Source organism: Mixophyes fleayi, chromosome 2, assembly GCF_038048845.1.
Source record: "Mixophyes fleayi isolate aMixFle1 chromosome 2, aMixFle1.hap1, whole genome shotgun sequence".
Classification (NCBI taxonomy): domain Eukaryota; kingdom Metazoa; phylum Chordata; class Amphibia; order Anura; family Limnodynastidae; genus Mixophyes; species Mixophyes fleayi.
The window spans coordinates 335,028,091-335,172,269 of record NC_134403.1 but is presented as its reverse complement, the minus strand read 5'-3'; the positions used below and the strand labels follow the sequence as shown (position 1 = coordinate 335,172,269).

Sequence of the window (144,179 nt, the reverse complement as noted above, 5' to 3'; positions counted from 1 at the left end):
GCGAACATCACACAAACACCTACATCAAACCAGTAGATTGAAACAACTATATTCCAGCCTACAGAAACCACCACAACCCCCCCCTCCCCCCCCAATATCTCCACAGGACCAGACAGACAACCGGGAGCCGTACCAAAGATAGAGTCAATGAATATATACAACAACGGCATTCACCCAAAGAACAAGGTTAGGATAAGCCGATTCCATTTAGCACATCCACGTGATAGCAGCAACAAATCACTACCACACCTACCAACACTGCACCACAGAGAACTGCAACAAACTTCCCCAAAGCCACAGGACCGGAGCTCCTGTACGTAAGAAAGCAGTCACTGATATTTACACATCATTCCCCAGAGAAAATGTCCAAACTTCGGTCTCAGTTGATTAGCATTGTATTTGCATGTTTGTAGATAATTCATACCTATATTACCTGGTGGGAGTCTGACCTATGTAGGCATTGAAATTATGGAGTCATCCCACTGTTCTGAAGCTAAACATTTGGGAAAGACTTAACCACCAATATAGACTCAGACAGCTCAGTGACAAGCAGAGGAGACAGCTCAGGGAGGGGCCCAGTGTTAGGCTGTTGTGTGTCTTGCATGAAGCAGGAGCACAGAGACAGGGACCTATTGGAAACAGGGCTGGCTATAGTAACTGGCGCAGAGGAAACCTCAGCAGTACAAGTACTGTGTGTCCATGTAGTCTTCCACTGAAGACCTAGCTGCTCACTGGATGGAGAGGGGCCAAGATATGACATAGTTTTTTTGTGCTTTCTTGAGAACAGTTTTTTTTTATCTGTAGTGTTAAAACTAATCAAAGCAGTTTTATGGTCAATAGTCAGAGTTTATCAGATGCAGACCCTTATGTCTGCACCCGGTAACCAAAACATTGTGTCACTGGCCAACGGTATCCACACAGAAGAGTGTGTGTTATAAATGTAGTTTATCTAGGTAAATCTGTGTATACCAGAAACAAATATATGCATATAGGATGTGAAATTGTGGGTGAAGTAATAAGTATATAGGAGTGATTGGTTCAATGACCATGATGTCTGAACATCAATAACCCAGAAAGAAATATAATAAGGCATGGAAGCAGAAAAAAACACAATGGCAATTTAGTTTACAACAATGTAAGCATATGAAGATATAATATTTTTTTGTGCAGCTCAATGTGAAAGGTATAAGAAAAATGTATGCTCATATTTATTGTGTAGATAGTTATGAGCTTCTTCTGTTTAATTTATGTAGATAAATGACAGGCCCCCAATGGGTTGTGGGACACAGTTTACTTCAATTGACTGTAGCAGCACCTAGCAAGGATTACTTAATGCCGATAGTCAAACAGTGGCCTTCCACAACTAACACTCTTATCATGCTTGCTGCTCATAAAGCAGATTCAACGCAAAACACTGCTGAAGAGACTTTGTATTCACTCGTTTTTCAGTTGTATAAATAGATGATTGTATAAGGTCTAACTCTTTTCATGCTGCAATTTCTACTAGTACATTGCAACCTTTAACTCACTGTGGACCTGCACACTTTATTCATTCAGCATTCAAACCTTGTTATATGTCTTTCTTGGCTGTGCATATCTTTATGTGGGTTTTTGGTGTTTCATTCTCTATGTTGTTGCATTGTTCAGTACAGCATATAAAGTTGCCAACTGTCTCTGATTTCCAAGTTCCACATTAATTTTTCTAAAACATTTGAACCTGAAACTGAATGTAAATTCTTCTTTGATGATTTCTGGGTATTGGACATGACTATTCCTCTGACTTTACAAGTAATCTCGTATTCCATACCTCTGACTGTGACCCAGACTTTGATTCTCACCCTGTGAGTTGGCATGTTGTTTCCTTAGTCAACTCCAATAGGGAACATCTTGGGTTTTGTGCATAAAATCTATGGGCATCTTATTACTGATGAGTATATCAAGGTCTATAGGAACAATAGCTATAGTATATAGAACACAGACACAGCAATAGTATGCTTTATAGTATTATGATAATGGCACTATACTGAGTCCCCCAACTGTCCTGAAAATAATAGAAAAGAGAGCATTATATATTATATTACACCTGTGTACTATTATATGGAAATATTATGGACATTTATTACAATTATTTTGGAGGACACAATTTTTGTGCAGTTTTGAGGACAAATAGTCCCATTGTCTTGCTTCCATCAATCTATAAATGAACCTGTGCCTTGTGTTATTGAACATCTTCCATGTATATTTGCTGAAAGGCTATGTGCATTTTACTGTAAGTGTTTTTTTTTTTCATATTATCCACAGTTCTTCCTGGTGTGGTGAGAATGATATATTGTCATCATCTCATTGCACATTTATTCTGAAGAGAGATGGTAGACTCTTCACTGCACAGCAAGAGAAAACTTATCATGGGGAATGGAGAAAGAAACTAATGAGATCTTTAATAAGATTTTCCTATTTATACACAAATTGAGGGAAAAGCCTCTGGGGAATTTATTTATTGCAGGTGTAGATTTACAACCAATATGTTGTGTTTGCAGAACATTATATAAAATGTCATCTTAAATGCCGAAATTATTTTTAAAGAAATGTGCATATGGAATCTTATGTAATTTATTGTTATATTAGCGTGTTTATTTTTTAAACCAACAAACGCAATTGCAAGTTGTTATATATGAATTCATTTCAAGCCTTGAAATTAAACAACTGAAATACTGACCTAGTAACTTATTTTTCAAAGTGTCCTTAAAATTTATCAAGGTAAATCAGAAAAAATGTCATCTATTTATGTATGCTACAAGGCAAAATAAAATAAAAAATTAAATAAAAAATACCAAAGGATTTGTCTCCTTTTGGGTTTCCCTACCATCTTTAAGTTCTTCTCCCTCTAAGGAACAAATTATTATTATTATTTATTAACTTTTATTCATATAGTGCCAGCATACTCCACAGCGCTTTCCGACTGAGAATATAAATGCAAATGGGGATAATCCCTGTCCGCTCACAGTGTTGGAGAGCTCAACTGGTCCAATCTTATTCAATAGAGCTCAATCATTCTTCACTATTAAATAGGACTGTGTAGACTGGGAACCCCTGTGTTGTGAGCTATAGTGACTGCGTATTCAGAGTTGGATGTGTATGAAATTCATTACCATTCTGTACAAGAGCACAAAAAATGCTTAGGCTTACATTCATACGTGGACTTTTGCGTATCATTGATTTGCGTCCCCTTCCATCTGGCAGAATGAGGGCAGGCAACTGTTAGGCAAGTGTGAACTGATGTTCATGTAAATGCGACACAAGTATACATGGACGCATCCCCAGATACAACTTTTAGGAGGCGTACCTCTTGTGTGTACTTCTGGGGTGGTGCAACAATACTCAGTGAAGGTGACTATTAGCACCACTATTTAGCTAGTTCTGATTGGATAATTGTGTATTGACCCCTCCAGCTGATAGTACTTTAGTAATTAGCAATTCAGGTTTATAGTATGAAGTTGCAGTCATCTATTTGCATTATTGAATTACATTTCCATTTGAACTACTGCAGGTAAGATGATTCCCTTTTGATTTTTAAATGGGTAAACAACAGATATGGTATTTGCATTTAATTATATTTTATATTGAAAATGCTACTTTCTCATTTATTAATAACTGTCAAGTCATAATTCTATTGTGTAAATACAACTTCATTGCAATTACATTGTGTACAAATAGGCTAATGCGACTTTAACATTTACTACTAACATTGTCAAGCCACTTCTCTGCACTATTATGAGATGTGAATATATCGTGTTTTCTGGCCCAAGGCTACCAACTTCACTCTGGCTGGCCACCCACGGGTACCTCACTATGCCAGGGAAGTCTACCCAGTACCTTCTAGGATTTGTATAGTCACTCAGGCAAATGCAGTTAGAAAGTAAAGCAATATATTTATTGTAATAAAAACAATCACTAGATTATTATGTACACACAGTAAATAAATGCCAGGCAGGTTTACCACATCATCTGTCCCTTGCCCCACTAGCTTAAGGAGTTACAGTCACCTGGCTATCCAGAATTTTCGACTTATGGATCTCTCTCACCTGCATATGTAGACTCTGGTAGAGAACGACAACTCAAAACCAGATCTTGCATCTTCCATGAATGAAATCCCCGAATGAACACCACCTCCCTCTGAAGTGGCTCCTCCAATCTAGGGTTACATTTTCACAGTGCTTTCCCCTACCTCAGCAAACCCCTGGGTCTCTCTCTCTCTTTAAACATTGGTAGGTCCTGGATCATGGGGTTGGTGGGGGGGGGGGTGGAGATGAGCTGTGCTTGCACAGAAGCCCCCTGCTGGGACGCAGACAAAATGTCTGGACTAGTCCAATGGAGAACAATTGATACTAATTGGCTTCCCCCACCTCCAAAGATAAGGTAGCAGTCAACCCCTCCTAAAATTAACTTTGTGTTGTCACAGGGTCCCCAGCTATTTTATGCTTTCTGTAGAGGAAGGAGGGGGAGAATGAATACAGCTCCAGACCCCTCACCTCTGTATTCTGGACACCACCTGATCTTTACCCATAACCCACCTGGCTTCACTTTAAGGACAATGAATAACAACCTCAATGCCACATCATCAATATACAAGCTACAATGTCCCCTTATCCACATGTAATTAGACACTGCAGTTGTAGTCTGTTGAGCTGGGGAACGAAAGCAAGGGCTATAAAAAGTACTTGCTATAATCCACATTATGTGAGAAACGAGAAACTGGATGGTTACAGTGTTATCACACTCGTTTCGTCACATGGGACGTATACCCCCTTGTCATGTCTATGTCTGATGCAAATATTACTGTTTTTGAGGTGCACTTATCATGAGATGGCCAAACTCAATATATTCACATTATACCTTTTTGTGTGCATTTTATCCTACATCCATTTGGAGCATAAATACATACATCAGCCATTGCTCATATTTCCATCTGAATACTGCAATTTAGAGAACATTTCCTTTCTTGTGTATTACTTGAAGAACTATATAATACAGGGGTGAAATAGTTTATATAGCAAGAGTCCTTGATGAAAGCACTTTTAAGACTCAGGGCTATATTTACAAAACTGTAGATTTGAAAAAGTGAAGATGTTGCCTATAGCAATCAATCAGATTCTAGTTATCATTTTGTAGAATGTACTAAATAAATAACTAGAATCTAATTGGCTGCTATAGGCAACATCTCCACTTTTTCAAACCCACAGTTTAGTCAATTTCAACCAGTGTATCATATCACTTTTCCAAATTAAGAATAAATGTGCAGTCTCCCATCATATCAAATCTGCAATTTGATTGCTGTCCTTTTGAGTAAAATAATTATGAATAATTATCTTGTTTTATTAGTGTCATTTTTAGTTTTTGTCTCGTTTGTAAAATTCCATTGTTATTTTACCAAGCTGACACTTTACATTACTGAGGACTGCCAGTGAATTTAACTTACTCTTTGACTGCAAGTTCTGATTTTATCTAATATAAGTATTTATTTGATCTGATTTAATTTATGTGAGAGATTTATAGATACATGATCTAGCATTGTTCTATATAATAATGCAAAATGTACTAATGTCTTCTGCTTTCATCATTTATATTATTTATATGAAGTGGAGTATTAAAGCTACCATTGAATCCATTGTCATACCTAATTACTGACTAAAGCACTCAACATTCTTTAATATCCAATTTAATCCAGATTGAAATTACTTTTTTAGTAGAACACACAACAAACCTGCATACAATAATAATAAAAAAATATATTCCTAAATTCCTTGGCATATAAAGAAATACCACATCCTAAGTATATTCTGGCCCTATGTCAGGAATACAAATGCGTATACTTATGCTTAACTATAGCATAGAGCTGCGTCTTTTCAGTGTTATAAATGAATGTGAAATCGAAAGTTGCATTACAATATTCAGACACTGTATAATGTAAGTAAGTGTAATATATAGCTCAAGTACCCTCAGTAGTCCAAATGGAAATGACAAATAAATAATCCATATAGACATCTGTGACTTCTCCTAATCTAGACGTGACACTAATCAATTAAATACTATTAGTAGGAGGAGTCAATACACAATCAGGAGCAGTTAGATAGTGCTGCAAGTGTCATTATCATCACATATCACATGAGCAATACAGCAATGTGCATATGTGCGCCACAAAACTAACATATCCCCAACTCTAAATTAGAGCCTTATCTGTTTCACCATTGAACTTGAATGGGTCTGGTCTATATCTATATCTATTTTAATCCACCATATTTAAATGTCTTGCCAGTGGACTCTTTATGTGCAGTTCTGAATTAACAGCCATCCAATTACCGTATTTCCCCATGTATAAGACGCTCCAGTGTATAATATGCACCTTAATTTTGTGGCCCTGAAATTTGTTTTTATTCATCATAAAACTACTGACTGTTCTGAGATTGTGTTGAGTGTGCTGAGATTGCAGTGGCTTGCTACCGGCGACTGCACACTATCTGCAGGTCTGTTCGGCAGAGACAGGCAGAGAGAGTGTGCTGGCCGGCTGCACAATCAGAGCAGCCGGCCAGCACACTCTCCCTGCATGTCTCTTCATTTCATTCATTCAGCTATATCCAGATCTGCGCAGGTGCAAGTCTATTGCACTTAAGGGCCTCCTCCCTCTTTTCATTGGCTAAGCATTTCTGGAGCACTATTTAAACCTCCTGGATTCACATGTCTGATGCCTGTTCTTCAAGCTCACTTCCTGCAGCCTGAGGTTCTGGTTCCTGTTCTCCTTGTGGTTTGCGTGTAGTCCAGCTTGGTCTCAGTTCATGGCCTGTGCTGAACCATCGCTGCACCAATAACTCTCTTACCATCTCCAGTGTACTTCATCGTGACAGCTCCAGTTCTCTCATCGCTACCACTCAGAGCTGCTATTACACCTGTGACTCATCAGCTGTTACTACGAGTTACCTCCGCTACTTCAGTCTGCTCTCAGTCTCTGGCTGTGTTGAACTATTGCTGCTCCAGTACTTCCATTACCATCTCCAGAGTACTTCTATATGACAGCCTCTGTTCTCTCACTGCTGCCTCCCAAAGCCGCAACTACATCTATGACTCATCAGCTGTTGTCCTGAGTTACCTCCGCTTCTCCAGTGTGTTCAGCTGATGTCTAGTGTGGAACTTCCGCTGTTCCAGTATCTCTACTACCTACTCCTGAGTACACCATTGTGACAGCTCCTGTTCTCTCATTGTTATACCGCAGGGCACCTATTCTCCTAGTGTCTCTTTGGCTGCTGACCATCAGCCTTATTATTGTTGTTCCTATATCTATACCACTTACCTGTGGGTTCCATCATCTCTACCCCCTTCACCTGGCTCCCCCATATCGTTCTGCTGTTCACCCACTCTTGGGGCCGCGACCTGCAGGTTTGGTGCCGCTAAGACCATACCTCCTTGCGGGGGTTCCTGTGAAAACCACCTGCCTGTTAGACTCCGCGCCTGTGGGTGGGCCAAGCCATGTTCAGCAGAGCCTAGGGATCTATTTCCAGTAAGCCAACCGTGACACATATATGCTAATATAGTAAACAAAACTTGATGTTGTATAGTTTTACTATTTTATATTATGTATAAGATTGTTACAATTAGAATTATAATTACAATATAAAACATTTTAAATGAAGCTACATCTTGTATGCATGGGGTCGTAGTGTCTGCCGTGGCGCAACCTTGGGTGCCTATAGTGGAGAAAAGAGGGGTGTAGGAGAGGGAAATTGGGTGGGGGGGGGGTGGAGAATTGCAATTGAAGTGGTATAGACAATCTACTTAGATGCTGGAGGTACACCCGGTGTTTATAGCTTTTTTTTGCAGTTTTGAATGCTATATCTCTTTTGCTTTTTGTCTATAGCTCTGATGCGGTGTATATTGTGTGGTTTTGTTCTCTGCTAATTGCTAGTTGCTCTTGTTTATAGCTCTTGTTTATAGCTCAGGGAATATGTGGGTATTTGTGGTAACGTTTATAGCTCTATGTTTATAGCCCCCAGTATTCAGGGTGTTTGCATCTGTTTGGGCTAATAAATGAGTGGCTGGGTTTGAGGTGGTGGGTTTGTTTAGCTATGTGTTAGCAGCTGGATAGGGAGGGTGGAGATAGGAATTCTCCTTGCTTGGGCTGGCACTGGAATTAATGTATAGGTATGGTGTTCTGCTGTCTTAATAGATGCAACTACAGTGGTAGTAGAGTCTGGGCGTGTAAGTGGGAGTGCTGTGTAGGGGTGGCGGAGCGGGTAAGGTGTGCTCTTATAGTGTTGGTTTTATAAGAGCAGTTTATTTATAGATGTCTTCAATGTCGGCGGTTGTTGGTGTCCTGGGGGGGTTTGCGTGATACTCCTTGCTTCCGAAGTGAGAGGGAGACAGTAGCTTGGCCGAGCGGCTTCCTGTTGCGGCAGTTGGAACGCACTGTGCGTTCCAAATGGCGAACTTCTGGTGATCGAGTGGAACGCACAGGCGCCAGTGCGTTCCACTGTAGGTGTTAATGCCGCTGGGTTCACGTTCTGTTCCTTGTCGCTTGATTCGGAGAGGGAGTGGGTCTGAGTTGAATAGAGGCGTGAAGGGTCTTTTGGTGATCTTTTTCGGGTGCTTGTTTCCTTGTAGACAATGCGTTTCATCCGTGGACTTCGTCAGGGATATATCCACCCAATTTCCCTCTCTTACACCCCTCTTTTCTCCACTATAGGTACCCAAGGTTGCGCCATGGCAGACATTACGACACCAAGAACCACATCCCTGGGAATCGGAACGCCCGGAGCACCCGTAACAGCAGCAACATTCAACACAGCACACAAGCCAAGCGCAGACGTCCAAGGTAAACCCCCTAAAAAGGGTCCCCACCACCCACGTTCAACATCTTGTATGCAGTCTTTCATGAAAATATAAGCATAAGCTTATGATATAAATACCAGAAAGTTCCTTTGTGAGGAGTTTGTTGATTGTAATAGCTATAAATAAGTCATAGCCATTATCATATTTGCCCCACTAGTAGTCTCATCCCCTATAACATGCACACAGGTGAGTGAGACTTTATTTATTTAACTCAATTTTACGCTGTCATCATGCTGAAGATTTTAAAAATTAAATGTCAGGCTTCTGATAATGACAGATATCATGTAAGCACCTATATTAAGAACATTGAGATACTAAAGAGTAGATTTTGGATAGAGAGAATCTCCCACTGGTCAGGTTGCGGGATAATTTAGCGATATATAATGAATATTTCTATTGTTCGTGAATCAATTCTTATATTATTTTCCAATAATTTAAATAATAAAATTTTGAGGGTATAAAATGCATTTATTATATGCTTTTGTTTATTGATGAATAACCTCATAACCTCTGTTACGTGGAGATGTGGAGAGGATGTACAGACAGTGATGTAAATCCTCTATGTCAGACGTCCCTCACCCCATGTGACATTCGTGCACTTGGGCATCACCTCCATCACCTCTATACATTACTAAACCTGTTGGTACAGGAATCAGAATCATTGCCTTCTAATTTAGAGCGCAGAGATTAATATTTATATTAAATAAATATTAATGTTTGTGCCCATGCCCAGATCACCACATACTAGATTAACCTAGCAATTAATCTGGCCCTGACATGAAGAACACAAATATTGTTTTACCGCTTTAAAATATATTTTAATGTCACTTTTGTAAACACACTCTGCTATTTCTGTATCGAAAGCTTGAGTTGCTATACCTGTTAATCTATGCTTACTAACTTTTCCTAGAATGGATTAAAAAAAAATAGCACGATTAATTGGTAAAGGATCACATGGAACAAATGTGTTTTGTAGCCAAACTCAATAGATTCTACGTAAGAACTGACAGCAATTACAGCAACCATGGTCTCTCTCACAAGCAGTAGCTTCCTGAATTGCAAATAATCAGTGACAGATGACTTCCTCTCTCCTACTCACAACACCCTTACTGCAAAGATGTTGCTGTATGTACATATACACACATTTATTACTTATAATTAATCTTCTGTCTTTCCTTCTTGTCACCAGCAAAAGACTCCTTATGACATATTTTGAGCACAGATAGAAGTCTCACGTAACGGAACACAGAGATACATCCATTGTCCTGTGATAAGCCATTTGGTAGTTATCTCTAAGACAGGTGAAGCAAAACAAAGTGGACTTTGGTCCTATAATGAAAAATAAATGTGCTTCCTATTATGAAATTTGGACAATGAAATAAAATAAAAATACCAAGCAAATATTACACCCTACCAGACAGGGGGGAAATGTCACATAAGGTAAAGGGACAATATACTGTACTAAAAAGTTACTAAAATAGATATCAGTATAAATATGACACCTGTAGCCCCTATTAAACTACATATAGCATTACATTATTTCAATACATTTACAGTAAGGGTAGATTTTTAAAACCTTCTATAAAGTGTAGCTGTTGCCCATACCAACCAACCAGATTCAAATATCATTGTACTAGATAGAAAATAGCTAGAATCTGTTTGGTTGCTGTGGACAATACCTCCACGTTTCCTTTTTAGAAGGTTTGATGCATCTATTTGTAAGCCTCTATGAGATTCCGCTGACCTCTTTAATCCTCTAGATGCAATTATGTTTACTTTTTTAAATAAACTTTTAAGTACATATGTTAGTATAAGTATGTAATGCATGTAGCGTTATACATTTAGGCCCCGCCTCTGCGGTGACAGGTCAACGAGAGGGATATTAGGATAGCCGCGTCATTGCGAGATGGGCAGTTTGGTCAGTGGCGTGTCATGAAAGTGCCCAATGTCACTGATAGGGGATCTCGTGGAGACTCACGTTAAAGACTCAGCTTTCCTGCGTCTATGAGAGTGCATTAGCCATCTTCGTAGCTGGGATCAGGGTGCAGAAGGGAGGTCCCGGATCCCCGGAAAGGGCGGCGCGTGGTGGATGCTGCAGAGCTGTAGATTTCAATTTACCCCTGAGGGAGGTGAGTAAATGAGGTATCCTCACCATCAGGGGTACCCCAGAGAAGCCACCAGGAGGGGTGGCAGGGACAAACACATAATTTCTAGAGGGGTTTCCATGTCATGCCACCAGTGGCCATGACCAGCATGCATGGGGCCTGGCTATCATTTTAGGCAGTGCTAGGCTGCTCTCCAACTCTTCCAATCCCATTCAAATAGAGGTGCAATGCTGCGAGCAGAGCAGTGTAAAGTGAGTCATACCTCCCAACTGTCCCTATAGTCAGTACAATGTCCTGAGTGGGTCAGTCTCAAAAATCGGGACTGACCCACCAGAATTGGCAGACTGTCCTGCTCTCTCTTACCTGTTCTTGCTACTTTCACTATGAGCTGCTGCTCGTATCCTAAGGTCAATTGCTACTTGTCTGGATCCTGGAATGTTGAGTCAATGCTACAAAGATAGGGATATGAGAAATCAAAAGCACCTATGTTTAAGAATTAGGCCTTCCTCCTTCATCATCATCATCATCATTTTATTTATATAGCGCCACTAATTCCGCAGCGCTGTACAGAGAACTCATTCACATCAGTCCCTGCCCACTTTGGAGCTTACAGTCTAAATTCCCTAATTTAGACAGTCACACACAGTCACAGACTGACAGAGAGGGAGAGACTAGGGTTGTTTTAATTTTTGATAGCAGCCAATTAACCTACTAGTATGTTTTTGGAGTGTGGGAGGAAACCGGAGCACCTGGAGGAAACCCACGTAAACACAGGGAGAACATACAAACTCCTCACAGATAAGGCCATGGTCGGGAATCGAACTCATGACCCCAGTGCTGTGAGGCAGAAGTGCTAACCACTAGGCCACTGTTCTGCCCACCTTCCTTGCAGCCAACATGAACATTAAATTAATGCATTCACCTTTAATAAAATGACCTATTTCCCTCCCAAACAACCCCAACTTTAAAGTAATAGTATTCACGTTTAAAAAATAAACCCATTTCCTCCCAAACATTAAAATGAGCATTCACTTTTAAGAAAGAGCTCTCCTTCTCCCCAAACTAAGCCACACATTTAATTAATAGCACTCAAATCCCCCCAGCATTAAATGAATAGTCACATCATCCCGTCGTAAATTAATAGGTCCACCATCTCCCCACTATTAAATAAAATAGTCCCCACCATCAAATAAATATCCACCACCATCACCCCATAAATAAATTGAAAGCTCCCATTCATCATTAAATGATTATCCCTCACGGTCATCTTACTATGAAATTAATATCTTACACCCCACCTACATCACATTAAGATACACCTCCCTACACTTACATTAAAATCCCTTTCCCCCATCCCCCACACTTATATTAAAAGCCCCTCCAAACCAGGCTCCACAAGAACTCTGTAACCATAGCTTTTAGCTGGAATGTACATGTGACAGGATGGACCGCCTATGCCACCCTGTCTGTTATTGCCGGGAACCGGCTGGGCTTACTTTATCACTGTTCCCTTACATTATCCCAAATGTACCATCTTGCCGCAGTAGGAGGGGCTTACAGTGCTGCCACCACTGAGTTCCTTTATGGCGCTCCTTCTGGGTAACTGTCACTGCTAGTGTACTCCTGTGCTGTTACACTTGGGCTGGTAACTTTGGACCTCTTACTATGGATCAGGGTTGCCGTGAATGGATCCCCCCTGGCCTATCACACTGATCAGAGCTGCAGTGTAGCGGCAGAGCGGTGGTACTGGAGAGCTGGGTCCAACCTCAGAATCAGCCGGTGAACAAATTAGATTTAGGATTTATTCTGCAGGTCACAGGATTACAGCAATATTGAAGAAGTTGTCAAGCAGGGTCTTGAAGCAGAGTGATGTTTATTGCTCAGGTGCCCTGACAAGGACAGTTCCACTGTTTAAAGGTATCAGTGGTCAGATCAGATGGAACAGCCGAATGATACATTACATGCTCAAACACCTTTTATACAGTTCTGACATAATTCCTGGCAGGGGGTAAACCAGCCCCTTAGACCTAGCTGGCTCCAACCCGTCTAGAATATTCCCTCAGATCTCAGGATGTAATCTAATTTTGCATCTAACAATTGAACTTCCATATCAACTTGATTTCCATCAGATCTCAGGATATAATCTAGTTTTGCATCTAACACAATTTAACTTCCACATCACCCTGATTTCTTCAGATGTTCTGTCTCCATTGTTTAGAGTTCCTGTCTGACTAACACGACCTGCATTCAGGAAACGACCCCCTGTTGTGCATTCAAGTGTTGGTCACTGTCACGAACACGCTCCTAGCTGCCGTGACTTTGGGGTGTTCACTGTATGAGGTCACACACGATTTCAGCCCACAGTCTCTCTCTACCTATCACACAGGTTATAGACCTTCAGAATCGCCCCCAAACACAGCGCTCTCACACCCCCAGACACTTCAGGTTTGCCACCACCTATTGAATATGGGCAATAGGACCCCAATATACTGTCCCACACTGGCACACAGGCTTCTAGCTATCCACAGACTAGCAAGATCCACACCAGCATGCACAGGGTTAACTCTTCACACCTCCAGACTGTTACACAAATGTAAATGCAAGCACACACAGCTTGTTAATCAAATGTATCAACAAATCATACACTGGCATTCCAAGGGTTAACTTGGTCAAGCTCTCTTCTAACAGGCTAATGGATTCGTTAGAGTATCAAGGGCGCAACATATTAAATTCTAGATTTAATATTGAAGATACAGGGAATTCAGATATAAAGAAAAATAATGAATAAACAATTAATAGATTGACATAACAAGCAAAAGAGTTTAAAATAAAAAGGGTTACATTCAGAGTAGCACTTACTTGAGTTGCATAAACTGTACATGGGGAATTGGCTAGGAAGATGGACAGCTTATCAATGTAACTTGATTTCCCCAAAAAGCCTGACAATTTTCTGTGTCTTGTCTCAGCATTTTAAAGACCTGCCCCTGCCCCCAAGGGTTGTGGCCTGCAACACGTTTTCCAATCACCATTTGCCTGTTGCCTGATTTGCTAACCAATTCTACTATGTGATCTAACTTTCCTGTAAAATGTCACATCTATCCAATTTTATCAGTAATAATTCCTCTATGATTCTGTCCATTTTTTGATACCAAACATGATGACATTTTGACAATGTGACATACCTTTTACAAAGATTTGTGATTTTAGCTGTTCCCCCCCTCCCCCTCCGTACCTGTCATTCACAATTCTGGTGTGATTTCTGCTCCTTAGTATGTAGTGCCACCCGGATTCCACAAAATATGAACTATGAAATATTTTCCTTTGAAGCTCCTATTTCCATATACCTGTATAGGTTTCCACATGCTGCCTACAAGGATCTCCAGCTGTGATCGGCCCCACCAAGTCTATTCAAGTGTCCAAGACTAACCACCGGAAATCTTTGAAGCTGCTACAGGTGATATGGTTATCTTCTCACCCTGGGATGTGCAAAGCCAGCAAATACATTTACATCAGACTCTCTGTCTTCACACTTTACACTTTAACAGCTCAATTGATCCATGGATTCCTTTGAGACAACCTGCAGTTATGATTTATCCCTTATAAATAACTGCAAGCTCTCTATGATCACGACAGTCACTCACATTAAATAGACTTAATTAGCCTTAATGAGGACATCCTCTAGACTACACAACAGACTTACAATTGTTTATCAGAAATCAAACATATACCTTAGACATGAATGCATTTCCTCTAACAAGGTTACAAAGAAAAGCAAATCCCTTTCCTGGCCAATACATTTCCTACCAAAAAAGTGCAATACAATATCAAACATATAGTCAGACAGTGTAACAGTGATGAGTTTACTAAACAGCTAGCAAGCAGCGTGTTGTCTATGGGATTTTTAACCTAAACACAGGAGAGTTTGCTAAACATGGGAGAATTAGCTAAACTCGGGAGTGTTTGAAATCTCAGCAAACCTCCAGTGATGACCAGCGATTTTGAAGATCAGGGTATAAATCGCAGCTTCATACATTTGACGACTTGGGGACGTAATCGCAGGTTATCACTGAAAAAAATCGGACCTTGATACATTTACTCCTAGAAGTGTTCAGTGAAAAAAATTTACCAGCATGGTTATAATGGATGGTCCCTGGATATATGGGATTACTGTACAGCAACAGGAGAAGAGCCTTCTTGGAAAGTACCCCCATACAATGAGGGGGGTGGGTCGCTGCATGAATCCAGCGTGGCTAATAGTTGTAGAGAAGGGTCCCTGTTGCAGTGGATGAAGTGCACGGATGGAGCAGTGTTCCTGGATATTTGGATGATGGGAGAAGTGTACAAAAACCTCTGGTCCATGCCTACTGTCTGCCTGTATTTATGAATTACTGACTATTTGCTGTGGAGCTGCTGCAACCAGATTACCGGGTGTGTAAACTGTCAGAACTGCTAAATGTGTGCTGGAGGAGTTGGTGCTATGGAATGAAATTGCAACCTTTATGCTTATCTGCTGGAGGAAAAGACGTTGTGAATAGAGTTACTTTGCTTTTGAATTGAGATGTTTGGTGCTCAAAATTCATTTTAACTACACTGCACTGCCACTAGTGTTCATTCTTCATTACACCCATGGTAAACTCATTCATTCAGGGGACCCATACCCACACTATAGCTGGAGTAGAAGTGGACGGCTACAGCGAATGGGGTACCACACAACATCATGGCACCCAAGTAAGTGACAGTACCATTCCAGGAGGGTTTGGCAGAAGGGTGACTGTCAGCAAATTTCTTTAAATTCTTAACACGACTCTGCTTAAGTGTAAAAATATTTTCAATGTCTGTCATTCTTGACTTTTTTGAAAATAATCTGGGGCGTTGATGAAATTTGGTGCACAAAAAGGTTCTGCATCCCAGAACGATCAATCTCATTTTTGCATTTTGAAAGCTCTACTAGTAAAGGTACAGAATCCTACTGTAATCTCACTGTGAGTCACATAATCTTTTCTTGCAGTGTACAAAAATCCCTATTTGCAAATTTCATTCAGTTGAATAAGGTTGTTGCTATACCAAAGCAAATGTAATACAAATTATATTGTTTGTTAATGTCAGGAAAACAATCTGCATCTTTGTATAAAATATCCTGCCTATTGGATGGCGTTGTTTTATTACCATATATGGACAATACACTATTACACTCTGGTGGAGCAGTCATTATGGCTGGTCAGTCTCATGTTAAAAATAATTTTATGCACATTATAACAGACTGTTAAATATATATATATATATATATATATATATATATATATATATATATATATATATATATTATATAAAAAGTAATCTATTTTACTATACATTTTAAATAGTTTCCAGCTGTGTTTAATGCAGCACACTATTAAAAATACAAATGAAAATACAAAACATGGCTGTAGTCAATGTGCGCGGATGAAACTGGCTATGTATAAATTATATGTTGAATAATTATTTGTATCTGTTTGGCTTCTGGGCAGTTTCTCACATTCTCTCTTCCTCCCCAGGTTTTATTTAACTTGTCAACTACATCTGCATCTGAGCAGTAATTCAAGCCAGTGCTACTGCTAATTTTACATAATACACAAGTAATACTAATATATCTGTACTTTTCTGTAAATTATACCTCTATAAATTCTGATATCATCGCTTGTAATTGACGAGCGCTGATGTCACCACTTCAATGTCCATTAGGAAAAGAAAACTATAAATCTTTACAGACATTAGAAGTCACTGTAGAGTTTTGTGACATGTATGAAACCATATTATCTAAGTTCTCATGCTTTTACAAGATCGGCAACACCTCATTCTTTGCACACCAGCACGGGGGGAACTAACTAAACTAGGGGTAGGCTGGAGGGTAAGGGAATATGTGCTGCGTGGGCCAATGCCCCTTTTGAAGCTCTTGAGCCAGGTCATAATGATCAAGGTCTATGTGGACCATACTTGCCAACTCTCCCGGATTCCGGGTGGGTCTTCCGGACTCCCGGGAGAGTATGGCAGTCTCCCGCATCTGCCCACTTCCAAGTGAAGTGGGCAGAATTAGGCCCAAAATGCTGCGATTCTCTGTGAATCGCCTCATTACATTAATGCCATACAAGGATGGCATGACCAGAAGAGGATGTGTCGACTCCATGCTTGGTTAATAGGCTCTCCCAATGGGGATTATCAGTGGTGATATCCCCATTAATATAGGTCAAAGTGGAAACAACTCCTTTTACTGGCAATAACACCCGTTTTTCTCCAGCAGAAGAGCTTTTACCCTCTGATAAATAAGCCACTGAGTTTTACACCTAAAACTACCTTGCTGAATGGGCCGCTAGTCATGTGCTAGTGCAGTGCACTTGCCACTCCAGGCTAAAAACTGACAGTCAGCCTCTGACCTAAACATATAAGAGTCCAAAAACAAAATGAGTACAGTTAGAAACATAGGACTTCTAACCTATGAGCTGAAGATATAAGATTTAGGGGTAAATTTACCAAGCTGCGGGTCTGAAAAAGTGGAGATGTTGCCTATATCAACCAATCAGATTCTAGCTGTCATTTTGAAGAATGTACTAAATAAATGATAACTAGAATATGATTGGTTGCTATAGGCAACATCTCCACTTTTTCAAACCCGCAGTTTAGTAAATATACGCCTTAGCCTTATATTGTAAGATTAAACTATTTGAGTTGTCACCTTGTGCGGGAAGGGATAATGTAGGATTTTCAACTGTAACTGCGCTGCACTATATCCTGACTTCTTTCCAAAAAAACTCTTACTGCTCTGTCATAAGCAACAATAAAATCAGGACAAAAAACTCTAAACTGACTTTTATGTTCGTCACGACAAGTTTTGTTTAAAACCATAGGGACATTTAAGCAGCTACACAACATCAATGAGATGATGAGAGACTGTTCCCAATATGCAGTTTTAATCTCAGTCCATTGTTTAGTGTATGATCCCCAATTGATGGTTCAGTATAATGTGCATCTGTCACTGGCTGTATTATCCTTTAATTCATTTCTAGAGTTAATATAATAAGAATGTTATGGTTATATTGCAGTTAATTATAGTGATGTGACATATAAAATAGTTTAAGAAACAGAAAACCATTTCTATTTACTAACTGGCAACATGAAAAACACCATAAAAATAAATAACAGGCAAAGAAGCAAATTTAATTTTAATTGATCAAATTTAAGAAATACTTTTCCAAGGGCTTTTCAAAAATTCTAGTAAATTTATCAGTAAGGTTGTTTTCAACTAATCTTAAATACAGGATTAATTGTTCTGGGATTGAATAAAAATAATACAGTCATTCATTGATTATGTTATAATTGTTGTCAGTTTGTTTTAAATTAATGACCTCATCAATATCATGGGGCTTTTTAAGTGCCTTTTGAATTACCAGTTGTGTCTATTCGAAGGCTTGCAAAAATGTATTCATTTTAAAGTTAGATGCTTTGCTATTATTTTGTTTTAATAGTTAGGAATCTTGAATTAACAACCTATTTATTATGACACTGTTTTGAATAACAATTTAATGTAGCATGTAAAATATTGGCATTAAGTTTTTCACTCTTAATAGACTTTAAATGAATTGCTTTCACAAAGTGAAGTTAAATTGATTGAGTAATGAAACCGTAATTTTAAGAGGTCCAAATACTTTACTTTTTTACTTTTCGCCTTTATGTTTCAATTCACTTCTTTGCTGCTAAAGTTATCTTTATTCATGTGTAACTTGTATATGTGTAGATTACAGTAATCACTGCTTTTTTATGTTTTAAATTATTGACTATATATTTTCACAATGAATGTGTCACAGGCTTATGCTAAAATTGTTTAATTTGAATGCATGATTGGTTAATTACATTACCACTCTGTAGGACACAGGACTTTGTGCATCATCAGCCATGCCTCACATAGGCATGTGCAGCTCATTTCATTAGGATGTGCACCCAGGGAAAGCCAAGCGAGGGATATTCTGCGCCCCAGTGGAGGGGCATGTCTAGCACTGCCTAGTGGAACGGTGTCTAGAACTGCTCCCAGTTCATAATATGCACACAGTAGTGCCCCCAATTTATTTTATGCCAAATAAGTGTGTCCAAGGTTCATATTATGGCAAACAATAGTGCCCCCAGATCATATGTCAAATAGTGCTCCTAGATCACATTCAGTCAAATAGAAGTACTTCTAGTTCATATTATGCCAAATAGAATTTCCTCCAGTTCATTATATGCCACACTGTTGTGCCCCAAACTTATATTATGCCACAGAGTAGTGCCCCCGTTCACATAATGCCAAACAGAAGTGACCCCAGTTGATATTATGCTACACAGTACTCTCAACATTTTTTACACAAACACATTATCATTATCATTACATGTATTAATAAAACATATGTAGGCAGCTCTATTTTCTTATGTGCGACTCACTTCTGGGGGTAAATGTATCAAGCTGAGAGTTGCTATCAGGATTGAAAGTGGAGATGCTGCCTATAGAAACCAATCAGATTCTATCTGTCATTTTATAGAATGTACTAAATAAATCATAACTAGAATCTGGATTGATATTGGTGACAATTGTACAACTTTCTTATCTGTAGACACTGAGGAGCCACACTCAGCAGGGAATAAATGTATACTTGCAACTGCAGTCAGGGTGTATGCCACCTCCCAGATGATAGCGGCCACTAACCCTAATGGTAGAGAAGCTAGATTTCCCCCAGAAACCTACACCATGGGAACCAGGAGGCCATTAAAAGATGGTGTCCGGGGAGACTGACAAAGATGGCAGGACTGAATGGAACTTACGGATTCTGCTGGAATGTCTATATCGGATAATGAGGACCATCACCTTTCTGCCATGGATACCCTGCTTCTCAAACAGACTGTTCTTAGATATCTTTGAGTGTGTGCCCAACGAAAGTGAGGTGATACCAGGAGCTGATCACTTGCAGTAGGAGGAATTACACTTGAGATTTGCTGTGACTGACGATCCTTTACCAGTGAGGCTGTAATGTATGCTTTCATGTTTGTGGTGTACCTTCATGTGTAATATTGCTATGCACAGTGTACCAGTAAAATGACTTCTAGCCCTGTGTGTAGCATGGAACTAGGGCCCAGTGGAACTTGGTGGACAAATACGCTACAGGAAAACATTCCTTTCTAGTGAATTATTCCCTGCATTATTCATGCTGTATAAACGTGCCTTTTAAAACATCAAAATAAGTAATGTTTTGTTATATATAATCTTCCTAGGTTGGAAGACATTGAAGAGTTAAATAGCAACAGTAACACTCATCAGTCTTTCCTTCAGCTCTATAAAGTAATTTAGTTAAATAGAAATTGAGATTGTTTGTATAGTGTAATGTGGAATATATTTTACGGTGTGCATCTACTGTATTGTAGGTGAAAATGGATATCTTTAAAATGTATTGGCTATTAACACTGGTAAACTTGTGCCTTCCTGGGAAACGTGAGCAAAGTGAAATGTTATTCTCAGAGAATTATCTTTCAAATGGATATTGTTGTATTGATTAATGAGAGGTGCAGCTTCCAGTCTGCATAATGTGTACAGTACTGTGTGTATGAATGATCACTTATGTATGATATTGGAGTGTCAACAGAAAAAATGCATTGCATGCAATATTACTGAGCATATTAAATCCTACATGTATCTGACATCATCTGTGGTCTCGCAGCACCAGTAAGAAGTAATATTATATTATTACAATTATATAAGAATCTATTGGTAAGAATTATTCTTATTTATACATTTCATCTGAAATATTGGTATTTAAAGATAAAAAAATCTGAAAATAAATTATGTTTGAACAAGTTAAACAATTTACAATTTTCCTATCATTATTATTATGCTAATTTGAGATACATTAGTGAAATCACTAATATAAGACTATAGATATATTTTGGATTTATCTTAAAGTACGCTCATAAAACAAAGTGGAAGATTATACATTGTATGTTTCAGGCGGTACCCCAGGTCCAGAATTGTAACGAGGCCCAGAGCTTTCCCAATTAAGTACAATGGTACATGAATGACCTAAATAAAAAGCAAATCAATATTGGGATGAGGGGCTTGATATATTAGCAATGTACTAGGGGTTAAACTACTGTTACTTATTGCAAAATACTTAGAGAATGAGGGACATTGTGTATATTAAAATATAATCTGCACTAAAGGTTTTTGGTGTGTTCTATTGAAAATGTTAACTCAAAAGTGTTCTCAATGTAATTGTATAGATTTATGTCTAAAATATGTAAATAATAAATTATACATAAAAAATAAATACCAAGTGCAGTCACTACATTCCTTCTGCCCTAAGCTTGCACCTATATGGCCTGACTGTAAATCCAGGCCTGGTTTTGCTAATGCTAGCTTGCCACTAAGAGTTTTCTGAGTTTAGTCGTACTGAGTATTCTCCATAGAATTTACGTTCCAGGTTCAAGCCACTACCCCAGAGGGATCATTGACTTGTCATCTGAAATGTGAGTATAAAAATAAACAGATCTATAACTGACTTTCTTCAGGCCCGTATGGGCAAAGGAGGCAACTGCCCAGGAACACATGACTTGAGGGACTCTAGAGATGCACTGCTGGGTCCTGGAGATAACTTATACTTGTACTCTGTGACAAAGAAGAGTTTGCTGGTAATTGTAAGATAATCAAACCTCTCTAACAGAGGCAAAGGTGATTATGTCCCCCCCTCCTTTTCTCAACCAGTTCCTTGCTCAATGGGAGAAAACTGTCAAGTCGGAAAAAGCGTCTTACAATGATCTCAAATGAAGTGTGGAGAATTTGTGATGTCCTCACATAGATCAAATCATTGATAGCTATGAATTATTCATGTGACCCGTGACCTGAGTACTGGACAGAAGTAGAGACAGAAACCAATAGTCTTCTATGAGTTGTTTTATGTGAGATTTAAAAGGTAGAAGATATGTTAAAAATAATAGTATTTTATCCTTTCTTTTTTTGCCTTTATGTCCAATTTAAAATGTTGACCATTATTATTTCACTCCTTAATCTACTTCTGTTTTTTTCCCATGAATGATTTAATTTTATATTACAAGATAGCATGTATATACTGTAATAATATGTTTCCTTGTACTGCATATCAACCAGTATATAACATTATATATAATCCTTGTGGCTGGATCACTTGTAAATAACTTATTGTATAAATATATTTAAATTATTAGCGCAGTGCTCCAATGAATATCATTGCAAATGTATTGATTTTGATACTGTGTTATATTTGTGCATTGAGAATGTTCTAATTTCTGATGCAGTAGCCACGGTGGAGGAAATGTGTTTGTGTAAGAAAGGAGGAAAGAAAATCCTATATTAAGTTATTTAATTCTTTTCATCTCAGAAGTGACAAACACCTGCTTTAGCCCGAAGGTCCGGCAGGTGTTTGTCTTGTTAGAGAGACAGTATACCTCCTAATAGTGTAGAAAGCAAATCTGAGGAAATCAGGTTGGTGTGAAAGTTGAACTGTGTTAGATGCAAGATTAGATTATATCCTCATCTTAAATTATCTGATGTGATATCAAACATGTCAGTACCTGGTCGGATCAGGGGGCTGGGCTACCCCCTGACAACATGTGTATAAAAGGAGTTCTGTTTTACTATGTAATGTATCATTATCCATCTGACTTCTGGATGATCACCAGTACCACAAACTGGTGTGTAAAAGTCCTTGTCAGGACTCTGAGCAATAATCCATCACTGCTTGAAGATTCTGCCTGAGACTATTACCTGCTGTACCCAGTGACCAACAGATAAGAGCTTACACACTAATACGTTCCCCGGCTGTCCTGTGTTGTACCCAGCATCTCTGTGTCAACACTCTGCCCGCTACCCAGCAGTACTGATCCATAGTAAGTGGTCAGGAGGTACCAGCCAGCCCACAGCAAAGAAGCATTATAGCAACCATACCAGCTACCACAGAAGTACACGTTCTGGATGCCGCAAAGGAGTCCAGTGGTGGCAGCCGTATTCTCCTACAACTAGTGCGCAGTTGGCATTCACAGTCGGTGGGTGTCTGGTGGAACGTGACACCAGTAGGACTGGTCAGTAACAGTAGGTTACTGACGGTGAGAAGGAAACCAAGATAAACTGTGCAGGAAGAACATTCCTCCTTTTCCCCTACAGACCGGGTGGAGAAGTAATCCCATCCAAACACAATCCTGTACATGTATTGTACTGTATTGCAAACAATTGTTTTATTTTTGAGACATGTGGACTTTGATTTATTAAGAAAGGGGCATTTATAGGTCTGTGTTTGGACAACTAAGAACACAGTATTATTTTCGACTTGTACTTCTGTGTACTGTATAGTAGTTCTAATTATCTGTTTTGTACCTATAGGGACAGCAAAATATAAAATAATGCGTATAAAAGATCAAAATGCAAAATGCATTCAACAAGAAGCATTTTGGGGGGAAAAGATCTGTAGGCAGAACTTTTGTATGATGTATTAAATGATGCCAAGTATTTGTTAAAATGCACATTCCTGCAGACCAATAGGCTAATTTGTGCATTAAAATAGGTGCCGATCATTTGCATTCATAAAAGATCTCTGATGTAATGAAAATACTACTAATTCACAAAATATTGGCCATATATCTATAAAATGCTTATATGTTTCCAGCAGATGGCGGAAAGTTGCTTAGAAGAATGGGTTGAAAACAATTGTCACTGATGTCCACATTTACTTAAATAAAGCTGTTTTGGTGGTTAATGGTGCTTCCACCACATAGTACTGTGATGTTTTGAAGATTTATGTAACAGTCTTTTTTGTATTTTTTTAAATGTGTACGCTGACATATAAGTCATTAAGGGGCCTATTTATGGTTCTTTTTCTATGAAAAAAACAGCATCTGTAACCCCAAAAAGAGCCGTTTTTGTTGTTACAGATGCACATTGAAGTAACAAGCACATTTATTAACAGGGCATAACAGCAGATATCCGCGGCTTTGCAGTTCTCTTTGAACTCTAGAGCAGTCCCCATAAATGTCTATGGGGGCCACTTTATCCCACAATGTAACAAGTTTAGAAAATCTGAACATGTTCACTTTAATGTACACTCTTTTAAACATACATGAAAAAGTAGATTTAGCCTAAATCCATATTTTATGAATACAGGTGAAGTATGTGTGACTGGCTTTAGGTGCAAATATAAAGCTACATGATCATTTCTTTAATCAGGAATAAAAAGTCCTACTTTTACATGGATGTGTGTTGAAACCCTCACGTTTTACATTGCATTGATGCCACAAATCATGTCAGCTGTGACTGTTTCTGGTGCTCCGCTGCCCTGATTACATGTGTAATAAAGAGGGTACTGTATAAGAAGTTAGCAAAATGTTTTCATTGGCAGAAATTTGATTGATTGACAGCACAATTGGGTCAAGGGAAGCACATGTGAATGTAATGCTATGGACTGAGTGTTTTGTGCATAGTATAAATGGATATATTCTTGATAACAGTGATGTCATGCAGGTGTTGGTGTGCATTCCTACAGGTATAAGATCCGGTCAGTGCAAGACTTCTAAGCCAGACTATTGAATCTATGTGATTAGTGTCTAGCGTACCGGTTATCATCCTCCTGTGTATCTCATCCAGCTTTCATTTGACCATTGCTTGTTTGCTGCCCACCATACTTACCCATCTTCATGATCTGATCTTCACTTGTGTGCTATTGCTGCACTGATCCAGTTTCCAATTCTGACCATACCTACCTGCATTGAGGTGTTTAAACTTGTAAAGTGTCCCGGAACTTGTGGTTGTTACTACTCACAATTAGACTGGTACCATCAGAACATCCCCTACTCTGTCCAGTTTCAAACAGACATTAAAAACTCACCTTTTCTTAAAATCCTTTCAGTCACCCACTTAACTACCCACCTTGTCGGCTACTTCTCCCTCTTATTCCCCCCCCCCCTCCCCCTCCATGACTCTGTCTCCATTTCACCCATTTCACCCCTGTGTCTCTCAGTCTGTCTACCCCTCCCTTTAGATTGTACGCTCCTTTGAGCAGCGCTTTCTCTCCTCCTGTTTCCACCACTTGTATCTTTGCTCTCCAGCTACTCATCCCACCTCCTCTTGGTCCTTCTGCCCTCTGACTCCTCTTGCTTTTCTCTGCACCTCTCACTGGCTCTTAACCTGTCATCCGCACCCACCCGTGTGGGCTCAGGTTACCAGCTTGTGCTGTTTTTCCCTCACCCTTTCTATCTAGCTGTTCTTTGAGCTTCCGGAGTTATAGTTCTTTTTGTTAATTGCACTGTGCTGTTTCACCTTGTACTGTGCCATTGTTTGTCCTTGTACGGCGCTACGGACACTTTGTGGCGACCTATAAATAAAAATTATTAATAATAATAATAATAATACCATTAACTACATTATATTTCTGATCCTATATTATACTGAATCAGTTTTCGTTGTTCACAGTTTGCACTGCTGTGATTCCAGCACTGTATGTACCTTGCTAAAGATTCAGCATCAGAAAACCTGAGTGTCCAGAATTGTCAATGCCTGCTCAGGATTTTATAAGTCTGATGATATACCTGTTATTTTGGCCTCTGCTCAATACTAATAACAGGTTTCATTCCTATTTCACAGGCTTTTCACCATTTGCACTGCAAATTACTCTGTAACTGTACTACCAGGATAATCATTGCTGTTTCAACTTTAGTAAATTTACTATATACTTATCCTAACCTTTAGAGCTTTTATGTATACATACTTACATGGATGGACATTGCTGTTCCTGTTTGTTGGAAGACTGGATTACTACTTAAGTCTGCAGACTGGGCCTTAGTTGGAGTTTCTCCCAGAATCCTTTAGGAACCGTACTTGAATATCACTGTGCGGCTTGCGTCTTCTTTCTGAACAATTCATCTATTAGAAGATTAATATGACAGAGTATATAACAAGACTGTTGTTTCCCGATCAACTTCTAACCTAAGATCAGGTCTTTCTATATATATCATTGAGTGCATTGCTGTGTCTAGAGATTTTCCATTGGGGTATCAGGGGTTACCAGCCACCAGAGTCCAATCTTGGATATACATACTGAGACAGTCCTGACAATTGATAGATGTACATAAAACATAACGTGGAAATGTATATCCATCCTAACCAATGCACATATTTTACAACCCACATATTTACAAATTACACGTGTTTATGCACCTGTGCTTTAGGATTTCAGGGATTTACCCTTCCATTAAAATAATATGCATGTACCTATAAATTTGCAACCCCTTCACACATACATTTATAAAACATAAATGTAGGCTAAATTAACATTTTTTCATGCACATAGGAAAGGGCTCTTTCACACACTCTGATGAACAAATGCACAGCAAAAAAAGTTATACAGTGTCAGACCCAGCTTTTTTAACATAGAATACACAGATTTGGCTTTTAAGTTTGACAGATGAATTTAACTGCAACAGTAAACATGGGATTATCAATAAAACTGGTTCCAGCAAGCATGATAAACTGGTGAGGGAGATACTGCACAGGTTATAATAGTTTGTTACAATCAGGTACTGAGAAAAAAAACTAAGCATGTAGTAAGTCAGATGTTGCAGATTTCTTTAATTTGCTATTTAAATGTAGTCTCCAGTGTTTAAGAGGGTATTTACACAAAATACACTGCAGTGTAAAAGCATGTGGAGTCTTTACTTGTGTACTATTAAAACATATGTCATTGTATTATCCGACTGGCCAATATCTACATTCATACCTACTGCAATTCAATTCAGCATAGGAATTTATCTCAGTTAATTACCAGTAGGGCTGTGTATTTGCACCACATCCTGGCAATTAACTGGTTCTGCAGAACAATTCTGTTAGCAAAGCACAAAGAGAAGCGGTTCTTGAAGTCATTTCGCATGCTGTGCGCTGTTTGTCCAGTAGGGGGCTTCTCTCTTGTTTTCCTGCACAAACCTCAATTGTAGTGAGGCATCCCAGCAGCGCTCGCAAACCTCTCCAGATTACTGGCTATTGCAGAGTGTGAGCAGGTGGACAAATGGTAGCATCAGGATTCCTCTGTCAGGATCACGCAGGCTTCCAGGTAGCTGTTCACTTTCTGTCGTTTTAAATCAGGATAGCAGCACAGACTGGATTCAGAAGGCGAGTTTACAATGTTTCAGGGAATACAAGGTATATGTTACCCACCCAAGATCTAAATGCGGGTGTTCTTAAACTATTTCCAAAAAGAGTTTGGGAGTTTGATTTATGGAATGCTGGAGCAGTTACTTTAAGGACCTTATGAAGAAAAAAGAAGTCGCAACATTTTAAAATGTGAATAGAACCCAACATGTGAACTGAGAAGGAACTGGACGTGAATTTAGCAGAAGACGAGCACCCCTTACGTTTCGTGGTGCTCTTAAACACAAGCTAACAATGAGCCCAGAAAACTGCTTGTTGTTTGACTTTGAAGGAGATAACTTTGCTGTCTCTAATTCTTGTTTTAACCAGAGCTCAAACCACTCTGTTGAAGACTGGTTCTACCCCGGGGTCACATATGCCATCGCCCCGATATATGGGCTCATCATTCTTATAGGTCTTATTGGCAATGTCACACTAATTAAGATTTTCTGCACTGTAAAATCCATGAGAAATGTCCCTAATCTGTTCATCTCCAGCCTGGCTCTGGGAGATCTGCTGTTGTTGGTTACTTGTGCCCCAGTGGATGCCAGCAGGTACCTGGCAGATAAGTGGCTGTTCGGCAGGGTAGGCTGCAAGCTTATTCCTTACATACAGCTTACATCTGTCGGTGTATCGGTGTTTACCCTGACTGCCCTCTCAGCTGACAGGTATGTATACCGATATCCGTCTTCTTCATACCCATGCAAAAACTAGTGCAAATACTTTGTATATGATAAAAACAAATTCTTACACCCAAAGTGGTCAATATTTTTTTTTTACCCATATTTAAATTAAATATATTTGTTTATTGCACAGACATTGAAATTTAATATATTTATTGATCAGTGATGCAGAATTAATATATATATTAATTTACCAGCTATGTGATTCAACTGTGTAATTATCATAAATAATCTGCCATTCTACAGTATTTAGATTATTAGGGAAGTACCTAAATATTGAATATGAATTAAATATTCTACTTATTTCATAGTTGAAATTATTTTCCAATTTTCTGCAAAATACCAATTATGTTATATTGTAATCTTATATTAAATATGAATGTATGTCATCTTGTCACTGCTCTAGGATATTATTTGGATAACAAAAAGTAACTTATCTCGGTAAAGAGAGAGAACCTATTTATTGTATAGGAATTTTATAGCTACTCATTTATTGCATAGGTATTTAATAACCTCTTTATTGCCCAGTTTGAAACAGTAGCAAATGACCCTTTTTACTGCACAGTGATACTTAAAATCTATTTATGGCTCCGTTTCAAATTACATGAATGGGCTAGTATGTGTTTTTCTGAGATACAAAGACGTCATGTTTCAACAACACAAAGCTCGTGTATGGCTTTTTCCATATGTTATTCCCTATATAAGTAAATTAATTCAGATAGGTATTTTATTTACCAATTAATTAAGCTTTGAATAAATACATAATTGCATAACAGATTCATTTGCTATTTTGTTTGTTTAATTCACCTATTCAATTATCATGCTGAGAGGCAGATCCACATATCTACTACTTACAGAAATTTCTTTAAATAAGCCCCTGATTAACCCATGAGATATTTACCCTGTAGTTTAATGGCAATATACACATACGGGCTGTCTGTTACACGTGTTATATAAATATAGCAATTTGGTATGTATTCATTATTCTTATTTGTAAAACATTTGTCTGTGTTATAAATGAATAAGGTTAGCATAGTGGCCTCACAGTGCTGGGGCCATAGGTTAGATTCTGACTAGGGTGCTCTCTGTGTGACAGTTGTATGCTCTCCCCATGTTTGTGTGGGTTTCCCCCGGGTGTTCCATTTACACCAAGTGGGTTCCTCCAGGCTACTACCACATTCCAAAACCATAATGATAGGTTTATTGACAAAATGGACCTTGTGGGAATGTAGAACATATGTAGTAGGGAATTGAGACTGTAAGTTCCAATGGAACAGGGACTGATGTGAATTATTATGTATTCTCTGTTAAGTGCTGTGGAATATGTAGGTGTTGTATAAATTAAAGATCATAAATAAGGTTAGAAGTTTTAAATAAATCTACATTTCTGAAACCCTTAGAATCTGTATATACTATTACATCCACTCAGTAATATAATCAACAAGTAAGAGATGGTCTTGCAGTAATGTCAGAAGTTGTACTGCAGGTATCTGCACAATCTAATTATTGTGTCTTCAAGACACCGGGCTGGATAATGTGCTACAACAGGTCCTCATTCAGAAATATGTTCAATGGGTTTTCAGAAGATAGTACATATCTGCAGCCTCTGCACATGACTATAAAAGAGTGAAAGCATATTTACAAGATCACCTACAGCTGGACTTATGTGCTTGGTGATATTCTTCAGATATCTCACAGTATTATGCAAAGCAGAGGCTAGTTTCCTTCCAGTTCAGTAAAATGACACTATAGTCTGTGCAATTTTAGAAAAATGCTGTGGGATTAAAAATGAAAAATGTGTGACTTTCTCCTGTGTGGCAGTCTACATAAAACATTTACGCGGCCCTTTAAAGAGCATAACACACTGCATAAAAGATCGTGACAGGTATAAACTACATTAAACATTGGGAATACTTGTATATTACAAAGAATTTCACTGAAGATAGTCTCAAGATGAGGAACCACATTACACACTTTTTCCCAATACTTTGCTGAGGGTTTTAAAATAACTGCAATTTGTCATATGACTTAAATGTGCCAGACCATTATGAAAGTTGTCTTTAATAAGACACCTAACGTAACTGGGAAAAGAACATTATCTATGTGTCTATCTATCTGTGAGCATGGACATGGTTGTGGTGGATTTTTTATTAGTATTAGATTTATTTATATACCACCAGCATACTCTGTAGATCTTATGGACAAAGCTTATTTTGCCCTGATTTTGTTTTTCAACATTTTGACAAGCATTTTTAAGAATTATGCAGCTAATAATAAGTTAAGTCAACACAATGTCGGACCAAGTAACAAATAGATTTAATGTAGCAACATAATCTTTCAGTGGTTTCAGCAGATGTAAGGACTGATGTACTGACAATATCAATGAAGTTATATTTGGTTAAGCGGCATTGGGACGGGGACATGGGGACGTCACTATGGGGGCGTGCTTAGCACTTTTGAAGTGGTAGGCTGCCCCGTTCTCTCCTCCCTAACAAACACGGTCATTGCTGTGTGCACTACTACGCACAGCACCCGTTCATCGCTGCTCTGCCATGCTTGGGGTAAACTGAGCATGTCCAGCTCCCCTCATACCCACCACAGGGACAGATTACTCTTCACTGTGGCATAGAAATTTGTATCCAGTTCCCTAAGTAAACAGAAATGGTAGCTATCCGGCCAGAATCATTTGTCCAAAGACCCCCTACCTACACTTCCCTTACCAATATTCATACCTCCCAACATTTCTGAATCCTGATTTGGTACAAAGAGCACACACAGATAACATCGAGAAGGGGGCATGGTTACACTACACAAGGGGTACGCCATGTCTCCCTAGAGGGCTTGTCCAGTGCTTCAGAAGCACTGTGTCGCTGGTATTCACTGCCTTGATGGGGAATCACTTAGGACATACCTCCCACCTGTATCGGACAAAAGTCCTTTTACGCATAACAGCAGGAACAGAGGTATCCTATTTTTTTCTACACAATAATTTGTAAAAAGCAACTGTCAATACAATTTTTCTGAGGTATTAAAATCTACTTGTACCAGCACATAGACAAATCACTGATGGTCTTTACAGGTGCCCGAATCCACAATTGAATCCAGATTAAGGATTAAAACATAATTTAAGGAAGTAGGAAGTGTGCTTGAATAGTCATTTTTACAGCATGAATATTTTGGCAATAAGCAGTTCTGGACTTCCCTCTATCAAAACGTCCCACCATGAATAGTCAGGTAGAGCTGAGGGCAATCTGTGGCTCAAACATACATGTAAATAGGAGTCGTAAAAGTGTAGCTTGTATGTGGTTATGTTGTGTTACATGTGTCTTCAGAATGTGGCTGTGTCAAGATACATTTAAAGTGCATCAATATATGCTTTAACCGTATCATGATGCTGCCGCACACCATACCACATAAGTCAATCATCCTCATCAAATTGATGATTACTGGCATTTTAATGTATATTAAAAATAAATTAATAAAACCGTACACTTCCTCTCCCCCAAAAGTGAACCAAGCACCAGTGGTCATAGCTCGAGCTGGTTACTGCTAATATGAACAGTTTGAGGACCCCCACAAAAAGCTGCAACTACCGCCAGGCAATAACAGGCTGCACTGGTCACACTATAACAGGGAAACCTGCAGCATTATGGTCCCCCTGTCCTAGTGGGCAAAGCCCCAGCCTGTTCAACATTTTCGGGACAAAGTCCTGACCAAGTGGAACAACCCCCAATATCAGGACTGACCCACAAGACTTGGGATATCTTACAGACCGTAATTGTCTCTCCTATCTGTTTCTCCGTCTTTGGCTACCTGGTTCTGCTGCTGGTGAATAGACAGAGGGAGAAACTAACACTCTGAGGGGGAGATTGAGGGAGGAGACAGACGGAGAAATTGTCAAACACTGAAGGGTTTAGAAGCTGAGTATTACTGAACATGTACATAGCTGGAAGACGTGTACTTCTAAAATAAAGGAGAATCTGGTGGGTAGTTCGGTGGGGGCAAGCTCTGTGCTGAGGCCTCCACATCCTCTTGCATCTGGTGGGCTGGTAAGTTATCCAGGGGTGGGGGGTAGGAGCACCCTGTCTTGAGTGCCTCTCCTCCATTACATCGCAACAGCACAGACAAAGCAGGAGAGCAAAATGTCCAGAGGGACACTACACAGGCATTCCTAAAGCTCTCCTTCATTCTAAAATTACATGGCCAGTGGACGAGGTGGATGGTTGGCTTAGAGCCTCTGCAGCATAGAAACCCCACCACCACCATCACACTTATGTCACTTACTGCATTGCTCCGGTTATGTCTCTACATTATATGTAGTATGTATGGTATTTCAAGCCCACTCAAAATAAAATTTAAATATAAAATCACTTGTGCTCTTTGGGTCTTATTTTGAGTTAGGAGCAAATACAGCTAATGGGTGTAAGTTTAGCAAATGGACAAACCATGTTGCGATGCAAGGGGTAGAAATACTTTTTTGTACATGCAGGGAAAATACTGGGTGCTTTTGTATGTAGCACACACACACTGACCAGCTCTTTTTTTACATTGTGATCTAGCGTTGTGTAACTCTTGCTGGGAATGACACATGTACACAGGTGTTCTATCTTGTCCTTACTGCTCTACCTACTGGTTGCACGTACTCCTCATTACTGCTCCGCACTGCTTTGGTCTTGGAAAGGACCACAACAAACTATTGAAGGGAAGATATACTGAAGGAAAGGAGAGGGGGTGTACGAGGTGATGGGCAGGAGTGAAGACACCTCACTCCACTCTGATTGCCAACTCCTCGATTTGATCTGGGTGCAGGACTATGGCTATTCGTTACAGGAAAGTATCCTGTCCGAATATTCTACTCACCGACGTACTGGTGTTAACCCCTACCAATAGAAACAGACGAAACGGAAATATGACACTCACCGGGTAATCACTGCCTCCTCTCGATAATCATCTGCATCTGGAAACGACTCAAACAAGGCAGCCCACCCACAATGCTGTCTACCAGGCTAATATGTACTTCCCACACTAGTGCTTTCTACAATAACACCAAACAGTGCCCTGATCCTAACAATCAAATTGTAATCAACGCAGTGCAACTACAAACTCGTAACACTAGGTGTCATGTACTACCCTAACTCACACCCCAACGGATCAGACATAAAACATAGACAAGGAAATGGATACCAAAAGTCTACCGTTAATGGGGGGCTGACTTCTGAATCCTGGAAGAAATTCCGCAAAGGAAATACACACAATACCGTAGGGAACAATACCTTAAAATGACAAACTGACCACCACACAAATGGACAATCAAATACCATACAGGGGAACAGACCGGATGCGGTCTTGCTATGGTGATTACTACCAAACTGTTGCAGGCCTAATACCCATTTAAACTCAGAAGACTAGTAATTGAAATACTTGACACCAATTTACTCCTGTAACTTAAATTTCTCCCACAGGCTATTCCTAACAATTTCATGGGGCCACAGGCTAAGCCTGAATTTTAGTTTGCTCCACAGGTGAAGTCTGAAATTAAACAGTAGCAGAGGCTATTCCTGAAGACTAATAAATGTGCACAATAGGAATATACTCCATCTAATTAATCCTACTTATCCAGGGCCTTGTGTCCACAGCTGCCACACAGGCTTAGTGCCTGAGAAATGACCTGGGCCTTATGCCAAAGTGTAAGAAAGGAGAGCGGGCAGGCATGGGCCTGGAAGATGGCTGCACAGTGGGCCTTACCTTAATCCCGCAGCTTTCACTGGCAGCAGGTGGGGACCGTGATTACTCTTTTGCCATTCCTCTGCTTCTTCCAGACAGAGTCTTCTGGCTTGATCCTGCAGCTCCCAGGGTCTGCTTTGACTCTGTCTCCTTTCCTCACTCTCCCGCTCAGCGGACTTCTCTGATGATCCCAGTGTCTTTTTTCGTCTTTCCAGTGTTTTCTGGTTTGCTTGCGCCATCTACTTTCTTGATCGTGGCATCTTCTTTCCAGCGATTTTGTCAGCTTGACAATGTTGACTCTCGGCATTGAACTGAACCTGCACAGTGCGGGACGGCTATATAACAGCCATCGCTTCGATGCAGCACAGTGATGCAGTGAGCCCTGATTGGCTCCGTGTGGCACCAAAGATTCAAATGGCCGGCGGTTAGCCCTTAATAGCTCTCTGTTCCGGCCACTGATTGGCCAGCAGTGAATCATTGTCAATTCCCTGTTGCCATTTCCGGGACCTATAAGAAGAAAGAAGATGTACTTACCGGCGCTGGAACCCAAGACGAGTGAGTTCTTTCCTCTTCTTTTCTTCACAGGCTCCACAACCGCAACGGGCACCCTCTCACAGGTGAGCTAGGACGCCCGCTCCACCCAAGCCTAAATCTACATGCACATTTTAAATTTGTCACCCATGCAACAAACCATGGTTTTGCTAAGATGCAAAATTGCAATTTCTACCTGGATTTATACCTAACTCTAATTGAGTGCCTTTATCTAAATGTGAACTGCAGTCAACAGCTTGTGACAGGGCTGAGCAAGCTCACTAGTAATGAAGAAAGTACAAGCTTAGTAGAAGACGACTCGTGGAATAATCTTTTTTGCCAGGAAATTAGATTCTCAATAATTCTAAGTGCATTAATGAATAAAACACTTATCAATATAATGGGATTTGCGGCATAAAATATAAGTAATTATTTCTTTCTGATTATCTTACTAGATATTTGCACATTGTTATAAAATCAGAGATAACTATAGAAGTATGTACATAGATGTTAATAGTATTTACATATTACTTAACAAGATATAACCAGAGGCAACACTATGGATAAGTAACACAGCTGCCTTGGCTGTTGAGTGGCTTAGCAAAATACAGCAAACCAACTGCAAATGAAAAGCAATAAGACTTACGCTTGCCGCACACAATGCAATTTAGTTGTTCAACCAGGTTACTGGACATCTGGAATTATAAGCAGTAAGATGCACACGTGAGAGGCAGAGATGCACAGATCTGGTCATTGCGATTGATTGCCGAATGACGGAAACACTCTGTGCATCTGTCCTTCTGCACTGTTCTTGCAATCCAGGATGGCACTTGCCCTTAAGTTGGCCATGAAGTTGATCGATCATTCAATTTACAGTCCTGAAAGATTAATTGCCATCTTACTGGCTCAGATTTTTATCTGTGATGATGGAGACAACTGTATTTATGACAACACAGAAAAAATAAAGTTATATAATCGGAATATAATTTGCTACTGAAATTGTCTTTTGAGACATATATGCCTATGCGTACATAAAAAATGAAATTTTATTTTCTAAATTAAAATTCATGAAGATACACTTTAAGAGAATTTTTTCCACATTGTTGACACAGATATGCAAATGTTATGAATTATTTTGGATAATGTCAAATTTAATTATAATGTTTTTTTAACTCAAACTTTTATTAAACCTTTTACCATGTGAAAACATTTGCAGTAAACATCAAGTAAACAGATCAAGAAAAAAAGGGAATAAGAGGGGAAAAACATTACAATACAGTGTTCACCATAAAGCTAAAAAAAAGGTACATATTTATGATAAAGATTTCTATTTACTTTAACTCCTGGGGGTAAATGTATCAAGCTGAGAGTTTTCCGGCGGGTTTGAAAAACCAATCAGATTCTAGCTATCATTTATTTAGTACATTCTACAAAATGATAGCTAGAATCTGATTGGTTGCTATAGGCAACATCTCCACTTTTCAAACCAATCTGAAAACTCTCAGCTTGATACATTTAGCCCCTGATGTCTACGGCAGGAAAAAGTATTTCGGTTATAACCAGGGCATTGATAAATGAGGTTACATTGTTAATTTATTATGTCCTAATTTGTGTTTATTGATTTTTTTTTTTTTCAACAGACATGTCAGGGGCACTAAATTAAAGGACTTCAATATTTCACTTTCTCCCTTTGTCACTATCTTAAAAACGACATATACCAAATGACTGTGGAGGGTGCTAAATCCAATAGAATCAATATTAATATTACAGGGGGAAGAAGGTGCTACCAAAAGATAATCTGCTCTCTCTAATAGGAAATAAAGAAAAATAAGAATATGGCAGTGGTATAGTACACCTTATATTGGAAGGAGATATATATATATATATATATATATATATATATATATATATATATATATATATATATATATTATAAAAAAATCTTGTACCAGTGTAAGCATAAAATCAGTAACATGTATTTTGAAACATTAAAATCAAATATACACTGGGATCTCACATCATTAGATGCAGGTCCTTGGCATTGGGAGCTCAAAAATGACTTATGTTGAAAAATCATTATAGGAACAAAATGTCACAGTGCTAAGTCCTTTGGAGGGAGTCCAATTAGTGATCGTTCGGTGGTATGGAGCAGAACAGCGGAACTAACAAAAGTCCCGCTGAAAATTTGGGGATCTATTGTGGAATATCTTGCTAGACTAAAAGTAATCTCTATGTTTTGGAGGAACCTAAGTATGTGATCCATTTTCTATGAGTGGTGAGAATACATTCCTGGGTCTACTTGCCATTTCTGCGCTATGCTAATTACCAGAGAGACTTTTACTGGTTCTGCTGTTCTGCTCCAAACCACTGAACTATCACTAATTGGGCTCTTTCCAAAGGATACTTAGCTCTGGGACATTATGTTCCTATAATGATTTATTCAGCATGTGTCATTTTTTTTTTGCTCCATACACTAAGGATCTACATTTAATGATGTGAGTTTCCCAATAAATGCTACGGACTGGGACTTTGTATTCCTATATTGATTTATTCAATATATGTCATTTCACACGTTACTCTTGAGTTGCTGCATTTAAGCACACCAGTATGTCTCCGAAGACTGTGTAGCACTTACGACAATTTATTACATTTGTTAATAGCATTTTTTTTTATATCTTTTTTACTCCTCTTCATTAACTATAAACCTTTAAAGCCAAGTAAAAGATGTATGCTAAGAATTGCATTTAATATTAAAAAAGAGGAAATTTATTGTGCTGTTGGTCGATATTGAAAAACAGGGATCCTTCCAGGGCACAATTTTAAAACAAGGAACCTTTTCTAGGAATTGGGGGCAATAGGAAACTCTGCGATTCATGCTAAAAAAAAAAAAGTATCTCTTTTTCAATGTTTGAAGCTGTGTCAGTTAAGTCTCATAGGACCGCAGTTCTACAGGAAAACAAATGGGTGTCCTGTATTACATGTTGGGAACTCTCATCTGTTTACAAATGTTACACATAATAGTGTACGGTTACCAGATTTTGAAATAGAAGACAGACAATATGGAAACTTGCAGTGCTTAGTGTAGCAGGTAAGATTTTATCATGTCCCTTTTTTTAACCACGCCCTCTTACAGTATACACAGTTCATGCCAGTATGTCTCGTCCATATCTGCTCAATGGATAACTATAGATATCTATAGAACACCATCAAGCCCATCAGTAGGAAATGCAGCTGATCTTTGTTAGATATTGTTAGGGAACATTTTCAGGGACAGAACCTCCAAAGTGGGTACTACCCCTGAAAAAAGGAAATGTGGGCACCTTAAAATTCCTATTTGTTGTGGTAGGATTTGACATTTTAGAAAATTCTGGGGTACTAAAGTACAGTGGGCAGAGATTGTGTTATATTTCATTATACTGGGACTACTGGACTCGCTTCATTGACAGCCATAGAACCCCATAGTTAAGCTGGGTACACACTACACAGTTTTCATCCAATAATCGGCTAAATCAGCTGACATACGACCTCTCGTTCAAAAGTCGGGTCAGTGTGTGCAGTGACCCGATGGTCGAAAGTCTGCCCAAATGGACGATTGTCGCCTCATTTGGTTGGTCGTTTAATATTTTCGTTCCAATCTCGTTTTCGCTGTGTAGTGTGTATAAACTTTCGACCGATCCATAACAGTGAGTATGAAATTACAGTCATTGCTCACGACAACATGGCTGTAAAGAGTCGCTAAAGGGACGTCCGCTCTTCCCTTTATCGTCCTAAACAAGGCTAGTGTGTATGCAGTCCATGGACCGAGCGATCGGAACATCGATCACATGTAAAATCGCTCGGCATAAAAAGTTGGTCGAAATTTCTGTAGTGTGTACCCAGCTTTAGGCACTTTGAAGGAATACCTTGAGACAGCTGTGTAGATTATTTTATTAAGCATGTATTGTAAAGATAGATTGATTAGTGTGTTAATATATCTTAGGTTAGTATTGTTATAACGTTGGTTAAGTTAGTTGGTAGTTGGCATAGGACATTAATGTTTAATTAGTAAAAGTATAACTTAGTTAAATTTGTTTTTATAAGGGTTAGGGACACAAGATAGACTGGCAATCAGTGGGTTAATGTTTCACTAGGTCAGTGTTCCAAAATGTTGGGGAGATATAATTAAGTTTGTTTGTACGTTATTTTAATTAGTTAAGATCTAGGGTCTCCTGCTGTCTAGTTCTCAGCTGTTGACCATAATAAAATTGTATTGTACTATAATCCTGGTGTCAGTTGAGTTAAGTACCCATATAATCACAGCCTTGAGACACATAACAAATTGAAAGGTACACTTTATAGACTCCATTGCACAAACTATAAACTGAAACTCTCAAATTAGTTTTCTTTTTTTAATGTTTGATTTTAACTTCACCACCTTCCTGTAGTACCCCTGGAGATGAGGCATGTTGGTGCCCTTCCTACTGTGATGTTTCCCTCTGTGCCTCATAGAGATTGCCTTTCTATATTCTTACTGAACCAGAGCTAACTGTTTGTTTGTGTAGTTTTGTCTCCTTTCGGCTCCAATGCAGTAAAACTCCTACACACAGGCTCAGAAGGTACTCGCGCTACAGGAAGGGGCATTTGTATGCTGCACCATATTTGGTGCCATGTATAATATTCTACACCATTTACGGTGGCAAATATAATAGACAGATCCATATCTGATGCCAAATATATCAAATAGAACAATGATAATTGCCTACTCTCCTGGAACATCTACGAGACATGTGAATTTGTGTTACCTCCTGCATCTAGTCCTCTACCCTTCTAAAGTGGGTGGGGACGGAGCCTAATGATGAGTTTCGCTGTAAATTGCGTCATCGTAGCCCTGCTCCTGGCTGTATTATCCCGCAAACCATGGCATTTGAGCAGCTCCCCCATATTCGACACCAAGATCTCCCCTGTGTCATCTCCCGGAGAGGATAACCTAAAAGTTTGTAGGAATGTACTAAACCATGTGCTGCAGGGTGAGCAAAGTTAAAAATGTAAACAGGGCAAGCCATAGCTCAACAACATAGTGTAAAAATAAGCAGGCAATATTTACCCTGCATATACATCACAACATGGTTTGTCCAGGTGTCAGTTTTCACTATGAGAACCTTCTATTAGGTGATTGTTAATTAATGCTTGCCTGGAGCATGATTTAACATTGTATAAAAGTAATAGACAACAACAATGAAACAAAATAACAAATAATTAAAATAACTTATCGTTAAGGCAATATATAGCCTTCACAAAGGTATATGTAACTAGATTGACACTATATTTACATTTGAAGCAGAATTACTAATTACAAGCTTCTCTTCTTTATCAGCCAGTTCAGATTCAAGAGTTGAATTGAAAGCTGCAAAATTGTGGTGTCCATGTCATTATGTGAGGGGATATGTTCATATAGTCAGTGATCCCAGAAAATATATATTATATATATATATATATATATATATATATAATTACACACTGTGACAAAAGCTCTGGGGAAGAGGTAAATGGCAGGTACATAAGTCCCAAGTTCCTGTCATTTATATTGTAAACACCAGGGAGATTGTTTGTTTCTGAGGAAAAGCTTCTCATTTGGTTTCTCAGCTTCAGGAATAGATGGTAATGGGTCCCTGGTGTTTTGTGTTTTATACAAAAGGCCCAGTCCGGGTCTTTGGCTCTGCAGACTTCCAGCAGAGTAATCGGGACACACACCTGTGTGGGGCTTAAAAAAGGCTCCAGCCCTGATCTCTCACTGTCTGGGGAGGAGATCAGGGGTCTCCTAAGAGAAGCAGCAATTTATGCTTTGAGTTCCACTTGTTGGATTTAATATGAGGGACATTAGGCTCCTCACTCTAGAGAGTGTACTACACTGTGTTAGCTAGCAGCCAGACGGCTACTAAGATATTGTTTGTTTTGTTATGTGTTGCAAGCTGGTGACTAAAACTAGCTTAAGTTATTAACCTGAAACGTTGGACTTGTGCGAGTTCCCTGGCTGAAGTGCAACCGTCCACCCCAGAGGACGGCGACCCAGATACAAATATATATATATATATATATATATATATATATATATATATATATATATATAATCTTGTAACAAAACCGCACCCTTCTCTTGGCACTTTTGTCACCTTCTGCAAGAACACCCAGTAGACATCAGCAGCACAAAACTTTTTCTTTTATAAATCAAATATATTTATTGTTTTTATCACAATAAATTGCACAACTTCCGTCAGGATGACACCAGCAAGCAACTGCCTTTTACTTGCACCTCCTGGTGACCCTAAACACTAACTAGACACAGTACAGCTCCCTACTGACTGGCCAACTGGTTCAGCGTCAGTCACCTCTAACCATAGCACAACTCGGGATTAAATACAGATGTCTCCTCCCACGGGCTTGGATGACTGACAGGCGACACTCCCAGCTTGTCTTTAAAGGATGGCTCCTCAGGTGTTCTGTAACGCCTATTCAGCACAGCCACCCCTATCAGCTCTGTGGATACAAACACGTTAAAGCATGCAAGTAAATTACTTTTTACATTTACTTTACAACATGTCTCTGACCTGTACATTACTGAACTTAAGCCCAGTGCTACACCTGTATATAACTTGGTCTGCAGCCTTTTACCTGCAGACAGTTAGCACCATAGCTAATTCCACTATTAGAGGCCTGTGTCAAACCACTCCCATTGCCACAATATATATATCATATATATATATATATATATATATATATATATATATATATATATATATATATCTTTTAGTCTAGGTCTTAAGAAATTACAGAGAAGGCATAAGGATTTTTATTGTAATTTTTATTCTTCACTTTTTTTTTTTTTAACCATTAAGACCTTAATTAATAATATGTCCAAAGCAATTTCTAAATCGCCAAATCCTCGGCGTGTATCCACGTCAGATGTAAGGTGTTGCCTCGGGACAGTCCTCTCAAATCGTGACTCTCTGGCTAATGCTTTAATAGTGTAAACACATGTTACATAGAAGAAAAGCTGATATAACTGCAGTGCCAGGAAGAAATGCCTAATGATGTCCCATGGTGATGACACTGAGATGACAATATGGATGTACTCCAGTTCTTTCATATTGTACAAAAAGTGTTAAGACTTGAAGGATGTTTGTACACATGTCTGACTCCCAGCGCCTTCAATCACCTGTTATTGCCAGTCGTGGATTGGAGATGATGATCATAAAGGACCCCGACTCTTCCATCTCATGGGCAGCACAGTGGGTTAGTGGTTAGCATTTCTGCCTCACAGCACTGGGGTCATTAGTTTGATTCTCGACCATGGCCTTATCTGTGCAGAGTTTGTATGTTGTCCCCGTGTTTGCATAGGTTTCCTTCGGATGCTCCGGTTTCCTCCCACACTCCAAAAACATACTAGTAGGTTAGTTGGCTGCTATTAAATTGACCTTGCATACATAACACACATACACAGAGAGATGGGTCAATTTGATAGCAGCCAATTAACCTACTATACATGTGTATGTTTGTGGGAATTTAGACTATAAGCCCCAATGGGACAGGGACTGATGTGAGTGAGTTCTCTGTACAGCGCTGCAGAATTAGTGGTGCTATATAAATAGCTGCTGCTGATGATCTTATTGATGATATTTAAAAGTGTCAATCTGCTTTATATCATGCCAGATCTGACATTTCTAAATGTTATTTTGCATGAAAGGAATATAAGGAATGGTTCGATTAATGATTTTCACGTGCTGAACATTTAAAATTCTTTTGAGAGTTTCAGTATCTGCTATTTCAGCTTCAGGTTTGTTACAAGTATAAGTACATTTTTCAGTAAAGTACAGTACTTTTTAACAGTACCCTTGAGCTTTGTACCATATCCAGAGCTTGACCCATTTTTCTAGTATTTCTCTTAACAAAGGTAAACAAGATGCTAAATATCATCATCATCATCATTTATTTATATAGCGCCACTAATTCCGCAGTGCTGTACAGAGAACTCATTCACATCAGTCCCTGCCCCATTGGAGCTTACAGTCTAAATTCCCTACTATAGACACGCACTCACATACAGACAGACAGACAGAGAGAGAGACTAGGGTCAATTTTTTTTTTTTATTGCAGGCAATTAACCTACCAGTATGTTTTTGGAGTGTGGGAGGAAACCGGAGCACCTGGAGGAAACCCACGCAAACACAGGGAGAACATACAAACTCCACACAGATAGGGCCATGGTCGGGAATTGAACTCATGACCCCAGTGCTGTGAGGCAGACATGCTAACCACTACGCCAATGTGCTGCCCAAATATATATTACTCTGGTTTTGATTTGAACACGATCAAGTCACTTATTAATGAATGAGTTGTTTCTGTTCTTGGTTCAACAACAGATTCAGTTGAATGGCATAACAAATATGACCAAAGTGCGGTTTGATCAAACTGTAGGTTTTCATGCGGTTTGTAAACCATGCAATTAACGAAAGGAAAAAATGCACCTCAACTTGCATGAATCTAAAGTGCAGGGGCTGAAACAGCATTTGTGGCTGGAAAACAAATAGTCCCATGTATCAAGCTGCTGTTTGCCAAACCGCGTGGCATACCAACGCTTAATAGTAGGAAAAAAAACACTTTTTTTTTATTTGTAATTTTTTTTATGTATTTGGTAATAAAAACACTTTTTATCCATGGTTCATAGTTGATTTTTTGGATACTTATGCACTATTGCATATTTTTTCTCTTCAAGATAGTAATCAACATGCTGTTTGAACTATCTGGCCTGTCACAAAAGGTGAAAATAAATACAGGGAAAAAATAGAAAACCTCCGTTCCCTTATATTTTTCTATCATTGGGTTTGGCTCGCTATAGGGTGCCTAAAATATTGGTCAGACCTCAGCATTAAAGATACTGGCCAAATGCTGACTAACCCTGAACGTCTCCTGGTACCTCTGACCATTTGGTACCAGTGACAACATTTAAAAATATAGAGCAACCTTATGTAGTGCTACAAGTGCTGGCATGCACTAAGGCACGAGGGTATGCGCAAACATGTAGTACCACAAGTTTGCACTGGAAATGGTGTTTATAAATAATGAAGTAATGTCCCCATTTTTACTAATGAAGTATTGCCCCCCCCCCCTCCCCCAGAGGAATGAAATATGGAACATATGTTTAACAGCCGGTTTTAGCATGTGGTTTGGCCTAAAACACATGTGGTTTTGAGGTTTACAGAGTGGCACACATAATGTGGATTGAGTTTTCCCCTTCAAACAGCAGGCTGATATATCCTGTAGTTCAGAACTGAAAACAACATTTGATATTTTACAGTTTACTTCATAATTCATTAATACAAAAAGTAATGTACCTTATCTAATATAGTTATACTAACCCATAGAAGAATAGATACTGGTAGGATTAGAGTTGAGAGAAACTCTTGAGGATCAGTTTGCAGGAAGATCATAGTTGCCAACTTTTGAGATCCCCCTCCGGGAGAGGAGATCTTGCTGCCGAGTCCTGGGGGCGTGATCACGCCATTAGGCCCCACCCCCTCAGCTATACAGCATATTGCATCTGGGGGCGGGGCCACGATGAAGCGAGCCATGTGGCCATTTTCCCATGATCCCGTGAATCGAGGTGATGAGCTCCGCCCCTACCCACTTCACTAAGGAAGTGAGTAGGGTGCGGGAGGTTGCCCTGCTAGCCCGGGAGTCTGTGAGGTCTCTCCCAGAAATTCTGGAGTCTCCCGGACGTTCCAGGAGAGGAGACAGCAATGCGGAACATGTGCTAGTATGTAATAGTAGAAATGATTAACAAATCTTTAGTTAATACTTCAAATGTAAGAAAAAGATTTTTGAAAACACATATTTTTTTGGACACCTTTAAAATCTTTCCTGTCCACATATAATAAATATCCTGCAACCATCTTGCTAGTATTTCTGCACATTTTCCCTGCAGTGAAAGATATCCATAGCACTTTAATATCGCTTTACTAATTAACTATGGAGTCTTTTAGTACTTATAACAGCAGAGATAGCTGGTTCTCTGATTTAGGTATTGGGAAGGGGTGATATTTTCATGTATGTGGAGGCTAAGAAGGGGTTATCCACATCAAAAATATAAAAAGTTTATAATGAATTTTTTTTTTTTTTTTGTTACAATTTCCAAAATTTTCAAGGAAATTTATATTTTTAGATGCTTGATATTTACTGAAATATTTCACTTGAGTACAGCAGGCAAAGGGGCACAGAAGACGTACATCCGCATCAAGCCCCTGCACCAGATGGTGTACATACTAAATGCATTTTCATCACTATTAGTTAATGAGTTGAATACTGAATATAAAGTGATTACATTTACAATGTTGTCCTTGGATTGACAAACATTGTTACGTTTTGGAAATGGGAGATGCAGCGCAAAGTTCACTCTCCCGGGGGGGTGGGGAGGAGGTTTTTAGTGACACCAATTTTAGGATTTTTAATAGAAACGTTAATCAGCACCATGAGCTAGTGACACAGGGGTATCCAAATGATCTTTTCAGCTGCAGCTCATTAAGAAAGAGTCACAGGCGTACTGAAATAGAGGTGCTCTAGACAGGGCTGCCAAAAGGAATTTCGGGCCCTGGTACATCAACTTCTCAGAGCCCCTCTCACAAAAGCTCAGGAATGAGTTTGTGTGCTGAAGGGGAAGTGGTCAGACTGGGTCCGTGGCATCTCCCACTACACAGGCAGGCTTGGTTTTCGGGACTTTGTACCGCCCTCTTTACACTCATATCGCCCCTGATAATCATCATCATTATTTATTAATATAGCGCTACTAATTCCGCAGCGCTGTACAGAGAACTCGCATCAGTCCCTGCCCCATTGGGAACTTTTTGACTCTGTGGCGTAACTGAAGTTTAGACTGGATCAGTGGGTAAGGCTTATTTACATTTTAGCATGGCATTTGATCCCACAATAATTTAATTTAGAAATTGAAATCAGAAACTTGGATTTGACTCAAAGATATTAGACTAGAGAAGGGTTTGGCTATTAGACAGAGTGTTGTAGTCAGTAGCATTAGCTCAGATACAAGGCTAGTAATCGGTAGTCTACCTCGGGATCAGTCAAACACACACAAAAGAGGGCTAAAGACTTTTCTTCCATAAAATTATACGTTTCTAAATCTTACTCATCATTGTATCCCTTTGCTTTCAAGCTAAAGGTCTGGATAAGATATTTTATTAGAATTAGATAATTATCATTGTACTTAGATTTTATCATTTAGTCAATTAATGTTTTCTTCTTTTTGATTGGTAAAGATATTAGCCCCCTTTTCAGGTTCCAGATGGCTCCAGACATAGCAAGTGGGGAATACAGGTGCATTGACGATCAAAATTTTCCAGGTAGTTTAATGACACCACAACATTCCTTTAACAATGCTGCATGCTGGTGAGAAGTAGCTGTGCCAGTGACTAGATGCTTCCTATCCATTGGCCAACTGGTGCATAAAGCCAGTACACGGACATGCGGTACATATCCCCACCTAAAGTGCACCTACAATGATGACAGCCATTTAATAACTAGATATTATGAAGGCAGCTATTATTTTTACTGAATGAGACATTTCATGAGCTGAGAATGAGATGTGAATATCATTTTAATTCACCTATTTAGAAGTATATGGAGTAATGATATTCTGTGGCAGAAGAAAGATACACGTTTGCAGCAAAATTCACATTTTATCCCTTGAGCTCTTAACTTTCCAGCTGTTTAACAGTGATAACGAGTCCACTTTATTGTTTAAGCACTTGTATTCCTCGCACTCAGCTGCTATGCATGCCAAATACCTTAATTCTCTGTAATTCATGTGGATGTGGCACTCTTTAGAACTTCCTTCTCCCTTGGCATGGATTCTATTTTATGCAACTGAGGCCATAACTGTAGTGCATTCTGGGTAGTAACAAGACTCAAAGTTTACAATTAATTTAGTTATGCTTATTTTATGTGTGCTACGGCTGGCAGGAGACATGCTTAGGTAAACCTTAAACCTAATTAACTGTTCTCAGCTGTAAAACATGAAAGGAACATTTATTTCCCACCTTTCTATAACTAAACAATGGGGGGGGACATCGCACTTGGAGATTTCAACAATGCATTATAAAGTAATTGACAAACAGAGAGATGGATTCATGTCGGAGTAATTAAATAATAATTGCACTCAAACCTGTAGCTTTAGGTGAAAGTCATTAAGTCATGATAATGTACACAATGCTAGCACATTTATGTCCATCCATCCCCCCCCCCCCACCCCATATGATGGGTCCCTGATGGCTCAAACTGTCCAGTGATGCGCTCCTCTCTCCTGTACCACTGAAGATTGGCAGCAGTATGATGGAAATGGAATAATCACAAGGGGGCATCAACAATACTGCTGCCACAATTGTGTTTTTTTTAAAGAAACCTGCCTTAGAATGAGAGAGGAATATGTGGTTGGACTATTAGAGTTCTTGGGTGGCCAATCCCTGGGTAACTAGCATTCTGTATTTTAGTAGACAATACATAACTTCTCTCAAAACTAAACTTTCAGTTCTGTGTAGAGTTGTTGTTTAAAGCCACCCAGTCTGGGAATAATTCAATATCTGTCATAAGCAATGACCCCACTACAGTTTGACAAGTGTAATGCACTGCCAAAATCTCAATGTATGATTCTAACAGCCCATAGGCAACTAGATGTGCTTGAAGACTGCGAATTGATTTGAAATTCGATCATATTTCACCTGTTCGATAGCCATCAAAATGTTGACTATTAAAAAATTAAATATTAACATACACCTTGTGCTCACATTCAAACATGTAGACAATTCTTCTGTCACATAGGTTTCTTATTCTCTGGATGACAATATGAATCCAGATCTCCGTGGGTGATAAATATATCTTATGGTATATGGAGACCCTTATCCAGATTGGTGTATAGAGTATTAAAGTAATTTTATAGCTTACCAATAAAACATTGTCCAATGCGACTGTTGTGATTCCAACGCACAATGTATTTAATTGCAAAATATAGCAGGATTTTACAGCAAGCCATTATTACATATTAAAGATTTCACATTAAAGCAGGAAAGTATAAATACACCGAATACATTACATCTTCCTTATAGTGTTCACCCTGCTCCAGTGAATACAGCCATGCTCTCACGTTGCCAGGATCAAAGAGAACAAAAGACAGCATGCTTGTATATAGTGTACAGATTACAACTCTTGGGGCTAGATTTACTAAGCTGCGGGTTTGAAAAAGTAGGGATGTTGCCAAAAGCAACCAATCAGATTCTAACTTTCATTTCTTTAGTACTTTCTACAAAATGACAGCTAGAATCTGATTGGTTGCTATAGGCAGCATCCTCACCTTTTTCAAACCCGCAGCTTAGTAAATCTAGCCCCTAGTGGAGGTCTTCATTGGTCCGGGGTTAATGATATTCCAGTTCCTTGCAAGTTATAGGTAAGTTCATTTGATCCTTACAAAGGGTGAGGGAAAACTTTCATTTTTGAGCATTAATCTCATATTGCTTGTATTTTGCGATCGCTAGATGCGATCGCTATTCCATCCACACCGGGTTAATGCTGGTGAAATAAGCTTTAATATGAGACCAAACTCTTTACCCTTTAAAACACCTGAACCATAAATACCTTTACTACAGTATTATATATGCATAAATAAACAATCTAGTACATTTTACTAATACATGAATGTGGATTGGAATAAATAAATATGAACTATAAATAAGTGAATGTGTAAGTGCGAGTGTATGCGTGCGTTATTTGTCGTGCGATTGCGTCATGACACGTGGCGTACTGAATGCAATCGCACGGTAAAACAATATTAATATACTTTCATCCAATTATTCGACTTTGACAAGAGCAAGAAAGTAAACAGAAGATCTCCTTCACACGTGATTATGTTTACAAGATCTTTTCTTGCTCTGGGCCTTTGTAGCACGAACATTTGGATATCTCACAGGATCTCCCTGTAATACCGTTCTCCATAAGGTATATGAACCATGAATAAATGAAAGAAATAGGGAGCATATAGTTTATTACTCTTTTTTATTACAGCTTTAAAACCAAATGCACCACAGCACTCACATTCTAAAACCATGTATATGAGACAGCCATATAAACAGATTGAACACTCGTACCAGAAGGTCCATATGTTGGAGACCCAAAGAAAGAAAACATTTGATGGTCCACCCGGGATTCCTGCCAATGACACGTCCTCCGGTGAGTGAATACAATGTCAGCCGAATTGGAAGAGTTGAAACGCATCGGCTGACATTGTATTCACTCAACGGAGGACGTGTTATTGCTGCTTGAAAGGAATCCTTATCCCGGGCGGACCATCAGTCGTTTGTTAGTCCACTTTGTTAATGCCTGAGCTGTACACCAATTTTCCCTAGAGCTGTATAGCTCCAACCTTCACACATCTAAATAAAATAAAGAAATTCTACCACTAATTTTAAAAAAATATAATACTAATTAAAATAAAATAATATTTCTGACTATTTTCAGTCTGTAATGGGGAGATATGTGTTTTATTATAAAAGCTGAGATGTTCTTGCATGCATTAAAATAAGATCAAGTTGAAGGATCCCAAGACTACCACAAACAATGTATATTTTCCACATGTCAAACTAACTGTGTATAATCTCAGATGATTTATATAGTATGTAAGAAGCAGGTTCGCCTGTTCCTCATCACAAACTTTTTCCAATCCGGCTGTGAGAAAGTAGAAGATATCCTTTTCAAACATACCTTAATTGAATCAGTTGATAAATTAATAATTCTGAAGTAAAAAAAAAATCAGTCTAAAATATGTAATATGTAGTGATGAGTACATTCAGAAAACCAGTGTTACAAATATAAGAGTACAATGTACTGTCTAGAATATATTGAATACAGTTTGCAATGCAGGATAAATGGTTCACTTACTGTTAAATATACATTAGTGTGCGAGTGCATTGAATCACTGAGAAAGGAACGTCATGGTCTTTGAAAGAATTGATACTTTTTTTTAACTCAATGTACAATAAAATTGATTTAAAAATATAGTTAAAATCTAACAACTTGGGTTGCTACATTATTGCACTGGCATTTCTAAAGTTCAATCCTGGGTTTAAAAATGGCCAAAGCAAAACCGTTTTCTCAGGGGATACTTAGGTGTGTGGTTGTTTTTTAAAAAATGAAGGCTATGCCATGTGTCAGATTGCCAAGAAGCTGAAGATTTCGTATGAAGGTGTCCACTAGTGTCTTGAGAGAAAATGGCAAACTGAATCTAGCCAGGAGAGAAAAAGGAGTGGAAGGCCCAGTGTTACAGGCTCACCGCTCCCTGTTCCAGTGCCGTTCTCTGCCAGCGATGCGATCAGCGCTTCCGGGTAGCGGTTCACATGACCTGGCTGTCAGTGTGGGTTATGCAAAACTACTCCTTTTCTTAAAAATCGCTTAGACACTGATCCTGTGTCAGAGCAAGATAGTTGCTGTGAATTTGATACCCTGCAGTTCCTTTGTGTCTGTACCGCTGTTCTCCCTGTGAGTACATGCTGGATCTCCTGTGTACCAAACCCAGCCTGTCTGACCACACACTGCTTATCACTTGTAAATCTATTCCAACCTCGCTGGGGTTAGTGTTCTCTTCTGGGTACTTCCACCCATTCCTCAGCTCTGTGGTGCTGCATCCTAAGGCATATCAGGAGACCTCGACCTGTGAGTTCTTGGCAGCAAAGTCCATTCTGCCTTGCAGCGGTTCTTGGTGAATACCGGGGAACGCATTAGATTCCACACCCTTGGTTTGCTAGCGCTAATTAGGATCAGTGCAGACCCTGATTCAACTGCAGTTGTAACACCCAGATACTCAACTGCACAAGAAGACAAGCACATCACAGTCTGCAAATTGAAAAACCGATGCCTTGTAGTTCCTGGGTTGTCGACTTCCTTAAATAGTACATGCCAAATACAAGTACCCTCTGCAAAAGTAAAGAGACAATATTGGGATGATGGCCTTAAAGGCAGAGTTGCAAAATTAAAAGTCATATTTGAAATTGGTGAATAGAAAGGAAACGTTAAAATGTGTAAAAGATCCTAGACATTTGTCTGTGGATAGCTAGACTATTATGGATGAATGAGTCTAAATTTGAGGCGATTGTCTGGAAGAGGAAAACTATGTGTGATTTAGAATAAATGAAAAGATGCTGGAGGAGCGCTTGATGCCTTCCGACAAACATGACAGAGGTAATGTTATGATATGAGGCTGTTTTGTTGCAGGTAAGATGGGAGATTTACAGAGAGTGCAAGGAATAATGAACTAGAAAGTTTACCACTCTATTTTACATGGTCATGCCATCTCCTGTGTTCAGCGATTGATTAATGCTAATTTCAGCATGCAGCAGAATAAGGATCCTAAGCATACTTCTAAACTATGCAGAAATTATATGGTGCATAAATAGTTAACTGGAGTACTGTCTTTGATGAACTGGCCAGCACAATCCCCAGATCTCTACCTTATGGAGTTCTTGTGGGATATGCTTGACGTAAGGTCAGGGAAGAATGACCTACAAGCCTGTCACCCCCTCTGGGAAGAGCTACAGAAGTCATGGGTACAAATTTCAGCTGAATATCTTCAAAATTTGACAGCTAGAATGTCCAAGTCCGCAAAACTATAATTTCTGCAAATAGAGGTTTCTTTAATGAATATGAAGTTTAATGCATTGAAAAGTTATAGGAATTAAAAATAATTATATTATGACATGTCAACATGTTGACTACAATTACAGGTTAATTTAATGGAACCATGGTAGAAAAAACAACCATTCTTTAAAAATCAAGACATTTCAATATATATATATATATATATATATATATATATATATATATATATATATATATATATATATATATGTGTATATATGATTATTACAGTAATCCTACAATTGATTGACATTACTAACCCATTCAGTGTACTAAATATGAATGGGAAACCCCAACAGATCCCAGGTGATTAAGAATTCATATTACCGTATATACTCGAGTATAAGCCGAGTTTTTCAGCACTTTTTTTGTGCTGAAAAAGCCCTCCTCGGCTTATACTCGGGTAATGGAGATGCAGACCTCAATAAATAGTACTGAAGGGAATGGTGATATATCCGGAGGCTCCAAACTGTATAGGACATAACAATAAGTAACAATGCAGAGCAGTGTTGGTGTGTATAACTCACGATTTCTTGATAGCAGTTCTCAGTCCGTCCGCGGTATTCCTTAAAGACTGCAAGCAAACAGATGGGGTGCGCTGACTATAATAGCCGTCCAGACACAAAGTCTTTTGAAGGAAAGTTCCTAGCTCCGTTTGGTCCTACCACTCCAATAGCGCTGGTTGAAGTAGTGATGTTTCCATTCTTCAGACGCGCCTGTGCAGGAGGTACCTGACGTCTCGGCTGTTACTCATTTCCTCATGTCTCACTAAACAGGCTGTCAGTGCAGTCCAGCGCTGCAGCGGCAGAGGATGAATGGGATGTGAAGCGATGAATGGTAAATGAATCATCGCTTCACATCCCATTCATCCTCTGCCGCTGCAGCGCTGGACTGCACTGACAGCCTGTTTAGTGAGACATGAGGAAATCAGTAACAGCCGGGACGTCAGGAACCTCCTGCACAGGCGCGTCTGAAGAATGGAAACATCACTACTTCAACCAGCGCTATTGGAGTGGTAGGACCAAACGGAGCTAGGAACTTTCCTTCAAAAGACTTTGTGTCTGGACGGCTATTATAGTCAGCGCACCCCATCTGTTTGCTTGCAGTCTTTAAGGAATACCGCGGACGGACTGAGAACTGCTATCAAGAAATTGTGAGTTATACACACCAACACTGCTCTGCATTGTTACTTATTGTTATGTCCTATACAGTTTGGAGCCTCCGGATATACCACCATTCCCTTCAGTACTGTTTATTGAGGTCTGCATCTCCTATATATCCTTTGTGATATATTACATGTTGGTATTGCTACACCAGTCGAACATCCTATTTATTTATCTAGTCTGGGAACAATACATTTGTTTTTATAGATTGTATATATCATTTTTATTTTTGAAATTTACTAGTAGCTGCTGCATTTCCCACCCTAGGCTTATACTCGAGTCAATAAGTTTTCCCAGTTTTTTGTGGTAAAATTAGGCACCTCGGCTTATATTCGGGTCGACTTATACTCGAGTATATACGGTAATATCTTACATGGGGATCATTTATGATACTACGATTTTAGACAACACACAGCACATCACACAATTTTAATATTTCACTTTTAATTACAATAGCTTTTAAAGATAAATTGAAAATGTTTAAGTCTAAGTACAGTTGACATGGATTATAAATTTGTATGCATCCTGTTTATAGTACGTAATGGTGTTCTTCATGAAACCCCCTTGTAATAGGATAGCCCTTTGCTTGAATTCCTCTTATATTCAGACATACAGAAAAAACAATTGTTGCAAAATGGTGAAATAAGTGTAGGATAGCCTGTTGTCCTTGCAATACTTTCACCATAGGCCTGAACCTATTTTACCTTTATATAAATTCACGTCTGGTCATTTCCTCTTCATTTCTACTAATCAAGTTTCTGACTTTGTTATTACTATACTCATCTCCCACTATAATTTCATTTGACACAGTCTACTATCTACAGTGAACATCTGTTCTCAATTTTAATATTTTTCTAGTCTATCTCCCATTTTTCCCTATCTCATTTTCCTATTTCATTCAACATTGCTGCAAGTGATAAAATATTCCTGTTTGCATTCACTACATAATGGCAGTGCTTGTATCTTCTATTCCCAAGTGAGCTTTACAGATTTAAAATGAAATGTTTCTCTTTTACTTAGCTGTTCGGTAACCGTTGCTAAAAGTGTCTGCACCTGAACTGAATACAGACAGGGTATTTTGGCAGTGAATACTTTGCCAAAAGGATTGTTTGTCACAATGTGTACAACTTTGGGTAAACGACTTTGCATGTTGATATGCTCCATGATCTTATACATACACATGAATTAACTTGCAATTACATTTGCATATGTACTAGAAAATACATTTTGGAGACTGCTGAGACATAACAGCCAAAATTGCTTTTGAGTTGAAGAAGGAATAAATGTTCAATGTAGCCGACAGGCTGAATAATGGAATTTTCAGAGAAGGTGGTGTTTCTTTTTTGACAAGTATAGGACAGGTGTGCTCTCCCCTAAATAATTTGGAATATTTATAACACATTATTATTGAAGGTAAATATGTATCCACTTTCATTTTATTTACACATAATAAATGCTGCTGGACCCACTGAGCTAAATTGTGACTGCTCTTGTCATCTGCAACTGTTAGTGTACTGGACCACATGTCCAAGCAGAGGCTGCATACTTCATTACCCCAGGTGGAGGTGACAAAGGAGCCTCCATCTCCCCAATGGCCCTGCACTACCTGGATCATTTGCTCCTCCCCACATACATCAATTTCTCACATACAATTTCCAAACTTCTTTTCTCTCTCCAGCATCTTCTTCCTCCCTTCCCTATTTCTTCCCCACTACTTCCCTCCTTGTTAGTCTGCACCCATGAACTGTTTGGCTTCTTAAACGCCCCTTACTATCTGACCTACACAAGCAGAAGTAAACCTCACAGCCAAAAATCATCCTTACATAAACCTCTTTCTCATCTTGCTTCTTCTCATAGCTGCTGGTGGCATCTCAACTCCCAACCTTACCCAACTGAGAGAACTGCCATTATAGGGGGCAAAGTGCATCTAGATGTTTAGACAACATATTTTGAGTCCATCCGGATTTTATATTTCTTTCATACAGTTGTCTTTTACTCCTAAGTTATATCGCCCTACAGTAGAAGTGACCTCCTTTGTGAGCCAGGTGTGACTATTGGTTCTGGCTAAGGACGAAACCTGTTTCAGCCTGAGAGTATGATCAGCAGTGTATCTTTTGAACAGACCATTATTTATTTTACAAAGTGCTGATTCAGTTTCCCATCTACAGTGGACAACACTGTGAGAGGGAGCGCTCTCCCTCCTAGGCTGTGACTACACCTAATATGTCACAGCGGTAAACCTTTATGGTATTTGGAGGTCAGCTAGACCACTATACAGCAAAAGTAATTGTACCAATCTCTTGTGCCATGAAGAACAGAGTAAAGTGTCGGCGTCCAAATTTATTGAATGTGACTTTAATAAGGATGTAGTATATGGGGGCTTATTTAAAGATGAAACAACTGAAAAGAAATACCTTACTAACATTTAAAGGCAAACTTATAAGCAACATGTTTTACTTCTTATTTCAACATGGTACAGTGATAAAACTGTGTACACACCTATGCAATAATACTGCAGATGCAATGTCTCTAGCAATTTCACCAATGATTGAAACACCTGATGAGCATGCCTATTCAAGCGTAGACACCTACACGATTTAACTTCAGATCTGTGATCGTCATCTCTTGTAACCATCTGCTGGAAGGATTGTGACTACACTACGCTGCTGGTCGTGAGTGTACACACACTTCCACATTTACCCAACATTGTTCCATCATTGCTCATGAATGTTAGGAAGTTTATAAAACCAAATCAACAGATGCGATATGTTCTGGTACAATAGAAAATGACTGTAGTAGTGAACACACTTTTGAAATATCGAAACAAATGCTATTGAATCGTGTAATCCATACTATAATTGCATAGGTGTGTACTTCACATCAGAACTCTCGAATATATTTTAACAAAGATTCACACATTCTTATAAAAGATGGGACTCTTACAGAAATAATTCTTCTAAACCCAAAAATTATGTTTAGCCACACTCCAAACCGGGGTCATGGCTTAAACATAATTTGCTTATATATATATATATATATATATATATATATATATATATATATATATATATATATATATATATATATATATATATATATATATATATAATAAATAATAAATTTCACCATAGCCAGTGCTTTTCTATATTTTTGTTACTGTTTCTGCCAGATGTATATAGAAAAAAAAGTATCTGCTGTATGCTGTAGCAGCGGTTAGTGAAGTGATTTATGATATTTTACTCGTTAGCGCCTAATTATTTATTCTTTGTGTTTCTATGGATCAAGTTACTGTCAGTTGGGCAGCTTCTGGGTTTATATATAAACCAATCTTTTTATACATTTTGTGATGGATTAATAATATCTGGATTTAAAAATGTCTACTTTAAAATGTGTGACTGACAGATTAGAGTGGTTACCTTAAACAAAAGGCCCCCAGTCCAATTAAGGAGGTGAATTCTGAATCTTATGAATGTACAAATTGTTTAACAAGCTGGAGTCATTATGTCTAGCTGAAACTAGACATTGGTGGGACCAAGTTACACTCCAAAGGTATATTGATGGCCATATTATCCCAAGGGGGCTGCGAATTTTTAAATCTGCATCATTTAGAGATGATTCGGCATTCATTGAGGAATGGAATAATATATTAGATATTTGTTCCTTAAGTCTTATGAGACATTTGATCAATTATAGAACTGGAAAGATTGATTTGATTGAAGCAGGAATAGAAATTATTCATGAAAAAAATTTGAATTTGAAAATAGGAAGGATAATGGAGAACGGGATTTAAAAATAGATAGGAGAATAGAAGAATGTGAGAAATCTGTTATACAGTCCAAAGAAAAGAAACTTGTACGGGATCGGGAGGACTATGCCAACGATCAAGTAAGAACTTTTAATAAGAAAAAGGAATTTAAAAATTAAAAGAGAGATAGGTCTTTCTCCAATTAATCTAGAGGGAAAGTACAGGATTTATATAGGAAAACTGCTTATACACCAGGCAGGAGATTGGCATATGTCAAGAATTCCCAATATGGGGGCTATTTTAAGAAAAGGAAGAGCTCAGTTGGGACTTTTTTTCGTAAGAACAGGTTTGATCCTTTACGTAAAAGATTCAGTTCAGATGACGCTTGATATATGTGTGAAGAAAGAGGGGCAAGATCCAAATTTTCAAAAAGGGACACTATTATTATTATTATTATTATTATCATTTATTTACATAGCTCCACTAATTCCGCAGCTCTGTACAGAGAACTCACGCATATCAGTCCCTGCCCCATTAGGGCTTACAGTTTAAATTCCAAGACACACTCGCTACCGTAAATTTGTTAGCAGCCAATTAACCTACCAGTATGTTTTTGGAGTGTGGGAGGAAACCCACGCAAACACAAGGAGAACATACAAACTCCTCACAGATAAGGCCATGGTCGGTAATTGAATTCATGACCCCAGTGCTGTAAGACACTAGTGCTAACGACTTAACCACTGTGCTGACACTAAGGATTTTACTTCACCAGAATGTGGTGCCCTAAGAGTAAATACTTGAGAGAGAACGAACCAGGGAACTCTGAAGTTTTTACCTTAGAAATAGATTGTAATGTGTCAGCATCTTTTTTTAGGACAAGGCTGTCCTCCAGTTATATATGCCGAAAGGGTAAGATACAAAAATCTGCAAACCATAAAAAGAAATCAAGATGTAGAAATATGGGATGCAGAGGAGGAGCTAGTGAATCGCTCGAAAATGTGAAGCTCCATTAGGGAACAAGGGGGCTTTTAACCTCTGATCGTGAACCTTGGATCCGCAAGAATTAAGACTTTTGGAGAGGTTTAAAATTTGCCCCAGCATCCCGACCCAACCTTTTTCATTTATTTGTGGATCCTAACCGGTATATTAGGAATCTAAGTAGAAAAAGTTTTTTTGCACAAAAAGCTCTTAAAAAGAAAAATTCTTCATGTTCTCCTATAGTTTTGGATGTTGATGAAGCGCAAGCAATAGAGGATCTTGATTCACTTTGTGTAAAATCAGAAGATTCTAATCTAACACCTGTTACTGAGGTGTATGATATTCAGGAACCAGGGACAACTAGAATCCTTAAAAATAAAACAAACTTCTATCCCCTACAACATAAGGGTCCTCTCTTTGAAAGTTTTTACTGCAGCATATTGAAAGATTTCAAAACCCTCTGTGTGCAGTCAAACAATAGATCACTTACGGATAATCTAACATGCCATGAGAGAAAAGCCCTCTTGAATTTGAATCGGATAATTCAATAATAATTAAACCCGCAGATTAGGGAGGTGGGCTAGTAGTACAGGATATATCGGATTATAAGAAGGAGGCGATGAGGCAGTTGAATAATGAGGACTTCTATAAAGATCCTACATCTGTTTTTCAACGGGAGCTTAAAAATTTGTTGGACAATGCCCTCACTGATTGGGTAATAAAAAAAGACACATTTTATTTTGTTTTTTTCTGCGCACATGGTTATACCTACTTATCAGTTACCCAAGATTCATAAAACACTAATTTTACCCCCGGGGAGACCTATTATTTCTGGTATAGGGTCTTAAACTAGTAATTTATTATTATTTGTGGATTTTCACTTACAGGGTTATGTTTGTAAATTAAAATTGCACATTAATAATACCAAACATTTTTTACACTTGAGTGGAGAGACACGTACCATTTTTTGACTTCTGATCTTGAGTCCTTCTACTCAAATATTTCACATGAATGTGGTTTGAAGGCAATTGAATATTCTTTAAGGAAGGACAACACCATTCAAATAAAGATGTGTGACTTTCTAATTAATTCAATCAAGTTCATTTTAGAGCACAATTATTTTATTTTTGATTCACAATTTTTTGTAGAAACACAGGGAACTGCAATGGGAACCAGGTTTGCCCCAAGTTATGCCAACCTTTTACATGGTTATGTTCGAAGACCTTTACATTTGGGACTCTGACTTTGGGTGCGAGTCTGGTTCTCTATGGCAGATATATTGATGATTTCTTTTTTGTTTGGAATGGTGATGAGATTTCTGTTTCACACTTTTTGTCACACTTGAATAATAATGATTTTGGGATTAGGTTTACCAGTCAACACGACGTGTATATACACGATCAGTGAGGGAAAAGAAAATATGTACAGAAACTTATACCAAGGAGGTAGATAGTCTCAATTATCTGAAGTATAAAAGTAATCATGTGAAGGGATGGCAGAAATACATCCCAAAGGGTCAGTTTCTCTAGATTAGGAGGAACTGTACAAATTATAGTGATTTTGACAGACAGGTGAAGACTCTTTATGAATCATTCTTATTGCAGAGTTACCCAAAAGGGCTATTAGCGCCTTCAAAGTAGTTAGAGGGTTGGATCAAATTACTCTTATGGTGCAAAATAGGACGAAGATAAGAAGTATAGAAAATAGTGACAAATCATTGGTGTTTGTCACTAAATTCAACTCGGATGCGAATAAATTAGGCATATAATCAATAAAAATTCAACAATATTGAAATTAGATGAACTCATAGGCCCCTATATAAATAGAGGGAAGAATGTTGTATTCAGACAGTTGAAGAATCTCAAATAATTGTTATCTTGCTTGTCCCTAAAGAAACTTGGAGCTAACAAAATATCAAGAATTGGCAATATAGTTAGGAATCCTGAATTCTGGCTCAATACATGCCCTAATGGCTTTTATAAGTTTGATAAACAGCGCTGTCTTACTTGTGGCTTTGTTGAACACAGAGCAAGTGAATTTACATCATTCATAACCGGAGAGAAGTTCTGTATAAAAAATATTAAAAACTTTCGGTTTAGGTATGTAGTTTATTTAATCAATTGCGGCTGTGGTTTTCAATACATAGGGCGGACATCTAGACCGTTGTGTTTACGTTCCTTAGAACATCGTAGAAATATTTTGAAACAAGTTAAAACCCACCGTCTGCCCAGGCATATTAGCAATTGTGGAATTGGTTTGTTAAGGGACATAAGAGTCGGAGCTATTGAGCAGGTCCAAGTGACAAATAGAGGGGGGGATTGCTTCAATCTCCTGTGCAAACGAGAGACATATTGGATATTCAGATTAAAAACTCTTATGCCTCAAGGTTTGAATGATACTATTGAGCTTAACAATATATGACTTTTCGTTTGGGAGTTAATATTGCAAATCTTGTTGTCTTCATTTGTACATCCATTTTTATTTATGTTTTTATATATTTTTATGTATTTGTATTTTTTATAGTTATTTTTATATATATTTTTTTTATTTAATATTAGTAGTAGTATATTTTTGTTAAATATCTATATAATAGATTGAAGATCTATGTATTCAAATGGAGTTATCTTATTTTAGAACTTTATTGGTTTATTTAGAATTATTGGTTAGGAGTTTAGGTGACTGAGAAATCAGTCAGTTCATGCTATTTATTGGTCCTACTTTTTATAAGCTCAATGCTGATAGTTATTTAATCAGTCCGTTGCACATTAATTTGAAGAATCAACTGATTTTTTTTCTTTTGTTTATGTGTTTATGAATTCTTATGTATTATATACTGAATCTTCAAAAATGTTTTCCATTATAGGTTAATACCTGCTATGATATTCTGACCATTTGATTGGTTATTAAATCATGTGACTCGGACACCTTCGTGGGTGTGTCCCAATAATCGGCTTTCAAAGTGTGACATCCTAGATGCGATCATGTGATGATGGCAAAAGACTCAGTTAAGGATATGCCAGAGACACTGAAGCCTCATGTGATAAGTGCTAGATCACATGTCTTTTGTTTGTTTGGATCGGTTACGTCTGTATAGAAGAATCTTATCTTATTATTATATTTGCAATTGATAAGCAAAGTAGACAAATGATTGTGTATCTTGTACCATCATATAAAGAGATATAGGTGGTGGTTACAGTTATTATTGAATGAGAAGGTCTTAATTTTAAAAGAAATGGGAAATTATTGGTTTATACAACACACTGAATGATAGTTAAGGGCTTCTGTATTTACCTCTGATGAAACTACCCCCTTTAAAGGTGGAGAAACGCATCAGATTATATCAGTGGCAACTAACTGAAATACTCAGCTCCTTGTATATCAACAGCAAAGTGGATTTTTGGCCTTTCCAATGTCTATGTGGACTGCACAAAGTTTTGAGCACTACATCTGAATTAAGGTATGACATTTATCACATCTGCTTACAGTGCAATTTTTTCTTGGCTTTGAACTGTTGCCTAAATTTGATGGTCTATATCATATTTTTCAATGGATTTTTTCATCCTAAATACAGTTGTCCTAAAGTTGTGAACAGTTCTTTAAATACTGACTAAATAGTCCTACTGACATTTAGAATATTTTTGGATTGCTATGTGGAATTGTTTTTGGACAATGCATTCTAACCACACAATTTATTAAGGGACTTTGTTGTCTTGATCCTTTGAACAAGTAATTGTTACAGAACTTTTAGGAATTATGTATGAAATTTCTTTGGCCATCTGTATTTGCGTATATAAGGGTTACTAATTAATTGTAACCAGCAAAGTATTGGTGCTAAGGAGATGGGATTTATCAATCACTGCTCTTGAATTTGCCACAATCAAGGAATATATATTTTATTGCATGATTTGCTTATGTGTGTATATGTATGTATAATAGATATATATATATATATATATATATATATATATATATATATATATATATATATATATATATATATATATAATTTTATATTTATAAAATTGCTTTATTTTTAATAAATATGGGAATGGCTTAGAGCGTGGCTTAGAAGCCAAAGATGGTGGATCATTCTCCTCTGAGCTCTGGTCACTGACTGGCAAATAATACAACAGAATGCTGTATTACCACCCCTGCTGCTACTCTAGCCCACACACCGTGAACCACTAGACCCTGATTCACCTTTCAGGCCGGCTATTGTACCCAGGGGCTTGCTCTTTCCCACACAAAGAAAAATCCTGCGCTCTCTCCACACTGCCAGAAATCGGCGCAGTAGGCATCAACGCTTCCACCATCACCCACACCTACCTCCTGGGTCTGTATGATGTCTGACTACCAGAATGACCACTCCGCTCGCCTGACAGGCACGGTTATTCCTTGTTGGCTTCCCCTGATCGCAGTGAGACGGCGGTCATCTGCGTGATATTCCGGCCGCCCACCCAATTTGGGTCCTGTACTGCCTGACGGACCAACGACCTCTGACACCATCTCTGCATGGGCCCCCAGACTTTGATGGACGCATCCTGATACCTGATGACTCTGCAGGTACAAGTGACTTTTATCCGACTAGCCCCCGTGACGTGAGCCATCCGTCCACCGACAACCATCTTGAATTCTGGGTGCATCTCCGGCACATAGTGGGTGCGGTTGCCTCTTCTCACCTCACTGCAAGGTCTTGTGATCAGAGGGAACCTACACCTCCTGAAAACTCCTGAACCTGTAGAAAGGCTCCAAACCACTGTACCATGCTCACCAAATGCTATATTCCGTATGAAATGGGACATTAAGAAGCCTAGTTAAGTAAAGCCTCTGGCTTCTATTTCTGTACTAATTTCATAAAACAAAGAAGTATTATAGATGTAAAAGCAGGTATATCTTATGCAAATAAAATGATAAATCAGTTTTTCTACACCATTCCTTGTGGTCTCCAATATGTCAGTCTTATTAAAATAAAAAACTTGAAATTTGGATTGCAGAATATATTTGCAATATTAAAAAAAGGTTTGATTACACATGGCATTTCTAATCATTTCTTATACAAACACCATCTGGATCCATCTGGATTACTTTTTGTAGAGCTACATCTCATTAAGAGATTTTGGAGAGGGGGTGACTACACCGATCAGCCGCTACATTAAAACCACTGACATTTGAAGTGAATAACATTGATTACTATGAGCCCAAGGCTCATTCATGCGCGTGGGGAGTGAAGGGTATCCCGTCTGGTCAAACCTACAGAAGAGCTACTGTAGCGCAATTTGCTAAAAAAGAATAGAATTTTAATCACTTATTTCTATACCTTTATAATTTATAATTACCAGTTACATATTTTATATAAATATATAAAATATTATATAATATATATATATTATATATCTTTTATATTTCGCTGCCGTGAAACGTTGGTCTGGTCCTAAATAGGTATCTTTAATCATTTACTAACAAAAGCCATATTTTAGGTCAATAAATTATAGATAGTGCTTTCCATTTAAATGGCTTTCTTTTTTTCTTTTTTCTTTTTTTATGACAGAAAGGTGTCGGTAAACACACAGTGCTTGCTGCATATGGGGCGCAGACCGGTCAGAGTTCCCATGCTGACCCCTGTACACTGCTGAAAGCACCTACAATGGGCACATGGAGGCCAGAACAGTACCATAGCGCCATTGTTTACCTGGGGAATAGATGGCACCAGGATGCACTATACATGTGCAGAAGGACCCTGCAATGGCCTGATGAGTAGTGAACTAGTGACATCACTTATATGACAGAGGCACTGCCTGACAAATATTTATATGAGCCCTGACATATTCATGTATGAGGCACTGCTCCTAGTGAATTAGGAGGCTACACTCTCCCACAAAAATGGCTGCCTCCAGTGTGTATGTGACAGGTCCACTTCAACAGATATCTGTTCCATTTATTATTACAGCTGCATGGCTTGTTCTGTAACCAACTTTTTACATCTGCTTGAAATTTACTGACTTGCTCTCTCCTGAGTAGGTAACATAGATTCACAAGAAATGTTTTACTACATCATCAAACCATGGGAAGCCTTAGAACATAAGCTGACAATTTGCAAACCTGGCTCCTGGTTACTACTCCAGATAACTAGACTGTGAGTCAAACTGAGCATGTGAAAATGTCAGTTATTGCTGCATACCTCCCAGCAGTCCCGATTTTGGTGGAACATCCCAAGTCACGAGCTACAAAAGGGACAGGCTTGGCCAAACGTGGGTGGAGCTTTACCTAATTTTGCCCATTTGCAGGCAGAATTTGGGTGGGGAGGACAGGGCTTATTTTGTCCCGATTTCCTGATTCTAAATGTTGGGAAGTAATGTTATTGTGCCCATGGGTTTAGTTTCCACCAACAAGTCATTTACCTGTGGTAAAACTCTGTTCCATATGGAGTTAATTTTGAAATCACAATCTGTACCCATGCATACCTCTAAAAGTTTGAGCTCTTTGACTCAGGACAGAGGGTTGTGGCAGGGGATGTGGCCATGTTGTGACCACACCAAGTGTATGGGGGGGATCCTAGTACTTTTGAAGTGCTTGGCTGCCTTTTACACGCCTCCCCTCCATATAAACATTCATTGCTGCAAGTGGCAGGTGTGCATGACCACCCATTCACCCTGCTCCGTTGTGAATAGAACATATCTCCCAACTTTCCCACTTCGGGACAAATATATTAACGGGTGTATCAGAGCCCTAAAATTGTTCCTATTCCACCTAAACCGGGACAGTTGGGAGATATGACCATGAGTTGAACAGGATCTTCATATAAGGCTACTCTATGCTTTTGGAGGACCCTGCTCCACCCCCTCTCAGCCTGTGGCTTCCTCTGAGTCTTCACCCCTAGCATCATGGAGCAAGCCCTGTCACATGCAGCCTTGTGCTCCCACAATTACAGATAATTACCTTCCTTAAGATCAGCACACATATATCTGAAATATTCTGATGCTGTGAGTATTCTGATTAGCTGCAGGCTGTTCTATCCATGTCTACTTAAAAACATAGACATGGAGCATATGGATTGATAGTAAAATGGTACTTTGAGCCCATTCAAATGTACAATAATCAGTCTCTAATGAACAAACAGAAGAGTTGGTTTGTGTGTTTTAGTTATTAGTTGATTGACCAACAAGGTAAACAGTAATAAGTAACACATTCTGAGAAAGACAACTTGCATTCTGTCATTGATTTTGCTACATTCTACTACATCCCAAACATGTTGCCTGTGACCGCAACCTCAGTTTGCCTCATTATACACATTCTCCTGCTATTATTTTAACTTTAGCTCAGTAAACATTGAAAGAGAGGTTCTGCTGTTACACTTTAATTCCACCATGTTGCTTATCTATCTGATTAATTATTTAAACACCAACCAAAACAAACATCTTGGAAGGAAAGCATAATCAGTATAAAGAACTTACGATAGGGAAAAGGACAGTAAATATAAATACTTAGCATTTCTTTCCAAAAGAAAGGTAACCTGCTTTCATGTTTATCTAATTTTCTGCAGCGTTAAACGATTTGCAAACACCGTCTGGCTTTATAAAATAAAATTTAATTTGTTTTATCTCATTTACTGCTTACATAAATGTATGACTAAACAATCAACCTTGGGAAATTGATATTAAAATAGGATAAATAAAATTTACAATAGAGAGCTTTTGCATGAGTAAAGCAAACCTTTTGAGTTAAAACTATAATGTAATTACCACTGGAAGGTAATATAAATATACTTAATCTATTAAAATGTTCAAACAATACAGTAACACAGAGAGTCAAGCTATTTATGTCTACTTTGCTAAGTAAATTATCCACGAAACAGTATATATCCCTATTAACCTGTTTATACTTGGCTGGGGAAATGTGATTATCAAAGATTTTGCCCTTGCTTGAACTATTGTTTTTTAGGCTGTAAAGCCATTGTTTCTACCTCTCTAGCATCACTCCCCCACTCAGTTATAAAGAATGGTAACTAGCTACTTTGGAATTATAAAATAAGGCACAATTTAATGGAGAGAAGAAGATGGGTGAAAGAAAGGCTGCTTACTGTATACATCATTATTTTTTACTTTTTTTTATATTTTGTATATTAATAATTTAGTACTTACATTTAACCATGGGCTAGATTGTGGCTGAATTATGTACACTCATTGATTTTATATACATGAGACCAGAGCCGCCGAGAGGGGGTCGGGTACTAATTACCAGGGCCTGGACATGCCTGGGGGCCCGGCCCGGGCCCTCACTTCCGACAGTTTTTTTTTGTTTTTTTCCAGCGGGGGGGGTGGGGAATACTCACATCACATGATCGCGTTGTCCCTCCTCCTTCCTCTCTGCTCTGTTTTCACTGAATGTCTGCATGACGTGATGACGTCACGCCCGACATTCAATGACGAGCGGTGCAGAGAGGACCCTGAAGAGAGAAGAGAGGACAGAAGCCAATGCAAAGGTAAATAAAGAGAGGGGAGGATGCAGGTTGGCACAGTGATGGAGAGGGGGGAGGCAGCATGGCACAGTGATCGAGAGGGGAGCAGCATGGCACAGTGATCAAGGGGGGGCAGCATGGCACAGTGTGATGAAGGGGGGGCCAGATGAAGGGGGGAAAGCAGCGTGGAGGGCACTGTGTGATCATAAAGGGGCACAGTGTGGTGGTGATGAAGGGGCACAGTAATGTGTGTTTGATGGCACATGGGGCTTGTGGCAATGTAGTGTGAGATAGGTGTTGACTAATTAATGGGTGCAATTTTGTTTGTGGGTTGATGGTGGGGCAGTTTAATAGTGGGGACTATTAATTTAAGATGGGGTGGTTTGGAGGCTATTAAATGTGGGGGGGGGGGGTTTGGGGAGAATGAGGTCTCTTTATTAAATGTGACTATGAATTATTTAATGGCAGTAATGGTTTCGGGAAATAGGTATGTTTATGAAATGTAAATGCTATTCATTTATTGCTGGGCTGTTTGTAGGGAGGGAAATAGGTTTGTTTATTTATTAGATGAGAATACTATTTTAATGTTGGGGCTGGAGGAAGGCCTAATTATTACTTGCGGGCTCTGTTAATTTAATGCTGGCATTTTCTAAATGTACACTGTGCTATGGAGCGATAATCATTCATTGTTGCAGCGTACACAGTAATGCGATATCTGCCTGAACAGGCGTTAATTGTGTGATTGGCCTGCTAATCCTCTGAAAACCCTGTAGTGTGTACCCAGCCTTAGGAAACGGGCCGTGATTAATGATTCTCTCCTGCCTACAAATGGAAAAACAAATACCAGAGTCACTATTACATACCTGCGTACTCACATTGCTAACAGGAACATCAGAGCATCAGGGGACCCGGAGTAGAGTATTAATTTTAGTGACACAGGCCTGCGTATGGTGAGAATGAATGAGTGTTAGATCTCTGACCCAGATATTCTGAATTTTTTCTTACATCAATAACAACTCAAATATTGTTCTTTAAGCAGACAGACATCGACACCTAAGACATAGTTTGCAGTCAAAATTTTATACAGACATGGTGTAACACACAGCATATTACTAATTGTAAAAGTCTAGTGTGTAAATTTCATAATTATTACAACTGGTTTTAAACATTTGTGTGCTTGAAAGCCAAAGAAAGCCATAGGAATTAAAAATGATATGAAACCATGATTCTGTCCTCTGCTCTTTTGACACAATTAGGTGTTGTGCTAGAACTATCCCCTGACATTTATCCTGTGACGTCTTACACTGATATGGACAATCAATGTGGCAACTTTTAATTATAGGTTTTGTGGGCCATAACTATATGTACACAATAATATAAGCTTGAATCCTGCACTGGAAATGTAATCTATAGATGTGACTGAAAAAACAGCAACGCAACAAGGAAGCACTGGCAATAATAAAAATAATCCTCTTAATTCAACCAGACTTTTGTTTGTAATAGTGATGTCCACCTGATAGCAAGATGCAATATGCAGTCTATGTAGCAGGAAAAAAAATTCCCATTGATTATAAACACACTTTCTGGATATAGCATTCAGATTACAGATAAAGTCCCATATGAAAAGATTGCTTTGTAGTACTGTGGTGCTGAAAAAAAGACCTAAATTGCTTATTAGCTGGAAATCACACACCAGCACCGGCAAACCTCTGTACGATCCACAATTGGCATGTAATTATTATCACAGTACCTTTCCTCAGTGGCCACCTTTCGAATAGCAGCTTCTGGTAGTGTTTTCTCCTTAGTGTAATGTAACTATATTTATGCTTATTTTAGCAGATGTGTGTTTTTTGTTTTTTTTTAAAGAACTTTTCCATTTTGTTTCCCTGTCTGTTTGGTGGCACTTTATAAGATTTATCAGTCACAGGTGAAGACACGACTAACACACTCCCACGGGGTCCTGGAAATCACTTCAGGCCATAACCAGGAATATAGTCCCCTATACAGTACACCCGGAACGCTGCATTTATAACTTCACTGATTGCAGGAAGTATTGAACACCTGTAAGGAAACCCGACCCCGCACCCCCAGCAGTTTCTCTCCACTTATTTTAAGTCTCCTCTCATGTTCCCTTTTTCTTCTTGCTGACTTCTCTTCACACAGCGGCGTGACATCATCAGCGAAGCTGCAGGGAGTGGGCGCCTTTGTTCACTGTTGCAGTCACTGTCTATGGGGTGGGCAGGTGCTCCTTTGAAGCAGCATCTCATAACTACCAGGGGTATGTAGTTGGGGCAAATAGTGGACGTGTGCAGTGCCTCCTCAGCCTTGGTCCCTGGCTGGTTGCACCGACCGCACCACACTTATTTTGGCCCTGCTGCCCTGAGAGCCCTACAGCTGCTGCCATTAGGACTGTGTGCAGAGCCGGATTAACAATAGGGCTAAAGGGGCTACAGCCCAGGGGCCTTGGGCAGCTGGGGGGCCCGCCGGCATTAATTGGGTCGGGGATGTCCCCACCTCCGGCTGTCACCTGTTCAAGGAAAATGGCAGGCAGCTAACAGCAAATGTTATGCTGTTAGCTGCTTGCTGTCACTGTAGGACTTATGCGGCGCGCAGTAATCTTCTTACCGAGGAGATCTTGTGAGAGTGAGACTATGGGGCATATTCAATTGTTGGCATTATAGCCAAAAATCTTGCGGCACACGCACTATTACCGTCATTATGGTAATAGTGTGTGTAAATACCGTTATTACGGTAGTTTTCCTGCTGGATTTCAGCTCACGGCTCAGGGAGCTGCGAGCTGAAATCTGACTAGAATTACCTTATTAACCTGTTTACTTTTTGCGCGGCGTAAAAAGTAAACAATTGAATATGCCCCTATGAGTCTCACTCTGTCTCACTCTCACGAGATCTTCTCAGTAAGGAGATTACTGCGCACCGCATAAGTCCTACAGGGAGTGGAACAACGGAAGGAGCCATGGCTGGGGGCCCTCACAGTACCCTTAGCCCAGGGGCCTCCCTTCCCATAATCCGGCCCTGACTGTGTGCAGGAGATGGATATTGCAGAGACAGGTGGAGGAAGGGGTAGAAACTCAGAGGGCCCCATAGAGCTGTTGGGAACACAGTGGTAACCAAAATGACCAGTGGTTGAGTCAAGGATGTATCCTTAGTAAGATCATAGAGAAATCAGATGCCAGCCCGTTTCAATGGGTCAAATGAGGTTGAAATACGGCCGGGCAGAAATTTAGAATCATCAAAAAGTGGGATAACTGGAGTAGGAGTTTGGGCCAGTTTAAAGGACAAGTTTGCTTGATCCCATAGCACCAGTGGGAGCAATGACCGGGTGTTGATAGGCAAAAAGAAGACTGTAAAGATGATAGAGCCACAGAAGCGAAGAGGCCGAGGAGATGCTCAAGCTCTCCCCCCTCAATCAAAGTCCAGATTCTAGAGAAGCCAATCATGTTCCATAATACACATTGGGCGAGTTGCACTGCTAAGTAGTAGTGTTTGAAATTAGGAACTCCCAAGCTCCCACTCTGTACCGATCTCTGAAGGATGCGAAGCTTGACTCTGGGGCACATATAAACTGCGATGTGTAATGTTGCAAAAATTAAAATTAGTAGAGCTTGAAAGAGATAAAGAAAACAGGATAAAACATGCATTTTGACAGAGTTTATACATCTGACCCAGGAAATGAGATGTTGATTCTACGTCTTCAGAATGAGTTTGACTTGGGATAACAGAGGAGGATAGTTAGCTTGAAAGGGTTGGCTGTAATGTTTGGTAATGTAGACGCCTAAATATTTAGGGGTCAGATAGGGTCAGGAGGATCTCATCTGTGTACAAAGAAATTTTGTAGTCTGCTTTCCCCAGTCTAACACCTAAAATGTTCCTGTTGGATCATATTTTTGAAGATAATGGTTTGATTAGTAGTGTGAAAATTAAGGGTGAAATGGGACAGCCTTGTCACGTACCATTAGAGATAGGGAAAGGAGAAAAAGCCACTCTGTTGGAAATACCGATAGAGGATCCAAATTTTTAAAGAATAACTAAAATAAAATATGAAAATAATTTTACCTAATTAAAATTGTTATGCTGGATACTATAACATACTGGAATAACTCATGATGATTGAAATATGATTTCTTCCTGAAATCGCCTGCTGTAATCTCGGAAACACTCTTGCCTTAATTTGTGAGATTAGTTGTGACTAACTGACCTACCTTAGACTATATGCCCATTGTCATTTGAATTATGTATTTTACATGTCATTTGAGTTATTTATTGTGTTTTAAACACAATCAAAGTGGCTGGACAGCATACTCTCACTGCCTGTCTCTGCCGAATGGATCTGCACATAGCCTTAGCTGTCAAAAAGGGGATGGGGACTAAATTGCCCCCCCCCCCCACCCCCCGTAAACTAATATTCGAGATCCGCCCCTGATCATATGTGTATCGAACCCAAATGCACTTCATATGTATTTTTGGTGCGTTTTTATTAGCGTTACAAAGCGCATCTCAAACTGCAGTGGATATATAGCCTTAGCTACAGCTGTAGCCATAGAAACAATCAATGCAGTTAAACAGTTGCCATAGTTCTAGATATTGCTAAGGAAAGGTTAATTCTTTATCACAACATATGTGTTAAATTAGATCAACATAGTGTTCCCCAGAATACAACAGGCAATTTCAGGCAGTTGTAATGTGTTAATGTGATATGATGGTAAAGAATCAATAGACAAACATTAGTTCCGAGTTTGCTTCATTAAATGAAGAATGTATGTCAATAATTGCAATTAAAGCAATGCAGCCAAGGATATATTGCCAGTGTTATTAAATGCAATTTTGTGCACACCCAATACACTTGTCAGCTGTATGTAATAAATAAACAATGACATAATTGATACATCACTCAATTTGGGTATTGCACGTTTCCAAAGAATCCATTATAGTAATTATAAGCAGAAACACCTAGATATTGCCTTCTACAAGTTACTTGATTTTAATGGTTGTAGGAGTAATTTTTGTTTGTATTCCACTGTGGCGGTTTTTGGCACTAATTAAGATTTTCTTATTTGCCAGCCTAACACACATTCAATTCCCTTTGGGTGAATCTAACAATCTAATTTCCACTTAATTAGTTTTGAAGTGCTGATTAGTTTTTGTGTGTGCTTTTTGTCTGTTTTGGATGGGTAGACATGCAATTGTTTTGTTTTGGTATCATGCTTGTTTGTAGCATCTGGTAATTTTCTAACAATTTTGTGTTGTACAGTTTGATGTTGATGGGGTGCATTTATAGGTGACAAGTGATCAGGAATAAGTTGGGTGGTTACTAGATAGTTTTAATATTTATTTGTTACATCGTAGTAGCATCAAATTATTTTGCAGATTGTAGCGAAAGGAACTTAACTCATAACAACGATAACTAAATATAAAATACCACTGGCAATGCAATTTTAAAGAGTTTTATACGGCTGCATATATCATACGGGACACCTGTATAGACATGAATGTGATAAACCTTTTATTTAGTCTCGTCATTTCTATATAAAGCCTTGTTTGCAGGACTGTTGCTGGAGACCCTCTACTGTCAAATGCTACACGAATGTTTAGCACTTCACAGCATTTTTCAAGTAGGCATGTATACAACATTATTTGGATCGATGATTCAAACCAAAGTAAAATATTTGAGCAAATGACTTGACAAAATGAGCCTTACGTCTAATAGCTCCAAACAATGGAGGTTTGCTTATCCTTCATTCAAATATTCTCATGTTTCAACTTCACTTTTAAAATGCTTTTCCTTATTAGACGTGAGGGTGCTTCTCCTGTGTGGGGTATTTATGGACTGGAGCCCCTGAGAAATAGGGGCTCCTAGGATGGCTATTACTCTTCCACTGGCCCTTTGCCCCACCAATCATAAAATTGAATTATATATACTAGTAGGTTTGACACAGGAAGTTTTGGGGTCAATGTTTTGTTTAGAGCCCTGGATCCATAGCCATGTTTATCCACCACTGAGAGGAACCTGTGTTTCTTCAGTTCCTACCACAGCCTTCTTAACGTAATGTATGTTAAATTTTCTGCTGCTAGGGACATATTATTTCCCTTCTGCACAGTATAGGCCTTCATCTAATTTAGCTAGCAGGAAGGAAGTTGGTATTCAGCTACTTCAATACTAGTTTAGCTTCTTAGTGTATGTAGCTCAGGTGCAGAGCCTTGTAGTGAGTATAAGAAAGTATTCTTTACATTAGTGTAGTATAATTGGGGTCTGCTATAAGTCTAGAGACTGCATCACTACCAGCAAGTCTGTACACTCTGCATATGCTGAGCACTTCTTTAGCCGGAGCAATCTCTAGGGCCAGACCATCCAATGCCAGCCAGGAGTGAGGCAGAGTAATTGTTGGGAAGCCTCTAACTGATGGTCATGCCGCTATCCACTGAAAAGATGCACAAATATAATTTAGGCCAAGGGAATAGCTTTCTGTCTGAGTTGACTACAGTTTGAGCTTAACAAGTTGCTAATGTTCCAAACAAGTGGAGTCTGCATTGTTTAAGGATATGGTGTATTATGCTCATTGGTCCTCTTTTATTGCAAACTTTTTTGGTAAATGTGTTCTTCAATTACATATGTCCTAGTGAGTAATTTCTCTGTACATGTATATTTGTCCCTCCTACTCTTTTTATAAACTGATGTCTTAGGTAAAGGAACACAAATCTGTTATATGTTTGCCAATATTTCTATTTCTGATTCTAAAACAGTGGCATCCAAGTATCTTACACAGTCTAAGGAAAAAGACAACAGTTTAAGGGAAAGAAATCTATGTTGGATATACTTTATAATCTCAATCCAGCTCCTATCTTGTCTCTCGGTCTCCAGAGTGAATGCACTTCACTTATCGATGCCAGCTAAGGACTGAAAAGCCACGCATTGACCGCATGTTGGGCAGACTCCTCAATAGGAGAATACCGCCCAGGGGTATGTAAACGTGTTATTTGTAATTAGGGTAGCAACCACCACTTTCTTTGACATGGGGTCCCAGCTCATCATCAGCTCCAAAGGCTTTTACAAGAAGTATCTCAAACACTTTTCCTTGAAACCAGTTCTTAGATGAAGGCATTCTGTGTCAGGGATGACCCTGTTGCCATAAATGGGATGGTAGAAGCTGGCATTTATACCTTGAAGTGACTTGTGATGAAGGTTCTGCACTGAAAGTAGTAGCCTATGTTAACCATTCATCTAGGGGCAGTGTTTCTGCTTCTATTAAAGTTGGTTCCAATGTACAGTCATTGTACAGGCATTTGATATGGCATTCAGAACATTTCTTCAACAGCAAGATGACACTCCTGTATCTGCCATGCCAGTTGCATCTGGAGTGATACAAGTGTACCAGTCTTTAGTAGCTGAGAACACCCAGTGTTGAGTTTGCGCATTGCCTTGAGTCCCTATAGAAATTCCACATATACAGGTGTTCATTAATATGTTATCTGAATGCTGTGAATGGGATCGCTACTTTCTCATTGAAAGAACACCTGAAGACATAAAAAATGGCTTGGATGTAATGACTGAGAAAAGGATTGTCATTGGTGATGGACCCCTACTTCCGTTATTACAGTCAGAAATGTTACTCCACATACAATTGGGGACAAACATAGTAAACTAATAAACAAACTGGGTAAAACAGACAAAGAGGTGAGAAGGCCCTGCTCGCAAGCTTACAATCTATTAAATAAAATAAAATAAATAAAAACAGTTTGTTTCCACCATACTCCTGGCTCCATTGCTGTTATTACAAGATTCCAGTGATTAGAACAGAAATGTGAAATTTATTTAAAAACACAGAGTGCCTATGCAGCATCCTCAAGTGTACTATAGTCTGGGCTACAGTTACAGAGAGAATCCGGATGTTTTCACCAGTACAGTCCAGGAAGGTTCTAGACATGATATTCGTTGATGCTTGCCCAATGGTATACTTCGGTCCCATTGTCACGAAAGCCGGATTATGGGAATGGTCCTGATTGCTGCTAGAATGACAGCTTACCCCCAAAGAGGTGCGGTGGAGAGGTGTTCACCAGGGATTCCCGCAAGGGAATATGGCCTTCGCTGCTCTCCACCGCATGTCGCGGTCATCTAGGGGGCGCAGAGCAGTGAATGTGCAGAACCACCAAGAAGTTGTTAGGCAGAACAATAGTAGAGGTGAAGAGATGCACGGCAAAGCGCTGGAGCACTGAGGTCCACACAGGTGTATAACTCTGGAACAGAACTTATGATGAGCAATGCTCTGCGGCTCTACAGGTCTTGACTGTGAGATAAGCTGAGCCAATATGGTGGTGAAGTGATAAGCTGCAGAGAGCAATAGCACTGAGATCCACACAGGTGTTATAATGCTGGAACAGGACAAATGATGAGCGATGCTCTGCAGTGATAATGCTGGGAAGCAGTGAGCTGCACAGGCAACTACCAAGTAGCGATGAGCTGCACAGGTAGTTGCTGAGAAGCAGTGAGCAGCAAAGCTATTCTGAGCTGCACAGGTAGCTGCTGAGAAGCAGTAAGCAGCACAGGGTATTCAGAGTAGTAACAAGCTGTACCATCCACGATGTCAGGAATAACAGGAGTCAGAGGAAATGCTTCCTATCAGGTAGAGAGACCTGATGATCTGACACCCATTAACGGGAACTGGCTGCAGATGATTCAATCACTGTACAGCAGAGGTTTTGAAGGTTCCCAGGGAAATGCATGCGCAGACTACTAGGTAAGATGGCGTTCGATGATAGAGGAATGCCAGGCTGAACAGCAGATAGCGGTAACCAAGGGAAACCAAAGCATACAGTGAACCAGACAGAGCGAAACTGGTGAGATGCGTGATACCCATGAACTGTTTGGCCTTATGCTCCAATGGGCAATATCTTTTCTGTGAATTTTTTTGAGGATCAAGTCTGTTTAAGGAATAAACTAGTCTGTTGCAAATCTTTATAATTCAGGCCAATTTCAAATCGGCCAAAATTGTTTGCCCATTTTTATTTCTCAATCTTGACCAAGATTCAACTATCAATAAGTGCTGTTGAGCCTAGACGATCCAGAGAAAATGGCTTTCATCTGTGCATGGGGATTCTGTCAGTGTGATCAGATGCCACAGGGTATATGTGAAGCTTCAGCTACGTTTCAATGTCTGACATATCTAATCCAGTGTGAGTGCATTGTGTACTTGGATTGTATTATTTTTGGTTCCACACTAGAAGAGCATGAAGAGAGACTTCTGCAAGTCATTGACTGGTTCAGACAAAAAGACCTGAAGAGGAGTGATACCTCTACAAGAAAGCAGTCAATATTCAAATTTAAATATATTAGGACAGTTAAGAAAAGACAGCACTTTCAGTTTTATGTCATTGGGCTCTTGTCTCTGCTGTGGTCTCACCTCTCCTTCTTTGCCAGGATTGGAGGAGCCCCTGCCACTCAGCCATTAAAGAAACAACATCTACTAGGAAGGCATCCACTTGACTTAAAGGAACAACATCCAATTGGAAGGTAGGTGAATATTTGGGCACTTTACATGGACGCTACAGGACCTTGATGGCTAGATGCCCTATCTACCAATTCACCTTAAAGAAAAATCCAGAGCCTAAGAACATTGGGGAAAACGACTATACAGATGACTTCCAACTACCATTCCTGATGACGAACTGGAGGAAATACCTTGCCTTGATGTAACTGCTTTCTGTTCTAAAGCTGGAGGCAGGTCAAGTGAATATCAGAATTACATGGAAATGATTCTGTCTTCTACAAGTAGAAACTGGAGCCCATAACAAACTTGTTGTCCTATTGATTTTGTCAGCAGAATCCTCCACCAATGTGCACTACAAAATCCCTTTTAGTGACATTGCACACCATGATTCATTTGGGAGGAGCTAGATGGAACGAGATCATTCCTTGTCAAGTGCAGATTTGGCACTCAGGTATCCCTTATTTTGGAGTGGAGAGTGCTCATTCTTAATTGCCCAAGCAGTTCACAAGAAAGCCACTAACATGGGATCCCCATGGTTCTGCTAGTTATGGTGAGGAAGATGATGGAAAAAAATGACTTTGTTTGAAGTTAGCTGTCAAATGAATTTTTTAATTTTTACTTAAATTCAATGAGTGAAACACTATTGCCCCTTATGTGACTGACAACATTTGTTGAAGTTGATCTAAAATTACTGTAATTTTTCATGTTGCAAACAATCAGATCCGTTTTATCCTTGGGATTGTTTTCATTGCATTTCTAGAACCAACAGAGTGAACACATAGGGGCATATTCAATTGTGCCGTTCTCGCGGCGCGTAAAAACTACTACCGTTATTACGGTAGTAGTTAGCTGGATTTCAGCTCGCGGCTTAGGGAGCTGCGAGCTTAAATCCAGCGAGAAAATTACCGTATTAACGTTTTTTCCACGCATTATTACCGTAATAACGGTAATAATGCGCGGACCGCGAGATTGTCGGCGTTTCCGCTGACAATTGAATATGCCCCATAGCGTTCTATCTCTTCATACATGTAGCACAAAATGCTTCTTACAGCAATAATTTTTTTTAAAAGGTCAGGGAGAATATTGTACAGGAGTTTCAGCTTTGTGCTGCAAAAGTACAAACTCTTCCATTCTATCACCTAATCTCCATTTAATCCTGTATCAAGGTTAAATAAACTGCTTCAGGTATTCACTGTATCAACTAATTTCTTCATTTTAGCAAAATGCCCAAAATGAAAATCTTAAGTTGTGACAAATATTACACACTTTCTACAACATAATAATAATTATTATTATTATTATTATTATTATTGTACATTCCTTTTGCTGAGACATGTTTAAGTTCCTCCTAAATGTAAGGAATTACAGCAAATAAAAACATACTACACAGATATAAAACATTTTATCATACTTTAGATATACAAGTACCTAAGTTGTATAACACCATTTACAGGGTATTTTGCAGAAGCCGGCCAGCTTTCAGAGATGCTTAGGTGAAGGAATATATAAATATGTATAAAAATGTATAAATACAACAAATTTCCTGCAATTCTGTTTACAGGTTGTCTTGGCCAAAATCCAACAAATTCAGAATCTTACTGGAATGCTCTGATATATATATATATATATATATATATATGGAAAAGGATAGAAAAAGAGGCCTACTGTCTCAAAATGCATAATTCTGGGCCAGGAAATGAACCCATGGTCCTAACACTGAGGCAAGGATGCTGACCACTATACCACAGTTCCACTTAGTCCTACTGGAAGATCAAGAAATAATGAATTCTACCTAGAAATGAAGTTATTTTTTTTATTAAACTGAATAAAACAGTTGAATAGTGTATGAGAGACAAAAAACAATGCAACTTACAATGTATTTTTCAACTTTAATATTTGTGAACCATATGTGAATACATGGGTACTGTTTTGTGGGCAAATTTGAGAATTTTACGCTTTGCAAACAAGCATACCTCCAACTCAACATCAGCCCCATATAATATGTTGTAATTTCAAAGATCCAAATAAATAAACAAACAATTTAGGACAAACCGCAGAACTGTGATGACTGGTACTGTGTTCTATGGGTAAATATTTGCATAAGGTTGTAACACTGATTATTTTTTGCTACAGTAATTACTGCAAACAGAATCGATATGGGCAGATACATAGGCAAAACATGCACACAAAAAAATGGCTGAAATTTTTTTTTTTGTACTAACAGGAAGATAATTAATATATTCTGATATTAAATAGGGTCAGACCCTGTGGCTATCCAGTAGATAGCCAGCCAATAGCTGTCAGGGGTATGCTGAGACTGGCAGCTTCACAACACCTGGGGAGCCACAGGTTAAGGCGGCTGCTAGATTAGGATTTGTTTTTACTACAATAGTAAAACGTCTGCTGTAGAGAGATTAGTATTTTTACTACAATAATAAACAATAGACAATATTATATACTTAAATATTGATGTAACTGTAACAATTATATACTAATAAGTATTTTTTATCACTGTGTGCGTTTGTGGATTCATGCATAGGGGCAGAGAGGTGGCCAATGTTATGTCACAGAAGCTCAAATAACTGTAGTCTTAGATTTTTTTTTGTAACCTACAGATTCAAATTTCATTCGGGCTCCATTCATAAAGACATGGAAGGTGTCTCAGCTGTCTGCATTGGAGTTGGGATGTCATACTTTACATTTTAACAAATTTGCCATAAATATGTCGTTCCCCCCCCCCCCAGCTGAACTACACTGACTTTAGTAGTTCTGCTGGTTGTAGAGAGGAGGGATTACTGTAAAAAAAGAAAACACATATCTCTTAATATGTTGGAAGATTTGGGAAACAGATCCCTTATTATGAATAATACAAATTTTCATTGCCCGTGTCAAATGTCATTGCTTGAGTCCGTGTAAATACATTGCCTTTGCCTGATCACTTGAGGGTTTATAAAAAAGTGTATTTTGCATAGAACCATTTCTTTTAAAGTGCAGATAAATTCATTAATGAGGGAGAATAGAAATGAAGCCGAGCTGAAAAAAATTAATTAAACTAATCAGGTGTATTTTTAGTAGAGATGGTCACTGACCCCCGTGTTTTGGTTTTGGATTCGGTTTTGGATCTGGATTACCGTCGTGTTTTGGTTTTGATTTTGGTTTTGCAAAACTGCCATTGCGTGTTTTGGTTTTGGTTTTGTTTGGTTTTGTTTTGCTATTTTTTTGGAAAATCCATGTTTTTGGGCCTAAATTAACCCAATTTAGTGCTCCAACTGTTTTAGAGACAAGTAATCTAATTGTTGAGGTAATAAATCATCCAAAAAAACAGTTTAATTCTTCGTTGGTAGGCCTATTCTACACACAAAACAGATTGTCTTCCTCTCCATCTATGCATATTGGCAATGCAGCCATCGTCTTTGAATCTATATTACACCCTACACTTATAGTTAAATATGTAAAGAAATGGAAAAAGCCAGTTTGGTTTCTGTCTCTCTAGGCCCCCCTCCACTTGTATAAAATACTAAAAAATTCAGCCATTATAGACTGTACAATATTAATTGACATGGAGAAAGCCAGTTTGGTTTCTGTCTCTCTAGGCCCCCCTCCACTTGTATAAAATACTAATAAATTCAGTCGTTATATACTGTACAATATAAATTGAAATGGACAAAGGCAGTTTGGTATCTGTCTGCATCAGATCCTCTCTCCACTAGGAGTAAAATAGAAAACTATTCAGCCGTTATATAATCTAGAATATAAATAGAAATTGAGAAAGGCAATTTGGTATCTGTCTGCATCATAATCATCAACATCATCATTAGCGCCCTCGTCGCCTACACAAATCTCCCCCTCATCCTCTTCTAATTCCAAAGTGGCATCCTCAATTTGGGTATCACCGGCTACACTCGGGCTATTACGGCACACATCAGCAGAATGCTCACGATTAGACATCCCACTGTTGGATGGACTCTCCACAGGGATTGTTGTCATTTGTGAATCAGAGCAAATATTCTCCTGTAATGCCTCACTGTTATCTTGCAGCTCGGCTTTGACGCGTAACAGTAGTTGTGCACCAATTGTAGGCTGGGTAACTTTTTGGGATCTGCCACTAATAGCCAAAGGTGAAGGCCTCATTCTCTCTTTGCCACTGCGTGTGTAGAATGGCATGCTTGCAATTTTTTTTTTTATCGTCACTTAACTTTTGCTCAGTTACACTTCTTTTTCGCTTCAATACAGTAAATTTTTTTTGGGTTTTTGTTTTTTGCACTAATTTGAAAACACTCTGTTGTTTGACATCGCCTTGGCCAGATGACGTACTGGGAACACTAACATCAGGACTGGTGACAGAACCTGGTTGCTCATTTAGATCATATGTGGACTGCTTTGAATCCATTCTGAGCGCAAACCACTGGGGAGTGCTAAAAATTATTTAGTAGATTCTGCTGACAGTTATGACTTTTGACAGCCAGAAATATTAATGCACAATTAGGGAGGACACCCCAAAAACACTGAGGAGTGCTAAAAATTATTTAGTAGATACTGCTGACAGATATGACTTTTGACAGCCAGAAATATTAATGCACAATTAGGGAGGACACCCCAAAAGCACTGAGGAGTGCTAAAAATTATTTAGTAGATACTGCTGACAGATATGACTTTTGACAGCCAGAAATATTAATGCACAATTAGGGAGGACACCCCAAAAACACTGAGGAGTGCTAAAAATTATTTAGTAGATACTGCTGACAGATATGACTTTTGACAGCCAGAAATATTAATGCACAATTAGGGAGGACACCCCAAAAACACTGAGGAGTGCTAAAAATTATTTAGTAGATACTGCTGACAGATATGACTTTTGACAGCCAGAAATATTAATGCACAATTAGGGAGGACACCCCAAAAACACTGAGGAGTGCTAAAAATTATTTAGTAGATACTGCTGACAGATATGACTTTTGACAGCCAGAAATATTAATGCACAATTAGGGAGGACACCCCAAAAGCACTGAGGTGTGCTACAAATTATTTAGTAGATACTGCTGACAGATATGACTTTTGACAGCCAGAAATATTAATGCACAATTATGGGGGACACCCCAAAATCGCTGGGGAGTGCCAAATATGAAGAAAAAATAATAAACCTCTATCCTCCTCTCTGCACTAGCGATTTTGGTTAGAGCAATTGCAAGAACAATATTGTATTCTCTGTCCCTGCTCTAATCAGCCTATGACTACACCCTGCTCTCTCCCTCTGTCAAATGGCAATGGATTGCTGTGGAGGCGTGTATTTATAAAGTTGAAGTATCGCGAGAACCGAGTCCCGAGATCCGACGACGTCACAATGACGTTCGGCCTCGATTTGGATTCGGAATGGGCGGGAGAGTACCGAGCTGCTCTGCTCGGTACTCGGATACCCAAAGTTCGGGTGGGTTCGGTTCTCGGAGAACCGGACCCGCCCATCTCTAATTTTTAGAATACTTATTTTATGGTTAATTTTTCCAGAATGCAAAAAAGATAATTTGTGTTATGTGCAAATAGTGCTAAATCAGTCATTTATCGGTGCAAACAATCAATGCAGTAATATGATACAATATGTTTGAGACAGGAACGGACAGTCAATTTTCCCTCTAAACTGAAAAATCTGGATAGCAAACAGTTATAAGGTCAAATTACTGAGAGCTCCAGAAGGGCTACATTCACAGAGCAATTTTATATTCTAGCAAACATTATTTGTATCTCCAAAACTTATATTAAAACTTAATATTCTCTTTGTTCAATGAATATTAAATGAGATGTCTCTATCTAAACACAAAATAACAAATACATTGCTGTATATTGCCTGCCTCTTGTCTTATTTATTTTATCCTCCTATTTATTCTGATCATTTGCTAAGCACAGAACACAATATACTTTGTACTCACTACCGAATTCAGAGTAGGACTCCCGCACTCCCAGGAGAGCAGGCAATTCTCCCACAACCTGCCCATAGGGTATCTAAATGATGCGATTCGGGGTGAATTGTCATTTTGGCCCCGCCCCCGCATCAAGATGCTGATTGTTGTTTTTTTGGTCGCACGGCTGCGCCCCATGCTTTTCCGCCCTCCCACCACGCACCCCCTCCGGGATCTCCAGGAGGGCAACAATAGAAAGTTGGCAACTTTGTTCCAGAGCTTTGCATGGCAGCAGCTTTTACGTTTAATGATTGTAATTTTTAGCACTGTCTCTATGGGGCATATTCAATTCTGCTGATTCCCCGCTGCGTTAAAACTACTACCTTTATTACGGTAATAGTAAGCTGGATTTCAGCTAGCGGCTCAGGGAGCTGCGAGCTGAAATCCAGTGAGAAAACTACCGTAATAACGGTAATAGTGCGCGCGCCGAGAGATTTTCGGCGTTTACGCCGACAATTGAATATGCCTCTATATGTTCCACTCGCTTGCCCTTTGTAAATGTGATACTTTCTGGGCCTGTACACTATTGTTGAATTGGGAAAGTCTCCAAAAATGCTCAGTCTCTGTCCCTTGAAGTTCATCAAACTGTGTCACAACACACAGGAAAATCTCATATTTGCATTCATGCACAGAATCAGTTCCGCTAATATATATATATATATATATATATATATATATATATATATATATATATATATATATATTATACTGCATTCTACATGTAATGCATAATCTACAGTGTATGGCCATCCCATGTTATCATTACACACTGAAATGTTCTATCACAACTGATAGCATTATGCTTCACTAATCCATACAGGTGCAAAACGGATGCATTAGATTAAAAACCAGGAAAGAGTGGCATTTGTGCAGTGCCTTAACATTTCTACACACCCATAAATAACTTCAGACTATCTATTGGTTTATTGCTACATGTAGTACAATGCATCATTTAAAGAGTATTAGTCCTCCGGTGCATGATGTCACTGGCCAAATATTTCGTATTATATCACAGTATTTTTCGGTAGTTCAAAATCACAATTACCCAGAATGCTTGAAGTACAAATTAGTTGGAGGCTAAAAGCAACACATGTCCACCATTTGTTTCATCTAATTTTTTATCAGCCAACGGTTTGGCTAAATGAGGCAGCTCACTGGCGGGGTGGACTGGTATGAAATCCAAACTAGTTTTCCATTCAGCCTGTTGTATGTACAACAGAAATAGGTCTAAAGGAGGATGGGACTATAACCGCTATCTCATTGCATTCAGAACACTGGATCCCATGCAGAGCTGAAATACATCAGGATGAAATACTCGGCAGCTGTAAATGGTCAGGCAGTCCAGTTCCAGGGAACGGGTAGATTGGTGAGTCTGATGAAGAAATGACATTGACATTCAAGACTATGGAGCAATCCTGGCCAACGTGTGGCATTCCAGGTGTTGTGAAGCATATCCTGCCAGCTATCAGCAGAGCATGCTGGGACTACCTGGAGAGCCACAGGTTGGCTAGGCAGCCAGAAATATTAATGCACAATTAGGGAGGACACCCCAAAAGCACTGAGGTGTGCTACAAATTATTTAGTAGATACTGCTGACAGATATGACTTTTGACAGCCAGAAATATTAATGCACAATTATGGGGGACACCCCAAAATCGCTGGGGAGTGCCAAATATGAAGAAAAAATAATAAACCTCTATCCTCCTCTCTGCACTAGCGATTTTGGTTAGAGCAATTGCAAGAACAATATTGTATTCTCTGTCCCTGCTCTAATTAGCCTATGACTACACCCTGCTCTCTCCCTCTGTCAAATGGCAATGGATTGCTGTGGAGGCGTGTATTTATAAAGTTGAAGTATCGCGAGAACCGAGTCCCGAGATCCGACGACGTCACAATGACGTTCGGCCTCGATTTGGATTCGGAATGGGCGGGAGAGTACCGAGCTGCTCTGCTCGGTACTCGGATACCCAAAGTTCGGGTGGGTTCGGTTCTCGGAGAACCGGACCCGCCCATCTCTAATTTTTAGAATACTTATTTTATGGTTAATTTTTCCAGAATGCAAAAAAGATAATTTGTGTTATGTGCAAATAGTGCTAAATCAGTCATTTATCGGTGCAAACAATCAATGCAGTAATATGATACAATATGTTTGAGACAGGAACGGACAGTCAATTTTCCCTCTAAACTGAAAAATCTGGATAGCAAACAGTTATAAGGTCAAATTACTGAGAGCTCCAGAAGGGCTACATTCACAGAGCAATTTTATATTCTAGCAAACATTATTTGTATCTCCAAAACTTATATTAAAACTTAATATTCTCTTTGTTCAATGAATATTAAATGAGATGTCTCTATCTAAACACAAAATAACAAATACATTGCTGTATATTGCCTGCCTCTTGTCTTATTTATTTTATCCTCCTATTTATTCTGATCATTTGCTAAGCACAGAACACAATATACTTTGTACTCACTACCGAATTCAGAGTAGGACTCCCGCACTCCCAGGAGAGCAGGCAATTCTCCCACAACCTGCCCATAGGGTATCTAAATGATGCGATTCGGGGTGAATTGTCATTTTGGCCCCGCCCCCGCATCAAGATGCTGATTGTTGTTTTTTTGGTCGCACGGCTGCGCCCCATGCTTTTCCGCCCTCCCACCACGCACCCCCTCCGGGATCTCCAGGAGGGCAACAATAGAAAGTTGGCAACTTTGTTCCAGAGCTTTGCATGGCAGCAGCTTTTACGTTTAATGATTGTAATTTTTAGCACTGTCTCTATGGGGCATATTCAATTCTGCTGATTCCCCGCTGCGTTAAAACTACTACCTTTATTACGGTAATAGTAAGCTGGATTTCAGCTAGCGGCTCAGGGAGCTGCGAGCTGAAATCCAGTGAGAAAACTACCGTAATAACGGTAATAGTGCGCGCGCCGAGAGATTTTCGGCGTTTACGCCGACAATTGAATATGCCTCTATATGTTCCACTCGCTTGCCCTTTGTAAATGTGATACTTTCTGGGCCTGTACACTATTGTTGAATTGGGAAAGTCTCCAAAAATGCTCAGTCTCTGTCCCTTGAAGTTCATCAAACTGTGTCACAACACACAGGAAAATCTCATATTTGCATTCATGCACAGAATCAGTTCCGCTAATATATATATATATATATATATATATATATATATATATATATATATATATTATACTGCATTCTACATGTAATGCATAATCTACAGTGTATGGCCATCCCATGTTATCATTACACACTGAAATGTTCTATCACAACTGATAGCATTATGCTTCACTAATCCATACAGGTGCAAAACGGATGCATTAGATTAAAAACCAGGAAAGAGTGGCATTTGTGCAGTGCCTTAACATTTCTACACACCCATAAATAACTTCAGACTATCTATTGGTTTATTGCTACATGTAGTACAATGCATCATTTAAAGAGTATTAGTCCTCCGGTGCATGATGTCACTGGCCAAATATTTCGTATTATATCACAGTATTTTTCGGTAGTTCAAAATCACAATTACCCAGAATGCTTGAAGTACAAATTAGTTGGAGGCTAAAAGCAACACATGTCCACCATTTGTTTCATCTAATTTTTTATCAGCCAACGGTTTGGCTAAATGAGGCAGCTCACTGGCGGGGTGGACTGGTATGAAATCCAAACTAGTTTTCCATTCAGCCTGTTGTATGTACAACAGAAATAGGTCTAAAGGAGGATGGGACTATAACCGCTATCTCATTGCATTCAGAACACTGGATCCCATGCAGAGCTGAAATACATCAGGATGAAATACTCGGCAGCTGTAAATGGTCAGGCAGTCCAGTTCCAGGGAACGGGTAGATTGGTGAGTCTGATGAAGAAATGACATTGACATTCAAGACTATGGAGCAATCCTGGCCAACGTGTGGCATTCCAGGTGTTGTGAAGCATATCCTGCCAGCTATCAGCAGAGCATGCTGGGACTACCTGGAGAGCCACAGGTTGGCTAGGCCTGCTATGGAGAGTCTAATTGAGCAGGGATCCAAACAAGGTTGGTGAACAATGGACAAAGCCACCCACCCAATCACCTCATAAACTGGCATACAGGAAAGTTAGTGAGTGCTCTTGGTGCTGTGCACACTTTGAGCCCTCCTTCGATAGCTTTTGATATGTTTGTGGCTCTGGTCCTGGTTTCTTTCTTGCTCCTCCTTGACACACATACACACATACTGTATATGTTTGCTGCCACTGGTGTACTCATAGGGAATTGGGATGTGCATACTACCCTCCAAGGGGGGTGAACTCCTCTGGTCTCTTACTTCCCCAAATTGTTTAATGGCAAAATAGGGTTAAAACAAAGAAGTTACACTCCAGTACTTTAGAAAAGTTGATTTAATGAGGGAGGTGGTATTACAAGTATGCACCACTTAGACTTCACACCTAAGGCGTTTATTACTTCCAATGTATTTTTTATTTTATTTTTTACTTCTATGTAGATAAGTAAAAGTGTATCTGGAACGAAAAAAAAAAGTCATGGAAAAAAAACTTTATCTCATTCACTCTATTTTCCAGGAAACAATGAAAACATGGCTTAGAAATTCCTTTGTCATTGCTTTTTCACTTTTTTTGTGTTAACTCAGAGAGATAACCAAGGAAAAATCTATACAGGAATAAACCGCCTTTCAATTACTGACAAAAAGACTGTGTAAACTCAATTACTCAGAGTTGTGTGATTTACAGGTAAACTTTATTTTAACAAACTCAGGAAACAACATTCTGTACTTCAACTTATATAAACTGTTTCAGAATGAAATTACAGGAGCTTCTGTAGATCCTTTTGATTATTGGCCCCATAGATTGTAGGCTTGCAAGCAGGACCTTCTTGTCTCTCTCTGTATTACCCAGCATTGTTTCATTTATTCTGTTTGATCCCAAATATAAAGCGATACGGAATTTGCTGTATAAATTAATAAATAAATGATGATACAAGGAATTCACCTATTATGGCTGTGGGCATTCTTACCTAGCCTGTCTGTCAGAGATATTCTGATGACTGCAATCTATATAGAGGGATCTCAGCACTCGCATTAATAACACTGCCAACCTGCAGAGTCTGGGAGAGAGATGGAAATATTTTATTTATAGTCTATATATATATATATTATATGGGAAGAGGGTATCAGGCAGTTTGAGACGGTGGATGACAGAGAATTGGGTGGATGATTGCACGAACACTGGGTTATGCCTCTGCACAAGACTCTCACTGACAGCTCAATGGCTCACAGTGACTGCTATGGAGTACAATAAATCTCTCAGAACGGATTAAAGTTAGACACGTAATTCAAATGAAAGCACACAGTCCTGCGCTAAGGCTTCATTCATAATCTCATTTCATTAACTACATTCAAGCTTGTCTGTACAAAGTGCCCAATTTCCAATTGTAAAATGTTCAGACAAACTATTTTTCAAACTGCTCTGACTATTTCACATAGAGGACAGTACTGCTCAGTATTTACCTGTGAGCAAGACTCGCTATTTATTCTCCTGAGATAAAATGAAGAAGTATATACAGACGTGGGCAGCATGGTGACTTAGTGGTTAGCTCTTCTGCCTCCCAGTACTGGGGTCATGAGGTCGATTCCTGATCAGGGTCTTATCTGGGTGGAGTTTGTGTGTTCTCCCCGTGTTTGGGTTTCCACCAGGTGCTCCGGTTTCCTCCCACACTCCAAAAACATACTAGTAGGTTAATTGGTTGCTATCAAAATTGACCCTAGTCTCTCTCTCTCTCTCTGTCTGTCTGTGTGTATGTTAGGGAATATAGACTGTAAGCTCCAATGGGGCAGGGAATGATGTGAGTGTGTTCTCTGTACAGCGCTGCAAAATTAGTGGCGCTATATTAAAATAGCTGGCGATGATGACATATTATTGTTCTTCTCCCAAGTGTGTTTCTGCCATGAGACAAGGTGAGACAGCAACATTTTTGGGCAGGTGGAGACACTTTTTTTTTATTAAAAAAAATAAAGCAAATCTTAATAGTTTTTTGTGGTCAGATTGCATTTATAGAGCTGCCCGAATGGAAATGTGGCAAAAGACTATTAAAATCTATTGAAACTGCTAGGATACTGATCTGTGCCATTTCTAGTTAGGTTCCAATACTTCTTGTGTGTTCAAAGCCATGACCCTCTGCGGGCTGGTATAACTTATGTGATCCGGTTTGACCAGCACACTTCAGTTTCCTTTACCATTTATGGTTGTTCAGGATTGTTTTGTGGATGTACAATCACGTGGTTAACAGGTCGATATTTTTAATCAAGTAGTTTTGCATATTAAGTCAAACATACTGGTGTTTTCTCTTTAGTGGTTGCTGGTGTCAGATTTTGGTAGGGAAAACTCAATTCAAAGTACACTCCGTGACTTTGCAGCTTTTGAGACTAAGAATTCTGTTATTTTTACTTTGTTCACATTAGTATTGCTGTCTCGCAGTACGAAGGTGTGAGTGTGTCTGTGTGTGTGTGTGTTTGCAGCCAAATATTCTCCAATGGCCCAGACTGGATTTCTTACCATTCCACAGGTCATAAGGTTTTTTTTAAAGGAGATTTTGTAAGGTTGTGGTGATTAATGTTTCTCTCCACATTTAGTTTGGATGGTTAGCGTTTATAAGATTGGTGTGGCTCCTTTTTCTGAAACAGTGTTTTTGCTTTGGACTGCAGGTGTTTATGTTAAATACTTTGCTCCTTTAAATATGCTTGAGCTTTTGTGCTCATATACTTTTCTCCATTATTAGTTTATAGATTTGCAGGTTTGTGTTGGTATTTGTTAGTTGATGTTGCTATGTTCTACTTGAGTTTTCTTACGTTTTACATTTGTGTACATTTGTGATTTGCTAGGTATGTCACCTTCTATCTGGACAAGTCATCTATGGAAGTCACAAAATACTTTTTTCCACTGGTGATATATGTTTCATTGGCCCATGCATCACTTCCAATCAAATAGAATAGATGACTTGTTATACTCTAAATTGCATTTACCTATTGTACGGTGATATAGCTCAATCAGAAGCCATGTTTTCTTTAACAGTTATTGGATGCCTCTGTCACAGGCACCTGTCATCTATAAATGTACTTCTGATGAGGAGACTCAGTGGCGACTTGAGATTCATTGTCTCCACATTTTAGCTCCTATATCCCTTTGGATCTTTGAAATATTTTGCCTATAAATCTTGGTCTCATTTTCAGGGTCTTGGACTAAGTTTGGCATATTGTTTTATGTACTCCGTAGTGTGTTTTCAGGTGTGCCAATAATCTCATTTCACATTTTTCCATGTGCCGTTCCTTAGGAAGAGGTGCACCATCATCAGTACACTATCGTACTATCGTGACTGTATGAGCTGTGTCTCTGGTTCCTTTACAACCTCTTTTTTTGTCTTTAAAAATGGCATAGTAACTTCTATGATTACTTGTCCTATTATCTATTCAAAACACAGTGGCAGGGTCTAACTTTTTTATTAATACTAGAAAACTGCTAAGTACCTCTCCTTGCTTACTTTTGCATACTGTTACTATTGAGATTAAATAGAAAACACTTCTAGAAAATGGAGGAGACAAATCCAAGATTGAAAAATGAAAGGGGAAAAACTCCAGGGAGGCATAATTTTAGATCATATGACAACTGAGATATCGGTAAGGATATCTTGTCATCTACAGCGATTTTACTAACGACTGAAGGTCTGATCGCTCTGGCAATTCATGTGTACACACTGACACGATTTACCTTCAGATCTGTGCCCTTCATGTGGTCCTCTAGTCGTTTAGAGAATGACAGCACAATAGTCACTAATTCATTCATTCCTGTTACACTGATTAAAATCACCTTGTTATAGCTATCCTCATGTCCTTACGAATCTCGTTAGCTTCTATGACTCTGAAATTAAATTTTCAGTCTCAGAACGAGCGAAAAAATTATTCCATCTACAGCACTCTCTACATTTAAGTCACCGGGACATGTTCATTGCAGGCATCAGCTGAAAAGACCATGTAAACTCTATGGAGATCATGATCGTGAGTGCGTACACACTACGTTATCGGAAGGTGATTGGAACGCGATTATTAAACAGTTAAACAGATTATTAAACCAACCAAATGAAACCACAAACGGCACTTTGGAACGATTGTCGTTCAATGTGTGATTATACACACTAACGCAATATGTGGCCAAGTGCTCGTTTAGCGGGTGATTTGGCCCGATAATCGGCTAAAAAGCCTCCAGTGCTTACCTAGCCTAACAACTAAGCAGGAAAAGATCTGGCCGTGAGGTGAGTACCTGTTCTGAGGGGCAGAGCGTCGTGCCTCTTTGGGGGTGGGGGGGGATTAAGCTAGATTTATTCAAAATAAATGTTATTGAATGTAAAGCTTTACTTTTAGGTCACTGCATGAGGATATCATCATACACCTTCTAGTGCATCTGTTGAGGTGCACATTGGTATCAGTGGGAAATACAGCGCAGAGAACAAAGTTATATAATGTGAAAGTGGGGAATTCATCAGGGTCATCTGCTAAACCTACTCTGTAATTTACACCACTCATGCACCATAACATGATATGGGCTTGGAGGGAAATTTATTGGGGTTATTAGAAGGGAGAGAGACACAGTTAATGGTTGTCAAATATCTGCTCACAATCATATGATATTGAAAACAAATCTGGTAATTTATCTACCTCCCACAAAAGAAAGATATTTTGTGAAACGCGTGGGGTAGAAAGTAATGTGTGGGAATGATAAAAACATATACATAAAATATATACCGACAAGATTTAAGACATTAACCTCTATCATCTCTGGGCTGGCCCTGATTTAGAGTACTCACTAGTGGGTGGTTTATCATACACCAATGGTCCATTACCCTGTGCTGTTGTCAACCGAATTCATAAATGAACATTTTGGTAAACGTATTTTAGTGTACACTGTTCTGAATGTATCCATTATTTTTAATGCATGCCGTATTGTGAATCTATGCAGTTTAATTGTAATTGGGGGGGTATTAAAAACATCTCAGGAACATGCTCTGCAGGACAGGGTTTGCATTAGGTAAAGCATAAATAGCTATAATGCAAAATATGCTTTTAATTACATTGTTTAATTATTTAAAAATATAAGTATTGCCCATTCATGTTAGACTGGTAGAGTCAGACTAATCACAGAGGACAGAAGGCAAGACCCAGATATAGGCAAAATTAATATACAGTGTGCGGGTTTTTTTTTTGGTTTTTTTTCTTCCAGTCTCTCACTGAGGGTCAATAGAAATTGCAAAATATGCAGCCCGACAATTATTTATGTGTGCAAGTGCATTTCACGGTGCATGCCTGTGATTATTTTTTTAAACACCCCATATTATTTTTGCGGTTTGGCAGATTTCCGGAAAATACGTTGGATAAAGACAGTAATATTGTCACATAAAAGTCTAACTGACTACCAGTCCACCCTCCTTTTAAAGCTTCCAGTCCCTTTATTTATTTAAACTTTTCAGCCCTATTTCTAAAACATTGTTTGGTTTTATTTCATTTCATTTATGACTTAAGTAAATCATGAGATTGAGGGGGCATTGGACTTCCTTTATTATTGATGGATCAATGTACATCTAGGAATGAGCAATCCTGAAGAAGGGCATAAGCATATGGCTGAAACCTGACTTCCTGGTCTTCAGATGTGCAGAATTAAAGTCTTTTATCTCATTTCTACATTTCAGTATAAAATTAGATGCGCTTGACCACCTAAACTGCACTAGATTGTTTAATCTGCCCAAAGTACAGCTTCAACCCATCCTGTTCTTCATAGGAGATGGTGCAAACACTAGGACCCCTTCAGATGGCACCATTTTGGCCCAAAAATCAATTCACTTCTACATAAAACATGTCACACTTGTGCTAATCTACAGTCATGGCCAAAAGTTTTGAGAATAGCACAAGTATTGGTTTTCACAAAGTTTGCTGCTTCTGTGTTTTAGACCTTTTTGTCAGATGTTGCTATGGTATACTGCAGTAACATTACAAGCATTTCATAAGTGTCAAAGGCTTTTATTGACAATTACATTAGGTTTATGCAAAGAGCCAATATTTGCAGTGTTGACTCTTCTTTTTGAAGACCTCTGCAATTTGCCCTGGCATGCTGCCAATCAACTTCTGGGCCACATACTGACTGATGGCCACCCGTTCTTGCCTAATCAATGCCTGGAGTTTGTCAAAATATGTGGGTTTTTGTTTGTCCACCCGCCTCTTGAGCATTGACTACAAGTTCTCAATGGGATTAAGGTCTGGGGTGTTTTCTGGCCATGGACCCAAAATTTCAATGTTTTAATCCCCGAGCCTTCTTCACAGCTTTGGAACCTCTCTCCTTGAAGTTCTCGATGATCTGATAATGGTTGATTTAGGTCCAATCTTACTAGCAGCAATATCCTTGCATGTGAAGCCCTTTTTGTTCAAAGCAATGATGCCTGCACATGTTTCCTTGCAGATAACCATGGTTAACAGAGGAAGAATAATGATTTCATGCACCACCCTCCTTTTAAAGCTTCCAGTCTGTTATTCTAACTCAATCAGCATGACAGAGTGATCTCCATCCTTGTCCTTGTCAACACTCTCACCTGTGTTAACAAGAGAATCACTGACCTGATGTCAGCTGGTCATTTTGTGGCAGGGCTGTAATGCAGTGGAAATGTTGTTTTTGGGATAAAGTGTATTGTCATGGCAAAGAGGGACTTTGAAATTAATTGCAATTCGTCTGATCACTGTTCATAACATTCTGGAGTATATGCAAATTGCCATCATAAAAACTGAGACAGCAGACTTTGTGAAAATAATATTTGTGTCATTCTCAGAACTTTTGGACATGACTGTACAAACATCATTTATAGTTTTGATAATTTTAGATTGAGTTTCAGAGCCATACCCTGCTAGCACAGTACAGAAAAGCACTGCCAATGTTTGTATATAAACAGAGTGTAAGAATGACATGGTTTGTTTCACTTGTTATTGTATTAGCAGTTATAAATTTACTTATAGGGACAGTAGAACTTAATGTTTTTCTGGTATGCTTCCCTAGTACTGCAAAACTCCTTTGAGCAGAATCCTTATCCTCCACTCACAGCTGTCCACCATAACATATCCATTTTTTAAAAGCCATAGGGGTTGAACTGCTAAAACGTCTAAAAGGAAAAGTGGAGTTGTTCCCCATAGCCGTCAATCAGATTCTAGCTATCATTTATCTTGTACATTCTAAAACAGTGTTAGGCAACCTGAAACATTTCATGGGCCCTCTAACCTTTAATAGGGCCACACTTACCATTAATATTGGTAATAAATGTAAATAATGCATTTAATCTAAGAAATAGACACCTATCAGTAATAACATATCAGCAGTCATTTTAAACAAGTGTAACAAGCTATAACAAGCACATCTGACAATAAAGCAAGGAGGATGAAGAATTGAAGGGCAGGCTGTAGCCCTACAGATGCCTGTTGTCCATTAGCATTCTTGAAAATGATAGCTAGAATCTGATTGGTTGCTATTGATAACAACTCCACTTTTTCTTTTTAGAAGTTTTAGTAAATCTACCCCTTAGAATGAATAGACTGAAGTAGTCACACTGTATTAGGTAATCTTTGCTACTAGGTTGTAGCAAGGAGCCGGGCTGCCTATAGCTCCTGGTTGTAAAGACTATAATCAACAACTGAGGCTATCCTTCTCCTCCAGTTTCCTCCCCCCAAACACCTCTGTGTAACGTCTACATAAATTCCACCAATCAAGCAAATATTTTGGGAAGTGTGAGGATACAGTGCATACTAGTAGTTATTTCCAAACCAAAAAATTGTTTTGTTTTTTTTTACTCATTCCTATGGAATATCCCATCAATTATCAACGGCATTAAACCACCCATATGCCTGATATATTATTTAAGAAAAGAAAAATGCAAATGGGTTTATTCTAGTATGAAGGTAGGGACTGAGCATTGCTGTAATCAGTGTCTGAGGAGGCACTCCCCTCTCCTTCCCAATCTCCCCCTCACCTCATATTGGAAATTGAGTGCCTGAGTGTTGCACCATATTAAACAAGAGATGTTGGTGGCCTACAGGCAGGGCACCCCAGGCCCAGTCTGTCACCTCTCCATAAGGGCCAGCCACTAAGTCCACCCCAGCAAGGCGAGTCTGGGCAGAATAGTAATGAATAGTAATAGATAGACAATAAAGTAAAGTGTTTATTTGCGGGGTCCTGACATTGCCGCTTTAAATTGATTCCTCTGTCACTCTGTTAAGTGACGTGTAACTGAACTGCCGGCAAGCAGTCTGTTCGGAATCAGTACCTGTGAGCATGGCGCTGTCTTCGCAAATATCTTGTGTCGGTTCTTAGGTAAGTCTTTATTATATCCCTGTCGGTGTAAAAGTCATTGGGCTAGATTTACTAAGCTGCGGGTTTGAAAAAGTGGGGATGTTGCCTATAGCAACCAATCAGATTCTAGCTGTCATTTTGTAGAATGTACTAAATAAATGAAAGCTAGAATCTGATTGGTTGCTATAGGAAACATCCCCACTTTTTCAAACCCGCAGCTTAGTAAATCTAGCCCATTGTCTTTTATTGTAGGTATCCTCGTTGTCAACGTTTTCCTAGTTGTGAAAACGTACCCAACCCCATCTATCGGTGTTTCAGTGTTCCGTCTGCCTGTTGTAGCTGTAGTTTTGCTTTCTTCCTGCATGCCAGGCTTGTACAAACGTGGATAGGAGAAGGAAAGAGGGGAGACACATTGTGAAGTGCTAGAAACAATTTCTTTATTACTTCAAGGTTAAACTTACATTGTGTGTATAAGTTTAAACCAGATCCATTGCAATGTTAAAACTGGTTCTGCATGAGGGACTTGGATCTGCTGTAAATGTCCTGGATCGATTTCTGCAATCTTTGGTGTCCCTTGTTCAAGGTAGCTTTTCAGTTGCTATAATTGTCAATTCTTTTGTTATAAAATAACAACATGTATAACATATTTTTTGATTCTCCAATGCATTTAGTCTGTATTTTTCTCTGTATACATTTTAATAAAATCTGTCGTAATAGATAGTCCCACTTCTTTGAAATAGACAGGCACTGATTAGGGACTTCAAGACACTGTCCTAGTGTTCTGGTTCTCATCCTACCTATCCAATCGCTCTTTCAGTGTTAATTTTGCTGGACCACCCTCCACTCTGCTTCCTTTATCAGTTGGAGTACCACAAGGCTCGGTACTAGGTCCTCTGCTGTTCTCTATCTACACCACTTCCCATGGAAAACTAATAAGCTTCTTTGGATTTCAGTATCCTTTCGGTGTGGATGATAACAACATTTATCTATCCTCTCCTGAGCTCTCACCATCTGTGTTGGCGCACATTGCTGACTGTGTTTTGGCCATTTCATCTCGCGTTCCCTCGCCTCAAAATCAATCTTTCAAATACAGAGTTAATAGTATTTCCACCCCCAACAGAAGTTACCTACCTGACATTTCTATTTCTATTGACAACATGACAATAAATCCTACCCCGCAAGCTCACTGCCTAGCTGTGATCCTGGACTCAGAACTATTCTTTGTTTCTCACATTGACTCTAAATCATGTTACAAACATCTAAAAAACAGTTACAGAATACGAACATAGTTCACACAAGACACTTTGATAACTTTAATTCATGCACTCATCATCTCCTACATTGACTATTGCAATTCCCTCCTTACTGGTCTTCCCTGAATCAGACTCTCATCCCTACAGCCTATTTTGCACGCAGCGGGTAGAGTGTTTTTCACTTCAAATCATTCTTCCTCTGCTGAGCTACTCTGTCTGTCTCTACATTGGTTGCCTGTGTTTCACTGAGTCCAATATAATATACTTCTAATAACATGCAAGGCCATCAACAAAACTGAACCAACATTCATCTTCTCAATTGTCTTAAAATATCTCCCCTCTAGACAACTCCGATCTGCACAAGATCTGTATCTCTCTTCCACTCTCATCACTTTCTCCCATTTTCGGTTACAGGACTTTTTTCAGGCTGCACCCACTCTGTGGAATTCCCTCCCTTGCACAGTAGGATTTTCCTCTAGTCTTCAAACCTTTAAGCATTCACTGAAAACCCAACTCTTCAGGCAAGCTTATAAAATTCCTCAACCACCCTCTTAACCCCCCTAGGTTATTCTAGTATCCTTATTTACAAAGTCAACACAAGACAACAACCCTTTGACCAACATGGCTATGTGCCTGGATCATATAGCCCACTAAGCACCTTTTATCTATGCAATCTGGACTGTATTACCCACTATTGTTTTATTACTGTATTAGTTCCCAATTGTAAAGCATTATGGAATTTGCTGGCGCTATATAAATTAATTTTGATGAGGATGATGTAGGGGCAAACAGACTCGCAGTGAGTGACTGTGGTGCAGGGCCTTATAGAGCATCTAGTGCCCCTGCTCCACTCACACAACACTCTTACTCATTACCACATACAAATTAAATGTTATTTCAAAGACATTTACCACATCTCATATATTCAAAAATATTGATCACTTCCATAGAACCTTCTGGCTATTAAACAATAATTAGTATTACAGTTCTTTAAGGCTACATTGAAGATCTTAACAACTCTTGCAACACATGAGATGCAGTGGTACACATATGTTCTTTAATATATCATCATCACCATTTATTTATATAGCACCACTAATTCCGCAACGCTGTACAAAGAACTTGCTGACGTTAGTCCCTGCCCCATTGGGGCTTACAGTCTAAGTTCCTTAACACATAGACACACAGACTAGGGTCAATTTTGTTAGCAGCCAATTAACCTACCAGTATGTTTTTGGAGTGTGGGAGGAAACTGGAGCACCCGGAGAAAACCCACGCAAACACGGGGAGAACATACAAACTCCACACAGATAAGGCCATGGTCGGGAATTGAACTCATGACCCCAGTGCTGTAAGGCAGATGTGCTAGCCACTGCACCACCGTGTTAGTCTTGCTGGAAGGCAGTATTTTTCCTTTAAAGAGATACATGCTATAGATGTTGTCACTACCTGTTGTCTGGGGACCTCTGGCAGCCTCTGCAGATTAATATCATTTAGTATATATATATCATGAGGCAGGCACTGATTATGGTTTTCCTCAGCACACCAAACTCTCTACTCTATCCAAGAGGTTTTGCATTTTTAGCGAAGGAAAAGTCAATTACCTTGACCCTGCTCCCACAATCGCCGCTGCTATTACTATGGCACCCCATGGATTAGCAGTTTATATCGTTATGTCCCTGCTGGTTGGGAAACAGCTAATTACAACAGTGGTGGGTGGGTGAAGACAGAATTTACACAGTATTATGAAAAACTAGGGTACTTTGTAAAATAAATAAACAGACTTGATTGAAATGAATATATTTGGCAAATGGATATATCTGGCAGTTTAATTTCATCCATTTTATTAAATGAGTTAGTTTTTTATGAAGGAGCTATTGTAAATAACATACATGTCACAATTTGTATTCAGTAGATGACATGTGTTTCATGTGGAAAGCATTTATTTCCTATTCAGGTTAGACTTCCCAGCTGAATGCCTCTTAATGAAAACAGCAGGGAGCCTTTCAGAGCCTAACATAGCATTATCTTTTGCAAATTTAAAATATGTTTCATTCATATCGAATTGTCATTTTTATATAAACTAGTAAAATACATAGTTGGCGACAGGGGGTAGCGAGAATTTAACAATTGAAATAGCTGGGGAGCATCCTCTGTCTGCTTTTCCAACTGTATGCACTGTGTGGCCGCACAGTTATTGGGTATGAAAACCTTCTGTAATACCCAATAGATGGCTCCTAGTACACTGATTTGCTCATGGTGCTGAATATTCACTAATCAGAGAGCTGGGATCTGCATTTTATCAGTAACAGAGATCAAGGGCTGCTTTATAAAGCCACAAGAGGTGTGTGATCTGTATAGTAATGTCACCAGAGATTTGTGGTCTCCAGAACAGGGTTGGTGTTAAATGGTAGTCACTAGCATACAATGTTTTTACTAATGGTCATGGGAATGCTCTTTGCATTGTATAGAGGTCACTATAATGCTCTCTGTCTTGTGTAGATGTCACTAGAATGATATCTGTATTGTATTTAGGTAAACTGAAATGTTCACTCTATTGTATATGGTGTATTAGGGCAACTCTGCAAACGCGTATGGTGCGTTATTACGACTCAAGTACTATCGGGACTGCAAATCCCGACAGTACTTACCCCGGCAAAATTACACCGAAGACCTAATCGCTGACTTAGTGGAAACACAGACAGCTTGAAACGGAAACTTTACTAAATTGTAGCAGCTGAAGATTCCGGCAGCGTCCGATGATACCAGATTAAAGGGACACCTTGTCATCCATGCTCTTAGGGTAGTAATTCAAAGAGGTGCTGCCTGTACAAGGTTGTTTAATAATTGTACTGGCGGCGCTTCCTTAAATTAGTAAATTAACAGCTTGGATGACTGTCAGTGGGATGCCCCCTTAACAAAAAAAGGGCAGCATTCACCTATTGGAAGCATTTAAAACCAATTTCTAGACTAGTCGGTCTATGCATGTCACACATGGCACTCTCTAGGTAGATCTTTGTGCACAACAATCCCTGTAATACGACTGCTAGTTTCAGATAAGGGGTTCAGTGGAGGGGCACTCTAGATTACTATGATCCAAAGAAGAGTGATTGCCCAAAACTGGACATCCTGCACTTCTCTTTATATACCACTGAACTACTCTTTAATGAACATAATGTTGAAACTAGAGCAATCAATAGTTTTATTTTGTTATGCTCTAACACCCTTCTGGGCATTGAATGTAAAAGGCTGGGTGACTGTTTCTCACTTTTAAGTCTTGATAATGCCCCCACCTGAACCTGAATGATCCCCAATCACTTTCATCTATGTATGCCATGACACTCTTATTATGTTAAGAGCTTTATATAAACTATTAGGTATCACTCACTGAGTGACATATAACAAGTAAGAAAGGTGTAGATGACTATGCTGGATTGTGCCACTATAAATTAAATGTACAAATTAGCTTACTGTCCCTACTCCATCACACTACATATTCCTTAGTAAAGAACAAAAGTATTTATTTCTAACTTACTTGGAATTATTAAAAAAATATAAATTTCTAGGAACTATTAAATACATTAAAAACTAAGTACAATATTATAACATACTCATAAGTTATTAATAACACTGCATCACACACACTATAACTATGAAAAGTCCTCCTTTTTGCTAACATTAGCCCTATGTATACATGGCCAAGGACGTAGGCGCACATCGGAAGATAATGAATTATTTATAAAACACTATACACTGGTAGAAACCACTGGTCCTGAATGGGATGCAGTCGTAATAGTGACAGGGAAATATGACTGAGCTCTCAGTTGTCATATTTTCAGGCAAGTGATGACATTAATTGAAGACTGCTAGATTTACTTTGTAACTCAGTTCTTTCAATAATGAGGTACAATTGTGTGATTCTGAGTTTAGTATACTTTGATTTTTATATATACATGTTGTAGTGTTCAATTGAAGACTGGCAGCTTAACTGACTGTAAGTAGATACATTGCTCCTCATCTTCTTTATGTTCTTCATATCACTGAGATGTTAGCTCCTGGGTAAACTGACTTTATCACTGTCTTTTCTATACTTCTGTCAGTATAGTTATTTAGCACTGTTAACAACTATATTTATCCTTATACACATTACATCCTCACTGACACTGCTCAACTTCCATTCCCCTCACATCAACTGACAACAACTGAGCTCTGCGTACTCTATAGCTGTCCTGGCTCACACCATCTCCATTCTCCTCTTTTCCCCCCAAAGCATGCTGGGAGTTGTAGTTCTTCAGTGCCTGGCGGGACATGCGCAGGCACAGTGGTCCCACCGGGTTACAATACATTTGTTTTAAACTTACATACAGTATTATTTCAACAATGCGCCATCACGTGCAGTAATATTTGGAGAGATCATTCTGGATGGCATTTTGGGGCTGAATCTTTCTTCAGGAGTGTGCCTATATGAGACAGGATCTGCTTTATCTTGCTTGACATGCTGTATGCGACTGCTCAAACATCTGTAGAGTAGGATTGTCAATCAGCTGGTAATATGTGGACTCATTGCCAATCTCATTATATTAATAGGGTAGAAACATGGCTGGGATCACAGACAGTCCTCTGTTGTGTCTGGTCCCCTCCACACATCGACTGTTAAAGATGCAAATCACAAGAGCAGAAAGTTATTCACAGTGTTTTCAAACCCACTGGGATTAGGTAGATCACATGTTGTTAGAGTATTATTATTACCATTTATTCATATAGCGCCACTAATTCCGCAGCGCTGTACAGAGAACTCACTCACATCAGTCTCTGCCCAATTGGGGCTTACAATCTAAATTCCCTAACACACACACACACACGCATAGACACAATTTGGAAGCAGCCAATTAACCTACCAGTATGTTTTTGAAGTGTGGGAGGAAACCCACGCAAACACAGGGAGAACATACAAACTCCTCAGAGATAAGGCCATGGTCAGGAATTGAACTCATGACCCCAGTGCTGTAAGGCAGAAGTGCTAACCACTTAGTCACTGTGCTGCCCACAAAGACCATAGGCTGAGGATTGCATTAGATTGTCTCCCACAGAAGAGAATAAGTTGAATGCAGTTTGTATAGAGGGCTATTTGCACACGTTCAAAGGAAGGGGTGGATGCCAGGTCTTTGACTCTTTTGCTACTAATTGAATAACAATAAAAAAACTTATTTCCTGTGGAAACCACGCTGTGAGTTTGGACTTGAATAAATAAGACACGCGGACATTTGCGTTCCATCTCCTCTCTCTGCATACTGAAATATCCTCACCTTCCTGTGTTAGTTTACTGCAATTTGTGTTCATATGCGTTCTCTAACGTACACTATTATATTACATGTCTGTTTTAGTCTATTGCTTATATGTTAGGCAAATTTGTTCTTAAATATCACCAGGTGGAATAGTCACTCAAGGATAAGACAAAACACGAAGTCTGGGTTAAACAATGAGCGTAAACCAACTCTATATCATCCACTTTATCCTCTAGCCAACAAGGTCATTACATAATAGTACCCCTGGCCCAGACTTCAATGCACCCTCTCCAAGGGAACCAACGGTCCTCAGCCAGCAGGGAATGGACACTCTGGGAGTAGCCCTATTATCTTACCACCTATCACAAGCTAGTTACCACCCTAATACACCCCCTATTAGTTTCATCACCATGGGAATAATAAGGGTTATATAACCTGTGCCTTTGGGCTGTAAAGGGGATCTTGTTTTGTGGGGAATAGAAACTGCACCTATATAACATAAATACGCAGTTCTTGTGAGGAATTCTTCTGCCTTGTATCTATATATTGAGTCGCTTGTTCGGCCATCTGATGAATAAACTATGCTTTGGTTGCAACAAATTATCTAGTTGATTTTCAGAGAACCCACAAGAACGCCTGGTCCTTACATTCACCAAATGTAATCTAATCAATACTAATTAATCTGTCAGGGACCCCCACTCCCTCCCTCTTCACCGTACATGCCCCTGTCCCTCTTCACTGTACATGCACTCCCTCCCTCCTCCCATCTCACACGCGCACTCATCACAGTACATAACCACCTTTCTCAGTACAGCAATTGGCCTTTCCCTTCTTTCATCACTGTAAATCATGGCTTCAGTAAATCATGAGTGTGAGTAAATATTGTGGGCAGCACGGTGGTGTAGTGGTTAGCACTTCTGCCTTACAGCACTGGGGTCATGAGTTCAATTCCCACCCATCGCCTTATCTGTGAGTAGTTACAGTCACACCTGCCACCTGTAATACAACAATCTCAATGTCCATTGCCTTGTGTGCTAAAAAATAAAAGTAGGCAGTGTACCCCCTTCTAAATCCTCAATCAGTCACAAGGATAGACAGTCTAAGCTGGTTTCTCTTATATCATCAAGAACTGTAAGCTTACGGGTCATACCAAAACATATGAGGTGTTTTGTATAGTCCTAGGCATTTGCTGGCCATGATATCATATTGAAAATGAGCATTTCAAAACCTTCCATTACTTGATAATCTAGAATTGTCTTGCTCATTTATACTGAAAGTGCATGCAGTTTGAAACATTTGAATTTCTAGATACTTCTTGGTATGAATGCTGCATTTGTTCTGATACAGAGAGAAAAATTGTATTTCAGCTCTTATGGTTTTTACTTAATGAGATGAGACAAAAAGAAAAAAATGTAGGAAATAAAGCTTATGTGAAAGCCAAAATGTGTATACTAATAGCATCTTCTGTAACTATAATTTTAAATATGACTTGGTATTAGGTTCTTATTCCCTCCCTAATACAAATAAATCATAGCTCATAATATAATAAGCAGCAGGATAGCAAAAGGACGAGCCAGACCTAATGGATCAGTAGAATACATTTTAAAAGTTTCAATAAATCCATTTTAATATTAAGACAAATAAACTGATTATTTTTTGGATTGTGGTCTCGTAAAACAACAAACAAATTTAAGAATTTATCATGTAAAAGGAAATTGTACATGAATTAAAATTTGCTCCCAGCTATCGTGTTCCTTGTATTATTTCATGATGAAAACGTGTTTTGTATATTGTATTGCGAACAAGAGCGAGAGAGAGAGAGAGGGTCATTTACCACATTGCAAATATTGGCCATTGCAGTACATATGCCATTATGTGTTATCATGTGCCCATTTTAACAGGTAGTGTATGGATCTACATGTCAAGATAGTGATGTCTAAGGCAGTGATGGGCAAACTTTTTCAGGAGTGGGCCAAATAAAAAAGAAAAACTTTAGGTGGGCCAATATAATTTATTACTTAATGGGACGGGAGGGTGTTATATAGCAGTGTTACCTCTATAAGTGCAGCGATCATACAGACACAGCACTTATTTCAGCAGGTTGTGGCAGATCCGTCTTTCTGGGGAGCCACTAACTGACAACACAGCAGCCAATCAAAATCGGCCTTAGTATATGGCCCAGCCCATCTCTTCTCACATGACTTTCAGCCATTAGGGGGCGGGCAGGTGTTTGAGTGATTTGACATACGAAGTGTCCTTTTAGGAAGGAGGATGAAGTGTAATGGAGGAAATAGCTGGGAAGGCATAAAAATTAAGGTTTTGACACACAGGGTCGGCCCTAATAATTTTATGCATATTTTAATGACATTTTTTAAAATATTGGCGGGACGAATAGAACCTCTAAGTGGGCCGGATGTGGCCCGCGGGCCACATCCGGCCCACTTAGTTTGCCCATCACTGGTCTAAGGGGAAGGGACACATTTACAGGGGTATTCCCAGGTTAGAGGGTGATCTAGGAGCCTCTTTCCTCCTGCTAAAGGGCTGTTTTTTTAAAGACTCCTTGGGGGTTCTGGTTATCAGAAGTCATTCTATAGTTTCAATGGAGTGACTTGCTTACAATTCAGGTGCATTTCATGCAGGTAACATACAAAAGTGATTCATGTAATAAAGATTTCCCCAATGCCCCCTAATGATTAACTTGAAATTAAGGTTGGGATGAGACAAATTGTCAGATAAAGAAGTTTTTAGTTTAATGAAGGAAATGATCTTCAAGTTTAAATATAAAGTAATTGAAGTGATATTTTTTACTCTTTACACTTGTGCACTCCCAGCCAGACTCCCAAACCCCTAACAGTATGTGTAGGCATGTTTAGGATTTGTGCATAGGCAAAATATTTGTTGCGGAACGTGGAGACTCTGCAGCTATGCAGTGTGTGCCTGTGCATGGGTGGGGGACGTGGGCATTTGCACTGGAAATCTGGCCTAGGTAGGCAGACATTTGATATCTGTTCTTGGGGCAGACTCATTCTATGGGGCATACAGCAATGTATTTGTATTGTAAATAAACAGGCGTATTTTCACAAATAGAAATGTATTGGGGGAAACTTTTGTGAGCATTAACAACTTACCTTTACAGTCGGTAAAGCTAGCTGTGTACCCAGGTACAATATAAATAGTGTTGTGAATTTTGATGTAATATATTTTGACAGTTTTGTTTCTTATTCTAGGTATACCGCAATAGTAAAGCCCATGGATATTCAAGCCAACAATGCATTAACCAAGATCTGCATCAAAGCGGCACTCATTTGGATATTGTCCATGACCTTGGCAATTCCAGAAGCTGTTTTCTCAGACTTGCACCCATTTTATGACAAAGAAACCAACAAAACATTTGTCAGCTGCGCACCGTACCCACATTCCGATGGATTGCACCCAAGAATACATTCAATGACTTCCTTTTTAATATTCTATGTCATTCCCCTTTCAATTATTTCAGTATATTACTATTTTATTGCCAAAAATTTGATTCGGAGTGCATACAACATGCCGGTGGAAGGGAATGTACATGTTAGAAGACAGGTATTTCATTTTTCTTTTTACAAATATATGTTTAATACAGTATATTGAATAAAGGCAAAACAATATTTCTGCACTCACTATGGATTTACACAATACAAAAATGAAAAAAGTAAATACAAACTACAGAAACATAAAATTACTTAAAACCAATATGAGTTACAGTTATAATTTTAATTCATGATTTGGTGTGGAAATGTTGAATAAGAGTAACATGATAATAATTTATGAAGTTGGCGCAATTGCATCGTACTCTGAGCCTTTCAGCTCAGACCATTGCTTACTTCCTGTTTAACAACCTGATTGATCGCTTGCTTCTGTAACTCTTCTCTAACCAATCAATCAAAGGCTTGGTCAGCACATATAAACCCCTCAGATTTCCTCAGGTTTGCCTGAGGTGGTGATGCTGTGCAGTTGATTGATAAGTGTTTCTTGGCCTGGCTAATGACTGCCCCTGAACTCCAACTTGTTCTTGGTTGCCCATTTTCCTCTTCACATGGTATGAAGTTTGTGTCATCACCTTTCTGATGGGACTCCTTTGGGCACAGCAAACTATAATTTCCTGACAGTGCAATTCAAGCATCTTTTTAGGGTCCCGTCATAAAGACCAAAGAGTCATTAGACTCCCTGCCCTAAAAGGAGCCAGCTCTAATCATAACAGGCACAGAGAGTCAATATCTTAGCCTTGCCCTTACTGTAGCACAGGCCATGGACATTGCTGATGCCCCTCTGCTATCCAAAGAGCTGACTATGTGGATTGAGAAGTATGAAGGAAAGAAAGACCAGATACTTTAGTTCATGCAAAACATGGCTAGGATTATTACAGTTCAGACCTCCTTGCATGCTCAAGTTTCTTCATAGAGTTCAGTGTTTTATATAATTTCAGTTCAGTGAGAACATTTTTTATCTAACTGTGCAGAGGTTGGTTATTTCAATTTTTTTGTCTTTTTCTCTGTGCTTGGTAAGTTTTTTGATGAACCTGTGAGAGTTCTGTGTACTACATAGAGTGATGGGATGTTTGGTTAGTATGCCCTTCAGTTCCTTAGCTGTGCTTCAGAGATGTACACTGATACAATGATAATAATGAGACACTCGTAGAAACTTTTTGGCAAGGTCTGTGTGACCAATTCAAAGTCAAACTTACAGGGAGATATCTCCAAGCCATACTTGAAGAGCTGATTTTCATGTGTTGAGGTTAAAATACATTTCTTTGACTGTTAAATGGAGGAGTATTAAAGACCCCTCTCCTGGTTTCCAACTTTCAATATACTTTGTTTCCACTTTCTTTTGAAAAACTCATATAATTAGCTTTATTAAAGAGAAGGAACATAACTACAGTAAGTTGGAAGATTACATATCTGTTCAATTTATTGTAAGCTTATTAACCTATTAGTTATTTCCACACCCCATGAACCACTAATACTGATTTTACCCTGATTCCAGCCTGCGTCCAGTGTTAACTGAGGGGTGAAGAGACCTGGGGAGAACTCCAGATTCTGCCACAGTGGGGTAAGGCGGTAGATTGCAGTGGACAGTTTAAACAGAGATTTACATCAAGTTTGGGATCAGGTTAATTTTTGTGGCAATTATCCTCCCCAACCAAGAAATAACATATTTTCACCATGTAACCAAATATGATTTTATCGTGGCCATAAGTTGGGAGAATTTTTTCTAATAAAGGTGATATAGACACCTAAATATTTTATTTTAAGTCTTTGCCACTTAAGTTGATGTTGGCTTGGGTGTTTTCTTTAATATGCCACCATGGGGTATGCAATAACATGGCCTCTGATTTAGAAAAGTTAATTCTGTAACCAGAAAAATCTATCTATTAGGGCATATAGAGCAGGATTAGAAGTCTATGTAAGGATGTCATCCGCAAATAATGAGAAATTATATTGTTGGTTGACGACCTTCACTCTGCGGATGGATTTTGAACTTTTAATAAGCGGAGCAAGGTAATCTATTGTCAGCACAAAGACTAGTGGCAACAAGGGGCAGCCTTGCCTAGTCCCTATATATATTAGGATAATATCAGATGCGGAGCCATTGACCATTACACTACCTGTAGGAGGAGTATAAAGAGACAATTTAATACAAATGGTTTTAGTGTTTGAAACATAAATCTCCAAGATATTCTGTCAAAGGCTTTCTCCGTGCTTAGGAATATAATGACTGCTGGTGATTTCCTCTTGTTTATGATCTGTATTGGATCGATTGCTCTCAATGCCTCTGGCCTGACACACTGGAACAAAGGATTCTATTTAAATGCTAGATAGAATTTGACATTTGATATTGTTAAGTAATGATATAGGTTTTATATATCTTTTTGTAGAACCACAATTCAAGCTTGTAGCATGGAGTTAGGGAAGTGGGCTACAGCATTGAACACAGAGTGGAGATGGGGGACCAAAGCATCGGAAAACTTCTTCTTTGGGGACAAGCCATCCGGACTAGACTTTAATAAGCTGGAAAGACTCTTCTAGGAAGATTTCTTTAAGTTGCTGTGTGGTTGAGAGAGATTGAGGAGTCGTAATTTAAGAAGGAAGTTGATAATAATGTAATTTACAGCCTTGCGTTGTTTTGGGAGTTCCGAATTTGAAAGTTTTGTATAGCAAGTAAGGATGAGCGGGCTCGGATTCCGATAATCCGAGCCCACCCGAACATTGTGGATGCGACGGGATCTGAGCACTGTTCGGGAACTTCCGGGCGCCAAATGAAGCCAAACCGAGGCTATGACATCCAAGTCTCGCGTCGGATCTCGCGAGACTCGGATCTCATAAATGCCCCGCTTGCGACCGCCATCTTCATTCTCCCTGTGGTTAGTGAAGAGGGAGGTTGATGTGCTCTGTCCTGCTGATAACTTTACTAAAGTGGTGCTTTGTCCAGCTGAGTGCATTAGTACTTTGTCCAGTGCTCTGTCCTGCTGATTTATTTAGTCAAGTGGTGCTTTGTCCTGCTGAGTGCAGTAGTAGTTTTTCCAGTGCTCTGTCCTGCTGATTCCAGTGGTGCTTTGGCCAGTGTCTGTGCTGCTGAGTCCAGTGGTGCTTTTGTCCTGTATTTGTTTCTGATAAGTCCATAGCAATTTGTTAAGCAGCCAAAAATCTTTAAAAAAAAAAAAAAATCTCTAAAAAATATAAAAAAATAATTGAAAAAGTATAAAAAATATTATAGAGCAATATATTCTTGCAGTCCAAAAAAAAGAGGACCTGCCATTTCTATTACTATGTTAATTGTTTCTGTAGTTCCCAAAAAATAGGAACTGCCAGTTCTATTACTACGGTCATTGTTTGTGTAGTTCCAAAAAATAGGAACTGCCAGAAACGAGGCTATGACATCCAAGTCTCGCGAGACTCGGGTGTCATAAATTCTCACCTTGTGGCCGCCATCTTCATTTCGCCTGACAGGGAAGAGGGAGGGTGTGTAGGGTAGTGGTGCTCTGTCCTTGCTGAGTCCAGTGGTGCATCAGTCCAGTGCTCTGTCCTTGCTGAGTCCAGTGGTGCTTTATGCTTGTGTCCAGTGCTCTGTCCTTGCTGAGTACTGTGGTGCTTTTGTCCTGTGCTTTGTTCTGCTAAGTGCATAGTTATTTTAAAAGTATTAAAAAATCTTAAAAAAAAATTATACAAAAATAATTTTTAAATTATTTTTTTATAATTTTTTAAAGTATAAAAACAATTCTAGTGCTATATATTCTTGCAGTCCAGAAACATTAATACTGCAATCTATAAAAAATTGTTCACTGTTCCAGCAGTATTAAAAAAATAGTACTGTAATACAATGTGTGCTGCATATAATGGAGTACCAAAATTTGGAGGATAAAGTAGGGAAAGATCAAGACCCACTTCCTTCTAATGCTGAACCTGCTGCCACTAGTCATGACATAGACGATGAAATGCCATCAACGTCGTCTGCCAAGGCCGATGCTCAATCTCCTAGTAGAGGGCATGTAAAATCCAAAAACCCAAAGTTCACAAAAATTACCAAAAAAAGGAAAATAAAAACGAGGACAAACGAAAACTTGTCAATATGCCATTTATGACACGGAGTGGCAAGGAACGGTTTAGGCCCTGGCCCGTGTTCAGGACTAGTGGTTCAGCTTCACCCAAGGATCTAAGCCCTCCTCTCCCCCCCCCTTCAAAAAATTTAAGAGAGTTATGCTGTCGGCAACAACACAGCAAACAACTCTGCCTTCTAAAGAGATGACATCACAAATCCCCAAGGCGAGTCCAAGGGTGTTGGTGGTTGTGAAGCCTGACCTTTCCCTCACTGTACGGGAAGAGGTGGCTCCATCCACCATTTGCAGCACACCCTCTGCATATGCTGGAAGGATCACCCACAGTGTAGATCCAGATTTGGATAATCAAGGTGTCAATGTTGTACACCGGGAGGAGGATATTGATGTAGCTGGCGCTGAGGAGGAACTTGACGAGGAGGATGCTGATGTGGTTATCTTAAATGAGGCACCAGGGGGGGGGAATCAGTTGTTGTCCATGGGATGAAAAAGCCCATCGTCATGCCTGGACAGAAGACCAAGAAATGCACCTCTTCGGTCTGGAGTTATTTTTATCCCAATCCGGACAACAAATGTATGGCCATATGTAGCTTATGTAAAGCTCAAATAAGCAGGGGTAAGGATCTTGGCCACCTAGGGACATCCTCCCTTATACGTCACCTGAATAACCCTTATAGTTCAATGATTAGTTCAGGAACTGGGGCTAGGACCGTCACCAGTCCAGGGACACCTAAATCCCTTGGTCCTGTTGGATACACACCACCAACACCCTCCTCATTAACTTCCTCCACAATCTCAATCAGATTTAGTCCTGCAGGCCATGTCACCAGCCAGACTGAGTCCTCTTCAATCCGGGATTCATCCGAGGAATCCTGCAGCGGTACGCCTACTACTGCCACTGCTGCTGTTGCTGCTGGTAGTCGATCATCTTCGCAGAGGGGAAGTCGTAAGAACACTACGTTTTTCACCAAACAGTTGACCGTCCAACAGTCGTTTGCCATGAGCACGAAGTACGACAGTAGTCATCCTATGGCAAAGCGGATAACTGCGGCCTTAACAGCAATGTTGGTATTAGACATGCATCCGGTGTCCGCCATCTGTGCAGTGGAATTTAGACAGTTGAAAGAGGTATTGTGGCCCCGGTACCAAATTGGGTACCGGGACCACTCCACTACGCAGTCCAGAAATCTTAGTATCAGATATTAAACTACGTTCACTGTTCCTGCAGTGCAGAAATATAAGTATCAGATATTAAGTTATGTTCACTGTTCCTGCTACATCAAAAAAGCATGAACATGCCTTGCCATCAACAAAAACAAGAGGTAGTGACGCGCTTGAACTCCACCCTCTATATGCTGCAGAGGATGGAGGAGCAGAAAAAGGCCATCCAAGCCTACACAGCCACCTACGATGGGCCACGTGTTTGTGCCGCCCACTTGTGTCGCTTAGCTTAGACATCCAGCTACCTCGGTGCAACCTTTTGGCCTAAAACAATATTGTGAGGTGTGAGTTGTTTAGAATAGACTGGAAATTAGTGGAAATGATTGTTATTGAATGTTATTGAGGTTAATAATAGCGTAGGAGTGTAAAAAACCTAAAAAACTGGATTTTAGCACTTTTTATGCTTTTTTTAAAAATAAATCGGAACTCAAAACCCTAAATCAGAACCAAAACCTTTCATCGGGTGTTTTGGCAAAACAAATCAGAACCCAAAGCTAATCAGAACCCAAAACACAAAACACAAAACACTAAAAGTGGCCGGTGCACACCCCTAATAGCAAGTAAGGAATTCCTGTCTAATTGTTCTAGGACCATACAAGAGGTGTCACGATCTGCCTCCGGCTGCACAGCAGCATCTTCCATTGAGATGCTGCTTGCCTCCTGCAGCTCCTGTCTTCTATGTACTATGTTTGAACTTTGTCTTTGTGTGTATCTGTCCTGCAGTACCTCTCTACCACCAGAGGTGCTGCTGTTTCACCATAGCACACACTACCTCACTAGCAGGAGTAAACTCATTCCCCAATCAGCACCCACACCTGCTCTGTGTCTTTTTTAAGTCTGCCTCTCCCAGTAATCTGTGGCAGAACAATATTGTTTTGCCAGTTGTTGCTGACACTTCTGAGTATCCTGTATCTGACTTCCTGGTATTGATCCCAGGTTGTTCCTCGGTTTCACTTCTTATCTCCAAACCCAGACCCTGACTCCGTTCTTGACTAAGCTCCAGTTAATTCCCTGGTACTTTCACGGCTCTCATGGCTTTGACCCCTTGGTTTGTTTGACCATCCTCTATTCTGTCACCCACTGATCGATCCAATGCCACGTACCTGGCAAGACCTTGAGCTGTGCTTATTGTGATTTATCCAGTACTTGTGCCTCCCGCCTCCTGGCAAGACCTCGAAACCTGCTTATTGTGGGTTATCCTGTACCTTGTGCCTCATGCCTCTTGACTATGCCAGGCTTCTTTGGTTCACCAGCCTCTCAGTTAGGTCTGCTATCTAGCTTATCTGTACTGCCTGTACAAGCCGTGTTCCCATTTGTGACACTCTGAGTTATTCAGCCATATTACCAGTATGTCCTGCTCTGCTATCCTAGTGGTTTCCTGTTTGCAGTACATTGCACCTTCTGATCCAGTCTCCTGCTACACCTACCTGGACTCTGCTGTATACTCTGCGCCTGATCAACCACTAGGCTGATCAGGCTGAAGCCTGGGGCGCTGAATCCTGGGAGGCGCAGCACGGCACACTAACAAGCTGTTTTTGTTTTTTTCTTCTAATACCGGTGATCGGCTTCTTTCTCCTCTATTGGGGCTGCCCCTGGCCTCAAGGGGGCGGTCCCGCATGTTCCTGTACCCAATCACGCAGCTAACAGCATCCGACGCTGTTAGCTACCCTGTCAGTGTGCCTGCAGTGTATTGCTTAGTGTGGTCACGTGAGATCTCACATCTCACGTGACCACAGAGCGCGCCCGCAGTGACAGTGCAGCTAACAGCGTCGGATGCTGATAGCTGCATGTGAAGATGACAGAAGCGCCAGCGTCTGGAGAGAGGAGGAACAGAAGACAGCAAGGTGAGATGCAGCTTGTTAAATATTGGGGGGGGGGTGACACATCGCATGTGGCGGGTGGTGACACATCGCATGTGGAGGGGGAGAGATGACTGGGGGGATTAATGAACTGACTAATGGTGGGGAGCTTATAAATTGGATATGGGGGGGATTAATGAACTGGCTAGTATGGATTGGATAGGAGGGGTTAATGAAATATCTAGGGGGGGGATTAATGAAGTGAAAATGGGGAGGTAATGAACTGGCTACGGGGGGGTTAAAGAATTGGATGGGGGGGTCATAAACTGTCTGGTGCAGGTTGATAATAATGACAGGGGGGATGAATTGGCTGGTGGGGGAGGTGATGCAATAGCTTGTAGGGGGCAGGATCTCTGTATTGTGTGGTGGTGGTGATGTGGATGCTGACTGTGGTTTCAGCGGTCACTAGAATACTAAATACTAGATAGACAGGACTGGTAGATGTTACTATAGGAGTGTAAATAATTTTCATATATTTTATTGTCTGTCTGTACAAGGGGGTTGTTTTGTATCATTCAGGGCTTGTTAAAATGTTACACTATAATGCATTTTGCACATTTTAAATACAGGACTCCCAAGTTTCCAGAAGCCGGACAACGGTCCAAGAACAAGCAAAAGAGAACACCAGGTAGTCTACGCTGCAAGATCAGGTGTAAATATATATGTATATTTACACACACATTGGTGGGGGTGAGAGGGGGCGGCAACCAGTGTAGTAGCCTAGGGTGGCTGTAACCCTTAATCAGGCCCTGTGTATACTTGCTGCAGATTATCTACCCGGCTGATCCAGTCTCCTGCTTGCTGCTACCTGGACCTCCATGTACACCTCCCACAGATTTTCCTTTCTGCACTCTTCACTGGGCCTCGCTGAGTACCTACCTGGAGGGCCTGTGACCTGCGGGGCAGAAGCTGCTAATGGGTGAGCTCTAGCCTTTATGACACAATTCTCTGTGAATCTTGTCACCGTGGCTGTGTGCCCTGATGTTGCTGTGCAGAAAATTGCAGCATAACGCAGTGTGTGTGTGGGGAGGGGGGGGGGGGGGGGGTATAATGATACGAGTCATGCTAGGCTCCCTCCCAAACTTGCCACTTGTACCTTTCCCTGGGAAATCCTGGAAGGCAAAAAAGTTTGCAAGTATGTTATAAAAAAAGATGCTCATTTTTAAAGTCTGGAATGGCCAGTCCCTAAATCCTTCTTTTACAGTGATGCGCCTTAAATAAATGCATTTTATATAACATTGCATTGACAGATGTGTATAAAATCTATGTGGCAATTTTTACTTGTTATAACATATTAAAAGTTATGGCATTGTACACTCTTCCTAATATAGCAACTATAAGGACATAACTGCTGGGGTACCAGGGGTAATGACTGTGACATTGGCCAACAGCTGCCAGGCCCCATTCAGCAACCACCCATGCTACTCCTGGTCTTGCTCCCTATGTGGTGTCCATGGTCAACTGGGAGCTTAATTACCTGTTGCGGTACCGCTAGTGATTAATTACCACAAGTGATTAATTCAGGAAGTTAAGTGCAGAATGGGCAGCAGAGGAAAAAGTAGCTAGTGATGGGAGGGAAGTGGCCCTAGAACCATTTTACTTTGGGGTCCCCAAAGTTCTAGTTACACCCCTCAGTAGATACTTACTGTAATCTTACAGTTAATGTAAATGAAAAACAACTTTAAAGGAATTTGAGCCTGCTTAAATTAACCTGTCATCTTTTGTAAAATCTAGTTTTTATATAGAGCATTCTTCTCCAAGCATGTTAGGGGGAAAAAAATAGCATCTTTTGCTGGCAGAAAGTAAAACGTGTCCAGCCAATTACATATGAAGAAAGCTAATTTCTGCTGAGTAGTCCGAATTGCCCTGATTTTGCAGTCATGTATGTTGGCAAGCATACACCTACTGGACCTCTTTTAGAGCTAGACAAATCCAGCTAAAGGGAACAGATTTGCACCAAGACTAACAATGTTGCAGTTCAAGGACTGTGAATGCAATTTATTTTATACAGGAAACATACTGCCTGCTTTTGCACGTAGTAGGCATATACCAGGAAACATTATCTTAACACAGCTATTTAGAGTTTAACTACAATATGCCTCACCCAACCTTAAATCTATCCACACTTTGTATTTGCACCCTTTGCAAAGCAGCAAGTTTGTTTCTAGACTAATTTATTCTCAACTCTAAATGAGGCCTGCTGTGTTATGCTTTTCCCAAAGTATCTTTATTCTTATGTCATTGCCCTCCTGTCCCTTTGTCACTATTTGCACTGGGGAGAATGGACGTTTAGCTGCTGTAGTTGACGCTACTGAGCAAATAGGTGTACAGACTTACACACCATCTATGTTCACCAGGGACCCCCACAAATGTGTTTGGTCTTGGTTGCATGGGACGTGCAGGTTTTGGCCCTCAGAGCCAGTCACTAGCAAGTTAGCTGAAATCACAGACTAAGGGGCATATTCAATTGTCTAGAATCCCCGCAGCGTTAAAACTATTACCGGTATTACGGTAAAAGTAAGCTGGATTTCAGCTTGTGGCTCAGGGAGCTGCGAGCTGAAATCCAGAGAGAAAAGTACCGTAATACCGGTATTTACGCGCACTATTACCGTATTGATGGTAATATTGTGTGCGTGCCGCAAGATTTTTGGCTAGAACGCCAACAATTGAATATGCCCCTGAGAGTAGTGCACAAGAACCAGGAGATCCAAAGAAAGCCAATGCGTGAAGCAAAAGAATAGTCAGGGTAGCTGAAGTCAAACCAGACGGTCCAACCGGAACCAGAATGTGAAACAGAAGAATAGTCAGGGTAGCCGAGGTCAAACCAGGAGATCCTAACGGAAGCAGAACGTGAAGCAAAGGATTTGTCAGGAAAAAGTAAAGTCAGTAACAGGAAGTCCAATATAGAAGGGAACCAGAGGTGTTGAAATGAACAGGAACCTAGAACAGACCTCTGATACAATCCAATACTTATATAGGCTGCCAAGAGGTAAATCCCAGGGTCAGTAATGTCACACTGACCGCTGATATGGCTCTAAAAGCTTGTGTCCTGTTGCCTAGCAATGGGAGACTCAGCTCTATCTGGCTGACTGAAAACTCGTAAGATGCGTCACGTTCCTAGGCAATGGGGGCATACCGCTTAGAGCCGAGGGCATTCATCCCTGCAGCAAAGGCAGAGAGCAAGGACAGTGTCTGACACTCACCAGCGGAGGGAACTGTGTAAAGGAAGGCGTCCAAGAGTAGCATAACACAGTGTGTGGCCCAACATGGATTACCTTTTTTTTAACATATAGTAATACACAAGGCACTATGTAAATAGATGACTTTACAAAATATGCTCTCTTTTAAAATAGGAATTCCCTCGCTGTGTAGAAATTGTGTGACTTCCATTGCTTTAGGACCATGTCTCTTACTTTACAATTACAAATCAAAGCAAGAATCGTGTCATTTTCCAAGCCCTGGCAAAGGTAAAACATTTACCAATGCAGAGTGAACGCTAAAATTGATATTTGACGGCTGTGGCTCTTGTCCAATCACGTGCTGTGTTCAGTGCACAACCCCCATTGACTATTTGAATCTTACATGACGGCTCCACTCCTCCAGCACATGTTGGTCTCATACAATGGATGCTTCTACTTTTGTTGAAATAGCAGTTATAAGATAAACACAGGGAGGGTCCACTGCTGGACTTTGAGGGGGGAATTTGTAATGGGGGAAACTTTGTTTTAACTGAAAGTCTTTTTTTTTTTTTTGTAAGTAAATAATAAGTCCATTGTGAACGATGGAAGGAGGAGGAATAATGCAGCATTTGCAGATGTTTTGGGTTACCATCTCAATTCACACATGTTTACATGAGAGCATGAAGAATGCATCATGACCACACAGGGGCTATCACTACTAACAGAGTTCTAGAAAAAAACAGTACAGAAAAGAGATATAAAGATTTTTTTGTGCCATAGGAGAGAGAGAACCAAACACCCAATGTGCCTGTGTAGCATAGAGGGGTCAAAGCAGGACCCCCCAGTGTGGGTTCTACCAATGCTACTACTATGGTTGCTATGCCACTGCTAACATGATCAACATACTGATTTGCAAATGGCATCTTCCATCCTGTTCAATTGTGGACTAACAAAGATTTCTGTCTGCATTTAGCTGAAGTAGGTCAAGGTCCAGATCTGTATTACTGCTATTTATGTGTAAACTGGCATTGTGAATTTTGTTATAATGGGGGGCACAAGTGCAGAAACGTAGTTGGAATGTAATTACACTGAATTGTCTATTGGTCTTAACTTATAATTTTGTTCATATATACTGTTTTACGGTACTTTAGATTAAGTTAATGTACTATGAGTCATTACATAGAGAATGCATCAACACGGATAAAGGAGAGATAAGTGTTTTAGTTATAACCCTAATACATTCATATGTGCATCTCATTATTGTGCTAGTTCCAAACTGGATGCCCAGTTGTTCGACGTACAAACAATTATGGCATTATTAGCCTTATTAGCCTTGTTCCTCATCCTGCATAGCAGAGTTCAGACAAAACCAGTCACTTAAATCTGAATGGTGGGAATACAAACAGAAAATATTTAATACACAAGGAGTTAGTATTAGATTTTTTTTAGATATATTTCAATATTGCTATGAACATTTTAGAGCAAATTCAAACATTCCAATGGGAACGAATACTTAAAAAATACAACCAGATCTAAATGGACAGCATAACATGTTTAGCACATACTGTGGGAATTAATATTAATCAGTCTTTGCAGAAATTCAATCACCAGAATACCCAATTACTTGAGTTTATCTTGTCTAAAAAAATAGTTTTCTTTTTTTTTAACCAGAGAGAAAAAAAATTCAAAACTGTTTTGCAAAATATTTTTGTTCATATTTGGATGTGAAATTTTTCACCATTGGCCTTAGATGTTCCCAGGCCTACTCCAACCACACTATACAGCAGAATACATTAACTGTTGTCTTCCCACCTCTATTCACAATAAACTAAGAGAAATGGAAATTTACCATTACAGTGCACAATGGCATAATATAAATAGTGAAGCAAAGACGTAACTCAAACATGTATCACTGGAACTTTGTGCATCACAGTGGAACAAGCCATTTTGCACAATTTGCGCAAAATTTTGCCACAACTTCACTCGTTTTTATTTTCAACCATTTGGGAGTTGCAGATGCTGATTTTATCAAATGGTTCAACATCTTTTTCTACCCAAAGTTAGAATCAAGGGCACTCCTTTCCCCTTCCGAGGCAGCATTTGCAGTTCCACATCCTGCCCCAGGAATCCCACTGCCAGCGTACCCATCGATCACCACACTGGCAACATTGATTCAGGAGGGAGTACACTGTGACACCTGTGCTTCCTTCTGCAGACAGGTGACTGGATGCACAGGCAGGCATATGTGGAGGGAGAGGAAATATATTTCCCTCTTATGCATCCTCTACATGAGCTGCCAGACACAGTGCTACTAACGAAATGACTGCAGGAGGAAGTGCATGTGATTGGTGTCCCCCTGTGCTTTCTCCTGCAGTCCATGTTGCAAGAGTGGTAATAGACATAGGAGAGGAAGGAGAAACAGAAAGAAGTTAGGTGTCGAAGGTGAGGTGTGAACCTTTTTTCTGTCGCACCTAAAATGATGTTGCCTCACCCTGCTTTATGGTAAAAAAAAAAGCCCTACTTAGAAAGAGATCTTTAAACCTTCTTGGGGCCCTATGATCTAGATTTGATGGACTATATGCGCTATAAATACTATGGAGATCATTGAAGGAGGACAAAAACAGATTTGAATGCACTATGCAGCACGATATGCGCAAATGTGCCTAGATTTCTGCTAGGGCGCATAGTTTTGCAGAGCAAAATAACCATATTTGTAGAGGAGAGAAGATGAGCAGAGTTGTGCAGAGTGAAGGCGTTCCCACTCAAACAAGATTCTGTTTTGATTAGTGAGATTATTCTAATGAGGTAAGTGGGTGGGTGACATTTTCAGTTGTGTTCTTTGCAAAGGATGGTCATTTATAGCACGCAAAAGGACTCAAATTTTGCACCAGCTTAGAGCGGGCATAGATCATGTTTTGTCCACCAAGTCTTCAGCCAGTCCCAGAGCTAGACAGATGGGGAAGGTTCCACTATAAGAGGGGGTCCACCAGTGTGAATTCCCCCTGCTATAGTAATAAACAACCACAGGCTGGTCATCACAGGGTAGATGTCCAATTGATTGTGGTCCACAAAACCAGTGTGTCTCATGCTGATGAGTGATCAGACACTTCCCAACCCTACGGGAGCAGGGGTCTTAAAGACTGTCCTTGTCCCAACAGAGTGAAATACACATACCTTAAATAATTCTTTATTAAATATAAAATACAATCTTATTTTTTTTCTTTATCTGTTGAAGTCCAAATGGGACGTATATTAGTTAAATAATTTATCTATGTCTCTAATGTGTTCTGAAATCTTTGGAATTTAACACATAAATAAAGAATATGACAGAAATCTATTGTATAAATTCCACATTTCTCACATCAGTTGTCTATGTCCAGTTTATATTTTGCCATGGACTTAATCAATTTGTAATATTTTTCTCAGATCTGTAGCTCAGTAAGGCTAATAGGTGTTTCAGAACTACTGAAGAGACTATAGCCTTGTCTAGAAATACAATTTAACAGTACTCTATATGTAATCGAGTGCTACCATCTAACACCTACTGGGAATGAATTTATTTCTTTGATTGTTCAAAGTTAAAAGGACCTCTTGGCACTGCTTAGAAAAGACATAAGACATAAATAAGGAAATCAATCAAGCCAGAAACCTTGTTAACACTGTTTTGTAACACATAGAGAAAACAATGTATGTCAAACCTCTTTCAAATGGGTTGCCTATAAAGTGTTGTTTCGCAATACTGCCTGATATTGGTAAGAACAAGCTCTGACAACGGCTGACTTTTTGCTTTGTATTCATACAGTGCATTTATATTGCCATACAGCTGGTGTATAATATGTGATTAACTGAGAGCAGGTTTATTTCTACTCTGTTTTTGTTTCTAAAAAAGTCAGAAACATTGAATAATGAAGGTAGTCATGTGACAATGTAAATTGTACATTGCTGGATACTTGCACAGCAACATTTGCCATCTGCACAGGATGTCATCACTTTAACAAGCATTATGGGTGATTACTTTATGTACAGTATATCATGACAACCCTTAAATAAAGGTTTAGTTCAACGTTTAGAGGGCAACATGTGAACTCTGCCAGGGCTTCTTTATGTAAAAATGTCCCAATGAACAGGGATTTTACTCAATAGTGTTTATACCCTTATAAGGCACTAACATGGATATTCAATTAGGTTTCCAGTCCGCGGCAATGAGCCGGAACGGGCCACAAAGGCAATCCACGTTACCGCAGTAATGTTGATTTTATGCTCACCCCATAGGGTTGAGAAGGAAAATCTGCATTATTGCGGTACTGTATCACCGTCAGTACTGCTCACTTTTCACAGTAATGCACCTTACCGCGAACAGGAAAGCTAATTGAATATGCGCCTAGGGATGTATAAACTCCTCTAGATATTATGTGTATACCAGTAAATCCTGAAAAATGTAATGGCAGACAGAATTGTGATGGAGAACAGATTTAAATGTACAGTAATTCAGGGGTAATGTAGAGCAAGGGAAAGAAATGTCAGAGACACAGAATAGACAGCAGGATTCTGTAAGAGACAGGTAAAAGAGAGACTGCCAGACGAGTGTAAAGGGACGGATTTGAGGGTGTAATCACTTCAGAATATAACTGTATGATAGAGAGGTGAGCTCAGTCAGGGGGAAATATACTGAATTACCTCAGAATATAACTGTATGATAGAGAGGTGAGCTCAGTCAAGGGGAAATATACTGAATTACCTCAGAATATAACTGCATGATAGAGAGGTGACCTCAGTCAGTGGGAAAGAGATTGGGAGAAGTAAGGAACAGTTAGAGACTGAAGTATGGTAATAAGAGAGATAAAGCAAATAAGTGATTTATATATTTCTGAGGATGAAGATTCCCCCAAACTGACTCTCAGATGGAAGGAGAAAAGCCCTGAATGTAGCATCATGGAGTCACTAGAACCTGTGGGGGGGGAGGAGTTCCCAGTAAAGTAACCCAGGGGAAGAGCCCCAATCCAAGCAGCCCTTATAAAAGAGAGATGGGGACCCTATGGAGAAGGGTGTGCTCTTGGAAGCAGAGAGGCAGCCTTGTGTATATTTACTGGGCTAAGAGCTACACAGGAGTTTCATAGCCCAAGTAAATGAAGAAGTCACCCCCACAGAGCAGTGGTGAGTTGCAGATGAGAATGCGCCTGGCACATGGCCAGAGCTAAGTGAGGAAAAAGACAAGTTAGACCTTAAGGCTAAAGAGCAGAGAGATAAAATAATCAGTAAAATAATATATTAAAGCAGAGTGTGCAACCTGTGTGCTGAGACCTTAAGTGTGTTCCCAGAATCTGTTTTTGGAGTCCCCTAATTGTCAGATATGCAGTACATTCTGTTGGGAACAACCAATCTTGGCGTCCCAGTGCAATGCCACACTGACATTTGGGGTTCAAGCTAAAATACAGGTTGCACACCACTGGTTAAGAGACTGTTATCCAGAATTACTAGTCAGCGGCTGCCTTCTTGCTATTTAAAGTTTTCCCCTGACAAGTATACATGGGGCACCACTGGAAATGGTCTGATCTGAAGAGAAAAGAAAAGCACTATAAAAGTCGATATTTTTAAATGAACACTTAATAAAAGTGTGTTTTTACAAATATTTTGTGATAGAATATGGTTTAAATCAGCCTCCATTAAAATTAATTTTTAAGAACATTTTTAGATTCCTCAACATTTGTAAAACACGCCCTATGGGAGTCATTGACTAAGGGCAGCACTTGTATCGTGCAACTGCATGTGAAAATATCGCTCTGCATGCCGCATTTGCCCATTTGGCCTGTCCTCTCTGTATTATAAACTATTACACTTATACTCCCAATATACAGATTATGCAACATTTAATGAGACTAATATCAAGATAGAGTGTCTTCATTTCTCCATTCTGAATGGACCTTTGGCTTTGCCACACTACATAGTAATACTGTTTTGGTGAGTGCAGCATGACTCGACATGTCCTGGAGCTGGATCATTCCATTAATCTCATTAAATGTTGCTCATTTAACTTAATGTTTTTCACATTCATCTTTCACAGACTTGTGAACATAAGAGGATTTCAAAGAGGCTTTTATTTAAAATGAAACGTATGTTAAACTAGTTGGGTATTATTTGTGCAGCTAGAGGCAGCAAAGGACTTAGTTGGAATAATGGGAAAATTATTGATTTCCACCAGGTCTGTTTGCTGGCTAAAATGTCCTGCCCTCTATAATAAAGTCAGCAACAGATTTAAGCGCACACATTTTCCACGCCTTCCTGATTAAAAGTGCTCAAACCAAGTGCATATCGATTCTTGAACCATATCGACAAACTGGTTCTACAATTCAAAAGTTTGCTGGAATTCCGTGAATTTTAAGATTGATTAAAAATATTAAGCTGAATTTGCGAATGTCAAACAGGTTGAACCACATGTTCGAGCTAAATTTTATATATTTTAGGGGTTTTTTTAATAGCAAGATGCAAATCTTGAACATGACCTGTGAACCTCAAACGTGGTCTCTCAAACACAGTAGTGTTGGAGGTTTAACTTTAAAAAATGGTTAAATAATTTTTTTAAAATGAGAAATATCATCAGCTATTTATGTAACGCCACTAATTCCACAGCACTGTACAAAGAACTCACTAACATCAGTCCCTGTCCCATTGGAGTTTACAGTCTAAAATCCCTAACATACATACACACTGAGAGAGACTAAGGTCAATTTTAATAGCAGCCAATGAACCTAATAGTATGTTTTTGGAGTGTGGGATGAAACCGGAGCACCCGGAGGAAACCCACTCATCCACTGGGAGAACATAAAAACTCCACGCAGCTAAGTCCATGGTCGGGAATCGAACTAAAGTCACTGTGCTGCTCCTACTTAAATACTTAAATAATATTAAAAAAAAATTAAAATACTGTTTTTAAACCAAACAGAATTTGCAAACACGAACAGGTTATAGGACTTTCATTGCTGATACATAGAGCACATTTCTTCCCTCTGGATACCTTTGTATTTAATATGTATCCATGGCACATGAAAATAGCCACAAAGAAAAAGTAATATAGAAGGGAATGTGCCCGCCAACAACTTAATAATTTGAAGCTGAAAAACCTCTTTTAGTTTATTTTTTGGTACCTGATGACCCTTTATAAAGCATTTGAGTTAATGAACCTTAACTGCATTAGTATAGCGCATGAAAGAATGAAGAGTATTTAGTCGTCTACTGAATAGTCTTTATATGATTGAACTTGTAAGTATCACAAACGTTACAGAGTAAAGACTTCATTCCATTCAAATTACACAGTCTTTATACATACAGCAAAAATATCACATTATTTGCCTGTTTCAAGGTGATTCATTCTCACGTCTGTTCCTATGCAGGTGGATACACCTTTGATTCTTTTGGGAATGGTTTTGTTTTTGATAACTATTGTACTGTTGTTAAGGTGCATTTTAAGGTTGGAACACTTTTTTTTAATTTAGTTTTCATCTTCTACACTTATGAATGTCTCCAGGTTTGAAGAGGGTGTGATAGAAAAACCTGTAGCCAATCAGATCACCAGATTGCTCACAGCAGCATAGAATATTTCAGGAGATGAATGGAGGCAGTGTCCACTTGTGTGTTAGTGAGGATAGGGCTACGTGGTAGGGGTAGTATCATGATGTTAAGTGTGGAATGGAGGCAACTGGGAAGCCACAGATTGAAAGTAATTGATAAAAGTGGGTCATCCATTAGCACAAAGTAGTTATGAGAGATTCCTAACAAAGTGATGTGGGAAGATTGTGTTGTCAGACGTCTCTACATGACACAAAGTTTTGTAAGCCAATATATTTTTAAAAATAATTTTATTATATTTTTAAGTTATAAAAATGACACCTTATAGCACACTGAACTGTTTCTCCTATCACCTGTTGCCTTATCTGACCTCAGTATTGTGGTGAACTGTTTATTAGACTCTTTCCCAGGTTTTGTTTTTTTTCAAACACCGAAGCTTGAGGTAGTCTGTTAAATATATAAGTATCATAATTAATCTGTTTAAATACTGTATTTGTGACATGCTAGGCAATGTTCTGATTGTAACATCATAGTTGCCTACTTTCCCGGAATTTTTGGGAGACTCTCAAATTTCTGGAAGTCCTCCCGGACTCCTGGGAGAGCAGGGCAACCTCCCGGTTCCTAACTACCTCTATAGTTAAGTGGCAGCACCAGGGCTTAGAACACCAATCACACGTCATTGTAATCCTGACCCCCGCTATAATTGGTCAGATAATTTGATGGTTGTGTAGAGGGCAGGGCCAAATGACGTGATCCACTGGGCCCCGCCCCCAACACACCCACCTCCCCCTTCTCTCCAGGAGTATGTATAACATAAGTACAAACTACTTCTACAGAAATGGAATTCTGCATTTGTGAATGATAGCTCTTTATAGTTTGATACTTCCTGTACCTATAAGTAGAGATAATCAAATCTCTTTTTGCCTAGTAAGAGTTCATTAAAAATTCTATGAAAAAGTAATATATAATCTGTTGTTTTTACTCACTGACCTTAAATCTACACAATCTCTTTAGCAACAAACAAGCCCCAGCACCATTTGGGAAACATAATAAAATAAGGTGTAAATATCTCAGATCTATCATTGATTTGAGATGTGCACTAAACAAACACAGCAGAGATGAAAGGACAAGAAGCTATTAACTCTGTACTGAAAAAGCTGAAATGTTATATGGGCTAAATCCGCCATATCTGGTGTCCTCTACTGGCCTGTGCTAATCCACAAGACATCTCTATTTCATTACAGTAATATATACTGCTCTGGCATGTTTTATTTGCTGTATCTGGTTTTCCAACATATTACTGAATTCAAAAATCTAAAATAAAGAGGTAATAATAATAATATTGGTAATCTTCATAATTTTATTTGCTAATATACTTTATGCACACTAGAAACGGTTTGATACTCCAAATTATTTTGTGCCTCTTTATTTTATCTGATCGTATATTTTTCGTGTTCATTGGGTACAATAATACCATTTGAGTATGCAGAGGTAGTGTTTACGTGATTTTAAAGTACATAATATTCCATTTTTATTATTGGGGTCTGAAGATATATGTTTGCCAGCTGGCATGATGTGAACCTCCTGTGTCTTCTGAATACAAGGAAATATCAGCCTCTTGACTTCTGCATCAATGTAGGAAAATAATACAAACAGTAAATGTTGGCAAACAATAGACTTATTCCAGATCAGGGTTGGACTGACTGAGTCATAGGTAAATTGTAAAAGGGGAAGAAATATAATTAACAGATCGAAAAGAGTACTACATAGCATTATACATTGAAAACTTTTAATAAAACAAGGACAGTGACCTTCAACAGGCTTAGAGACATTGTTCCCTCTAAACTGAGTAATCTACAAACTATAATGATGCAAACTGTAAGACTATAAATAAAATAATAAGGTTCTCAATGCAGACCTTCAGAGTGAGCTCTCATATTATTCAGCTTTTGTGCTTGTGCAAACAAAACATTTTTGTCAGAATTTTGCAAAGCCATACTGAACACCTCCCATGTTCAAAACAACAACAGTATAAATTTCAACAAAACACAGAGACCTCACCAGTGCCATAGAGATAACAAACTGACAGGGCTGTGGAGAACAATTCCAAGCCCCTGGGGCTAGAGGGCTTTCTGGGGTGTGGGGGTGCAGATTGTTATTGATTGGAGTGGAGTCACTACAATCATGTGATTTTGTGATGGGGCAGCGTCTTTTAGGCTGTGTTTGCGCATAGAGTTGTCAACTATTACGTATTAGCTTATTCCTGTTCCTTTGTTTTGTTAATTTAATCTGAACTAAAATTAACTGAAATTGGTTTATTATTTAGTATTGCATACCCATACTTAAAACAAAGTCTCGACATTTTTTTTAAAAATCCCCCCAAAAAAGAAAAGGATAAATAATAATAATGAAGACATAACACATATTTTTTTTGACCAGCTTAAATATAATGAAGTACAAACACCCCTGCTGTCCGTTTATTGCTGTGACAGGATGGGTTTACTCTGCCACCCTGGCTGGAGAGAGGTGGTAGTACGAATTGTCTTGGGGTTCCTTTTACTGTCAGTAACCTGTCATTTCTGACCACACCTATTGGTGTCACTCAGCCACCAGACACCCTCTGACTGTAAGTGTCAGCTGCACACCAGTTGTAGGAGAGTAGTCGCTGTCACCATCCGGCTCCTTCACTGGCACATGGATTAGCATAATTCTGGGTATTCTTTATGTAGCTGCTGCTGCTGCACCTCTTGGTGACTTTGGCTGGTTTCTCCTGACCACTTACTCTGGAACAAATAAAACAGAAATACGGGCGCTATTGGAAGAGTGATCTCTGAATATATGGCTAATTATCTGCAGCTTCCACTCAGCAACCTGCTGAAGTTGCTCCTTATAGAAATACAAATAACAAAAAAATAGGGAAGCGCTGATAAAATTAGCCAATTTAATATTGAAATATTTAAAAATGTTAATATCATTAAAACCTAAAATGAACACAGATAATACATATATATGACTATTAATAAGCCTAATAACCCACAACTAAAGCAATCCGGAATAAATAATTCAATTATGGCTCATCAGCGTCGAGATCAACACATAGTGGCTAATATGTTGAATCTTTGTATAGAAACAGAATTGTCGATGGTTAATTATGCACATAACAATATTAGTTTCCTTGAATAGACTCCTGTCATTGTGAATATAGGACAAAAAGTATATATATATCCACAGAATCACGTCCAATTGAGGACCTTCACATTTCCATACAGTGTAAATTAGGACACCATAAGTATCCAATAATAAAGAACAATTTGTCCGGTGTATGTATCAAAAAGGTTCTCTCATGTAATAACCAGCCTCTAGCAAAGCAATCGTTAGGAGGCGTAAATGTCCAATGTATATAGTTATTTAGATTGCAAAAACTTAGCTTGTTGCTGGCTTCCGTATGTAGCGCCCGGTTTCATCAGAGGTAAGTAACCTTACCTCTGATGAAACCGTCACTTATGATGGAGAAACGCGTCAGCTGTCCTCAATTCCGGAATCCCGATCAGCGAGGAGACTGTCGGCAGCTGTTTGTTCACTACTCTACACGCTTTCCGGATTTAAAAGGCTGCCACAGCGGACGCTACATACGGAAGCCAGCAACAAGCTAAATTTTTGCAATCTAAATAACAAAATGTAAAAATGTGTATGTTTAAGCCACAAAAATAGTTAGCATTCAAACTGCTGCCCCATTGTTATGTCCCAGCAGTGGCATTAAACCATATTAGCAGCATTAATTCTTATGATTGTTTTAAGAGGTGTGTGGGGTTTAGCAATTTTGGAAGAAAACCAAGGATTTAATTAGCCGCATCTTTTATATATAGATAAGCATCAGCCATTGACTTTATTGAAGAATCAAATTGATAAATTGCTCTACATCAAAAAAGAGCTTTGCTCTAGCGATCTACAGTTTTATAACTGAAAATGTTTAAGGTACATAAACATATAAAAAGCTATTATGATTTATGTAATGTAATACTGATCAGGTGCAGAATGACAGGGCTACTGGTTCATAGTAAGGGGTTAAGGCTGTATTTAGAGTTGATGCTGCTCCTGGCAAATGTGAGAATGTGATTGTCGTTTAGTGGTAAAACTCTTATAAGGAAAATACCAGCAACCAACCCTGTTCAAGACAAGTCACATTATAATTAACAAAAAAACAAAAAAAGCAAGTATGGAACATATACAAAATAGAAAGCAGATTTTTGTTACAAATGTGTCTGATTAGTGTCTATTTGAGTCTGTACCCCCTCTGTTTCCATATCTCTTGTCATCTTTTTGTATCCTATTTATCCATATACTATCTATTGTTCACATCTTCCTATTTGCTTCCTGGTATTTGCTCCACATCTCCTCTCCCACATTTGTTCAATGTCTCTCCCTTATATCTGCTCTCCCACATTTGTTCAGTGTGTCTTCCCAATGTCTACTGCTCCACATCTGTCCCATGTCTGATTCCTTATTTCCCAATGTCTGCTCCCATACATTTGATATAGCGTTTTCTTACATCCGTTAGCCCATATGTGCTCCCACATTTTACTTTTTTATACTCTCATGAATGATAAATGTTTCGCTATGTCTATGAGCCTACTCAACTGCTGTCCGTGCCTGCACCCCTCTCCTCTTGTGCACTGTTCTCTATCGGCATCATGGCCCACTCAGTATAGACATGTTCAGATTTGGTATACTAAATGAATACATCAGCATAAGCTCTCCCAAACTTATCTACCTTTAGAAGGTGGAATTCATTGCTAATAGAGGAGGTGCCACGCAGTGAAACACAATTGACGTGCAGAATTGCTGACACTGTAGATTGCATGCCACCTGTTCGTGCCATCCTCACCGCATGCCGCCTGTCAGTGCCATCCTCACCTATTTATTTCATCTGCACTTTATACAAGAATGCCACAATGCAAAACAAATATGGGGGGACTGCATATCACCCTATTATCGACACCGCTCCTCATTAAATGCCTCCCTAGGCAAATGCTGAAAGTTTCTATATAACAAATGCGACAATGTGCATATTATCAATAAGGACGGTTAGCTATAGAGAATGTATTGAAACTTTATAAAACATATGGCTGCATTGTAATTCTCATGTGACCATCATCATCGTCAACAAGTATCTGCACCTGTGCTCTTGCAGGTACAAAAGATATGGCTCTTGGCCTTTCCACTCTGGTCTGCCTCAGACGCATTTGCATGAACATGCCCTTACTGTACTCTGCCCAAGCTGGACCGCCCCCTCCCTCCCTGTTCTGCCTCTCCAGTCATAAAGAGGCGCAAGTGCAGAAGCGCACAGCTCTGCCTGTATGATGTACCACATATTTTTTTTTTTTTTTTTAAACTTTTTATTTATAACAGCAGATGTATATACAGCACAACAATACAGGTCACGCATAGTATCCAAGTACCAGGATTGCAAAATGTAAAAATTACTGGTGCGAAAAATAAAAAACTTAGAAAATCCACAGAAAAGGCATAAATATATTTTTCATATCCAAGTACATCTTAAGAGGGAGTTAGTTAAAGATCTGCAGAGTATTATTGAGATAGAAATTTATTTATTTTTTTCCTCCCAATTCCAATTGTGCACCTTGTACCCTTGTACCTATCCAGTGAATCTAACAAAACTGTGATAATTTTTTATTTTTTTGGGGAGGGAAGGGGGGGGGGGAAGGGGCAAAGGGGAATAGGTGGGTGGAGGGAACACAGAGAGAATAGGAGGTAGAAAGTTAAAGAAATTGAGAAAAGAGAAGGAGGAGAGAGTAACTAAGGCTTATGAGAGGCCTGGCATAGAACTGTTGTTGAAGCTATACCAAGGATCCCATACTTTGTGAAACGTGGAAACTTTATCATGGAGGGGACTAGTCACATACTCCATGGATGCCGTGTGCCAAGTTCTTTTCATAACACCCTCTCTAGAAGGTTGTGTGGCCTTCTTCCATTCACTAGCTATTTGTAACTTAGCTGCATTATAGATGTGTCGGATCAGCTTGTCTGATGTTTTTGTAATGCCCTTGATAGGTTGGTATAGAAGCACCGAGAGTGGATTCTTGGGCACAGTAATTGAAGTAACCTGTCGAACCAATGATATAACTTCATCCCAGAATTTATCTACCAAAGGGCAATCCCACCAAATATGGAGGAAAGAGCCCACCGCCCCACATTCACGCCAACATAGATCTGAGGTTTGGGGATAGATAGAATGAAGTTTCTCAGGGACCATGTACCATCTAGTGTAGACCTTGTATGAGTTTTCGCGGATAGCTATGTTAATAGATGACCTTGAGATTCTTTCATGGATGAGCGACCATCTCTCCTAGTCTAGGGTCACCCCAAGATCCTGTTCCCAAGCCTGCTCAAACATTTCCTTAGGAGGAGATGAGGAGGACACGAGAGAACTATACAGGATCGAAATATAGCCTTGGCGACCCACACTATAAATACAGTGTCTCTCGAAAGATGTTGGCAACCGCAACCTAGATGAATGGGTCTGGGCTTGAATAAAACTTTTGATTTGCACATAGTGAAAGTAAAGGTTGCTTGGAAGTGCGTGTCTCTTGCACAAGTCTGTGAAAGAGCGTGGAGCATGTTCTCCCATCAAATGGAAGAAACGGTCTAGCCCTGCTTTCCTCCAAGGGTAAGCAAAAGCATTGATGCACCTCTGCGGGAAACGAGGGTGTCTCCATAGCTGGGTGAGATGCGAAGGGTATGGGGCCAGTGTATATTTTTTGTTCAATTTGTCCCATACCTCCAGCGTAAAATGGATGGAGGGCGTAACAAGGGTTGAGGCTGGTCTGACACCCCTAGGAATCCAGGGTAAAAAGTGAACTCCTATATCTGGAGACAACAAGTATTCGATATCCACCCACTTCTTGATTCCCAATGGCGAGAGCGAAGAGACAAGATGAGTCAGTTGTGTAGCTTGGTAATATTTGTCAAACAAGGGGAGGCCCAGACCGCCATTAAATTTAGATTTAGGGTACCACATATTTTTAATTAGAAATGAAGGAGAGACACAGGTAAACACTTGCAAAGTGGTGATCCTTAATACCTAGATAATGCGGCAGCACAGTGTCACAGTGGTTAGCATTGGTGCCTTACAGCACTGGGGTCATGGGTGCGAATCCATCCACTATGAATAAAATGGAGGAACTTAATTAAAAATGCCCATGTACATTTAATCTTAAGGTTCACTTTTTATGTCTATGTTGCTTCACTACAACATATAATGTTATCTATGAGTAAAACTGGCTGAAGTCAATCTGGACCTTTTATAGAGGTCATTTTATGAATGTGCAATCGTGCAGCCATCAAAGCACCAGATGTTGGCTCCTATTTATGCACAAATACATTTGATTAATTCAATGATCTGTGCATAGAGCTTACACGGGACAGTGGCAACAATTGTGGGTGCAAAACATAGTGTGCCCTGGTGGGAGAGACTAGGTGCATTGGGGATGTTAAATATTCAATGCTAGTTAGGTGCGCTAAGCACCAGCCCTTGGTCCTTGGCCTAAACTTTAATTGCCACTTTTTGCCGTTTCCAATATCTCTTTCTACCAGTGTAATAAATCCAATTGATACATACAACACCATAAAACATAAACACAACATAAAACCCTTGACATTAATGAAGCGAGTGGTCCTAAAGTGTTAGCAAGATAGACTTTGAAGTGATCTATTTCCTATATGAGCTTTTCTAACCCATTCCACAAACCAGCAGAAGATCACTCATAGTGTTTATACCAGGGCACATTTAAAAAAACCTGGCATTGATGAATTACTTATTCTTGCTGAAAATCTACTGAAACCATTTTACATTGTACAGAATGAAAAAAATCAGGAAAAATTGGACACATCTAAAGCACAATTATGTGTATAAACGTAGGCACTTAAAAAATTTAGCCCATAAATCTAACGCTAAATTCAAATTTAGTGTGAGATATTGTTCATTGAAAGTATAGAAATTATTGTCATAGATACTTCTTTCATAAGTATTGTCATTCTGTCAGTATCTGTTTAGAATATGTTTCAAGTTAACTAATTGCTCATGTTAAACCTGACCAGAATTAATTTGGTATTTGCATATGTCCTATTAATACCAAATTCTGTCCAGCTTCTTCAGATACAGTAATACTTTGTTTTCTACAGTATCTAAAAAACTGACCAACTAAATGTTTATATGTCTATGAGTGGCATACCTCAAAGCAGGGCGTTCTTCTTTTTATTTTTAACAATGAATGCTTTATTTATATAGTTTAAGATAACAAATAAACACAGAAAACAATAAATGTACAATAACTGATTCAGTCACATACATTACCCTTACAATATTTTACTTAATTTACACATTAGAACTTCATTTTCAGTATCAGTCATGCAACTCTTTAAAATTAATGCTTTTTTTTCTTACTCGGTATGGGTGTCTTATTGTGTTAGCTGTAAATCCAAATAGAATATGCAAAACCATATTGCTCTGGGGTGAGCGGGAAAATTTAAAAGCGTGCAAACAGATTTAGAGTTGGGGAATGGACTCTGTAGCTGTAATTTTACATAGCCATTTAGAGTATTTGTGTGCTGTGTACAAAAACAGGCAGCATTTTCCCTTGCATTGCAATACATTTGCACCCTTTAATTTGATTTTCTTTAAAATCTAAATGTTGGTCTAAATAATCACCAGCCCTAACAATGATACATATATATCGGTGTGATTTGAACAGTATAACCATGTTTTCTATACAGATTAAATGTAACATTTATTAGATGTGTGACCTGACACTTAAGTCGAGGTATAATCCATACTTGCCTACTTTTTAAATCTGTACTCTGGCAGATCGGAGTACAGATCATGTGACAGAGGGTAGGAGGGGGTGTGACGACGTCATTGCATCACTATACGTACTCGTCCGGGAGGACTACCCGAAATTCGGCAGCCTCTCGGAAATTCCAGGAGAGTAGGAAAGAATGGTATAATCTTTTGTGGTCCCATTTACTGATTTTATGTCAGACTTAAAATTTGGCCTCATTTTGTTTTATTCTGATTTGAAGGTTAGGTAACTTTCTTCAGTCTCTATTACATTATCTTTGCTGTGATATCAGGTGAATGCGTTGTTCAATTCACAATTACAATACCAGATGTAACAGAATGCATGGTTAGTAACCTAATTTCTTTAGCTGATAAGCCATTGTGACTGCATCAATCTTAAATTCTTAAGAAATACATTTTCTTTAAGTAATGCGGTTATTAATTTAACACTTATTATACTGTTTCTATATAATGAAGACATAATCTCTAAATATGTTATTACAGTGCACATGAGAAGGGGCTGTTCCATTGAATATATGTTGGATGTTAGGCACAGATTGTCTGTTTAACACTCAGGCTGAATAGCCAGTCATCTGCTGTCCAAATCTTAAGGCATTCCCAAAAATGATCAGATCGAACTTGATTAGATAATTCTCTGTATGCCAAAGGCATTGAGGTCAAAACCATGCTGATAGGCTAATGTAGTGCCACTGAGCCTGATTCAATAAGGAAAGGAAAGCAAAACAAAGGAGTAACTTTGCACCTTGGAAGAGCTATGTTGCATTGAAGGTGGAGGTAAATTTAAAATGTGGTGACAGCTTTATAATTGTTGCAGGGCATCTCCTAGATCAACTTTAAATGTCAGTGTAAATTAAAGCTATCAAGTATTTGTGTCAGACGAGAGAAAACAGCCAGTATTGTCTTTATGTGCAAAATAATAAACTAATTTGACACCTTGTATTGTAACATGGTTTTGCCAAGGTGCAAAGTTACTAATTTTTTTGGTTTACTCTCCTTAATGAATCACGCCCACTGTATCTATACCAATATGCTGCATGTTTGGCCACCTTTAATAAAGGCTAGAATTAGAGTTTCCTATATAAGAAAAAGAGACTTGGTTACAGCTGTAGCATAAGTTGTCCCAAAAATAAATCCGTTTAGAGATAGAGTACTATTTATTCCAAAATGATGGCTATGCCGACTAGTTTTTTTCTGGAACCATTTGCTTAGCTATATTCCAATATAAATTAGATTAAGATGGCTAAGGATAAGATTAAATCTTTTGAGCAATTTGTGGAATAATGGATGTACTATATTTATGCTATTCTGACCAACATCATCACTAGAAGCAACCATTTACAGCTACTCTCTCATTACCACTGCTGCATTGTCGTTGCTAGGTCCTGGTATTGTGATTTTGTGTGTGTGCGATGTTCATATGGGATAATGTCATGCCTTTGTTGCTGCAATTGTTGCACTGAGAAGTTTTGTATTTGGTACAGGATTATGAGATCACCACTTATTAGTGCCTGCAAATGTTTCTTCCTATTTAAGGCATCTGTTCTTAGCACTTTCTTGTCTGGTCAAATTATTAATACTGAGCATTTGTTGTCTGAGCTCTATTGCTTGTTGTTACTCTTTTGCCGAACCTTTGCATGTCATAGCATTGTTTTCTTCAACCCTTGAGCTTGACTAGTGACCTTGATTATCTTGCTCTCTCCAAACCTGACTTTGGCTAGTGGCTTTGATCAACCTACCTTCTCCAGTGCCTGGAGGGTGTTCTGGACCTACTTCCTGGATTTTTGGACAGGGCAGAGCAAGTCCATATCGGTTATTACCTGTACCTGCCGGGTCTTACTCTTGTATGAATTGAGCAGTGATGTATTATAGAAAAGTAACTACATTTCATTACACTCAATTTATGTCTTGCACACATCCCAACTGTATTTGAGATAATGTCAGGTTGTATAATAATGTAAGCCTAACCACCCTAATGTACATGTAAGGTTAATGCAGTTAGTTATCAGTATCACTGTATTTATAAACTCTAGTAATTGAGGGCAAGGTGGTATAAAGGAAATTCTCTACCTTAAAATAGCTTTAATATATTCAAAATTGAAAGAATAAAGCACCACACATAGTGTAGATCTTTAAACAAAACCTGCCCCTATAATAGTGTCAAGTGGCTAGCAATAGGCTAATCTGGTATATTTGATGATATATAGAATGTAATCTTTCTAGATGAGTTTTCAAATCTCAAGGGTAGATCCCAGAAGACTGCAACTTAGAAACAAAGCCAAATAGTATAGTATGCTCCAAACTATATACCATGTACTAAACATTTCATAAGTACTGTTATTCAAAGTATAAATTTAATAACCAAAATAAAAGAGCAATTACCTGAACATTAAAATCAAAACATAAACACTTATCTGTGTTTCGGCTCGGGACTCAGATTGGTGAAGTTCGAGGGGGCTCGGTTTTCAAAACACCAAGCCTGAGCATCCCTAGTATATAGTTTGGAGCATGCTACACTTTTTGGCTCTGTCTCTAAGTTGCAGATCTTCTGGGATCTACCCTTGAGATTTCGATAACTCATCCAGAAATCATCAAATATTTGCTTATATTATTTAGTAATTTCACTTCACCTTTAATACATTGTTTGTATATACCTTTTCTTTCCAAATACGGCATATGCAAACCAGTACAATAATCTAATCCTTCCTACTGTGTTTTCTAGCAAAGTATTTATATAATCCAGGCAGGGTTGTTTGTCATTTCCAACTGCAAAAAATAAATAAATAAACAATGGTCTGCTCTGCACTGAATATAGTTGTACCCACAGAGCTGGCCTTTGTTGTATCGAAGGAAAATCAAAATATGTATCTCTGTCTACATGAAATAAGCACTTTGTTAAACAACATAAAAGAAAGTCTGAAAGCTAAAGCAATATAAAAGTGTCAGGATGTTATAAAAACGCAATATATTAAAGGTGTCTGAAGGTGGAAAACTTCTTATTAATCGAATCCTTTTTATTTAATATTAAATATGATTACAGTTTAAAATAATACTGTTTAAAAACAATAGTGTGTTCATGTAGGATACAAGATTACATATTGTAGCATTTAGGTCATCGTACTAATTTAAATGTTCTTTCTCTTTAGATTGAATCCCGAAAGCGACTTGCTAAAACAGTCTTGGTGTTTGTTGGACTCTTCGCATTCTGCTGGCTCCCCAACCACGTCATCTATTTATATCGCTCCTACCATTATTCAGAAGTGGACACTTCCGTTTTGCACTATATCACCAGCATCTGTGCTCGGGTGTTAGCCTTTACCAATTCCTGCGTGAATCCGTTTGCTCTTTATTTGCTCAGCAAGAGTTTCAGGAAACAGTTCAACAACCAATTGTTCTGCTGCAGGCCCAGACTCATTATGAGGTCTCAGAGCATGGGAAGAAGTACCACCAGAATGACCTCTCTTAAAAGCACTAATCACTCCATGGCCAGCTTCAGTCTAATTAATGGCAAGCACATCTATCATGAAGGCTGTGTATAAAGTTGTTATGCTTCGACAGACGTTTATATACATCCACTTGCTCTTTGAGTGTGAAATTCCATATTTGTAAATAGTACAATTAGTATTGTGAGAAGCAGGGTATTACAATATGATGGGGTGTAACAAGTGATCACCTGACCTCATAGCAGAATTTGGTGGAGGGAGTGGGGGATACATGTCCATCCGCTCCAGTGACCCCTGCTCTGCTTGGGTACCGGCAGTTTCACAGTGATGCACCGTTCATAACTGAAAGCCGAAACAGGGCCTCACTACCCATAAGCCAGCCCTGGCACATGCTCAGAAGAGCACACCCAGGCCTCCAGAGCAGATGGACAAGAATTGCAGTCCCCCCTCCTTTACAACCGGGCTTCGAACAGCCCTATAACAGCTGCATGGCCAGCTCTTGTGGTGGTTACGCCACTGACAATAGACTATCACTCTCCCGCTACAATGTTTCAACACTGGCTTTATTTTGATACAGGGAACCAGAATCGTTAAGTGACGTGCAGATTGCAGTTGACACCGTCTGCTTTCATTAAAATTGACAAATGCAATTAAACAGTTATAGGATCCTATCAGCAGTAAAAGAACGACAACAAGCAAAGTTAAATATTCCCAGTGGCAAATATCATACCAGTCTTTTGAAAACTAAGGGCTAGATTTACTAAACTGCGGGTTTGAAAAAGTGGAGATGTTGCCTATAGCAACCAATCAGATTATAGCTGTCATTTATTTAGTGCACTCTACAAAATGACAACTAGAATCTGATTGGTTGCTGTACGCAACATCTCCACTTTTTCAAACCCGCAGTTTAGTAAATATACCTCTAAGAGCGAAATGTATCAAAGTGCGGATTCATGTGCAATTTTAAAACTGCCACACAGCGCATGTGGTTTTCAGCCCCAAACGGCAAGCTTTATTGTTTTGCGGTTTGGAGGCTGAAGCTTCAAATTGCATCCAATTAGTGATGGTTTTAATACCCCTAAATCACATTCGGTTTAGACAAAACTGCATGTTAAAACCTGATGGAAAACATAACGTTTTACCGTTCACCATGAAATAATAATAGGTAAATAATAATAGTAATACCCCCATTCAAATGTCTTAAACTATTAGTAGCCCCAAACCTATTATTAAAGCAAATAACGTCCCTGATCCTTTTAAGCATGACAATAGTGGCCCATTCATTATAATACAAATATGTTTTTCTCCATTATCTGTTAAAGAATAGATTTTTTAGGCCAAAAAAGCACCCATAATAAATACTTACCTGGCACCTTCATCCTGTCTATGTCCGCCATAACTCAATGGAAACAAACCAACAGTTGAAATGACTCCCTGATGCTGAGGAGTATATGAAACGAACTGGATGAAAGTCCGGCTGCCTAGGTAGTTAATAGCCAGGCAGGCAATCGGAAGCCGTCTCTTATCATCATCTCTCAAGTCACCAAAGAACATGTAATTTTACAAACCCGCACTTTAATACATTTTGCCCTAAGACATACAGGAGCCCTATCAGTGCAAAATTTGTAATTGGGCTCACCTAAGCTTGTGCTGTATGTAATGAGTAAATATGGCAACCGGACATTCCTACATTATGGCATAAACTGTGTCATGTCAGTGCTGCACTTATAGGTCATATTCATACCAGCAGTAGTTGTATTATCACACTACTGGTAGATTTAAAGTTGAAATGTGACAGATGTCAGTCATGTAAAATCACTGTTTGTATAAGTTTTCACAGAGCCAACAGTGGCAATTCTGTTAGTGAAACCACTTCCTTCGGCTGCACATTTCGAATATAGATATTTGTTAAGTTATTTTATAAAAATGTTCTGAGTGTTGCTGATGAAACTTTCTTTCTTCTAATTGGAATGATTACCTATGTGTATTCTGTAATGAACATGCAATCTGTGATGAGTTTATTATGAAATGGTTCTCCAAGAGTATTCTGGAATTTGTATTTTTACATCAGCTGGAGAGTCATGGGTTACCTAATTCTTTTTTAATAAATTCCTAGTGCATATTCTGCTAATAATTATGGAGGAAAAAGCAGATAATTTAATTTATTAAAGGGGAAGGTAATTCCAGGATATATTTTTATTGGTCCATTCCCCCTAGGAAGCAATATGGTAAGTGTCCCTTCTCAAAGACCCCTCCCTTTATCAAGATGTGGACCTTCAAAGTTAGAACTCTGTTACGATTATGGATAAAGGTGGCTGTGTCACTTGGTGACGGTGAAGGGTCTGAAGAGAAGGAACTTCTTCCATATCGCTACACAGAGGGAGGGGGGACATCACATAGGAAGAGTAATGAAGTAGTTAAAACTATATTGTTCACAAACCCGGTCCCTTCACGTTATGTAAAAGTGGTCAGATATTTAAACATGTATTAATAAGTATTTATTTTCTGCATAAAGCTATTAAGTTATACAGAGTATTGTTTACTGGTGCTGAAGCCATAATTTAAGCACTAGCTTGTGTAATAAAATTTTGAAGCAGTGCGAGTTAATGAATGTGAAGAGGTTTCAAGAGGTGATGTACATTAACAAGGCAGGACGTAAATAAGCACAAATGAGATACTTATAATGTATAGGAAATATATGCATAATGTACATGCATGAAGCACATAAACCTAAAAAAATGATGGTTGTTTATTTACATGTCGTGTATATGTCACTTAGTCAAGGAGATATTAAACAATGGCATGCATATGATTTGCATATTTATGCAAGGCATAATTTAAAAATACATATAAATATAGTCAAAATAACACTCACTGCAAAGTTAGTAATATATTGACATGCATACTGCTTTTTCTTTGCAGTATGCAATTTCTGACTACCCTACCTGTTGCAAAACTAAAAGTCCCTGCCAAAGATATGCCACACTTACCAACTTTGGAGATCTCGGCTCCAGGAGGGGAGATCTTGATGATAGGTCTTGGGGGCCTTGCCACGCGAATCACTTCTTTAGGCCCGCCCCTTTGCTAAACAGTGCTAATTTTGGCCTATTACAGCAGGCGGAGCCAGGATGACACATTTAGCCCCACTCCCACCCACTTCTCCAACGACGTGGGCAGGATGTGGGAGATTTGTGAGTCTCCCGGAATGTCCGGGCATAGGCAACTATGAGATATGCTAGGACTTGCATTTCCACAACATCTAGAGAGACACGGGTTGTTAAGCTGAACACATAGCTGTGAAAGAATGTGTACCATACATATCTACTTTTCAAGACCACCACTCCAGGATCTCCCAGAGGGAGGTCCAAGCAGACCTCTGTGCAGCAGAGGGCCTGGAATGATGATGCGTTTTACAGCGAATCGCATCATCACGCCCCTGTCTGCCCACTTTGCAAGAAGATAGGAGGGATCACCTACAAATATGAGAGAAATCATTATGTGAGATTAGGGAAGTAAGATATGTACAGTCTGCCTTCCTACATTGCCTCAACTGTTATAAACATTTATTAAAGACCAAATGAATACCTTTTTCAGAAAATGCAAGTTAAATAATCCCTACAATAAATGTCTGTGAGTTTTGGAACTATAGCAGATATATATGGTAAACATTATTTCCTATTTATAAAAGGAGTATATAAGGTTAGGTTCTAAAGATTAATTGCTAAAAATCTATGCTTTTTATTGTGAGTCTGAAATGTTAAGGTGAACCTGTCCCCTACACATAGTGGATGTAGCTATTTTGTAGACTGAACCAAAATGAAACCCTATCTATTCACTGGCAACTAATGACATTTATTTATTATGCATTAATGTAAGTAATGTATCACAGATACATGAGGCACATGGTAAGGGAGCCAATCACTTTGCACCCTTTGGTTCTCATTTATGGATTAACATACTGCAAAAACAAATCTTGGTTTTGCATGTGGGTCCATAATTTGGTGCCTACAATAAGCCACACCACTATCCACCCAGCTTCCCCCATCAAGAAATGTAATATGTTGCACCCTCTGTGGGCACACCATTTCCACAAATAAATTCCATGCATGTTGAATAAAGTTGGGTGCATTTACACAAAAATGGGTGCAAACACCATTTGCAGTAGAGGAGGAGCAGGTTTGCATTGCTTGGAACTGTAATGTCTCTAGTTTCTAATGAATTGATGGAATATATTTGCTTGTATGTCAATGCAGCCCACTTTGTGTAGATGAAAGTCCACTTTACTTTTAATCTCCTAACCTTCTAAGTGCTCTCATTTCATAGTTGCCAGCAGTCTCTACTTTTCCAGGGATAGTCCCCATTTTCAATATTGACCAACTGCACAAAATTTAAAATGCCATTTATATGATCTATTCTTATTGTCTGGGTTAGATATTATCATTCAAGAAACATGAGCATTCAAAATACATAAAAAGAAATGATTATGTTTAGTGAAGATATCATGTTGAGGGTTGTAGTGTACAGAGGTCTGTCTAGACCAACGGTGGGCAACAGGCTGGGGCTTTTCTTGCAACCAGCCAGCCGTCTGCTCTCTATCTTATTAGAATAGGGACCGCCAAATCCCGCATCACATGCTGTTCTCTGCACAGTGCAGGGAGGTCACGCGGCATGCACTTTGCACTCCCACCTTCCTCTGTGTGGTCCCTTTGACGGATGGAGGACCGCTCCTCTGTCGCCCCTCACTGGTCTAGACTTTACCATTGTGACGTGCATTGATGTACATTTCTAGCAGTAGTGTCCCTGCACATTATTTTATAATGTTGGCAACTATGTAATTTTTACAGCATATGTGAAAAAAACAGCAATATTCAACTCACATGGCCAGTTAGTGTAAATCCTGCTTGCATGTTGCAGGAATTGTTATTTTGTTGATTGCTTTTCAATTAGATTTATTTTTTTTAATTTCAGTTTGATGAAAAAGGCTACACATGTCCTCAATATCTGTTGTGTAAAAAAATAAAAATCTGTTATGTGAATCTATCAAGTGAGTGGTTCAATGTGTCAACACAAATTCATAATTATAGTATTGAATTTCTAGTGTCATATTTTGGGTTGTCACAGTGGAGGCAGGGAATTTGTTGACTGCATTGATATTTATGGGAAATAGAACTAAAGGATGGATTAAGCCCAGTGAAAAATAAAAGCTGAGGTTTGTGTGCATAACTATTTGGATCACTAAGAGATAACAAAGCAGGAAGGTGTGGTGATGACTGGACAAATGTCGTAAGGGGCAAGAGCAAAGAGAATAGATTAAAAGAGCTGGGAGGAGTTAGAGAGCTCTCTTGGTTCCAGGGTAACCATCCCTCCCTCCATGCCCGATTCCTGGACCCAGTGTTCTCTTTCTTGAGGAGGTGCATCCTTTCCTGCTGATACAAGAACCCAGAGGTTGGTTGGGCCAACATGGAGCAAAGGCCATAGTAAGGTACGGGTGTGCTGGTTCAGCCCCGGAGGTATGAGGGCCAATTTGTTTGGGGGCCCTGTTATGGTACGGGTGCTGGATCAGCCCCAGAGGTATTTTTTGGAGTCACTTGGTGAGCGTGAGCAATCCACAGATTAAAGTTCTAAGGCTGGTTCAGCTTTTGGCGTGGCAAGAGAACACTGTACAGGATAAGCAAGGTGGGTGAAGGGAAAATTCATGGTAGTCAGTAGTTTGGAACCCGCTCCCTTCGAAGAGTTGGTTTAGGTTTGGTGTAAGTTCAGCTCCTCTGGGCTGGCTTGCGTTTTAGTTACGATTAGTTGTCCCAATAACATGCAGATGCTAGGATGTTTATAGATAGACAAGACTGAGTACAGTGTTCTCCCGCCACCATAATAGAAAACGGTTATTTAAATAAATAAGTTTCATTTGCCTCCAAGTCGGTGTGGTATCTTTTATAATATCACACTGTTACGAAACTGTTCGACAAACTATGTCTTGCAATTATAGCCACAGAGCCAGGCATATGATGAAAAACATTGTACAGTTTATTGCAGAGAAATTAATCCAGGATGCAATAAACACAGACCGGGGGGTCAATGTATTAATGTCTGGATTCTTCAACTCCGGCGTGTTCAGCGTCTTCAGCGATTAAATTTAAAGCGGCGCTGCATTGTAAAGGGAAGTTTCCCTTTACAATGCAGCGCCGCTTTAAATTTAATCGCCGAAGACGCTGAACACGCCGGAGTTGAAGAATCCGGACATTAATACATTTCCCCCCTGGTCAGAATATAATTAGATTTTCAGGAATAGCAGACAGCAGGAGTAATGCAATAGTCAGGTTACCTCCAGGAGAGATACAGGTGATTAAAATATGCTTTACAAGGAAACAGGAACTGGCTAAACATGGATATCAACAGACACAGAGAAAGCAGGCAGTGCTCCAGGGAACAAACCTACACAAACTCAGGAACATCAATGACCAGAAAAGGATACTGTAATAGGCGGGCATATATAAGACACAGTCAGCTGTGGATGATTAACTTGCTGTGCTAGTTAACCCCTAGTAGTGGGAAAGGCAGAACAGCAGCACCTATGGAAGATCATAGGTACTGCAGGGTTATATACACACTGAGACACAAGGCAGATCATAACACACATAAAGGTTAAGGTTAAGACCAAAAAAGTCTATGGTTATGTTATCAACCGTTAAGCATTTTATGCAGCGTATCAACGTACTAGAGACCAGTCACTTCCCCGAGCCCCTAAAGTTTTTCCTCAGTGCCTCATTGATGTATTTGCTTTTGATAGCTTGTCTGTGGGAAAGTGCAATTTGTATATCAATCATTTGTATATCAATAATTTGTATACATTTTTAAAAAAATATTAAACTGTTTGTTCAAACGGCAGGGACACATTGGGGCAAAATTGCTATTGCTGACATAAACTCCCTATAGGGGTTATTCTTTCAACTTATCAAAGAGGTTGCCACTGTCGATAACCCTACAAGGGGAAATATTCATCTCCACGCCTTGGAGAAGACTCTGTATCAAGTGTAGCACATACTTGCCGACTCTCCCTGAATTTCCGTGAGTTTTTCGAATTTCGGGGAGTCTTCCCGGACTCCTGGAAGAGTAGGCATCGCTTCGGACCGCGATGGAGGCGAGGCTTAATGACGCATATAAACAGCCAGCACAGTCAGTGGGGTATAATTAAACGAGGCCCTAAGCAAAGCATATCTGCCCCCATGGTCAATCTATAACTGGTCTAAACATAGTTAAGCTGTTTTCTAACTAACGCTGATACACCTCTAGAGTATGTAGATTGAGTGGCATGGCAGGCCCAGCCCACCCAGGACTTCTTGAGGGAGAGAACTTTGCTACCTGTAAGGTAGGCTTCCAAGAGACACACCACGTCAGTGTTGGAGTTTCTAACCTGCCTCAGTACCAGCAAACATTTGATCTTGTCATTCAGACCCCTAATGTTCCAGGTGAGCAGACGAAGTACCCCCAGGGCAGGCTTACTCACGATTAAGTTGGTCATAGGAATTTATCATCAAGATGAAAACTCACTATTAAGTGTGCCCTAGGAGTTTATCATCAGGATGAGAGGCAAGGCAGCAATTCCTCATCTGTGAGTTGGGTTGGGGGCTCCCCATACTCAACCAGCCCTGCACATCAAATAGTCCATTACTACAGCAATACATAATTCTGGAGGGGGCATAATAAGACAGTTCATCATGATTAGATGCAAGAATACATAAGATAAACCGACCTACAATTATTCTGATAACTTTTCCCAACCCATCCTGTACACCTCTTCCCTCTATGACTTTCCTGAATCCCATCAAACACCAAAACATCCTACTGGTTACCCACTAAATCCTAACAGGAGAAAATCTTATACTCCTGCTATCTGAAGACAGACAAGAGGGAAAATAGAAAAAGAGACATGAGGGGGGAAAGAAGAATTAGGAAAAAGAATATTGAAGAAGTTGTGAGATGGGAGAGGAAGAATAGAAAGTAGCTCCTCATGCATATATTCTCCCTAATCAAGACAAACCAATTAAGTGCAGCTCCATCAGTCCATTTTTTAAATCACAGATCTCGATGATGAGGAGGTCAATGTCTTTGAAGCAAATCCGACATCTCCTGTGGTGTAGAAAAGAATTGGGATCTGCCATCTGCAGTCACCCTCAGCCTTACCAGGAAGAATATGGTGTATGGTAAATGGAGGTCTCGCAGCTTCTTCTTAATCTGAGTAAACGGAGATCTGGCCTTTAGGACCTCTATGGAAAAGTTCAGAAACACTGATATTGTATAATTCTCAAATCCTATGGGGCCTTGTTGCCGGGTCATTTTGAGCACAGCGTCTCAATCTTTATAATGTGGTAACTTGGCAATAAAGGTGCGAGCAGGGGCACCTGGCTGTGAAGGCTGAGGTGGCAACCGGTGAGCCCTCTCTATTGCAAAGTGTGGGGAGAACATCTCCCTGCCAAATTCTATGAGTAGTCATTATTCAAGAAACAGTTCTGGAGTTGAGCCTTCCACTTGCTCCAGCAATCCCACAAACCATAGGTTGTTCTGACTAGTCTCCCTTCAAGATCTATCATCTTCAACCTACATTGCCCGATCTTTATCACAAGACCCACAATTTCACCTGTGAGCAGGGCTGTGGTATCCTCAAGAGTAGATATTCTGTGCTCCACCTCCCCAATACGCTCCCTCAAGTCTCGGAAATCATGTTGGATTAATGAACGGTCTGCCTGCATCACGCCAAACTTATCCAGGAAACTCAGTTGAGAGCTGGTGGGCATATTTTTCCAACTTGGCAGCCGTAGCCTCAGCATGACTCGATTTACCCATTTGGGCCAGGATAATAACTTAATGAGATAAGACAAAGAATTTCCCCAGAGGGGCCCTCTACCACCACCGAGCTGTTGTGTTTCTGGTCCCTCTGCGTGGCATATAAAGAATCAGCCCCCTGTGTAAAGACCCCAATGCTGTGTGTACAAAGTCACAATACCCCCAAGCAGAGTAGCAGAAGTATAGTTATACCAAAGGTGCTTCAGGTATATAGTATGGCCAGAAAGGGAGCACATAGAGCCCAGCATAAACTCATGCTCTATCCAGGTGCACAACCAGCAGCAGCAGTAAACACTAGTCCAGAGTTTGCAGAGTCAATAGTTACAAACAAACAGGAAGGGGAAGAGGAGGTTGAGGAGCTTATATCAATCACAAGGATCAGTTCCTCAATTGCAGGTGTCTGCAAGCCCAGTTCAGACAGAATCTTCAGAGTGCTCTAGCTGGCAATAGAGTGTATAGATATGTAGCTGTAGGCCCATAGACAGCATCATTGCCCATAGCCTTTCACTTCAAATAAAGACTGTGACAGGAGGAATCCCAATGTATGTGTAGAGTGCCTCAGCCTTAACCCTAACAGATCACAGCACAAAAGATGATAGAGGAGAAGGGAAGACGGATCCTCACAGAAGTAACTCACCTCGGTCCAGTGGCAGGCTGACAATAGCAGAAGGTGCAATTGCAGCTTTGCCCATGATGTCTACTCTCTGCCTTGGATCTGCAGCTTCCCAGGCTCACAGCGCGGTCAGGCCAGATGGCGGGGTTACTTTAGGGGGGGGTGAACAGCCACCATATTGGGGCAGTGGATAATGAGCTCCTCTCCGGTCCTCTCAATTTATATGTAGCAAATGGGGGGGAAGGTCAGTTAGTCCGCGATCTCTTCAGCCACCCTGCGGCTGGAGTTCTGGGCATTCCTCACCGTTACATCCAGGCCAAACAGGAAGGCTGTCCAGCCTTGTCTGACAGTGGACAACAAGATAACAGTGTTCGTCTGGTGGTCCACTAGCCTCTACGACACATCAGGAGGCAATAAGGAACAATTTGGGAGCCATGAACCAGCATAAATATTTTAAAACAGGACTTACGGGAGAGGTAGGAGTGTGCTGCTTGCTCCATGTTTAGCCAAGCTACAACGCATTCAGAGACATTATTAATGTGTTTACCTGGCCAGTCTGCTGCCCACCAGAGCCCTTTCACCCTAGGCAGCTGCCTAATGGTGGCGCCACCCCTGAGTAAATGTTAATCACCAATATTGGGCAATGTTTGCACTTGTGTATAAAGCGGTTTGGAGGCTGGTTTTCTTCCTGGAAACACATCATAATGACAGATGTAAAGGAGGATCTCACAGCCACCACTTACCATAATGATGAAGGATGCTCCTTATCTGATATTAGTGCACAGCATCTGCTGCCAAGTTGATTGTCTGTAACAAAGAAGCCCCTCTCAGCCAGGTAAATATATCTCCTTCAGATTTATCTGCCTCTGTTTTGGGCCAGTGTAGATATCCTCCAAATGTATAGGCACTCCCATAAGTATACATATTTTTATATCTCCTTCCAAAGCATATATCATGAGAGTAGAGGATATTCAGTGGTAGAAAGGGAAAATGTAAACCAATAACACATGAAGATGTATGCAATTTGTGGTCAGTGGAAATTAAAACAATTTATGTAATTTTTTCCTTTAAATTGCGGACAAGACTCATCCTACACCTCTCTCTGGCAGAGACATGGCATGCCACTTCCATTCTATATGGCAAATCACATTGATTTTGTTCTAAAAACATTGAGTGTGATTCACTGGTTCAAAGATTGTAAATTGTATTGGGTTAATTGTTATGCTTTCCATAACATAAAGGAAGATAAGGACCGCAAATGACATCCAAAATAAAAAAAAATCAAGGGTAGAAGATTGTATGGAGGTGAAGAGGCATGGGTGATAGTGGTGGTGGATTTTTAAAGGTAAGACTACTGATGGTACCTAGAACAGTAAGTGTAGCTGATACTTAAAGATTGGTACTAAGATCTCAAACTCCAACATGAAATACTGATGGTTTCTTGAGAAAAACTGT

The 144,179-nt window shown here is 39.4% G+C and overlaps 1 protein-coding gene across 1 annotated transcript; it reads left to right on the top strand.

Moving 5' to 3' along the window:
• Positions 1-26,919: 26,919 nt before the first annotated feature.
• Positions 26,920-133,366, top strand: GRPR (gastrin releasing peptide receptor). The gene is made up of 3 exons (XM_075198202.1): positions 26,920-27,848; positions 102,770-103,121; positions 132,974-133,366. Exons 1-3 carry the CDS (start codon positions 27,436-27,438, stop codon positions 133,364-133,366), a joined length of 1,158 nt encoding a protein of 385 aa, XP_075054303.1. The 5' UTR covers positions 26,920-27,435.
• Positions 133,367-144,179: the final 10,813 nt, after the last annotated feature.

What these genes read in the sequence shown, in the direction of transcription:
- GRPR (XM_075198202.1), top strand. Translation starts at nt 27,436, where the DNA reads ATGAGCCCAGAAAACTGCTTGTTGTTTGACTTTGAAGGAGATAACTTT. An exon ending in ACTGCCCTCTCAGCTGACAG is followed by an intron (nt 27,849 to 102,769) that starts GTATGTATACCG and finishes TTCTTATTCTAG; the next exon opens with GTATACCGCAATAGTAAAGC. An exon ending in ATGTACATGTTAGAAGACAG is followed by an intron (nt 103,122 to 132,973) that starts GTATTTCATTTT and finishes CTTTCTCTTTAG; the next exon opens with ATTGAATCCCGAAAGCGACT.